This window comes from Megalops cyprinoides, chromosome 25 (assembly GCF_013368585.1).
Source record: "Megalops cyprinoides isolate fMegCyp1 chromosome 25, fMegCyp1.pri, whole genome shotgun sequence".
Classification (NCBI taxonomy): Eukaryota; Metazoa; Chordata; class Actinopteri; order Elopiformes; family Megalopidae; genus Megalops; species Megalops cyprinoides.
In genome coordinates, this window is record NC_050607.1 from 10,068,683 (window position 1) to 10,190,578 (window position 121,896).

A 121,896-nucleotide genomic window follows, 5' to 3' on the forward strand; every position below is an offset into this window, starting at 1 on the left:
GCTCTGCTGCTGAGGGTGGGAGGTTGCAGAGTTAGGAAATCCCACAGTCAATGTTTCCCAGCCCTCCACATCAGTATCAGCTGTTGGCATCAAGGTGTGTGGTTTAGGTGATAGCGGTAAACTTGGCTGAGTAAAAAGGGTGTAGAGCATGATGGATGTCGTGATTGAGGCGGTCTCTGTAAGGGACATCACCAGTGTCTGCTCAGCTTCATCTAGGCTGGGATCTCCAGGGAATTCCCCTGAATATGACAGCCATGGGGGCTTAGTCCGTCCTCTGGAAACAGATGGAGTGAGCTCAGATGAATCGGTTGGAAGGGAGGGAGTTTGGTATGTCTTTAGGGCCATTGTTGGCCCCCCTGTACTGCTGCGGGTTTCAAGTGGGGCTTCGCTGGTATCAACATCCATCTCTGAGTCATCTAATTTACTGGGCAGAACAGTTGCTGAGTCAGTAATGAACCATTCCACAGAACCCTCTGACAGTGTAGCCCAGGGGAGATTGACCCCCAGGGAGTGTGGACTTGCTTGTAGCGATGATGTGGCTGTCATGCCACTCTGAACTGTGTCTTGTGCTGGAGTCACGACTGAATCTAAGAGAAACAGGGAGTGGATCCATGCACTGTATGGAATAGTTGGTGAGACTAAGAACGCGTAAGTTGACGGGGGAGATTTTATCCCAAAAACCTTGCTTAAAGACTGTAGGGAGGTAACTGCTGAGTGGTAATCTAAGAGAACTGTTTCTTTGCTGCTTTCCTTTGAGATAGTGGCTGTAGCAGTTATATTTCCTGTCACGAGAGAGTCTGTAACAGGACTGTGTTGCAGGGTAGACAGTGGTGTGGTAATGTTGTTATCTGACCAGGCTGGACTTGCTGCTGCTTGCCTCATGCTTCCTGTTACTAAATTTGAGCTTGCTTGCAAGGAGATGGCCCCGTTGTGGCTAAACTGTAGAAAGCCAGTCGCTGAGCTCTCTTTTTCAAGCTTTGAATATGTAATAAAAGAGCCCCCTACTTTAGATGGCAATGAAGTTCTAGAGCTCCCCAGTTCAGATTGTGAGATCATAGTGGTCTGCAGATGAATCTGTGGAGGCACAGTCATAGTGGTCTCCATTCTACACCGAGGACATAGAGATGAGGTCATAGAAGCCTCCAACATAGAGTGTGAGGTCACAGGGGTCTTCAGTGGTAACTCGGGAGATAAGGTCATAGTGGCCTCTGGATCAAACTGTAGAGATGAGGTCATAGAGGCCTCCAGAGCAGAGTGAGGGGTCACAGAATCGGTCGTGAAACTTCCCATTTTTGATAGGCTTGGTGGTGTCAGGAAGAGAGGTGGAAGAGTGTGTTTTTTAGAGTCAGAGTCCAATGTGTGCTGCACACTCAGGCTCATTTTGCTGGATGGTTTCCCTCCTGAATGACAGAAACAGAGTCAAATGAAATTAGTCCAACACAAGCGGGACCACACAAAAAAAAATGCAACTAGCTCTCTTGTTAACTAAAAATAATACAGTGCTTGTCTCAATGTAATTATGCATTTGTAAGATTCAACAGTATTTCAGAAGAGAGAAAACTTACCTCCTGTCATCAGAGGCTGTTTGGAGTGCTCCCATTCCAAAGGAGGTGTCATTACTGTCGACGAAAAGAACCCGCCAGTGCTCCTTGCAAGTGATTTAGTCACAGACACAACATGAGGACTAAGTCCTATAGGAGGACCAGTATCAGGACTGTGACAGACAGACAACAGACTTAAACATGTGCTGGCATCACTGGAAGAGCGCAGCAGTTCTGCTCCTGGGGAAATGGCATAAGAGGCAGAGGACTTTTTGGGAGACGGAGCAGGAGTAAGCTGTTGCGGCTCTCCCTCCCTGCTCAAAAACTTGAGTGAAGTCAAAGATGTAAGTGCCAGTGTAGCACTCGTGAAAGGAGTTGTGGGTTCTGTGTATAAGGTGTTTAACGTCTCCAGGTGAGCTGAGAAGACACTGGAGATCAGGCCATTAAACACAACAGTTGCAGAGGTTCCTTGCTTCTGGGCATCGTGTGTAGACCCACTTGGCTGTTGTTCAACAGTCACCAAAGTTGTAGGTAAAACCCTTGATATTGTTCCCGATAGCAGTTGAGAGATGTCTGGTTCTGTGGCAGTCCGTGTTAGGGTTTTTAACAACTTTATGAAGGTTGTCAAGGTTGATCCCCTGTATGGTGTCTGCTCAGGTGACATTTGCACGTGTGTCTGCAAATATGGGACTGAGTCCAGAGTACTGCTTGGGTCTTTTGTGGAGGATTCTACCATTCCTGCTCCAACCGATGCATCAAATACTTTTGTTGAGAAGAAATCATGAAGCAAATTTATGCTTGTGGGCACTGACTCATCTAGATAGTGACGTGTGCTGTGATAGCTGCTGAGTGATTCGTAGCCCATGGAGCCGAAACCATCAGGTTTTGTGTGGGTTAGCAGTATTGTAATGAATTTGACTGAGGCAGTCCTCTCTGAGACTTGGGAGGTTAGAGGAAATACTGTGGCTGATTGGCTTAAGTCTACAATTGCACTCACAGGCCATGTTCTGTGTATACGATCTGATGGGGCAGCTGCTGTTATCTTTGTGTCCCTAGCTAAATACTCATTGGTATATAGAGAAGAGAGAGGGTGCTGAGAAATAGTGGAAAAGATTCCATGTGGGGTCACAACGTCAGGCAACATGGCGGGTGAAAATTTATCAAGAGGATCAACAGTGCGCCATAGTGCCTCCCCAGAAGTGGATAAAACCCCTGTCTTAGCCAGGCTAACCATTTTCTGAAAGTCTGAAGCTGATGAGGGTGAGGGCGCCTGCTTGGATGTTGTCGTGGCACCTGGGGTTTGTGTGAGTATTGGCCCCTGCCAGGGCGCTGTGACAGTCTCTACAAATGGAGGCCGGAAAGCTGAAGCGATGCGAGTTGGGGGTGGGGGTGTCAGTGCTGGGGTGGGCGTTCGGCAGAGCTGCCGTGGCCGCCTGGCCCTCGGGGGTGTCCCACGCTGGAGGACCCTCCAACCCTCCACCGGCACCCCCAGCAGGACAGACAGGAGCCCTGAGTCAATGTTGTGCTGCAGGACCTGCACCAGGTCAGGGAGCATTTCAAAATCCCCACACCCCACAGTCCAGAGTACCTCTGCCTTTGACTGTTCCTTGTTCAGGCTCCCACTGTCAGTACCCTGTGCCCTGGAGGTGACACTGCCCATCGCCAAGATGGTGGTGTTTTCCAGCCGTAGCCCGGAGGCTTCTCTGTAGGACAGCAGTGCAACCGAGTTGGGGGAGACATGCAGGTAATCGCTCAGGGTGGTAACCAGTTTCAAACGTTCTGTTGCTCCCGTGCACACCGGGTCCATGTGGAGGACCAGGTCTGCCAAAGTGATGGCTTCACCCACAGGGCAGCCCAGGTTGCTTCTGCTGTGGGTGATGCCGAAGCACAAGTCACATTTTATCCACAAGAGATGTACTTTCACAGCATATCCTCTTATCTTTGTGTACCACAAGCAAGACCTGACTTAGTCTGAGAAATGACGGCACACAGCCAATAAATTTCTCTCCCACACATTCTTCTCTTTCAGGCCCTGCTCATCAAGAGAACATCTGGAATTGCCTCTGAAGGGTTTCAAAACAAATGTATTTGATTTTTGTTCAAAATGAGCTGCATAAGAAGTGGAAAATGTCAGCCTTCTCAATGTGTGTGGGTGCATCAAGATCACAAAAATTTGAATAAAAAATAATGTTGTAAAGCTTTCACCTAAAGTGGAACTTTTACAGTATTTGCCTTTTATTTAAATTCAGAACATTCCTAATTTGTACAGTTTGTTCCATAATGTATCAGTATATAACTTAGAATGGATTTGACTCTAGCAGTTACACGCCTTTATGTGAATGTTTTGATGGCTGATTCCATTAACTCAAAGAGCCCTTGCAAAAATGAAAAGGTAGACAAACGGTAATGTTGGTGCCATATTTTCAAGGTAGAACATTGTTGATAGCTCTTCTGCATGCAGCTGTAATGTTAGCATCTCATGTGGGTTTGTGTCCTTGTGAGGGCTGTAAGCAGCGTTGATATCTTTTATGGGTTTGTAGCACAATGGTGTTTTCTCGTATGGCTATGTAACACAGGGGTGACATCTCATGTGGATATGCAGCCGAGTGTTAATATCTTGTCTGCGTTTGTACCACAGTGTTCATATGCGGGTGTGTATCACATGTGTGGGTCTGTAGCACAGCATTCTTACCTCATGTCTGTGGGCAGTGCATGCTTCAGGTGCGTGGGCTCTGTGTCTGTGTACAGGTCACTGAGAATGCGCAGGCGGAAGCGGGTGGTGGCAGAGGGGGTGTACGTCTCGCACTTTCCCACGGCTGTCACCCTGAAGATGTACTCCCCACCCTCTTCTCTCAGCGCCAGTCCCTGTAGGGTGCCGTTCTTCGTACTGTACACCAGCCACTTGGGCAATGTGTCCTCATCATTAACCAAAGACACCTGGAAAAAAAAAAACATACTATGTAATAAACCACAACTGAGTCCTTGGTGGTTTGGGATGACCATTTTAAACGAGTTTAGGAAACGCAATTAAGCAGGTTAGCAGGTCTGTTTGCAGCTGTTTTGCATTGTAATGTTTTAATGTACAGCAATAGTAGATGGGAAATAATGCCAGACTCCATACTATGACAACACATCATTGTGTATAGTTGCATCCTGCTGTTGTTTAAATGACCGTTCATAGTGATGGAATCGTTTTGTTCAATCAAGAATTGCAGCAAGCCAAAAAAAGCTCACCTGCTGATATAATATGATTACATTTTAATGGAAAAAATGAAATTCAGAATCATCTCAGAATAACTTGTACTAAAAAAATATCGTAGTAATGTGTCAGAGAGGGAGCACGTCTCCATTCACTACAGTAATGAGCCATAGAATTGGAGATTACCCAGAGGAGTTATAAGAAACAAGAGTGCAAACACGAGGTGCTCATATAGCCTCTGACAGCTCGCAATTCACCACTCAGAAAGCATTACAAATCCATGCAAAGCCAAAACATAACCATTTTTTTCAAGTAAATTGCAGATTCATAGGATGTCATCAGTACTGTTCTGATAATGATTCAGTGACACTGTCTGCCCACGGCACATTGAAAGAGGCTGAGCTCACCTGATAATGCTGGATGGGTCCCTGAAAAGCCCGCGGAGGGAGGTGGAGGCGGAACATTGTCCCACTGTTGACTTGTCTGTCGGGGAGACCCAGCTGCACCGAGACAGCGGGGCAGTTGGGTGGTCTCCCTGAGACCCGGGTCTGCATTATAAAGCTTAGCAGCGTCAGCACGAAGTGGGAGGAGACGGGAGACATGGGCGCTCTGCTCCAGGCGTCTCCCACAGAAGCATGTCTCCCACAGACCACACCACCGACGCCTCCCTGGGTATTTCGCAAACTACTCCTCAGTGCAGACGGAGGGGAAAAGCCATCGGGTGCAGGGTGCACTTCATCTTCGGCAGACCTGACTACTGCTGTCAAAATTGATGGGAGACAACTGTCAACCAGTCCTCTCCATTGTGAAAAGTAGTACAGTACAAAACACCTATATTACAACACTAACACTACAATGAGATGACAAATGTATTCCTTGTAATGTCCTCATACTTTTGTGTTGTACCGCCTGTGTCACGGTGCCTCTAATCACCCTGCTCTCTCTGTTGCTAGGTGATAAGAAATGCTACAGGGCCCCTTCAAAGGCTCCTATGACAAACCACCTCCTCTGTTGACAGGCCTTATTGTGTTGGCAATTACAGCACTTGCTGCCTGTTGACTACCCCCTAAGTGTTCATGTACTCTTTATCATTAATTTTAATAAACGTGACATCACACACAAACACACGATGAATAAATAAAGAACCCTCTCGTAACAGCCCAACACTGACATGCCACACAACTGTAACTGAAATGATCTTGTTTCAATGTTATGTATCGGCTCTATAAAATAATATACTTAAAAAACAGGAAACATATGAATGAGGAAGCAATTCAGCATTCCAAAAAGTAACAAAATAAATAAACCATATGCTGGGGTATAATATGCTGCAAATAAAAGTCAGTACTTTAATGGTTTTACCTGGGTTCCTCAGTGGGTCTAAATTCCATTTTTTTATGTTTTTCCCATATAAGGTATGCCAGATATATTAAATAAGTAACTCTGGGTGTTAATGGACAGTCATTAATCTTAATCACCATAATCTGCTGAATATCCTCACCATATTTTTTTGCAGGTGACTTAGTTATATTAAGGCAGAAACATTATTTTAAGAAACTTTATGAAATGCTGACATGAGAAAAAAATCATTCCTACTGTACTTCTGTATTAAAAATATCAAAAGTCATTCAAATCTTTTTACCTTAAGTATAGGTAATATTTTTGTGATGTTTTTATTTGGGTGTTGAAGTTATTACAGGTTGTCTAGCAATCGAGTCCCAGAATATATTGTCTCTGGGTATGCTGTATTCTATTACACAGAATCCATCAATCATACAAGACAAATCCCTCATAAAGTGACAAAGGTGTTGACTGTCCATGAGCGTATGACCATTTGTAAATTACTTTGTGGAAATGCAAGTGCAGGTCATGGGGGGTACTTGATGCTGGAACTTGATGCTGTGAAGGTATGGAAGAACATATGCATTTTTAATCTTTTGGGGGAACTTTACCTTTAAGGACCACGAAGGGTCTGCAAATCCCTTTACTGTAACACCTGTAATAGTTCAATTCGATCCAGTTTGAGAGAGTTCTGTCTAGATTGTTTAATCCTCAATCAGGGACTCCAGTTTGACGTAGGAAGCTCTGGGTAGGCAGGCAATCTCATCAAGTTAGAATTTTCTGCTATCCTCCAAGGTGTAAACCAGATATGACCAAGGCGATGTGTTGCACGAGCCCCTCCCCTTTGAGGAAGGAAAAGACTATGGAGGGAAACAGACCTAGACTCCACCCTGCGTAAGCGCAGCAGGTGGCCCAGGGTACAGATCCTCTCGCTTCTGATGATGAAAGGTCCAGCAGCATTTCCATCACTAGTACCACAATTGTTACTACTACTACATTGCTGCTACCACTACTGTATATGTAGACTTAAGAAAATGTGCTGTGAACAACTGATAGTGAGATTTTTTCCCCCTCTTTGTCTGATCTCTGCCTCACTGATAAGATTCTCCCCAAGCTCTTACTTCAGCCATCTGATGCAGGAAGTGCAGCAGGAGCTCTGGGGACCGTAGATATAAAAAGCTCATTATTCATAATCATAAATCAACATTCACGGAGGAGAGAGGGGGGAAATACATCAATGTCATTATGAAAAAAGGCACTCGGTCTGAAACATGGAGCACACCCCTTAAAGGACTGTAACTTGAACACGATTAAATGAACAGCGCACTCAGCAATCAATTCAGTTGCTCAAACATTCTTACCTGTGTCACCGAAAACAAAGCTTATTGCTGATAGAAAGTCCTGTAAATTAGCTAGTCAATGCCTCTTACCAGCCACAGAATGAACACATTTTATTTTCCCCATACTAATACATAATTTTTTCTATGACGAAACAGGTCCCTCCTAAAGATTTCAGAATGGCCACCATTGTGAGGGATAAAACATGCTTAAAATCACCTACTGCGATGTGTCAGAGAAAGTGCTGGTCTGTGAGTACTGACACCAGTTCCCCACAGAAACTTAATGTCTTCAAACTCCTAAGGCCAAAAGGACTCCCCTTTTATCAATAACCTGAAACGGATAGCATCATTCATCCGAAATATTTAGCATTCAATAATACAATAAAAATGCCTTTCTTGTTCCTTATGCTGAGCTGCATCAGAGACAAGAAACTGCGTGGGAGTTGACAGCCCATTTACTGAGGATTTAAAACAGTTTTCTTTGATGACATTACCCTGTTACAATTTTATGTTAAGATGACAGCTTGTCCAAGGTAGCTTTGATTTTTTTTACAGCTGTAGATGTACTGAAGCAACTTAGATTTGTACACTAGTTCATGCGTAAAAGAAGTGTCTCTAGTTATAAGCCTGTTTTCCTTAACACAGGGCTACCAAGATTCAGTTTAACACGGGTATTTGTTTAAGCATAAGAGAGTTGCAGGTGTAGTTAGCTTGAAGGAACATTTGAATATGGAATACGAAGCAAGGGTATTGTATGACACACTCAGAATCTTACTGCAATAGGTCACATTTACTTAGAGAAAAAAAGAACATTTTTTGGAGTTGAAGAAAAATGAATCGAATAAATCAAATTATAAAGCACTTACCCTGCCCTCAATTAAGCTATACCTGGCAAATACCTTTATGTAACTAATTTCACACATTTTCCTGAGACTTCTCTCTTCAAACTGAAACAAAACCGTTTCTCTGAGGGTTAGGAAGGGTTTAAAGCCAATGCACACAATAATTCATCACATCACAAATCCATAAATACATCTATGACCAAGTGTGAACTTGAAACCAGGCCAGTTTTGAGACCTGTTAATGTGAGAATGATCTTGGCCAGATACATATGTCCAGTTCAGTCTGCATTGTATGCAGAAAAAAAACAAGTCTAAACGTAAGACTACTGTTCGACATCCAGAATGTATGTCCTTACAACATAATGGCAGATAGCGTGCATAGCTACAATGCTATGCACATGTAGATGCATACGCTCTGGTAATTGTGCATTTGATTGACATTTGCGATAACTGAAGCGCCGGTAGATGTGTGAAGGGGTCTTATTTCGCCAGTCACCTCGATGCATTTAGCATGCCAAGGCAAATCATAATTACTTCCTTCATTGCACGGGATAGGTTCTTGTACCTCGGGCGAAGCAGTCTCCTCCCCGCGCGTAAATGAAGCGACCGAATTATGCCTGTCTGTTTCTGTCTCAGGAAGGAGTAGGGTGCATGGATTGAAACGATATTTGCCACACACTTATCGAAGTGCTCGCTCCTCTCACAGCTGAGATATCGTTTCTGACTGCCATACCCACTCACCATGCTTTTCCGTTTCGGAGCTCCACTTTTTTGAGTTTGACGGACAAACTCAAACGCAGGAAATACAACGTTTCAATGCGGTCAGCTTTACAAAGCTGAATATCTTCAAGAGAGTTTATGTGTCTTTCCAGCCTGGGAGTTGAACTGGAGATTGAATTTGGCGAAATATGTCTGATCACAGATCCAGTTTTCTTCACATTGGTGACATAGTTTCTCTCTATGCGGAAGGAACGGTCAATGGCTTCATTAGCACTCTGGGGTACGTATTTTCGCTGGTTAATTGGAGTTAAACAACGTTGTTTTCAGTAACATCTGTGTTATTATGAAATTGGACGAATGCAGCTATTCATGAATGTCTCGAAAATTGGAAAACAAGTTGTTTCATTTTTAGACAGACAGTGATACTGCAGTCACAGAGTCAGGGGCAGAAAGTAGGAAGTAATTTAAAGTTGTTGAAAGGCCTTGGGTAGACAACTGCTAGTGAAGTGGGGGAAACGCTATGCTGTTGGGGTAAACAGGTTGTATTTTATGCAAATGAATAAACCGGAATGCAAAGCTCGCTTTTAACCTCGGAGTGTAAATATATTGTTTGCATAAGAAAATACTGTCTAGCTGTCCATTAACTTAATAGGGCTTTGGGTTTAGACTTTATCATCACCTAGTTACTAACAATTATACAAGTATTTACTAATGTTTATAGCTAATGAAGTAACACGGCGCTTTATTTAACACAATGAACTTAATTGTTGATTCAGCGTTTATTCAGAAGCAGAGAACACGCTTCCTGGCGATTCTAATCTCGGAATAATTGTACCCCTTGGATACGAGGCTGTTTAGTCAAGGTGAAATCGTGGTATAATGGGGAAAGTGTCATCAATATTAATGCAGTTAACCGTTTAAAAAAGGTAGCAACGGACTGGTTTGCTAGATTTGTGCTGCAAGATTTGAGTTGCATTGAAATCGATATGACGGAAGAAGGGATGTCAAGGATTAAGTAACTAGTGGACCTTTAGTACCTCTTAGTCCTGGTTTTGGCAGTCCACCAAGATTATATGCCGGTATGGTTCCAGCGGATCTCAAGCTGTTATAAGCTTAATTGAGCTGTTCAGTACTGATCTGGATCTGACCTATCTTTGACAGTGGTCTGCTCGAAGAAACTCTGTGTTGTCACAGGTGGTTTAAAAAAAGTAAAGGTATTAAGTGTCATTCTTAATTTAAAATTGATAAAGTGTAATGCCATAGCTTGAGGACTGCTGGATTTCTGAGATTTATTAGGAAGTAGGTAAAATTGCATACATCCAAGACACCATTCATTGGGGACTGAATATCACCAGGCCCCTCTTGGATATTATGGACCTCATGGTTAGATCCCAGCTTTTCTTCTGGGACCTGAATGTTCATACATATCAGACAAAGGTTAAGCTGTCATTCTGTCATTACTTTAACATTTTATTTCATGTAGAAAGCATACATTTTAAGATACTGCACAGCCACAGAGGATTATTAAATAACATGCTTCTACAATATGAATGGCAATAGCTTTCATGTTAGTTTTGATTATACTGTAGCTATATGTAATAACATCAGATGTAAATTCAAAAATGGCAAACCAATACTTGCAAGGTATTATTATGTCTAGTGTTATAACAACCAACTAATACTGGTAATAACTCTAATCTGAGTCAGTTCAGTTGAATCAGTTGAATCTGTGTGTCTGCCTACATGATGTTCGAACACATCACAGCGTCTTTCTGTATCTACAGAATATTGCTTCATTGCTGAGGCAAAGCTTTACTGAAATCTCAAATTGACAAGTATTTCCTGAGGATATCTGAATTAAAAAAGACAGAAAATCTTTTGGCCTGGAATAATTACTGGGCCAACATGGCTGATTTGCATTGAATGAAATGAATTGTGGATGTCCGTAATTCTTATACCAGTTCCACTGATAAATCCAGCACATCATGTGGATAGTTTGTCTGTAGAACCAGTGCCTTAACTTTAATCCTCTTTACACAAAACTATCTACAGCTACAAATCTGACGGACAGAAAGACAGAAGATCTGCATCAAATTACTTCAGTAAGTGTAAAATCTCAGGCGGCCAATCTCAGCCAGCGTTCGGTAAACTTAAGGAAAACCAACAGAGAAAGAGATGTTTGAACAAGAAATGGCATCTATGGTGGACTCCCACATTGCATCTCCATGATTAACAGTCAGGATCACAGTTGTAGTGATTAACTTCAATTGTAAAAAGAAGATAACTAGTACTGAATTTCAGGTTGTGCAAGCTGAGTCAGAGCGGCACATAATCTAATTTATCATGTTTACATTGGATCAACACCACATGCATTTACAGATCATTTCTTTAGAATCTCCCATGTGTCATAAAAATAAGCTTGCTGCATCTTGTTCTTGGTTACGGATAACTGCAGTGGTGCCTAGAAGGATGTTGTCTGTGCCAGAAAAGATGTGCAAGTGCTGTGCTCCACGGTGCAAGCTATTTTCATGCTCAGCAGAAATATGGGTGAAGATTATGCCCAAATTAACTTTTGGAGAGACTGGAGTGTCACCCTGTGAAGGACAGTCAGATGAGATCACCCAGGGCTGAAAAAGGGACACACAGTCGCTGTCTTCCTGGTATGTCAGCTAAGGGGGACCTCCCTTCTGCAAGCTTCCGATAGCAGGCAGTTGGATTCTGCTGACAGTAGAACAGGGAAATGTGCTGATTTATCCTAAATGAAACCTGTAACTAACCTGTAATGTTTTGATGCTCATATTCATAACTGAAAAGCAGTGGGCTTGATTATTTGAATAATTGACTGTTTGATCTCCCTAGCTGGAATCAGATTTTTAATCAATGTTAATCTTTGCTTTTCTGTGATAGTGACATGTGTCCTGTTTCATGATGAGGCATTTCTGGCATCATCCATTGAATGCATGCATGAGGCGGCTCTGCAGAGGTGAAAGGTGGGAGAATTGTGGCCTGCACTGCCCTCTTTTCAGAGGGTGTGTCCCTCCCAAAAAGAGTACTTAGCAGAGGCAAGACTTGGCTCGTTCAGCAACAGCTAGGCCTATATTACTCATACAGTACAGATGACATTGTACAAATTTGAGTCAGGCCTGAAAGATGTGTACTTATGGATGACAACATGAAGACTTCTGCCCATGGACATAATTTTTGCATTGAGGAACTGTCATTGTGCAGTACCTGGTACTTGTGATTCAGTACAAATGGCTAGTCGCTGCATTTGAATACACAGGCTTCACCTCCTCTTGGTGTTGGGCGTGCCCTTTTGGATCCTGTCTCTGTCGATGCAAGCACAGCTGGGCTTATCATTGGTTGAATGTGGAGCACATGTGACCGGACCTCATTTTTCGAAGGACAAGCTAGTCTGTCACTCATTAACTTCGGTGCTGGATGGAGCTGCAGCCTTCCTTATCTCAAACAGAGGGATTGTTCTTTTGAGCACATGGGTAGTTCCAGCTTTACGGGTGTGACATTTGCACAAAAAAAGCCATTCAGTTCCCATTCAGGACAATTCTATTAAAAGTAAATGTGATGGAACATTAAGATTGTGTACCTTTTGGATCAGTGTGACCTCATAATCTTGGCTTTCACTGGCATATAAACATGATAGAATCATGAAAGCCGGCGAGTCCGTAACGCTTCGAACTGGACATTCTCTGATGTGTAGCCTCTGTCACCTCCTGTTGGTTGATGGAAACAACTGATTTGCTTGTGTTCAAATTTAAAATAATACAAATAATAGTGTCCTCGTAGGTTGCCATAATGCATTAGAATACTTGTGGAATTTCTGGAATCAACCACTTGTGTGGTGAAAATGTTCTTCTCAGTTAATCCATCTTGTATCAGTGAGGTAACATAAGTCTGAAAATCAGCCAAAATCACTGCATGATATTATACTTGTGTAAATTTATATGTCAATATTTGTAGTTTCTAGGTAACTGTATTACCTAGAAACTTAAAAATGTATATTATATATTATAAATATATTATAAGTATATTTTAAAATTAACATTCTAAAATATACTTATACTATAATATACTAATATATTTTAAATATGGTCTCTGGTTGAATATTTTGAACAACTGATGATAATGCATTGAAAAAATTAGTTGACTGTTAGAGGAAGGATCAGGACATTTAGACATCTCTTAAAAATTCCATGAATGTATAGGATAAATACATAATACATAAATACATAACATAATAAATACATAATTTCTGTACTGATGCTCCCATCATGTCAGCAAGCTATGCATTCCACACCAGTTATCTATACAAACACTGGCCTGAAGACTGAAAGGAGGAAATGCTGGCCAGAGATTGCAAGTTCTGTTCTTGAAAGCTTGCTGCGAGCTACAGGGAGCACCCAGCACACCAAAAGACATGCAAATACCTGCATTCCATGGAAGAATCCATGTGCGCATGTTGTTGGGTGTATACCGTTAAACATCACAAGAACTCTTTCACTGTCTTTATTAATAACTCGCACTGTAGTTATTAAATCACCCGATGCAGGCAAGGTGGGGCTTAGAACAGGGCTAGGGCTCTTTAAAAGATAGGCTTGTGGAACTCCCCAAACCAGAGAAACTGCCTTCTAACAAAGTGGCAAAGTGTGTGGATGCTTCTGTATCCCCTGTAGTGAAGCTTTGCTGAAATTGAGGCCAAGAAATGCAGGGAGGCCTGATGTAGGTGCCAGAACAGAGGTAGGGATCTTTAGATTTCATTTGTGTGTAAAATAAGATATGCCACCTTCCATTCCCTACATCAGTTTAGGCATTCCCACCCCTGCTTTTGACTCACACACCATTGCCTTAGACCACGGCTATAGACATGCCCACCTTCGGTTTAAACAGCAGGCTAAGGCAGATGTCAAAATCCGAAGAGTGTTCGAAAGTCCAGTACAAAATCAGAGTGAGTTTCTGCGGTGTTCCTATGAGGAGACCCAGTGGTGCAGCTTCTGAGCCCAGGCATTGTAGGTTCAGCGGGGAGGTGTTAATCCTGTCCTGAGCAAACGTCTGGCAAAGTTTAGCAGGGTGGAAGTAGGGCACTGACACACAGGGCTGCCTTACGCTGTCGTCCAGAGAGAAAGCCAGTCAAGGCACGATGACTGCCATCCTTAAGGCTGTCCCGATATGATCCTAGGAGTGTTCTGTTGAAGCACCACTCTAGTATTCCCAGATCCTGTCCCTATGTGCTAAGGCAGGCCGTTCTTAACCTCACTGATTGGGGATGCAAAAGTTTGCCAGAGACTGGTCCTCTAGGTGCAAAAAAAGGTGCTCCAAATAGACAGCTGTGCCTAAGTGGGCTTCCAGTTTACCGCCCCCTGGGGACATGATGCAGGGTGTATCACAGAAAACACGTTTTACACCATAGTATAACTTACTGTAAGCTGGCTTTGAAGTAGTATAAGTGTTACATAACCGTTTTCATTGAAATGCCATGGCGATTAGATTAATACCTTCAATCTGAGTGTCTCTAGTAGCCTTGTTCTTCATAATGACAGACGTTTTGTAGACAGAAGAGTGTGTGTTGCCATGAACCTGATGAGGACAGGCAACAGGAGCTCAGGTAACAGTTATAAACAGTGACACATCAGTATGTTGAAAAGTTAACTTAAACGTGGAATCTGAACCAGTTTGTTTCACCTTTTCCACCAATATACAACAAATATCATACATACAAGTAGTATAATTCTAATTTTTTTTTTTTTCATTGTCTGCTAGGCTTGGTTCCTCTTTCACTGTGATGTCGTAATGCTATTTGCCATGCTTTTCATATTCCTGTCCTAAGTGAATGCATGCATGTTGAGGTCTTTTACAGCTGTTAATGCCATTCCTTGCCTGTCAAACTGCCTCAAGACTTGACTTCTGCAATGAACTGATGGGATTTTTCATGCCACTCCACTGTCAACATTCCACTGTTTCCAGGAGTCACTTGACTGCCCTTTCCTGAGGTCAGGGAATGATTTTCCATTCAGTAGATATGAGTTTCCATGCAAGTAAACTGTAAAGGTTGCGATTGATGTGTGTATAGTGGTACCTTTATTTGGTTTCCAGTCTGATGAAGGGGTTGCGTCTGGCCAAGGGTTGAGGGGTTTGACCCTCCTGTTTGGACATGGTAAACAGGGTGAAGAAAGAAGGAGATGGGGCTGGAGGAGGATTCTGAACAGCTGATGTGGAACAGAAGTATTAAGAGGGATTTTTATAGTCATGCATGAGACCGGTTTGCCTACATTTGGTTGATTGCATATGGATTGCCTGAAAATTTTCCCCTGAAAAGCTTTGTTTGGGGACAGGAAATATTTTTCATGTTGTTTCCCTGGTTTTCAGCTTTTTTTGATCCCTTCACTATGTTCACTGCTTTGTTACAAAATCCATCATTGATTGAAATAAATAAATACAGCTGCTTTCCTTGGTTTGCATATGTCCAAGGTCAGTGCTCATTTTACATCTACTTTTGTCCATTTTTCCCATCTGATCTGGTAACTTTGTGTCAAACTTTGGTCCTTGAAGAGACAGTGAACATACCGCTATGCTAACTTCGTACAAATGTATTTAAACACTTGATATCAAATGACAGTTTTTGTCAGGGCAGTGTATAAATGTAAGGGTATTTGCTGGTTGAGGTTATGAGGGTTTTTCTACAAAAGGTGAGCATGCCCTGCAAAGCAATTCCTGAAAAGGTTTGGGTTGTAGGCCAAAAAAAAAAAAAAAAAAAAACACTGAATCCTTAATGGTAATCTTGGGATGGTCAGACTGATACAAGTGTGAAAGAACGGTGAGTGTGTGCTGGAGTGTTATTACCAGGAGGAATCTATTTAAGAGAATGCTGTGTATAGGAAGCATTGCAGTAGGAATTCCTCCATCTTGAAGTGGTCACTCTGACCAAGTACATTTGTTCCTCCCACTCTCCGTTGTGGTCCATTGCCTTACGACAATGTAAAAGAGTGATAATGACCCTGTTTGTAACCAGTAAACTGGGCACGGTGGTAGTTTATGTTTAACAGCAACCTGACGGAAACTGTTAAGCATGCTCCACAGCAAAGCCCTTGTGTCCATCTGCAGAAGTTCTCAGTGAGCTGACCATTACTCATTTATGAGCTCGAAGGAGAAGTTTATATCTAAGCGCTTTCCTGTTTTTCTACTTTGCACTTGATGCACATCCTATTAGGCTTGAATGTTTCTCGTTGAGATCTCCGTCCGATCTACTAAGGAAACATGCATGTGAAGCCAATTAGTGCGGAACAATGTAGGCTTTGTTTGGCTGTGAAATTGTTTCCTACGCACTCCCTTGACTCTTATAAAGAATGTGTTCCTTTTTTTTTTTTTGATAGTACCTCCTCGATCGGTGTGTTTCGGCAGGAACGGTTCTACCAGAATATTCGGTGGCAATGTGGACGGAAGCAACAGTGATACCGTGTTCAGTCGTGACGTAGGTGCATCAGACAGGGTCAAATGAGTGCTCGGTCCCGTGCAAGGCCATCAGAAGTAACCTGGAAAACAGAGATAAAGGCACAAGGCTTACGAAGTCTGATAAGCTAAGGCTATTTATGTAGTTTTTAATTGTACGTCCGGGGTGTGAGAATTGAATTGAATTGAAAAGTCCGGTAACATTTCGAAGGACCACATTATGAGGGCTGCAAGGATAAAATTAACTTTTATCACAGGGAAGACAATGATAGGATATCATAAACTAAACTTCCTGTCCCGTAAATATGCCCTGCATGAAATAAACTACCGTGGGCACAGTGGCACAGCCCCCTCACTCTTTGACAAATCAAAGAAAAGCTCTGTTACTTTTATCAAATTTGTTGTGCTACTCCTGTTCTCAATAGGCTTTTTCAAATCTACGCACAAATACCGAATAAATGGAGCTGCTACAGAGAGACAGAGTTTTACAAGAACAGACTGTATACTTTGTGTCCCTTATGTCTTGTTTATTCAAGTAAGGAGAGGTAGGGCAGAGTACCCAAGAGAAGTCAGACTCCTCCAAAGGGGATGATTGCATTAATCTGGAGCCTTAAGTGTGTTCTCTGGTCCTCAGTAGTTAAAGCGTTTAGCTTAGGAGGGTTGTTTGCATATCTAAAGCTCTTGTTTTTGTGTTTTTTTTTTTTCCCCTCATGCACATGTTGAACAGACGCATTGGCACAGCTGCTTCCTGGAACACCCTCTGCCCGTGACCCCTTTGACCTTTCGGTGTTGTGTTGTCGAGCCTCTCCTGGCAGCGAAGTTGCGTCACGCGGCAATTGGCGGCGCAATTTCACAGGAAGCGCAGCTTTTTTTTTTTTTTAAATAAGAGGAAGCAATGGTGTTGGAGAGGATTTTACTGTGATGAGTGAACATTAGTATGAGGAAAACTATTTAGTGAAATTAGGTTTTATTTGTTTACTGTGTTAATAGAGTTGAGAGATTTTTCTGGCACACATCCTCAGTTTCTTAAGAAATGTGTGACATATCGTTAAAGAAATACAAATGAATAAAATATTAAATATTTGATTTAAATTTAGTTGAAATATCTTTGTTGTTTTTTTTATATAAATTTCTTTGCTTTTTGAAACAAAGGTCTCTTTTCAAGTCCCGCGTCTCTTTTCAATTCTGAGATTGTCAATGGTTTAAAATGGATTGGAAACCTCTAGGATTATGATCTTCTGAGATCTTCAATGAGTAGCTGTGCAGTGGGGTTGGGGGAAAAGTGTTTCCAACCTGGAAAGCGATAACTAGTTACCATTTTACGGACTATTCCAGTTCCTTAGGAGACTTATTACATTACATTATTGACTCATGGAGAAAGCAAGGCATATCCTGATTATCTCCTCCAGTGGAGGGTGTATACCATAGATGTATCTGTGAGTTTTTCAAGGATCTGTGACGTAAGCCCCCCATACACATACATGTTACATAAATTCCAAGCTCTTTTACCAAAGAATTGATGAAAAAGACACAAGGATTTATTTCTAAAGTAATGCAATGTACCCGTTGTACACATGTCCCCTCATGGCTGTGATAACTATATAAAGGGGGAGCTTTCATCTTTCCTCCAAAAGATTTCTGCTTTCTCAAAAGATTTTGGTCAGTAATGTATTACTTGTGTTAACTGGCATGAATGTATGTTTGGAGGTTCCCCAATCATTTTTTTTTTCTGTTGCCATATTGACAAGGACAGTTTTGTTCCATCAGGTTTGTTTGAGTGGATAATTGGGAGTTGTCATCATGTGCATGTGTGGGTGTGAGGCCAGCAGTTCGTACTTAATGTGATTAGATGCAGGTGTGTGGCTGGAGCACTGTGGAGAGTGGAGCTGCAGTTTGTTTGGTTTGTGGCTCTGCCAAAGGTGATTTCCATGTTTTGGCTTGTTGATTTTTTTCATATTTGTTTTGGAAAAATATGTGATTTTGGTATTATGTGTGGGACATTGGCCAGCCCTCTCACAGTACTGTATGTTAAATAAGTGTATATGTTTGTTCTTACTAGGCTGAATTATGTATGTGTGTTGTGTCATGGCTGTAACATGCATGAGTATGTGTCATCTCCAGGCTGTAAATGCATGTGCTTTCTGTCATTTTGCTCTCTAGGTTGGTGGATGACAGGTGTGTGGTACAGCCTGATGCCGGGGATCTGGCAAACCCGCCCAAGAAGTTCAGAGGTGAGTGTGACAAGACTGTCTCCCAGAGGAGCAAACAGCGGGAACCACAACCTGTGCACTCTGTCACTGCTACTTTAAAACCATCAAACGCCCATACAAGTAAAAACACTAGCCTTGTTTCCTGTCTATCAGTGCTAGGTTGGTGTCTCCAGCATTAAAGTGGCCAGTCCTGTGCTTGTTGCCACTTGTATGAAAGTGAGACTATTGCATTGTGTGTTTGGGCCAGAAAGTAATCTGTTCTCTCCTATTCTTATGACGATGATTAAGGTGGTAAAGTCGAAGGTGATAATGATTATATGATGTGTAAGGTGATTAAAGATTAAGGTGGTGATGATGATAATTAAGACTAAGGTGGTGATAAGGGTAAGGGACTGGTAGTGCTGCTGATGATGGTGATTAAGGCGATGATGATGTCGATGTTCCTGTGTGGTACAGATTATGTTGTGCCGGTCATGCATGAGTGGGTTTGTGTCTTAGCTCTTGTGTTTAAACATAGTGGGTTTTTCCGTTCAGAGTTGCATAAGGCTACCAGACTGCTGCCAGTTCAGCAGCAGATGTCTGCTGTGCCAGGGCTCTGGTAAAAATGGTGTTCAGAGGGCTGTGTTTAAAATGTGTGCAGTGTTCCATATGCTCGCATAAGGGTGCATACTGAAGAGTCTGGGTGCTCTCCAGAATCCGGCCCTGTTCACCGCACTGCCTCATGTTCTTGGCTCTACTCTGTCTGTTTTAACAACTCCACAAAGCAGCCTGCTGCATCAAAGAGGGTATTGTGAGTTTTTCTATAGGTGAAGCGTGTGAACCCATCTAATTCTGGAAAAGTGATCGTACTAAAAGCCTCTCTTCCTTCATCCTTGAATGTAGAGGTGTGGCCTCTTGCTAAACCAGATATTCTTCACCTTTCTACATGTCTCTTCTAATCATGCTTACTGTGGCTAAGTCATCACTTTTGAATGTCAACATATTCAGATGAATCCGTTATGCTAATATAGTTAATCTTTGTCTCCTGATTGGGTGTCATTGTCATGGCATCCTGTCACCATCAGACTACAGTAACGTTGCTCATCTAAAGTGTTTGGCTGTCGATGACCATCTATGCCTCCATTCCTTCCAAACTTAGGCATCCCATAATATAGTGCCTTTCATGCAATGAAATTGCGGCCCAAAGTGCTTCACAGTCATACAAATGTAACATTTGAAACATTCAGTGTGTTTTCAGGAATAAAATTTGTTCGCGAGCAGTTGGACTTTGTACGATGCAATGCAATTGAGATTAAAGTATAGTATTTTTAAATAGAAAAAAATGCCAAGTGTGTGACTTTTTCTGTCACAATGCTTTCTGCTCCTATTTAATCAGAGTGTAATTAAATACGGAGTATTTAGTATATGGAGTATACATGCACACAACGCAAGCATCCACACCCCTTTATGTACATATTTTCATATGTTGAGCACAGTAATAGTCCACTGCAGGTAGATGAGAGAAGGTGAGGATACTTTGTGTCTTCTCAGGGCTGTGAATAGAGCTCAACACTCTGTGTAACTCACATGTGGCATGCGTTACAGGCTCCAATTCCACATGACCAGTGGACACTCATTAGAAGGGAACCTCATCTATGCAAGAAACCAGTTTAAGAAAAATCCCAGGCAAAGTGTGAGAAAACGAATAGTTTGATGCCTTATTTCATCTGAATATGTACACCGCATCACTGGCTGCCATTTTCAGTTAATTCTAATACTCTGCCCCATTAAATGACTTTTTTATACTGCACATTCAAGAAAGCAAAAACTGAACTTTTCTGTAGTAAAATAAGGATGCATTGATGACTAAGACTATGCCAATATTTTTAGCCTCGGATTCCCTTTATGTGACTGTTTAGTGGGTGGTTTTGTTATGTTCTCTTTGTGTGTCTCTTTTTTAATAGGAAGATGAGCACAGTAGTATCTGACATGGTGCAGGACCATGACTATGTCCATTGAATGTCCTTCATGCTGTCCGCATGCTGAGGTTATCCCTCTCTCTCTCTCTCATCTCCAGATTGCCTCTTCAAGGTGTGTCCCATGAACAGATACTCCGCCCAGAAGCAGTTCTGGAAGGCCAAACAGGGCAAGCAGGGGAACAACACCGAGGAAGACCTGATGAAGAAGCTACAGGTGTGTGCTGTACCCTCTGGCCTCAGTTACCTACCGCCTTAGGTCACCTTGTTTGATTTGCTTTGTGAAACATGGAAAATGAGAGACTATCACCGTATTATTTTTGCATTATTAGGCTTCCAAGCCAAAAGAGTGGCCAAAGAGGTATTTTTCTGTATTGGGTTTCTCCCCATAGTCTGAAAGCCTACGGCTTTATTATATCCTCCATGCCCATAACAACCGGGGGCCAATGTATTTTGTGTCTGGCCTGTCCTGTAGAAATAGTGTATTGTAAGACATTTTATTGCATTTATTTCATATTTTTTCATGTTGTTTTTTTCCCAGCATGCCGCTGAACTGGAACAGAAGCAGAATGATTCGGAGAACAGGAAGCTGCTGGGAGAGGTGGTGAAGTACAGCAGTGTCATCCAGGTACGCCTCCTCTTCCTTTGGATCATCGCTGCTCTGTGCACCAGTAAACTTTGCTTAAAGTCGGACATGCTATGAGTGTGTATGTAGAGTATGCTTGTGTAGGTAGTTGGAGTCCATTGCAGAGGTATAGCGGTTATTATTGGATGGCTGGACCTACCAGTGAAATTTGGCCTGTTGGGTATGTGGACAGTAGCGTTGCTGCTGTTGCGATAGAGCTTGTCTTGCAGGGTGATGTCATGGAAAGTGCTTGGCTAGCTGTACATTCAAGGATGGAACAGGGAGGAATTTCATATTCATTGTTGGCAATTGTAGGTGATGCATTCATTGAGGCGAAAGGGCAAGCCTTACTGCGTCAGACAAATTCTGTGTAATGCTGAGTCTGGTCTTGCCAGGAGGGTACAAGCTGCTTCTGGTTCATAGTCTTCCAACTTTCAGATAGAAACCTTACAATTATCAGTGTTGTATTTGGTTGAGTATCTAGGGTTGGTTATGGATCATTAGAAGGTTAAGTGCCTTTTTGTCAGAAGAGTAGAGCATCTGTTGTTTCATAATTTTATACAGTTTTATCTTGTATAGCATTCTTGTCCCATCAGTATTACATTTTTAGTTTTATTATTATATCATATTATTATATTTAGTATATTAGCTATATACAGGAAAAAGGTTTACTACATGTACCACACCTCCAATGGGCAGCACATGGCTAATTTGTATGCGTTTGGTCCTTTGAACAAAAGTTCTGTAATGGTTGCATTTTTCTTAAAATCATTCCACACGTGTTTGAAACTATAGAGGGTGTTGCATTTTTATATTAGCGGATGGCATTGGTATGGCTGCAGGCCAGGCTCCCCTGTACGAACAGCAGTTAATGGAGCAGGTGCCAGGTGCCTCTCATTGTCTCCGGAGCCAGGGGTGGTTGTGATAATACCTTATTGTAGTTGGTTATCACAACAAATTCCTTCATTTATGCCTGTGTGAGTTTTTAAAATTGTGAAGAAAATACTGTTTTGTAAAATAATAATGTAGCTCTGCGGTACAAAGACTACTAACATTTCAGTGTGGTTTTTTTTTATATACCGCTCATTAGCAAATCCTTGTGTTCCCTGACACATTCGGTGACTCATTTTAATTTCCTCCCCAGTTTAACAGGGCTTTTAATTTCACTGCAGACGACTTGGTCATCCACTGTGGTGTCAAAATGTGACCAACAGAGGGCGATATTTACCACATAACAACTCAGTATTTATTTTACCTGTGCATATCGGATATCAAAGATTAAGGCGAAAGTGTGTTCAGGCTTTACTTGTACACCAACAGAAGAGGTATATTTCACCAGTTTCACCCTGTTAGGCCTGCAGCTGCCGGGCAGATGGCCTGCACTGGATGGACACCCTGGCCGCACTGCCCCCCCTCCCCGTCCACGCGCTTCAGCTGCTGCTTTCTCTTGCAGTTACTCCACATCAAGAGCAACAAGTACCTGACGGTGAACAAGCGCCTTCCGGCCCTGCTGGAGAAAAACGCCATGCGCGTTTCCCTGGACCCGGCGGGCAACGAGGGCTCCTGGTTCTACATCCAGCCCTTCTGGAAGCTGCGCAGCGAAGGGGACAATGTAGGTGCCTCGCTGTTGAGACACGGCGGCTTACTCTCAGTGTACATGATGCCCCCAGGCCATTCCTCGTGTATCATTTGCGTGTACTGTCTCATGACGCCGGAGCTCACCAGCTACAGCGATGTTGCATATTTGTATAGTAGTACATGTGACACGTACACCAATCATAACTCTGCCTGAGCTCTTTTGTTGGAGCCAGCCACAGGACCTGTTTAATTTGCATCTGGAGGCTAGTGAAAGTTTGTAAGAGGTTCACAACAGCTGCTTGCTATCAGCCATCTCTAAAAGAGGAAGTGGTGGAGCTGATGGCAGTTTTGACAGCGGAGTAGAGCGTGGGACCCATCAAACAAAACTGAAGAATCCAGCTACTGAAATGTGGTGTCTTTATGTGTGTACGTAACTGCTTTTATTGGCAGTGCTGAGATTAATTGTATGTTTTTATTGTGATTAATGTTTACTTTATGCATGGATAATTTATACATCTTAATAGAAAAACGGGTATAAATGGGATATAGTACATTTGGAACTTAAGTGGTTAAAACATAAGGATCAGGAAGGAAATAATTTGGAGAAAAACTCCCTAGTCCTTTGTGCAGAGACATTTATGCCAACGTAGTAACACTACACTTCAAAACAGTATGTGTGCATGCTACACAGGAGGCTTGCAGTACTGTGAGAACACAGTAGAGCAGGATTACAGTAGTGTTTTAACCTTTTCATTGGGACTGACAGTGCTGTTCCCTCTCGTGTATGATTGCAGTGGTATACACTGTCCTGTGTGTGATTGGCCGTGCCATTCTCCCTGGTGTGTGATTGGCCCGCAGTGCTGTCTGACCCCTCTTCTCTCCCGTCCCCAGGTGGTGGTTGGTGACAAGGTGGTGCTGATGCCTGTGAATGCCAGGCAGCCGCTCCATGCCAGCAACATTGAGCTGCTGGACAACAGAGGCTGCAAAGAGGTGAAGCCTGCTATACCTGCTTAGAACTGATCTTGCATGTGTCTAATCTACACCTGGTTAGACCTTACCTCTCACCCGCAACCCAGCCAGCCATACCTGTTTAGAGCTTTCCTTACTTTCATCTGACACACCTGATCAAAGTCACCTCCACTCTAATCTGCTGCACCAAAATGTAGCTTTGCTCACGTCCACCAAACTCTGCTGCAGAGACACCACCAGAACCCTGACATTGAATGTTATCATATCTGAACATGTTTGAAAAGGTGATTGAAGAGGTAGAGATTGCAGTATGACAATGCATGTGATTGCTTTCTCTGGGCCACAGGTTAATGCTGTGAACTGCAACACCAGCTGGAAGGTCACTCTTTTCATGAAGTTCAGTGACTACAAGGAAGAAATCTTGAAAGGGGTATGAATGTTTTTATTTGTTGCTGCTCCCTCACAAAGTAACCACTACAGTGCAAACCACTGTTTGCTAGTCCTAATAATGTCTGGCTGGGGGAAATGACCAAAATGCCACAAAATACCCAGTAATTCTGTCACTATTTGTTTATAAGGTATATAAAATTTTTTGACACATTTTTGGTGCAGTGCTTGTGTATGACCAGTGCAATATGAGTCAGACAAAATGAGCAGAAGATGTTTGAGCAGAGATGAGTATGGAGAATCACAAACCGTACATATGTTGCTTTCCCAAGTCCAAAAGTTAGTTGAGAGAACTCTGTAGGTATGGTGTGAGTGAGCCTTTCTCTCTAAGAAAATCAAACCCTGGACCAGCTTTTCCTGTTCCTAATGTTTTATGTTTAGGACAACAAGACTCTCTCTCTCTCTCTCTCTCTCCTTCTCTCTCTCTCTCTCTCTCTCTCTCCTTCTCTCCCTGCAGGGCGATGTGGTCAGGCTCTTTCACGCTGAGCAGGAAAAGTTCCTGACATGTGATGAGTACAAGGGCCGGCAGCACATATTCCTCAGGACCACACTACGGCAGTCTGCCACCTCTGCTACCAGCTCCAAAGCACTCTGGGAAATTGAAGTGAGCTCAGATTGTTCTCGTCCATTTGTGGTCAATTCCTTTTGCTCCAACAATATTCAAGTGAGACTTTTAAAGGATAATGCATCTACAATGTTGACAAACAAATTGATCATCTAGGCTTCCCCAGCGTTTAAAAGATGGGTTCATTCTTTCTAGTGCTGTGCTGTCTGTGATGTTGGCTTTCCGCTATGACTTTGGTATCATATCCAGCACCAAATATTTGTGCCCAGTTGATTTTCTTGTGTTACAGGTGGTCCATTATGATCCTTGCAGAAGTGGGGCTGGACAGTGGAACAGCCTGTTCCGTTTCAAGCACCTGGCCACAGGGAATTACCTGGCAGCAGAGGTGAGCACGGTTTCACTGTCCCCTGCCTGTGGCCTTCATGGTTTCTTATATCCTGCTCCTTATAAAAGGAAAAAAAAGCTTCTTGAAACACCTATTAGCCAGCCTGGTTCTAGCTCTATGGTGGGAAAGGGGTATGAGTCAGCCTGGTTCATGGTTCATGTATGTTGTTCTACAACTAACAACCACCTGGAGTCATGTGCTTTATGGTCACAATTGATGGCTACAGAGAGCTGAGGGCAGAATGGGGCCCCCCAGTGGCCCAGTAGTGGTCCCCCTTGGTTAACAGCCTGCTTGACTGCATATATTAAATAACTGAACAGACACTCCTGCAGTTTTCCTGCAGGTGGCAGTGCAGTCCCTCAATCTGAGCTCTTTGGAGCAGACTGAGGCTGCAGCATTCCGGGGACCAGATAGTTGCACAGAGTACTTTTTACACCAGTGTTCGGGGATTTAGATTAGAGCATGGTGTCATCGAGCCCAGAGGATGCGGACGCGGGCAGAGCTCAGGAAGACTGTTTACGTGGTGTCTGACTCACATAAGTGGCACTTATTTCTGCTAATTTACAGGGCTGTGGGTGTCAGTGTTATGCAAGCAGCACTATTGTCATCTGTCCTTACTGCAGAATTCTTCACAGAAAGGGACCGATTCTTCTGGGCACAAACCGGGGGGGGGGGGGGCTTGTTGGGGGTGGTTGGGGGGCAGGTTCGATAGCGAGTTACGCAACTTCCTTTTGGTTGTGCTTAACTGCCGTTGGAGGTGACCGTCCGCTCTCGTCTGCAGGTGAACCCTGATTATCGAGACGACCGTGTGGAGTCCAAAGCTGGAGTAAGTCCTGCCGTCAGCGCTTCGCCCTCCTGTCCCCCTGCACTGTCAGGAAGCGCTCGGGGGCTGCGGTGATAAATGCGCGTCTCTCGGTGTCGCCCTCGGAGATGCACGCGCCCTCGTGCGCTCTTTCACTGCTGATTGAGGCTGCGGCATCAGCTGCGGCATCAGCCTCATGAAAATGCGGTACAGAAGCAAGTGTAAAAAAGAATCGGTGGGAGACTAGTGAGGGGTTCTGGTTTGGTGGAAGGTGTCCAGAGGGGGGAGGGTGGGGGCAAACGAGGAGACATACAGTGTTGTAACTGGGCAGAAACCCCAGCCAGACCTGTGCACAAGTGTGCATTTTTTGCATTGCATTTTATACATTAAAGTTTGCTTCTACTGCTCAATGCTGTTGCTAATGCAAAACATGTATTCTTGTTTAATTGGCTGTCATGCTTATCCAGACCAACTTAAAGGCAAGTACACTCATAGAATATGTATGAAAAATTTTATCATGATATAAACTACGTAATGTATGCAGTGTCATGTGATGGGGATTCAGTGCTGTAGCAAGTGGCAGGACCTCTAGCTGTAGGAGTGGACTGAGCATCTGACTTCTTTATTACTCGGGGGCGTACCTGAAAGGAAAAGGAGTTGCGTAAGTCCAGGCCAACGCATTTAATCTCTGCCAGTTACTCATTTTGCAGCCAAACGCATAACTCAGCTTTTCCCACGGGGCACAGGGCCGTATCCCCTGTGTCCCGGACTAACCGACCCGCGTCCCCATTGGCTGTCGCTTGCGGCTGCGTAAAAACATGTCTGAGACCGTGTAAAACCTGCGGCGGGGGGTGCAGTGTGTCTGAGTGTGTTGCTGTGCAGGTTGAGTGTGTAAAACCCATCGGGCGGTGTGTCCGAACACCCCGCTGGGCAGCGGCACGGGGGGAGCCGCCGCAGCAGAGATGCGGGCCCCTGCGTGTGAGTGTGTGTGTGTGTGTGTGCACGCGTGCGTGTGTGTGTGGCAGGGTTATGTAATGGCACAGACGCCCCGAGCACGCCGCTGCCCCCCTCTCAGCATCAGTATTCCACCGCAGCCTCTGCAGCCCCGGCGCAGACAGACACCTTACATAACGTCTGCATCTCGGGGTGCCTGGAGAGAGCAGGGACGTGCTGTCTGCTCCACCACCAGGATGAGTCATGAGAGAGAGAGAGAGGGAGAGAGAGAGAGAGCGCGCGCACGCGGGGGAAGGGGGTTAACCCTTCCTGTGCCGTGTGCCTGCACTCATTTGCGCTCTGTGCTAGCACAGTGAGGTGGTGCAGGAATGGAATGTGTCAGCACAGGATCGTGTGTGTGTGTGTGTGTGTGTGTGTGTGTGTGTGTGTAAGATGCGTGCGTTGTGCTTTCGAACGTGCGGACATGTGAACCGGCCTCCTTTGCGTCAGATTCTGCGCCGCGGCCTTGTTTTTCCCCGTGTTCGTCTGCTTCTTTGTGCACGCCCGCGTCTGCGCCGCGGTCTCTCAGCCGACTCTCCCTGCTGCCCGTCATCCAGGCAGATGACGAGACGCAGTCCGCCGGCAAGAAGAAGCAAGCGCCGGAGAAGATCGCCTTCACCCTGGTCTCCATTCCCCACGGCAACGACATCGCCTCCCTGTTTGAGCTGGACGCCACCACCCTGCAGAGGGCAGACTGCCTGGTGCCCAGGTCACTGACTGTGCCCTGCCAATCACTCTCCCCCTACTCCTACCCATCTCGCTCATCTCGAGTCCTTTAAACACCATCACCTCACACTCTGACCTTGGTTCAACTTTACAGTCAAAACACATGTCTTTGCCATTTGGATTCCTCAAGCAATGATAGCAATGCCTTTAATTTATGTTTTGCACGTACATATTGTGTATGTAATTTAAATATATTAAATGACAAAAGGTTAACTGCACATTGATGTGTTTGGCTAAAGGGTTGTTGTGCACAAGCACCTGTTATTACTCATTTTTAGCTCTAAATACAAATCTAAATACAAAAACAAAACATCATCCTCTGTAGCATAAATAATGACATGGTTATTCATTGCTCAATGAATAATGAGTAATCATGCCTTTTTGTCTTTGTCTTTTTGTCTTTGTCTTGTGCCTTTGTGACTGACTTTCTGTTGAATGATGCTGACTTTGGTGCTGCCTTTAGCTGACATCACCTGTTCCTTCACCACAGAAACTCTTATGTCAGACTGCGGCACCTTTGTACCAACACCTGGGTTACCAGCACTAACATCCCGATCGATACAGAGGAGGAACGACCTGTTATGCTCAAGGTCAGCCCTGACCCCACCTTTATTCATGCCTGTTCTCTATGTGGAGGCAGCCTGAGCCCCACCCCCACTGCTTTCCTGGCACCTGATTGGGCGTTTATAGACCTGCCGTCTTGATTGGCTATGGAAGCGCCAGTAGCCATTTACCAGTAGCTAATAAAAAGCATGTTCATTGTTAACATGTTCATTGTTCATTGTTAAAACGCATGTTTTAAACCCAACCCATGTGGTTTCTCCAGCTTCACCCCTGAAAAGGCGCGAGCATTCATCTCTTCCGTAGAGTCCGTTAAGCCGTGTGTGGGCACTACTTAAGAAAGTTAGAGAATAATTCCCATGGCTTTCCCGCAGATCGGCACCTGCCCCACGAAGGAGGACAAGGAGGCCTTCGCCATCGTCTCCGTGCCCCTGTCCGAGGTGCGAGACTTGGACTTCGCCAACGACGCTAACAAGGTGCTGGAGTACACGGTGCGGAAGCTGCAGCATGGCATCATCACCCAGAACGAGAGGAGGTAATAACGCTCTCCGCAGGAAGCGGGACGCAGCCTGTGAAATTAAGCACCCACACCAGGCAGAAAACGGCCTGTGCGGTTAATGGCACATAGCGGGGCAGGCGGTACCCTGTTCAATTAAAGGCACATACTGCAGGGCAGGAAATGGCCTGTTCAGCTACATAATTAAAAGCTTCGTTGGACATTAATTCTAATTTCAGAACGAAATGAAAAGTTTGCTCTCCAATGAAATTCGTGAGCTGAGTAAGTGTACATGGTAGTGTGAGTCGATAACCCATGTGTATGGGCGTGTGTGCTGTGCTTTCTCCCATGATCCTTTGTCCCTCTCAGGTTTGTCACGAAGCTTCTGGAGGACCTGATTTTCTTTGTGGCGGGCGTCCCCAACAACGGCCAGGAAGTCCTGTCTGTGGTCATCACCAAGCCTGATCGGGAGAGGCAGAAACTCATGAGGGAGCAGAATATCCTGGCACAGGTAAGCTCAGGCACAGCCATTGTTTGAAAGACAAACTTTACAAAGCTGTCAACAAAGTAGTGGGCACTCTTGAAATCTTCTTTATTACCTTGCCAGATTGCTTAGGGTTAAACCCATCACAGAATGAAAACAAAATTATAAACATTGACTCTTCAGGTTGACTTTGCACAGAACTACAACACAAAGGATGATTATTTTTGGATCGAGCGTCCCGGGTTAAATATATTTCATCCACATGGAACTGTCTTCCTCCCTTTGATTCTTGTGTGCTGGTGTTGTGCTGTTCTCTACACATCTAAGAAATTCCTTTTCTCGTAACTTTATTGAGAAATGTTACACTTACAGACTTTTCCCCCCTATGTACTGTCAAACATCAAACAGAAGTGATAAAATGGAAAGGATGTTTACAAGTTACGCCCTTGTTCTCAAAGAAATTCTCTAAGAAATTGTACAGTCTGTGTATTGAGCGCAGACATAGGAACACCGTGTCTGTCTGCTCCTCAGATCTTTGGGATTCTGCAAGCCCCGTTCAAAGACATGGGTGAGGGGCCCATGCTGAAGCTGGAGGACCTCGGAGACCAGCGCTACGCCCCCTTCAAGTACCTCCTGAGGCTTTGCTACCGGGTGCTGCGGCACTCCCAGCAGGACTACAGGAAGAACCAGGCAGGGCCCTCCCCTCCGCACGCGCCTCACACGGGGACGCCCACTCCCGCTCTTTCCTGAAAAAATTTATTTAAGAAACAGATGTGGGAAAACACGCCTCGGGAGAAGCGCATGTGTAAACTATGTTTGAGAAGGCTGGGCCCAGTTGGGAGTGATTTCGTGTGGGACAGCCCAAACGCAAAGCCTGAAACTGATTGTTGAACTCCGTGGAACAAAGTGCCCTAAATGGGTGTTTTATGTTGCGGATGTACTGTTCCAACCATTTATCAATGTACATCACATTACATTACATAACGCACAGTTAGCCGACACTTGTATCCAGAGCGACTTCCAGTACAAGAGAAGGACGTGCATTCATCCAAGTTACAAGAGCAACAGTGCCCAGGCCTGGTTAACAATACTCCCACACCAGCAAGTGCATGCACAACACCATTCAAGCATCAACAAGTTAGCATGTGCTAACCTGGAACTAAGACAGCCTAGAAACTACAGGAAGTCATTAAATACATACGCTACCGTAAATCACGTAATATCCATAACTCATGGCAGTAATACAAGTAGAGAAGCAACGAGTAACCGATAACAAGTACTACAATGTATTTGCAGTATTTTTTTGTCAAGGTCATTGGATGTTTATTTCAACCTCCAGTTTGAGGTCACATAGTGATCCATTTGGAAGTTGTAGCTAGACTGCAGGATCAGTGAGTGCTGTCAGAAAGCATTCAACGTTGGCCTTTCCTTCTCAGGAGTACATTGCCAAGAAGTTCTCCATCATGCAGTCCCAGATCGGTTATGAGATCTTGGCAGAGGACACCATCACTGCCCTGCTCCACAACAACCGCAAGCTGCTGGAGAAGCACATCACGGCCAAGGAGATCGAGACCTTTATCAACCTGCTCCGGCGCAACCGCGAGCCCAGGTCAGAGGGGCTAAGGTCACCCCATACAGGATGGGCGCCAAAACCGCACCCACAAAGCGTGTAAAACCTCCAGGCATTTACACCAGTCAGTTGATTGTTAATGGGTAACTGTCAGTGACTCCCAGGACAGGAGGGCTGCTGTAGCTAGACTTTAGTGCCTTGGTCATGGCTTGAAAAGTGTGCTTCTGTATTCTTATTCTGTCTTCTGTTTTCTTATGCTTTTCACAATTCTCCACTGCACATCCAATCTGTGGAGATTCCTTCCAAGCAAAACTTACAGAAAATAGTCTTCTCACCCAATACTATCAGTATGGTGAGGATTAAGTGGTAGTGACTCATACAGGGATTATAAATACTAAGATATGTTGAGAAATGCCTATTTTGAATAACCTCACTAACTGAAGCGATTGGCTGGTCTGCTACCTTCTGCCTGATGGAGCATGTCTTTCATAAGGTTGTAAAGGTCAGATAAGGACTCTGAGGATGTTGGACTTGTGGGAGTAATGACAAGTATAATCCTGCCAAGAAAGTCAAGTACCCAGCCAGTCAGGGAATATATACCTGTAATGTTTTATATTAACGGTTTCCCAGTATATATGCCTTGATGACATATTGGTAATATTTACAAATTACATAAATTCTTAGCAATCTGTTGACCAAACCTGAAAAAAGAGCCAGTATCATGAGTTGGAATTATATTGAGAATTTAGGGGGGAATTGTTCATTTGTACTGTACGTGCAGGCTGTTTCCTCTTCATTGTCCAGTGCAAACCCAGCTGTGAAGTGGATCAATTGACCAACTACTTCTGAGTGTTAGGATATTAGCTCTTTGCTGTGAAATGCAGCTGTTAGGGTTTTACCTGATCAGTAAAAGTAGGAGGAGTTTGATTTTGATTTCATCACGTTGATATTGTGCTGTCCCAGGTTCCTGGACTATCTGTCAGACCTATGCGTGTCCAATCAGACAGCCATCCCCATCACCCAGGAGCTCATCTGCAAATTCATGCTGAACCCTTCAAATGCAGACATCCTCATCCAGACCAAGTAAGTCAAACACATCCTCATCCAGACCAAGTAAGTCAAACACATCCTCATCCAGACCAAGTAAGTCAAACACATCCTCATCCAGACCAAGTAAGTCAAACACATCCTCATCCAGACCAAGTAAGTCAAACACATCCTCATCCAGACCAAGTAAGTCAAACACATCCTCGTCCAGACCAAGTAAGTCAAACACATCCTCGTCCAGACCAAGCGAGTCAAACTCATCCTCATTGTGGCTCTTCTGTATGCACCAATGTCAATGTAATATCAATTTAGATTGGACAAATTAGATGGAGGGGTGGTCTTGCCATTAATGTAACTGTAAATATGTACTTCAGCACATAAGAATGCAGTATTAAGATGTCACCATGCAGGTGAACATCTTTGTGAACATCTTTCTTTGTTAGTATGTAAATTGGATTGTTTTCAGTAGGCAGAGGCTGTTATGCCTAGTTCAAGTGATTTTTTTTTCTTGTTTTTCTGTAGAGGGAAATGTACACATTTCTGGTCCTCATTTGATATTAATGGCTTGCTAGAGAAAAGGCTGCCTTTGTATTTGGCAGATTTTCATTATTTATAATGCACTGCCACTGATGTTCCTATGTGCAGAGGCAGAAGAGAGATTCGGTATGCAGGTAAAGAATCCACATCATAAATCGCCACAAGTAGAGCCGGGCAAGCTGTTCAAACCAACACCCAAACATAACCCCAGCACCTCCCATAGGAATGACTGGCATCCGTAAATAAAGTTTTGAGTTATTGCATGCTGCAGTCTACCGGAAATGTTTAAAACACCAGGGTGAAGCCCGCCCCACTGTTTTATGGGAGCGTTTGCCCAGCGCACACAGGTGAGGGTATTCAGCGGCCGCTGCATTGCAGCTGACTGCATGCACGTGTGAGTTTTCATGTGTACATGAGCTTTGAGTTCACTGTTGACCTTCCTGGTTAAACAAGGGTTAATAAATAATGGTCTTCACTGTTGCTGATCATGAGTGACAACAAAAGAGTCCTGACCCTTGACCCTCCGACTGTCTGCAGGAGTTTCAGCTCTGCTGAGCTCTCAGCATAGTCAGTCCTGAAAGGCGCACACAGGTGTTGGTATTCAGCTGACAGCACTGCGCGGCCGACAGCCCTTCTTTCTCTGGCCACCTGCACACCTGTACTGCCTGCAGATGCTCTCCTCTGTCAGACGGCAGACAGTCGTTTTATTAAGTTCCTGTATGAATTATGTATTACACCTGCAACAGTAATACACACAGCAGTTTTTCAGCCTGGGGCTAGAAGCTGAAATGAAGATGGTGTAATTACAGCTGCTTTTGTGTGCTCAAACAGGCCCACACACACACACACACAGACACACACAGACACAAACTCACACACACACTTTTACTTTTTTGGAGATTTTCTCAGGAGTTGTTGCAAGTGATCATTCACTCATTGTCCAGCTGGTTACATCTGAGTGACTGTCATTCCAGGAAGGGTGGTTGTGTGTGAAGTTGTTTGTTGTGGGTTTTGTTGGTCAGTTGTTAATTTTGTGTGTGTACACGTGTGTGGATTGGATGTGGGTTGCATGGTTTGTGTAGACTGTATGAGTGAATTTTGTGGTGTGTGTGTGTGTGTGTTTTGAGGGGTTGTGAGGCTGGCTGAAATCCCTCCCTCTCTCCCAGGCTGATGCCCGCGGTGGACAGCACCCTGGACGGCTCCTTCCCGCAGGAGGAAGTAGAAGAGGAGGAGGTGTGGCTCTATTGGATCGACAGCCACAAGGAGCCCCATGGGAAGTCCATCCGCCACTTGGCCCAGGACGCCAAGGGGAACCACAAGATGGACGTGGACATCATCACCTATTACAGGTGCAGTCCTGCAGGGGACCATTCTTTTCATGCATTCAGTGAACAGTCAGAAAGCCCTGGAGGAGAGGCACTTTCCCAGGATGCCATGAGCATGCTCTTATTATCACTAGTGCAGCAGATTGTGTTGATACCCGGCCATTGATTGGCTGACAAAATTGACAGACGCAGCAGCTGTGATAAGGATGGAAGCAGATGAGGAATAGCTCCTGGTTTGCATGGTGATTTTGGCTTACACTTGTCCTATGGTACAAGAAATACAGTTGATAAGTAATAAATAAAGTGATAAATACAGCTGCTGATATCAGTACGTGTATAGGTGCATATTTTTAAATGTGTGTATATTCTAAAATCTCGTCCCTAAGCCCACACAAAGGGGGATTCAGTCAGCTGGTCTGTTGAAGTATTTCAGACTTTTTTCATTCCTCTTACTTACGTGGAGTTCAGTCCATTCTTGAAAGGCCACCATTTCCGAATGTATTATATTGGCCCTTACGGATATTAGTGGCACCTTATAAAGTCTTGTTTTGAATGCCATCTCCTGTTCCCTAAAGTATGAATTGTCTTGATATTTTGATTTTGATCGCTCTGTCGATCATGTTTTTGACGCAGCCCATATAACTCATGGTCAGGAGCCGATGGGGTCCAGGGTGGCCTCTGTAGTTAATCAGAGGTCATGGGAGGATAGATTAGGTGGGTGAGATGGGGGATTTCCCAGTAGCCCTGGCAAGTCTCTTGGACATAGATAATGGTTCTACCCTTCTTTCTTAAAGGCCTCTATCATTCTCTCTCTCCCTGTCTTCCCCCTGTTTCTTTCTTTCCCATCCTGGCCGGCCCCCCCCCCCCCCCGTCCTCCAGGTACCAGCTGAACCTGTTTGCCAGGATGTGTTTGGACCGGCAGTACCTGGCCATCAACCAGGTGTCCAGCCAGCTGCCGGTGGACCTGATCCTGCGATGCATGTTCGATGACTGCCTGCCGTACAACCTGCGTGCCTCCTTCTGCCGCCTCATGCTGCACATGCACGTGGACCGCGACCCGCAGGAGGCCGTGGTGCCCGTGCGCTACGCCCGCCTCTGGACCGAGATCCCCTCCCGGATCACCATCCACGAGTGAGTGACCGCCGGCAGGGTTGAGCGCGTGAGGAACCCGGTCCGCTGCTGTGTCTGAAGTTCAGAAACTGCTGCAGTAGAAGTGTGTTCAGTCAGTAATGCAGACCCACCTCTTCAGACTGCATCTCGGTTTGACCTCAGTACTCAACCCCTAACGCCTGTTACCTCTAGTATTTAAGGTTTATTTTACTTGTAGTATTGTGATATATTTTGGATTCTGTGTTCTAGTGACTGATGTTTTGTAGTATGCTTGGCTTCCGTTGCCTAGTCAGATTGCACGGGAGTGTTGCTAGCCTGGTCTGACACTATTGCTCATTTCAACTTGATTGGATATACTTATATTTTATTATGCTGGAAGTTGCTGTAACGTGGACATGTCAATCCTCTGCCTCACCCCCACTGAGGGGCTTTCAGTGACATCTTTGCGTGTGGAGGCGTTAAAGGGATTTGACCAAAGAGGGCAGTTCCGCCATGGTTACGCCCACACGTGGAATTACGCACGCCGAGAGCTTCCTTTAGACTCGTTGTGTGGGCTGCAGACTATCAATGTGACAATTGGCTGAGTGTTATGTCACCTGGATGATTATGCTGCAGCGGCTGAGGGAGAAATCCCTGGAGAGGGAACGTGAGGAGGCGGACAGGTGAGTCACTCTGCCTGCGAGCGCTCACTGGAATGGGCAGAGTGCTGCTGTCTCTGAGTGGAAAAGTATGACGGCTCACCAGCACAGGCTCTGAGTGCTGCTGTGTTGAAGTGAAGCCTGTGTTCACTTGGAGTGCTGACGTCTGTGTGTAAACTGCAAGTCTTCACTACACGGTGTGTTGATCTCTGAATGAGAAGCGTGACTCACTCCACTCACCACAGCTATGGTTGCTCGCTAGACATTAGGCTGCCATCTCTGTCTGTTGACTGCTCTTTTTATGTATGTGTGATGTTCTTGGAGTGAGAACTGCGACTTTTCACTACACATAATGCTGCGATCTCTGAGTGAAAGCTGTCAGAGTTCACTAGAGGCAATGGTACTGTCTGAGTGGAAAAATATAACTGTAACCAGCTGAATTAAAATTGTGAGCCTTCACTAGACAGAAGGCTGATGTCTCTGAGTGAAAGCTGTCAGAGTTCACTAGTTGAGTGCTGGTGTGTTTTGAATGCTCCTTTGTACTGTTGGAATGAAAACCGTGACTTTTCACTAGACGGAATGCTTCTGTCTGAGTGAGAAATATACCTGTAATCTTGGCAGAGGGTAGCTGAGGCCAAATTGTTAGTATTCACTCGACAGAAGGTTGCTATCTCTGAGTGAAGGCTGTCAATGCTCACTTGCTGAGTACAGGTGTGCACTGAATGCTCCTTTTATACTGCTGTAATGAGAACTGTGACTTTTCACTGCACAGAATGCTGCTGTCTGTGGGGGAAAACTGGCTGTTTTGGCTGCCATCTGACTATAAGTCGCGAGTGTTTGGTAGACAGAACTCTGCTGTCTGGGTGACAGCCGTCAGTGCTCAGGGCTGTCAGTGCTGTCTGTGTATTGAATGCATTTTGTATACTCGCATGATGCTTTTGGAATGAGAACTGACTTTTCACTAGACAGAATGCTGCTGTCTGTAAGTAAAAGCTGCGAGTGCTTGCAGTGGTTGTCATTTCAGTGAATCGACCAGTTGCAAACATCTTTATGTGTCAAGTTATCCACAAACTGAATTGGATAATCATTGGAAAAGTGATGCATTTCTGGAACACCAGTGAGTCAAAAAAAAAAAAAAATCACCTGACAGGCACAAATTGATGTCTGTTAATGAGTCAGCCTTCTGTGTGTATGATCTAATTGATGAGTCTGCATTACAGTGATTACAGTGTGTCTGTTATATCAAATGTATTTTCCAAGAAGGTCAGTTGATTGGTGGATTGCTCTAGATGAGTCACATGTAACCCTTATTTGCCTCATGTTTGACAGTTGCTTTTTTGCCTCACTTGTTGTATTTGTTGCTGTCTTAGAAAGCGTTCCAAAACACGTTAGGACTCGTGATTCGCAGTCTTCCATTACAGAAGGCAGCATGAAAGCTTACATTGACTATTTGCAGATAAAGCCTGACCAATACTATGCCATGAAAGGCCTAAACAGTGAAAATAATGGAAGGTGAATGTATTGCGCATGGCTTTGTTGAAATTCTGTTTTCAAAACCCTCACACATCTCTTTGAGGAATCACTTCCTTATCCATTTATTGATATTTTTAAGGCGATATGTGTTTCGTCATTGTGTCCTGCAGGTATGACTATGGATGTACCTCACGAGATGACATGAAAAGGAAGTTTGCCCCAACCATGGAGTTTGTTGAAGAATATCTCAAAGATGTCGTCAGTCAGCCTTTCCCATTTGGAGACAAGGAGAAGAATGAGCTAACTTTGGAGGTATGGCCTTGGAAACATTCCATATAACGTGGCTTTTTATATCATGGGTTGTTTCAGGTAACAGGAACCCTGACCACATTACTGAATCCTTGATCATTGAAGAAATGGAAACCCAGGGTTCCTAGTTTTCTTGAAGCTTTGTTTTGTAATGTGTCTGCCTTGTGGGCATGGCTGGGGATCTTGTCTCTGAAGCGTTTCCTGTGTTACAGGTTGTGCACCTGGCTCGTAACCTGGTCTACTTCGGGTTCTACAGCTTCAACGAGCTTCTGCGACTCACACGCACTCTACTGGCCATCTTGGATATTGTCCAGCATACTGTGAGCTGCATGGAGAAACTCAGCAAGGGCCCAGAGGGAGGTGAGCAGCTTCAGATATCCCCTGACCTCCCCACTAAATTTTTCTGATGAGGTTGTATTTCCTGAAGCTATGCTAGATCTTGCTGTCTGGGCTGGTTTTCATAGGAGCACAGGTGGAGAAGTGGCCAGTCTTTTGCATACCCCAACTCTTCAGTTTCCCATTACGTTCATTAGCCCTCCTTGTCCCCCCCCCCCCCCCAGGGAACAACGTGATGCGCACCATCCACGGCGTGGGTGAAATGATGACCCAGATGGTGCTGAGCAGGGGGTCAGTCCTGCCCCACAGCCACTCCACCGTGCGCCACAGCAAGGCCCTGTACATGCCCGACAACGAGGACGTCATGGTCATGAACACCAAGCTCAAGATCATTGAGATCCTCCAGGTGAACCCCACAGTGTTGTTATGAGGGCTTTTCCCACATGTCCAGCAGTCACATTATTCACCCCCACTCTGTACAGGAGCTTGCTCAGTCTCATCAGTGAGAACAGCACTGACTTTCAACATTGTCTGCAGCAGCTTAGACTTTGTTTGCATGTGTCCAACAGTTTATTCTGAGCGTGAGGCTTGACTACAGGATTACCTACCTGCTATCCATCTACAAAAAAGAGTTTGGAGATGGTGCTCTCCCCGACAGCTCGCTCTCAGTAGCTGAAATGTCAACCATGTCAGGTGAGGTATCATTTTACATTACATGACAATTTATTTACTTCAGACAGCAATGGCAATTACTGAACAAAGGTTCTGTCACTCTTTCTTTTCTAATAAATGTGGGGTGTCCTGTGGGGGTGTTACCCATTTGGGGTGTCACTATTGTTGTAGCTTTTACCTTCAGTTTGTGATACTGTGGAGTATTTATAAGATATTTTGTTGACTTTGCCGCTCGACTGTTGTAGTTCCAGATCCAGACATAGACGAGATTGCAGCCCAAGCAGAAACCATGTTTGCTGGAAGGTGGGTTTCCCTGGTGAACTGAAAGCTCAGTTGGGGGGAGGAACCACTGCAGTAAAGGAAACTGAACACAGTTACAAACAGCTACACCACATGCTGGGTGATTGACATTCAAGGCAGACCTGGCAAATGAGTCTTGAAACTTTTATAAAGAAAACAGCAGTAATATAAATGAGACGGGTTGGCATCCTCAAATGTTGTGGTCTTGAGAACATTTTGTGATGGCTAATGGAACTGCTAACTGTTTGTTTATTGATTAATTTTACATCAACACAAGACTGTACTAAAGCGCCCTCATAAAATTCTGGGAGTAGGCCCAAAACTCACTGCATGCACTCATGAAAGGTTGATCAGATGATTCTGTGCCTTTCAGTTTCATTTACAGTAAAGTATTGCATTGTGGAACATTAATATAACAGAGTCCGGAGACTCGTTTGATGCCCACGGGTTGAAACTCACAAGGAAAAACCAGACTCACTGAAAGTTCTAAAATTTGGCCAAAAATTCCAATCCTGTCTTAGTCAACCTGTTTGTTAGCTGTTTTGCAGTCTACAAAATCTCTACCATCCACTTATTGAAAATCTCAAAGGCATTTAATCTTCGAGTATTTTTTTAATCAGTAGAAAGACCGTTGGAGCCATTTGGCTTCACATGCTACTTAGCTACAGTACAGGCTGCTATTTACACCTGTTGGCCTGACCCTAATGTGATATTATATTTACCGTGCATGCCAAAAAGTACACCAGTTGGTAAAGTCATATATTGGGGTAATTCACTTACTGTGAGCCCTTCCGGTTTGCGGTAACCTTTTGTAGACCTGTTACAATGGCATTCAGCTGAGCTGCGGCAAAGATTTTTTTTGTATTAGTGAATTGAATGCGTCTGCTGTGACTAGTTCTGACGTACTGGTGTCCTTTGGAACTTCAGTCTTCAAGTATACAAGAGCGCCTCTGTCCTTGCTCTATGTGAATTAGGCGATACCAAGAATTCAGTGTTCCCCAGCTATCGTTTCCTAGCAACAGAAACATTGAATTATTTTGCTGATATATTTAAACAGGCCAAGGTTCTTCAGAAGGCCATTGCTGAAATGATGTCCAAAGTGACACCCGTTTCAGTGTTTTCACGCTGAAAGGGCACAGTCCACCACTGTCAGTCTTAATCTTAGAACCTCTCGTAATCTCTATAATCCGAATTAATCTAGATAAATTACCACTTTTACATCATTATTAATAATGTTAATAGCATTGTTCTAGCCATAATTATACATGCAAGGTTATTTTTTAGTGAATTGTCCCATGTAATGCATTAAAACGGCATGAGTAGAGTACCTCAGACTCATGAACATGTATAGCACAGGTTTGTTCAGTTAAAGTAAGATGGAGGAGCAGGCGCGGTGATTGACGGTGCTGTCTGTGGCCGTGCTTCCAGCCTGGAGAAGAGTGCTGTGGAGCTGGATGACGAGGGGGGGCGGACGTTCCTGCGCGTCCTCATCCACCTCATCATGCAGGACTACCCCCCGCTGGTGTCCGGCTCCCTGCAGCTGCTCTTCAAGCACTTCAGCCAGAGAGCCGAGGTTCTGCAAGCCTTCAAACAGGTGTGTGCGTGTGTGTGTGTGCGTGTGTGTGTGTGCGTGCGTGTGTCCGTGTGTGGGTGTGTGTGCGCGTGTGCATGTGTGCCTGTGTGCGTGCGTGTGTGCGTGTGTATCTATATATGTACTTCTAAATATACATTTAATTGAGATCAGAGATTACGCATAATTGAACTTGAACTCAAATCAAGTGTAAGAAGTGTTGCAGTCCTCAGAGATCATTGTTGTGTAAAATCTCACCGTGGGCTTCAGGAGTGCCTTTCTAATTTTACCGCACCCCCAGGAAAGGAGGCCTTATTTTCTTGTAGCTGTTGCATCAAGGTCAGTTTGCATGTCGTGTTTCTCGTGACTGATGTTTCTAGAATTGGATGTGTGCATTTGCCATCCATCATACCATCTCAAAGACCTAGATGTAGCTTTTGAGCACATTTAGCACACCAAAGCATCACCAACTCATGCATTTCTGGTGGGAATGGCCTTAAATCTGGTGAACAAGATCAAGTCATTCATTGAAAATTTTAGTCATCAACAACATGGCTGCCATAAGGCAATCATATTGCAGCCATTGCAAATGCATTTTTCATAAAATAAAATAAAATAAAAATGAATCTCATAATTGCAAGTCAGTTACTGATCTACACTTGTCCCTATGAGCAGTCATGTATGGTTTAAAGTCAAAGCCATGTCCTTACAGTGCTTAGAGGTTTAGTTCAACTGTTAAATTATTGTTTATACTGGATGTTACTTAGTCACATCATATTGTCTCTGCCAGTGAAGGGGGGAAAAAAAACACTTATTTTAAATTAATTTGGTCAACAGATTTTTTCAGATTGAGACACATTTCTGTATTGGGTCAGATAATTTTGAAAACCTAGAATAAGTGCAGTGGTGACTTTTTAAAAACTCGACAAGAATGACTTTCACAATTGATCCTGGGTGTCTGAAATAATGGACAGTTAAGAGGAAGCGGTGGGAGGGTGTGATGTGGCTTGCAGTGCTGCAGTGTAATGGTGTTGGCCCATTATACATTATGCTGTTGTCTGAGTGGGTTAGTACGCTTACTGCAGTCAAGGGTAAAATAAAGGCAAAGCCAGTGCACTCTTCTCCTTGCACTCATATTTCATACAAACCAGTTTTCACTGTTTAAGGAGGCACTCTGGGTATGATGTACAGGCTGCAGTTCAGAAAACTGTATCCGATGTTCTTTAGGGTTTTACCCTTATTACACTGCCACCGGAAGCTCATCCTGTGAGTAAGTCAGGTTTCAGTCGCTCAGACTGCACACGAGCCGCAGTGAATAGGAGCCTGATATTGAGAATGTAACTTCCTAGCACTGATTATATGGACGCATGGAACCCTACGATGCACGGTTTCCCGTAGCAACAGCTATTGAGTGGTAGCCCTTTCTCATTAGATTATAACATCCACGATGGCAGGGTAAAGTCAGGTGGACCGCTCAATAACATCCCACCAGTGCTGAGAGGATGCTGCCATTAAAAGCAATAGTATTATGTGTTTCCTTCAGAGGAAACCTGCCATTTGGTTTTCTTTTCAGGCATATTTCTGTCAGTATTTCCAGTGTTGTAAGGTGGCTTGAGGTTCCCAAATTGTCATATCAAATTCATATGCAAAATGGCAAAGCTGGTGTAATACCAGTCTAAATGGTAAAATGAAAAGATGCTGTTGCTGTCTAAAACAGGATGCTTGAATTCTGTCGTTAAAGAAAAGGGGGCAGGCCAAGGTGTCTCATGTATCAAACATGCTCTGGCCCAAATGTGATCAATCTGTTTATGTGAAATTGTAATAATTCTGAGGTTTTTTGCAAGTAAGCCTATGTTGTTCTTGGTAGTATTAATAGTTTATTCTGAATTTTCTAACTTGACAGCACTTTGGGTGCACTTGAAGAATTAAGCTTCCATATGAGCTGTGCTGGTTGCTTTGTGTAGGTTTATAAGAATTTTTTGCGAGAAAAGGCCTTCTTGAGGCCTAGCAGAGACCTGTTCTGAATATGGTGCTGTGCAACTCCACTGCAGGTCCAGCTGCTGGTATCAGAGCAGGATGTGGAGAACTACAAGCAGATCAAAATGGACCTGGATCAGCTGCGCCTGACGGTGGAGATGTCGGAGCTGTGGGTGGAGAAGAGCGGAGGCTACGGCAGTGAAGAGCTGGTGGACAGCCAGAGCAAGGAGCAGATCATGGAGGTGCGCCCCCTAGAGGCCGCACAGGGGAAGGGTTTGAGATTTACTGGGCTTTGAGATTTACTGGGTTTATATTATCAGTGTGTATATTGGGGTGGAATATTAGCCATGCAAGCAGCAAATTGATAATTGTGTTGACTTGGATTAATGAATTTGAAGTGTGCATACATTTACATTGCAAGTAACTCTAGGAAGAAAATTATTCAATCTGCAGTTAACTGACTAACAAAGTGAAGGGGTAGTGCAAGCTCATTTTTTTTGTTTTGAAGGAGAAATATTTAATGTTCTTCTCTCAGTGTTGTTATGGCATGTACGCATTAATTCTTAAAATCTGTGTCTTGTAAACAGGGATTAAATGGATTTTTGTTCAAGTAAACATCCAGAATATATATTCTGCATGAACATATTTATAATTCTCAAGTATTTGAAAGATTTACTGCAAGTAATTTCCAAGTACAGTATGTGTTCTGGCAGTTTGTGCACTTCTGTGTTTCTTAAAAACACTTTTTTCCCCTCCAGAAATGAACTCCAGTCTGGAGGGAAAAAATGTTGAGCTCTGCAACTTGGAGAAATAAAAAATCCTATTCAATTACAGCCTTAAAGTCTAAAGGAAAAGGCACAAATCAAGCTACACCTGGTACCCATTTTAAGAACAGAGTCATCCTTGAGCCTCACTAGATAAAGACCCCATAATCATTGGTCTTTAAGACCAAGTCTTGAAAATTGGTAGGTGAAACATGCAGTTAGCAGTGGTGACTGTATGTGTCGTCTTATGAGTGTCCCTTGTGTTTAACAGGAGGCGGGGATACTAAGCCCAGTGCAGGATGGGAACACCAAACCTCAGATCGACAGCAATAAAGCAAACAACTACAAAATCGTTAAAGAGGCAAGTAACTGCATCACCAGTGAAGCCATTGCACTCACCCTCTCATATGTTTGTGCTATAATGGTGGTCCATCAAAAGATAATTGCACACAATTAGCAATCCTGGAGAGGATTAATACCTCTGTCTGAAGCTGGATAAAGTGCTCGTGGGCACACCTAGACACACCTTTTCTGCTTTAATTATAAGTTTTTAATGAATCCTTTTAGAAATAAGTTCATAATAAGCATTCTTATAGAACAAATGGCACCCTGTATTTCTCTTAATCAGTGTCTCATTTTTCATGCCTTTCTCTGCTGGTGCTACCAGGGTTTACAGTTTTAATTATCTGCTCAGTTGTGGCGGTCCTGAACATTGCAAAGCCAGAAATCAATAGCTGCATTATTGTTTCAGCAGGCTATTTTCACTTGCCCCAGGGGATCACCTTATACTGTTGAGGTGAGGTCATTAGAGTTGAATTTAGGTTGCTAACTGAAACCACTTTTTTTAAAAGTGCAAGAAATAATTTGCACTCAAGATTGAAATTAATGACATATTTCAGTTAGCAGCTGGCGTCCCTAAGCCACTAGCATGGCAGAGGTAATCGCAAGTGAACAAGTGCAGTGTAGTAGAAAGTTGATGGGAGGTAATTTATTTAAGAATCAATTTTAAGTCAAGAGATCACCTAATATGGAAGTGGAGGGTTGGAGTGGCATAAAGCATTTCCAGTTAAATTGGAGGGTCCTTCTCATCAATGATTTCAAACGATACTCCAGGGAAAAATTAGTTTTCATTAGTGGAATATGCCCGTGGACAGTCAACACTTATCAATTTCTGAGGGTGAATTTAGGAAGAGAGGTGGAATGATTAGGATTCAGTGTTACCAAATAACATGTATTTTGGGTACTTGTGCTGAAACTGGTTCAATCCCCATAGGCACCTTATCATTTCAGTTCTGTTTTGGACACTCAGAAGGAAGTGGGGAAAACTACCTTGCACATCTTGATGGTTTAATGAGCATTGCAGAAAGAACCTATATTATTAATGATATTCAATGTAAATGTTTAGGAAATGTTTAGTAAATTTGCTTTAAGTTCCCTAGCTGGTAGTGTGGCCCTGTTCACACGAAGGTTGGACTGTCATTGACAGTCGTTGTTGTGCTAATGAGGGTTGCTTTCCCGGCATTCAGATCCTGCTGCGTCTCACCAAGCTGTGCTATCCCAGCAAGAAGAGCCGTGTTCAGCAGCAGAGACTGCTCAAGAACATGGGTGCTCACACTGTGGTGCTGGACCTCCTGCAGATCCCCTATGAGAAGGTGGCCCTCCTTCCATCGCATAGCCACACTGTCACACAATAGGCATATCCACACTGCTCTTATTACACCATCCCCCGATTGCCAGAACCACATGCTCCTACTGCCCTAGTACCCGATGGGCACATCCGCACTACTCCACTCCACCAGTGCCTGACGGGCAGCTCCACACTACCCTACTGGATCAACCCATGCTATGCAGAACCACACGTTCCTACTGCCTCAGTGCCTGACAGGCAGCTCCATGTTGCCCTCCTGCATCAACTCCTGATAGGCGGAACCTCATGCTCCTACTGCCCTAGTGCCTGATAGGCAGCTGCACATTGTCCTACTATATCAACCCCTGATAGGCAGAACCACATTCTCCTACACAAAATCACACCCAGTGCTGCTGTTGCATTCCCTGGTGCTTGGTGCTGAACCACTGCGGGCCTTCTCCACTCTCCCCTGCAGACCGACCAAAAGATGAGCGAGATCATGAACCTGGCCCACAGCTTCCTGCAGAACTTCTGCCGAGGGAACCCACAGAACCAGGCTCTTCTGCACAAACACCTCAACCTCTTCCTCACCCCAGGGGTTAGTATCCCTCCTCTTCCTCACTCTGCTTACCCAAATGTTAATGGAGACCTGCTCAGAGTTTCTTACTGTCACTCTGAGTTGGCACTCCTCTTTCCTTCATCCATTTCACATACACTGTCAATAATACATCTGAATGAATTCACTGTAGCAAGCAGTTTCTGAAAAGCAGTATTCAAAGCCAGGGGTATCTTGGTGTCCTGGCCTTTCTTGCCGTTTCATCTCTGTGGAGGTTATATTTGGCTTTTTGATTATCCATTTCTCCAGAAATATTCCTTTCATGTCTAAATTTTAAGTGAAGATGAGTGTTTTTTTTTACCAAAATGTTAGTAATGTCAAACTGAATGAAGATTTATGTCAGAAGAGGGCAACTGAGCAGTCGGGATGCTTCAGATTGCATTCTGTGTAACCAGTTTGAACTGAGCTTTGGGAATACCTGACATACTGTACTAGTGATAGTAAAGTGCATGAATAATGTTCTTGAAGGGACAAAAACTGTAACAAACACAAACTCCATTTTAGTGAGGTGAAAGGCTGAAAGTGACCCCTTGGTCCCCGAGTGGCAAACAAAGCCACTACGTGGCAAACTGAGCTAACAAAGCTAGCTGAGTGCCTTCACCCTGTTGGGCCACGTAAGCAGATGTGCCTACCATCCCACTCCCTAGCTGCTGGAGGCAGAGACCATGCGGCACATCTTCATGAATAACTACCACCTGTGCAACGAGATCAGCGACCGCGTGGTGCACCACTTCGTCCACTGCATCGAGACGCACGGCCGCCACGTCCAGTACCTGCGTTTCCTGGAGACCATCGTCAAGGCCGACGGCAAGTACGTCAAGAAGTCTCAGGACAAGGTCATGACTGAGGTGAGTGGTTGTCATAGCAATAAGAGAGCCCTTAAAGCTTGAACAGTGGCTTTAACCTTAAATGTCTATGGAAACCCAAATGTCTATCAGCATGTTAGGTACACATTTAATGATAAAAGACTTTGATTTGTTACAGATGTCAAAACACTTTTCACTGGTACTGTTTAACTTGTCTCATGCACCATCCATGGAAATTAAATAAAAAATAACAGTCAAATATAATGAGCATCAGAATCCGATCATTCTGTGTGCAGCATGTCTCAGTACACTGATTAAATTTGTTTTTGGGTTTTTGATCAAGTGGTTTTGATTAAATGATCTTCCATGACTGACTGACTGTTACAGTGGAGTGCCTTTGATAATTGCATTAACTTTGCGTTACCTCATTAGTTGAAGTGATTGGGCACCGTGTTAATCAAAAACAAAATCCCAAATCCAGGCAGGTAAAGTGGGATTAAACGAGTTAGTGATATAATAGGTGACATGAATGCATATAGGTTTATGTGAAAACTGAAAGTACAGGCACTGAATCAAGCAAGCTTGCTAACGTCCCCATTCAAGGTCTTGACACAGACTTGTAGAAGGCAGGTTCAGGCTTAGACAAACATGGTGGAAGTGACCGCCTCTGACCGCACCTGACCGCACCGTTCTCTCCTTAGCTGGTGAGCGGGGGCGAGGACGTGCTCGTCTTCTACAACGACCGCTCGTCCTTCCCGACGCTGCTGAGCATGATGGTCTCGGAGCGCGAGCGCGCGGACGAGAACGGGCCCCTGGCCTACCACAACACGCTGGTGGAGCTGCTGGCTGCCTGCACAGAGGGCAAGAACGTCTACACCGAGCTCAAGTGCAACTCCCTGCTGCCCCTCGACGACATCGTGCAGGTGGTGACGCATGATGACTGCATACCTGAGGTAAGCACGCTGGCCGGACAGGCTCCACAAGCACCCGTCAGGAGAATGTTACACTTCATGAGGTTTTATTGTGATTTTTGCAAAAAGTATTTACATTCCTTGTGGGCAGTCAAATATTTACATGCCAGTACATTTTATAAAAGACAATTCGAGAAAATAGCAATGTTTTAATAATGGCATGTCAGTAGTGTTAACAGGGCATATTTGAATACAACCTCAGGAAAAACATTATAATTTGCACAATTGCAGATTAATAATTTTAATAATTTGCTATGATGTTAGAAATTTTTTGAAAGGTGCATATTTTGTGTATGCAAAATTCATTAAATGAATTTAAATGATTCCCTTGAATTTGAGTATTTTCATATGAAGTTATTGTATTTAATATTAGATGACCTCTTTAATTCAAGTAAGTTGTCTGTTTAAGCTTGGAGGTTTTAATATTTTGTTTTGGCATGAATATGCTTCTGTTGAAGTGCATCTAAAGAGTCATAGGACCGCACTGTATTTCAGAGCTGTCAGTACTCTCCTAAACATCATACTGTAAGAGGATTTCACCAGTCACCCAAGTAACTAAGATTATTAAAATGCTTATTAATTGCCTTTTAAAATGATTAAAATTGAACACAGATCAATGATTCTATTGCAGTATGTGGCACTAAGGGAACGTTCAGGATGTAGGATGTTTTTTTTTTTTTAAATGCGTAGACAGTTCAAACACGGTTGTTGGCGGAGTTTGAAGCAATATGCTATTGGCAGATATTGGGGAACTATGTTTGGAGCTGAGCTTTTAGCTGTCAGACAGGAGGACAATAATTGCATTGAAATATGTTGAATACAGTCGATTGTGGTATTTTTCACTTATTGGAAGCACACTGAGAGAAAATCAGGATTCTGGTGAAGGTCTAATGCAATATCAGCATTTATGGCCCATGTCTAATATCTAACTGGCTGCTTCTCCCTGCATGCTGTGGTGCAAATGAATGAAAGCTATGTGTTGAATGTTTACAGGTGAAAATGGCCTATGTGAACTTTGTGAACCACTGCTACGTGGACACAGAGGTGGAGATGAAGGAGATCTACACCAGCAACCACATCTGGAAACTCTTCGAGAACTTCCTGATAGACATGGCCCGGGTGAGCTCATCTCCCAATGTCTCAGTGTAGCGGAAGCTCACGCTCAGTCTAAGAGCTTGTGCTTTTTAAGAGGCGTGTTGTAAATGCTTGGGTTTGTGAAGGTGTGTCGTTACTCTCAGGTGTGCAACAGCACCACGGACAGGAAGCATGCCGACACGGTCCTGGAGAGGTATGTCACTGAGACTGTGATGGCCATCGTCAAGGGCTTCTTCAGCTCCCAGTTCTCTGTCAACAACTCCAACCTACAGGTACAGCATTACCCGCAAGAGAACTACACTTGGCCCAAAGCCTCCTGGTACACACTTGTGTGTGTCACTGATGTATTCAAGGTTTAAATTTTCATATAACTCAGTTACAGACTGTATGACAATCTAAATCCTGGTCTGTACTCTAAAAGACTGTTAGAGTGGGGAGCAGGAGAGTAACACAGTGGTACTCACTCTCTCCACGGTAGCAGACTATCACACTGTGATTCTCTTGTTCTCCCCCTGCAGACCCACCAGCCCATTTTCATCCAGCTTCTGCAATCTGCATTCAGGATATATAACTGCACCTGGATCAGCTCACTGCAGAAGGCCAACATCGAGAGCTGCATCAAGACGCTGGCGGATGTGGGTACGTCACATGGTCGTTAGATGAGTCATTTAGGGACTGATCATCGCTGCGCTATTCCCTCCACCTCACATCCATTACACACATGGATATACATCAGGGTTCACCCCTTCTCTCCTTGCAAAACCATTTCTGTGTTAACTTAAAACTATTTGTTTTTTTATTATAAATTCAATGAACAATATGCTCAGAATGTGTTCAGCTGGGTCATTCTTTTTCATATGGAACAAAAGGCTGCAGATATTGACCCCTTTTCTACACAGAATTAGGACCAGTCAGAACCAGAATCATGAAGTGAAAGGTTGGATGGGTCTGAGCTGATGTGTCCGTTGTATTTCCTGGCTCATTCACTTCTGCGCATCACCCAGCCCAGACAAGTGTGAGACACCTCCTATTTCAGGAAAATGGTGCAGAATCTGTCAGTCCAAAAAAGCAGAAAGTTGAAAAGTTGCTCTCGGGAGAAATGCTTGATCTTGTTACGGGAGCAAGAAGCTCGGTTCCACAGCTCAAGGTTCTGAGTAAGCCTAAATGAGAAATCCACCTGGAACGAGAATTCCGTAACTCTCCCCGGGTTCTGTTCCAAGTAAAAGAGGTACAAAGAGAGGCTGGTGTAATCCTACAGTATTGTTAGGTGGTGTTAGGAATTTCCCGTATGAGTCCCCATCTACTGTATCACTTCTTCAGTAACCCCACTGGGTTTGCAGCTCCCCTTTTAATCCCTTTAAAGAGTACCTGGATGCCCAGAGGGAACGTTGCCACTCTTGCTGCGGTGTGTTTGAGTTGGAGTGGCTTCTGTGTGAAGTAGAGCTTCTTCCTCGTCCCTAGCTAAGAACCGTGCCATCGCCATTCCCGTGGACCTGGATAGCCAGGTGAACACGCTGTCCCTCAAGACGCACACCAACATGGTGCAGCGGGCCGCCAAGGGTTGGAGGCTCTCAGCCCGCACTGGGCCTCGCAAGGAGCCCCTCGGAGGCCCGGACTACAAGAGCATCATCGAGAAGCTGCAGGTCTGCCACGCGTCACAGACCTGTCCCATTTATCAACCCAACCAATTGCTGGCTTACTGGCCCACTATAAGACAGCTCCATTAGGTGTTCCATTTATATATTCCCAGCAGACTCTCTCATCCAGGATGATTTCAGTAGTTGACACAATTTACATGTTAACTGTTTATACTGCTGAATATTTATTCGGGCATTTTGAGTGTAATGTATGAAGTGTATTTTCAAGACAGTATTTTATCTTCTAGCTGAAATAAGTGGTCATAGATGAGCCTGCTAGTGTTTGCTTGACTGCCTTGTGTTGCCTGCCACTGTGTGCTGGTGGTCAGTGGATCAGAGATGACTGTATGCTCTGCTAATAGGGTGTGGTGACGTGTCTGGAGGAGCAGTTCAGTCCCAAAGTGCAGGCTGAGTTCTCGGTGCTGGTGGACGTTCTGCACAGCCCAGAGCTCCTGTTTCCAGAGGCGGCCCGTCTGCGCTGTGAGAGCGGTGCATTCATGTCCAAGTGAGTGTCCTTACGCCTGTCTGTCCTCCTCCATATCTCACCTGAGTGTCCTTACGCCTGTCTGTCCTCCTCCATATCTCACCTGAGTGTCCTTACACCTGTCTGTCTTCCTGCACATCTCACCTGAGTGTCCTTATGCCTGTCTGTCCTCCTCCATATCTCACCTGAGTGTCCTTACACCTGTCTGTCTTCCTGCACATCTCACCTGAGTGTCCTTATGCCTGTCTGTCCTCCTCCATATCTCACCTGAGTGTCCTTACGCCTGTCTGTCTGTCTCTGTATCTCACTTTCACACAGCCTCTGTCATTGAACTGTTTACGGATGGCCTAGGACAATATTACCAGGGCTAGTGGAGCTATTTCAAGCATATTCGTCACTTCACAATCTTACAATCAGCTCTGAATAAAATTTGAAAATATTTACTGTTGTGACAAAAGGATTAGGTATTTCTAATTGACCTCTGTTGTATAAGTATTCACATTATAACATGCAATAAGCGAGTATGATAGTTAACCATTAAAGAACTACAATTAGAATTGTGTAATAGAATGTCAGCTATACAAAAAATTAAATATTTATTCAGGAGCTGTAGATGACAGTACATGTTTGTGTGTGAATTAAATATTAGCCATAGGTAGTAGTCAGACTTGTGATTCTTAAAGCACTGCCCCGATGTTTTCTATATAAAACATGCTGTTGCACCCGATGCTCTGGTCTCTTACACAGGTTGATCAAACACACCAAGAAGCTGATGGACAAGGAGGAGAAGCTCTGTATCAAGATCCTGCAGACGCTGCGAGAGATGTTAGACAAGAAGGAGACCTTTGAGGAGTCAGTGAGTACCAGGGGCCCAGGAGAGAAATCCGTGACGCATTCTGTGAATGGTTCTGTGTAAGGAACACACATAGCCTAGGTACATCCCATGTGAAACCTTCATGAGCATTTCATAGCCATTCTTAAAAACCAAAGATAGCAGTCACTGTGGATTTGTTCTGTCAACACCTGTGTCATTAGTCAGATTATACTCTGAAATATCACACGGTACTGTAGGTGTTGTGGAGCTGTAGCCCACGAAGGCTTTTTGTTGAAGAGCTGCGGTACTGACGTGGGTGCGGAGGAATGAAGGTTGAAGTACGCGTGTGTTTTTGTTTCCTTCAAGCATCTTGTTCAGATTTGTACAAATCGAGTGCGCACCTCTTTATTCAGCACTTTTGAAAGGCTGCTACCTGCCAGCCAGTGGCCCTATTGAGCGTGGGAGTTTTTCCACAGCACTGTTGCGCTACATTGCTGGCCTGCCTGCTCACTGTTATATCCTAGGACTGGTGACATCCGTCTGGGCACTGGGTTTGGACAAATATAGACCCTGCAAAGGGCAAAGAGACAGTACAGCCCTGTGTATGAAAAACATGGGCAGCGGGTAATGCCCCACTTATGCCCCACTTATGATCCACGAGGACGGCGATGTGGAAAGTGTGAGCAGTCCTAGTAAATCACTTGCTGGATGGCGTGCTCGGCCTACTCAACAATTACAGCTTACATTTTGTGAATTCTTGGGCTGATTTCTAATCAGATACTGTACAGTTTGTTACATTGCCCCTAGATGACTGATGATGACGATTGTGTTAGGATTGTGTCATGACTAAAACAGCAGAGGCCTCCCACTCTGAAATGTGCTCATGTAATATAGTAGAGTGAAAAGAATTTGCATCCGGCTCATCTCGCTGCAGCATCCTCTGCAGGAGCAGTTGGGCGCAGCCAATTCTCCGACATGCTTGTATGATAACAGCTATTTTTTAACACTACAAGTTCCAAAGTGCCCCAGGATGTGCCCCCCCCCCCCCCCCCCCTTCCCCCCACACCTTATTGTCGGTGAACGACACAGCTCATACTCAGACCTGTGTGTGAGCGACCAGCTGAGACGCTTGAGAGCCCGCTCATTTAACCGTACCTCAGGTCGTTTTGGATTCACTTGTGAAATTCTCAGCTTCCTGCCTCAGTTCCCTCCTCCCCCAGGCAACGCGAGTGCGTCAAGTTCCAGGAAAATCCGAGAGGGTCACGCCAAAGTCAGGTTGCTGTCACGCAGGGCGACCCTGTGGGATGACTGCTGCTGTGTGACTGAGTGGTGACTGATTATTTTGCTGACTCATGCATCACGGGGCCGTGGCTCGGCAACATTATGGGTACGTTCTTGCGCGGGTTTCGGCTGAGGACGGAGCCGTCTGAGGCGCAGAGCGCACGCGCGTGGGGTAGAACTGCCGCGAGCGCCGATGCAGGCAGGCTCTTTTTTTTTTGCAGAGCGCCGCGCTAGCCTCCTCATCAGTATTCAGTGGACATGGCTGTGGCTTGGGAGCTGGGATGTCTGCTGTTACATAAGCGGAGAGCACATGAGGACGGGCGCGGAGTGAATGGGGGGGCGGGGGGGGGGGATCGATACCGCAGAAAAGCAGCATGCCGCAGTTCGCGCCTCTGTGCAGTCTCTCTCTCTCTCTCTCTCTCCCTCTCCTTCCTGAGCCCTGTATCTGGGGAAGAAGAGAGCCCCGAGACCACTCCACACGGCACTTCCACAAGACGGCCAAAAGGGGGTGCTGCCCAATTGTCTGTGATGTTGCATGACTGCTATCAGTAGTGTGTATGATGGTTTGGCCAACTGATTATTGCTCTGTGTCCAAACCATAACTGATTTTACAGTTGGTCTGAGCAGTTTTGATGAGGCTATGTAGATAAACAGTGATTGATTTTGTTGAATTGTACCTATCCAGCTGTGAAAGACCCACGGAGTTTACTTACACAGTAAAGAAATCTGTGTTCTTTTGTCATTGCTTTCAGCAATCTTTGAGGAAGACTCAGCAGCTGAAAGCCAAGCTGTGAAAACGCCCTGTTTATACAGTAGATAGGTGAACACTTGTCTTCCCATTGCAAAGATAATAGTATACTTAATTTTAATTTAGTATCTACCTGACTTGATAATCTTGATAATCTAAAGACTGTGACTGTGATCTTTAATGGGAAACAAATGCTGATGGTTTTCAGTGTTGTGTTTGTATGTAAATGGCCTTCTTTTTTTCTGCTGTGACCTTTTGCCACTTTTTTGTGCTGGTTAGAAGGCAGTAACAGTTTGGCAGGATGTCAGTTTTTGCAGGACTTCCAAATATGTCAGCAGGATATGGGCTAAAAAATAGCATTAGCGGAAAGCGGAAAGTTAGAGAGATCGAATTGGAGGGAAATTTCACACTTTATTCACACTTCTTTCCAGTTTAGCCACCGGTAGTACTGCAAATTGTGTTTCTCTGTTAGTAGTGTAGTTTCTTGTCAGGTTGTATTCAGAGGATTTCAACATCAATGGCCAGTTTTTCGCTGGGTTTGGAAAAAATGCATCAGTTTTAGTCAGTAGTGCTTTTTCAGGATGTTGATCGCGGCAGGTTTGGCAGATGTAACAGGTATGGTTAACAAGGTATCCGGTGCTGACTCCTGTTTCACACTAAGGCAGCCATATTCAGATTTTCTGCTCGTGTAGGGTGCACTTGGACACTCATGCACCAAATGAGGTGATTTTTGGAGTAGCCTTTTTTAATTATTTTAAAATTACAAGAACAGAAGGAATTGCAAGCCAAGTTCCAAAAATAATAAATATGCAGCGTGTCACGTTGTATCAGTATCTTTATGGATATGGATATGGAAATGGTTCTTTAGAAGTAACTGAGTGTCTGGCTCAAATGGCTTCAAGCAATTTTTTTTTTAACGAAGCATTACGTGCTGTTCACTTCTCTGTAATATGTAAAACGTGCAAGTCAGGGGCCAGCTGCAAAACCACACTGCCTGTGAAATGTCCATTTTCAGTCACTGCTGCCATACCGGCATGCAGAGATACTGCATGAACTCATGCAGCTCTTCTGTGCATGATTCAGGTTTTCAGAGTTTGACGTTTAAGTGATTCACATGGCAAGTCCAGGCTGAGAATGGGTGTATTAAACCGTGTAAAATGCAGTACTCTTCCTGACCCACCACCCATGTGTGTCCTGTAGTGTTTGATCTGTGTGTATATTTATACATTTTCAGGTGGGTGTGTGTGTGTGTGTGTGTGTGTGTGTGTGTGTGTGTGTGTGTGTGTGTGTGTGTGTGTGTGTGTGTGTGTGTGTGTAATGTTTAGTTGTGGGTGTGTCCTTTGTCCAGACGGTGGCGCTGCTGTCTGACTCTCTGTCCTTAAGAGAGAGCGAGGGTTAGGGGAGGACGGTGGTTCCCCAGGGGGAGCACGGGGGGGGTGGGGAGGGGTGGTAGGCGAGATCATGTGACGGGCCATGTGAGTGCAGGGAGAGCAGCCAACAGTTGCGGGGCGGGATTGGAGGAAGAGGCGTCTGCTGAGCCCATGAGGCGACAGGGGGGCGTGGCCAGCAGCGTGCAGTTACGTAACAGTCTGCAGTGTCTGAGCCCCTGTCACGAGGCCTGTCATGTTCTCTCTGCCTCCCTCTCTCTCTGTTTCTCTCTTTACCTCTCTCTCTCCCCGTTTCTCTCTCTCTCTCCCGCTCTCTGCCTCTGCTTTCTCTCTTGCTGTCTCTCTCTGTCTCCCTCCGTTTCTTTCCCGCTCCCTCCCTCTGTGTCTCTCTCCCTCCCTGTTTCTCTCTCCCTCTCTGTCTCACAGGGAAGTAAATAGACTGATCAGTGGCACATGAATAGATAATTTGTTCTTGGATTTAAATGGGTCAGGAGTTGGCTCTTAAGTGTTAGGGGTGAGGGAGGGGTGAGTGTGTGCGTGCGTGTTGCACGTGTGCATTGTACATGCGAAAGCCTTGGATGAGCAGATTTATTCTGTGTCACAGTGTGAGTTGGTTTTTTTTATGGCTTTAGATTAAGCGTGTGTGAGCCTGCTGCTGCCGGTTTGTGAGTGCGGAAGGCGTGCGTTTGCTCTGTAGGTCTGTGAGCATGTTTGCACAGTTCTGTGCGGTCAAAAGGCGAAGCTACGGGCGCAGAGAGGAGCCAAGCCTGGGTAAAGTTCGGGGCACGCCGGGACAGACTCCGGGACAGACGCCTGCGCAGCCGGACGTGCCGTCGGCGCCTGTAATCAGAACCGTCCCACGTGTTGACAGACGAAGGAAAACCCTCTTGCGTAACGGGTGTTGTCTCCGGGCTGAGTTTCACACCAGCTGCCGCAGACAAAGCAGCTTTAGTGATTACGCCAGCCCCACGTGCTTCACCTTGCTGCGTCACCGCATGGCCGCCACCCCCCACCGTGGGCCATCAGCAGTCTCTCCTGAGCCAGCACTGCTGATCTGCGTGGGGGAAGTTGGCAGCACCCTCTGCCCTCTTCTTCAGTGCAGTGTCTTTATCTTAATGGTGTCCTAGCCGATGTCAGGGCATGAACTGGGATTGGCTGATTTCCCTGCTTATTCCACTTTCACAAAGATCACTGATGGTGGTTTCTCCAGCACTTTATACTTGTAAATGGTGTCTGTGGTCCTCTTTGACACTGAATAGTGTTTCTAACCAATACAGACCTTCCGTGATTGGTGTTAAGCTACAGGACAGGACTTTTCTGGAGTCTGTTTTATGCATGTTATCTCGTACCACTGTAAACATGCACTTTGCACATCGTTGGTTTTGTGTGATGATGGCACCGGTAGCAGAGCATGCACCCTTATTCCCTGGTAAGAGCAGGTCAGGGATTGAGACGGTGGCTCTGTCATGCCCCCAACCCACCCCCGTAGCCTCAGTTGTGTGGTCACCATGGAGACGGGCTGGCCTGTGCTGACCCACCTGCTGTTTTGCAGAGTTGGAAGCGGCCCCTCTGTCCTGACAGTGTTGGCCTTGTTTTTTTCCCCTCCGGTAGGCTAACGGGAGCGTGCCTGTCAGCTCCACTGCGGCAGCAGCGGTAATGAAGATCACATGTCCGCACCATACGAATACAAGAGGGGGAAAAACAGCAAGTGGCCGTTGCTTCTCAGGAGTACCGCACCAAAATATGTTTTGTCAGATCTTACTTCTGTGTGAAGTCTTAGGCTTTCTGTCTGTGCAAAGAGCAAATCACATGTTTTCACAATCATAAGTGTTATGGATCCAAGGATACTGTTGCAGTATGTGCCTGGTTGGAGTATACAGTGTGGATTTCATTTGAATTCATTTGAAACCAAAATTGCATTTTTATTATCCTCAGTGGATTGTTTGCTTGAGTGACAGGTTATTGTACAGCTAATGAGATTTTGTCTCATAAATTATACAACTATTACAAATTCAAGTAAAATATCTACCAATCAGTGACCTTCAGTAGTGACCTGCCATAATGCTGTTACACGTGAACTTCACCTCACTGTGTGTCTTATCTCAATGGAATCCCCCCTCTCCCTCTTCATATTTACTCAATCAGAGCTTTTCCATATTCATTATATCCCAAAAAGTATAGAGTGTGGATAACATGCCCTCGACTGTCAGCCGGTTGAAGGAAATATTTAATGATCTTGGGCTGGACTAACAGTATCTGAAAATACCACTGGTGTGAGTTCTACACAGATATGTATTACATGTGAATGGGTTTGCTATTCTTGGGTCTAGTACGGCTCTTGACATTTAAAAATTAATTTAGTCTATTGGAGTGCTACTTTATGAACAATCTTTACTGTGATATTTGGTTGGCCAGTATGCTCTCCACCAATGTACAGGTCGGCAGCACATATCCATATAGCATGGAGAGTTCAGCAGAGTTTTATATACACAAGTTCATCCATTTCACTTTATTTCGTGCTGCTCACGCAATAAAGGTTGACGTAACAAACACAGCACATTCAGCTTATTATAGTGAGACTTTAATGTGATCTTTGTGTGACGCTTCTTTGAAAGTAACAGCTTACTGGTTCGCTGTCTTAAATATGCAGTGACTCGGTGGCATTAAAAGCATTAACTTCATCATTGTCTAAATTTTCAGTGATTCACAGGAGCCATTACACTTGTTAATAAAATGCGCAGTAGACTGGTTCACTGTCAGAGTAACCTTTTTGGGGTGACCATCGTGTCCCCGGGTTTTGAAAGGCACTGCATCATCCTCCTAGTAGGAATTTTACGCTACACTAAACTGCTTTAATAATGAGACGTGTCACAAAATAGGTACGGTACAATGAGGTCTTTCCTGTGTTCTTGTTACGTCGTGTTATAAATAATACTGATATCCTGACTGAATCCTCCGCTCCCACTGTATTAATCAGCTCATTGACGTGATGCTCCGTCATGATGCCTCTGGGTCTGTTCTTCACAGTTAAAGAGCAGGTTGTCTCTCGACTGCTCAGTTTAGAACTTTAAGATGTTTGCTGTTGTCTGTTCATTGTGTTATTTAACCAACAGCAAGAGGGATTCAAACATTTTTAAGTAAAAGTGACGTTTTTTTTTTTTTTTTGCCTTAATCTGTTCTCAAAGAAGCATTTAACCACTGCTGACAAATCAGTGCAGCTCTGAGAAATTGCATCATGGGTAAACACTCTCTCTCCCAGAAACAATGGAGCACTTAGCTTTTTGTTGTTAGAATTAGTCCAAAAAAACATGGTCTCCATTACAAATAAGTCAGGCATTTTGGTGTTGGTCTCAACAAGCGGGGCTCAGCAGTCTGCGACCGCATTTTAATATTGGTTCATGTGTCATCATGTACATACATAGCTTGGTGACAAAAGCGCATTATTGCTCAACTTTGGCTCAAAATATGGTCAGTCACCTCACATCCTGTTGAAGAGTACTGACCACAAGCTTAAAATAGACAAACCACAAAAACTGTTTCACCAATCTGCAACCAGGATGGCAACTGAACCTTCACTGAAATGGTCAAAATGGCTGCTGGGGCCTCTTCTGGGAAGTGTATAGAACTACTATTGAGTTTGTTCCTGATGCACAAACTATATAGGGACTAAACTATATATGTCTGCTCGATTTATCAACCATACATATGAACTTTAAAAATGTGATCTGAATGCAACACAAGCAAGGAATGCCAAAAGCTAAAGGTCAGCCATTTTCACATCCCTTGCATCATATTTATAGGTTGCCTGCTGGTTGCAGGCAATCAACATGTTTCATTCTTCCTCAGCAGACTGGAGCATAGAACATATATACTGGTTAATGGATACGCTCTGAATATGTACATCAGATTTCTTGCCAAGTTTACTTATTGTTTCATTTGAAGGACTCTTCTGATCAGTCTGCTTATCTTTATGATTATAACTGACATTCACACACCTGTCAATATCTAGAGATGTTTGATTAGACAGATAATTACACTTTGTCCCTTCAGTACCCTCATGCAGCCATAAGGAAATGCTCAGGTGTCTGTCTCTACCTTAATATAATATTCACTCAGGAAAATGTTTTTTTGGGTAAATTTCATACTATGCATAAAGCCCGCCCTGTGCTCAGAGTGGGATTATGTACATGGGTGTGCATGGCTGGTAAATGATCAACCATATATAAAAGACTGCGAACGCACACAGTACAAACACAACCTTAAGTCTGTCTGTGACGATGCAGTGGAATTGTGCTTATCATCCAGCAATGCTTGCAAATGTTGCTGATGTTGAAACTGTTAAATCAACTTTCTCACGTGAAAAGGGGTTTGGTACAAAGCAGCATGGTCCTGTTAGTCTTGTGAAACTACTCCCAGAAATAGGTGGTGAGAAATGATTAGCTAAATTTGAGGATGGGTGTATGGGTATCATTATACAATTTGCAGTTACATCATCCATAAATGGTTCCCACTTTGAAATGAATAGCAGAGCTGGGTTTAAAAGAGTTTGAGAATTTGTAAGTCTGCTGGCTGCTGTTCAGTGCTGGGTTTGCTCTTGCTTTAAGCATAGAGAACAGATTACACTCATTGTTATGGGATCCTCTCCTGCCTCAGATGTACATACATGTACATGTACATACATTTTGGTTTAACCCTGCCCCTCCCTGATCATTAGCAAGAGCGCCATTCCATTTCTAGATCGCATACCGTCTAATCAGCATATCTCTCTTGCCTTGATTGAGGCAGAGGTAACTGGTCAATCGATAAGCCTGTCTTATTCTGCAAACTGAAGAAAGAACTTTAAACCTGCCGCAGTCCTTTGAAGTGTGCAGAATCTACATATTTAGGAAGAGTCAGCATGAAAGTGAGCGGTGCTGGAATCTTGACTGTCTGCCTTCTGATTGGCCTGCCACTCGGAGCACTGCAGCTGGGACTGTGCTTGTGTCCTTCTGCAGACACCTGCTTGTACCCTCTCACCCCCAGGCGTTAATAATTCTGCTTGTGTTCCCTCTGCCGTGTCTGTGAACGAGCATGAATCAAGCTTATCCCTTTGCCATTTGGGGGCAGTAATAACTCTCAGCAATAAATGAAAAGGTTGGTTGAAGAGTTTTTTGGATGACATTTCACTTGTGATGTGTGTCCTTAAAAAGTCTATCAGGGCGTGTGTGAATGCCTACATGCTGCCTGTAGAACTCCTCAATATTTTGATATGCATCCATATCCAATGGGATTCTTTTTTTTTTTTTTTTTGCGCTAAATGGCCCATGGAGGTCATGCGTTGTGACCGTGGATGAGGGGCAGGCCGCTTTCGGACAGGATGACGTTTGTACGTGCAGCACAGGCAGCAGACTCATCCTGCACTGTAGACCTTGTGGCTGTTTGAGTGCTTGTTTGTTTCGGGAGTCTTGTGGTGTTTTTCTCCCCTCACCCGCTCACATGATAAAGGGAACGCGCTCTGGCCTCAGATTGGCACACTGTGTCTAGACAGAGCTTCCAGCGGTGCATGTGCTGTTCGGTGTGTGTGAGACAAACAGCGAGAGGAGACATGCCCCCCCCCCCCCCCCCCCCAGGAGCCCTCCGTATGCAGTATGCCCTCTCTGACTCCACCTTCCCTTGCACAAGAAGCTCCTGTGCCACTTAACGTGGTTAACTGGTCATATGCCTCACTTCCGAAATGAAAAAGGGAGCCGAAGGTCTTGTTATTCGAAGAATGCTTGTTTATGTGTGTGTTTGTGCTGGATCAGCCCGAAAATCTCATCAATTGGTTTCCCGTGCGATAATTTGTTTTTGCCGGAGCCGCCGATGGAGGAAAAGGAGAACTCTGTTGGGGCCGTAATTGGGCCGCGCGGCGAGGTTAGCGGAGATTAGCCAATGCAGGGAGGAGGCCGGGGTGGCGTGTTCCGCGGGGCGCGTCGTTCGCCGGGCCGGGGCCGGGAGCCGTGGAAAAGCGCGTCCCGTCCCCCGGCACGTGTCTGTCACGCGTGCCGGGCCTGAGATGTCAAGGGGCGGGGAGAGCAGGCGTGTCGGGAGAGCAGGGAGTAGTCAGGCGAAGGCAGTCCCACCTGGGCGGGTAGACGCGGGACGACCTGCCTCCTTACCCCCTGTGATCTGCGGGTTCTGATAAGTAACGGACTTCGGAGGGGAGGGGGAGGTGTGTCCAGGCGGGGCCGCAGTGCAGCTCGCCGGGCTCCTGTGCCGTTATATAAGCCTCTTTAAGAGCCGTCTGAGCTCACGCGTCTGCTGTCTCCACGCTGGCACCTAGCAGATACTGCAGCAGCGAGGAGCAGGCAGGAGTGTGAGCAAAGCTCCGGATCTGTCTCTCTCCCTTCCCTCTCTCTCCCTCTCTCCCTCCAGCATCATGCATCACGCTGAAACTGTTCCCCACACGTGGGGGATATGCACCATACTTTTAGTGCTTCACGTGGAGAATTGTGTGGGAGGTCTGTGCACCTATAATGAAGGCTCACTTACTCTCTGTAGCTATCTTTTAAAGTGTTGCTGAAGGACAAAACACATTTTTGGGTTTTCCCTTACTTTAAATGTAATGGGTATCCAGACGAAGTGCACCAAACTGGCAGTGAACTCTTTTTGCTCGCTCCAACGTCAGAGTGTTACGCTCTCCCACTCCAGTGATCTAAGAGAGTGCTTGATCTCAGGCTTCCTGCAACTGCTCATTTTTGTGATCTCCATATGAGCCCAAAACGAAAGTGGATGCCCAGGATAAATTAAACATGAACATTTTTACTCGGGTCTTGCTTCATAAAAAGCATAGCTCTGTCAGCTTAGCTCCTCTTTGTGTCTAGTTCCCAGAATGCACAGCAAGCTATCACAGCACGCAAACTCTTCTCTCCATTCCCCACCTCAGCTTTTGGGTTTTCCTGTTTCAGTGTCTGTAAAATCAAACTTGCTTGCTTGCAGTTGTAGCCATGTAATGTCACAGCCTCAAACGGGGTCATGTCAACTGAACAGACTGCCTATTTTGCAATGAATGGGTTTGAGTGGGGCTTTTGCTGTCAAAAATAACACTTGATGGGGAGATGGTTGGCCTAAAATAGAAAATGTGGATTCATTACAATCTGAAATCCAGCCCTCCATCTGGCCATGCGTACGTGTCTATGTGGCTACTGTTTATTTCCTCATATTGGGGACATTGCGTGAATGATACATGATACATGGTTATTCTGTGGGTTTCTTAGGAAATAAATGGCAGGACTGTTTTTAGCCACTATACAGCAGTTAACTGGTGGTGAGACAGTGCTGAACGTCAAGGGTTGTTTTTTGAAACCAGTTTCCCTTGGAATGCGTCCCCCTTAATGCTGTTCTATACATCAGTTTCCCTCTGAATGCAGTAAAATCAGCCATTTCAAATTGATTTGCCATTGTGCATTTTCAGTGTTTGTTTAGATAAACGCAAACTCAGAGCCAGCTGAGCGGAGAAAAAGGGAAAGACAGTCAAACTCCCGGATAATGGTATGGGGGGGAAGACAAAACACAGAATGGAAAGAGTCCAAACACAGTCCAGCCTACATCCATTCAGAGACTTAAGGTGGCTTGAGGAATAGCCGTCAGCTGGCTATGGTGGTCTAATGGTGGTGGCTTCCAGTCCACCAGTGGCAAGGGGAGGGATGTTTGGGTCTTCTGAGCCAACGATAACCTTAAGTTCCTTTCCAACACTGCAGTGATGCTGGAGGGCACCATGACGCCAGGTGAGTGCTGCTTTTTGTCGCTGGGCCAGAGCTCTACAGGTGCACTTGTCGCCCGTAGAATGGGGGGAGTGTGTTAAAGACGGAGTCAGAATGTGAGGGTAAGAGGGGAAGAGGTCGGAGTAAAGCTGCAAATCGTGCCGTTACTCAGTTAGACAGTTTCCCTCTGAAAGCAGGGGATGGTTGCATTGTGCGGTTGTGTTACAGGAGGTTTTCCTCAGGTGTGAAATGAAAGCCACAGGGCCAAGTTGCGTGGAATTTTCACTTTAGTCTGTGTGAAGTAATACGGCCTCAGTTGTTAGTTTTGAGGTGGCATGTTGATATCAGGTACATTGTGGAGGTCCCTCTCCACAAAGCAGAAATGCACCTGCACAAGACATTTTGGTGTGCTGAAAGTGTTTGAGGGGAAGTCAGTCAGTCGAGTGGCAGACCTCTGTTTGCAAGTGTGTATATACTAACTTACAAAGAATACACGATTTGTGCGTTTGTTGCATTGGGCTTGCTTCAGCTGTCCATATCCTTCATAATTAAGGATATATAGCTAGCTTTCACTAAGTGTGCGCCTCATGGGAATGATGGTCCGGCTTAGTCAGCAGAGCACTAATATTCTTTCTTTTAGAAACTTACATAGTCCTTCAGGTGTCTGGCCCTGTCCTTATTCTACCTGAGGAAGAGTTTCACTTGAAACACATTGTCGCAGTTGTGATTTCAAGGTTCTAGCCAATGTTATGATTCCTTGTTTAACATTGACCTAATGTGAGCGTGCATATATAGCCTCTTGCTTTGGGCCCGCTGAATCTTTTAATGAACTGTCTTTTTGTGTGTGTGCTATCCAAGGTGACTTGTTTCTGTTCCCTGGATATCCTGTTGGTGGCAGTGCAGCTGCCAGTCTAACCCGGCGTCTTAGGATCACAGTCGAAAGGTGGACTACTGAGCCCAGACCCTGGGGGGGATAGTGGAGGGGGGGTTCTGTGATGCTCTGCAGCAAGCCCTCAGTCTGAGAGCCTAGCCTGGTTCAGCCCATTTCAGCCTGGTTCGGCCGGTGTTCAGTGTGCACGGCCTGGGTTTGGGCAGGGTCCCAGTTTCCACAGACTCTTTGCCATGTCACAGTCAAGCCCCCCCTCTGTGGGTGGGGTGGGGGGGTGGGGGGGTGCAGCGCTGGCGGGGAGCTGCTGTGCAGCACGCAGCACGGTCTAAACCCTCGCTCAGCAACCGTCTGCCTGTCCCCCCCCTCCCCGATCTGTCCTCAGATCACCTGCACAGAGGTATTGCTCCGGGCAGCGCGGCTCTGCTGAGTCAGGCCTGCACAGCCACAGCAGCTCCACCAATGCCCTTGTCAGACTGTCGGTCTAAAGTGTGCCCCGTGCACAGCGCAGCAGACTCCACTGCAGGAGGAAGCGAAGAGGGTGCAGCCTGGCTCTGAGTCATTGGCTGCGTCTGTGGGGGGCGGAGGGGGAGGGGTTGCGGAGGGTGATGGGTGTCATCTGTTAAATCTGAAAGGACAAAAACACAAAAGGGCCAAGGTCCCCAAAATGTGAATTAATTCACCCTGTGCATTAGGGAGGAAAACAGTAACGAGGTAAAACAAAGAAATCAGATTATTTGAGTTTTTGAATGAACACACGGGAAGCAGGGTGGAGGAGTACTCCTCAGTGGAACGGGTTTGGTGAGATGTATCACGTTCCTGACAGCCGGTGCCTCGCAGCGGGTCCCGGGTCCCGGAGACCGCAGCGCCAGCAGCAGCAGCTCTCAGCTGATTGAGGCCGTTCACTCCGATACCTGCAGACGAGCCTTTGCCAGACACGGTCGTGCGCGTGCCGTTTCTGTGATTAGCGGGATGGCGCAGCTGAGATTTTTGCCTGGTGCCAGTTTTATGCGTTGCCATGCGCGCTGAGGTCAGTCCGGAGGAGGGAGTGTCGCCATGGAAACGGCACGGTCTGACCCGCCGGCCAGTCCGCACGGGGGACACGGAGGCCGGCCAGCTCCCGTCTCGTTACGCAACGGCGTCGTGCCCGCGGGTCTCGGCGAAAAATTCCCCGCGACCAGACTCGCGTTCGCAGTTCTGCTCCGCACCGGTCGAAAAGCCGGTAATCTCCTCCGGGAATCGAGACGGGGGGGGGGGGATTGGGGGGGGGGGGGGAGGAGTGTGCGGGCGGGGCTACGGAGCCACCGCCGGCGAATCCAGGTGCAGAGACGCGCTGCACTCGGTCCTGCTGTCTCCTGCGTGACTTCGCCCGCTTATGTAATGGCTTCTCTCTCCCTCCGTCGCTGTGCGTGTGCTCCCACGCGGAGCTCGCTCAGGCTGCTGCTCAGCCGCGCTCACCTACAGTCTGCATCCCCAGCATCTCCCTGCCTCCCTTTCACGCTCGCTTTTAATTTGAAGGATTATGTTGATTTCACGACAGTTATGTAAAAAGTCAGCCCGTCCTGAAATTGCTGATTGCACGCCATTGTGATCACAAGCATTCGGTGGCTGTGACTGTATTTTCCAGATGCATTGTGCTGTCAGGTGTGTCATGTACCTAGCACAAGAGTCACAATACATGATTAACTGTGGTCAACATTACATCATGCACACTGCAGAAATGTTTGTTCTCTCATTTCATCTTTGTATGTGGTCATCACTACAGGTTGTGAATATTATTGCATTTATTGAAGCCAGAATCTGTTTACTAATACATCAGTGAATGGGAATGACCCAGTGACCATCAGATTTCTTTAAACATGTCTGCTGAAAGTACTATGACTGTATATTCTAGGCTTCAGTTAGATCAGACTTGGATATTTGTCTTTCAGCTGTCCAGATGGATCCTGTCTTCAATTAAAAGTCAAGTGTGCACAAGGATTGATATTTCACATGATTTCATTCCCCTTAAAGGAACATATGGCAAACCCCCTGCCCCCCCTCCATTCTGTATGCCCTGGCATTGTGAGTGTGGTAAAAGTCACATGATGAAGAAAGAGGGCAATCAAAGTTTCAGGCAACACACCTGTATGAAATGTATGCTCTGGCATATTTTGACCACATTGAAAAGAACAGGAAAGGTATTTGGGGGGTTCCCTAGCTGTCACGATCAGTACTGTTATCCTCAGGCACAATCCTGGTTGTATATTTTGCTGCAACATCGTGGTTCCATCTCATCTTCACAGCTTTCCACTCTATTTCAATCTATAATGTCACACTGCGGACGTCCATTATGATTTCATTTGTACCATGGATTCATGTATGTATTCATTTATATACATCAAAAGACCACTAATAAGACAATGCCTGTTGTGACTGCTCACACTGTGGGGATGTTGGTGTGTTTTTTTCTTTTCTAGCAAACTTTGATATAGTGCACCTTCAAGGAATCTGTCACAGAGCACTTTACAATAAGAAATGAAAAATAGAAGTTACAAGCAGGGGATCAAACAGTGGATCAGTGATCAAAAGCAGAGCGTGACAGGACAGATTTGGGGATTGAGCACCAGAGAAGGCATTTGTACTGAAATCTGTAAGATTAAGATAGAAAGAAAGAACAATGAAATTGAAACCCAATGAGACCGTCTCTGCGCCCCACAAAGGAATACAAGGGAATGGTAACAGAAGCAGGGAGAAGCCTCCATCAGCAGAGGAAAAAGGATGAAACCTTTGGAGGAAGCAGACTAGAGCGCGTCCCCTGTGGTGTCTATGAAAGTGGCTGTAACTCAGCTAATTAGAGGATCCTTGGAGAGTCTGTGTAAAAGGTCCTAAGGTAACAGGGGCAGTATGCACCATGTTCAGGATCCAGCAGGGTCCAGGGTGGCCTTTGCAGGTGGAGGTCACTGGAGTCCAGCTGGGATTGGGAGGGCAGGGAGGGCTTGTGATAGGATGTAATTAGGGCTTACCCGGTGGCCTCCTTAGATCCAGTACAATTATGCCTCTTTATGCTCTTGAAGACCCCAGAGTATCAGGAGGAGCATAAAATTGTATAACCAGGAAAGAGACGACTATATGCAACTGATGTAGTTAATTTATTTGTCAGTACAGCTGTCACTTAACAGGTATTATTAGCACCCGCTGCCTATAATGTCTTGAGTTAAAGATGCATGAGAATTATTTGACACAACTGAAGGTTGTGAATAACTGTGAAAAGCTGTGGTCTGATCGATCGATTAGGGATGACAGGACGCTGCTTGACCTTGTAACTTGGATAGAGTCTAACACTGCCTGGATTGTCTTTCCTTCCTGGAAACAGGGAAACATTTTGAGGAAGATCCTTCTCACACGCTACTTTGGCAACCAGCGGCTTCACACCAAATCAGAGGGAAACAGCTCCTCTGCCGGCTACCCTAAACCTTCAGCAGGAGGTGAGTGCCAGATCGCTGGGCCTCTGGGACCAGGAACATTCCCACCATAGCCTTGGTGCGTGACCCCATGTCATAACTTCCAGAAAGTCTTGGCTGCCAGCCCTTATACATCTTCGGTGGCTTCATAGAGGGGAAAGGCAATGATGGGGTGTATTGCCCCATCATCTCCCAGCTCTCACTTCAGGGTAAAAGGAGCAAAGCCATCGCCAGCTGAGTGAAGAAATAAGTCCCAAGGCTGCAAATGGCATTCAGGGCTGTTTTTCATTGGCATCCAATTCTTCTCATAAAAAGTCAATGATTTGAACAAGAGAGAAGTAAATTGATGCCAGGCTATTGGGATGAGACCAAGGTTTTGTTTTTTTTTTTTTACCCTTGATGATGATTTAGATTCCTGCTGAATGTCGGGGGGGGGGGTAATATAACTACCTGCTTTCTCGTCCCTTACAAAGTATGGTCAGGATAATGAAAATGTATCAAGTCAGTCAAGCTATCATGTTTGCCTATCAAGCCATTATATTATGCACCTGTATGCAGGAGGGTCACCCATGCCAGACTCAGACAAGTCTGGAACCTGCATGGTGGACATCCAGTGCCTCCTGGACAGTGTGGGCACTACAGAGCTGGTGGTGGACCTCATTGTCAGCACCAAGAATGACCGGGTGTTTGAGGAAAGCATTCTCCTTGGCATTAGCTTACTGAGAGGAGGAAATACGCAGATCCAGGTAGGCTGTCTTTCTTAAATCATGCTAGGGAGCTCTTTAGGTTTGTTTTATGGTTACTTTTATTCAGAAGGGTTTACCTGTGCTAGCTGTGCTTTAAAAATAAGGGTCATCAAGTACTTTTTGATTTTGCCAGCAGAGCATACACAGTTGCATCTAAATCGTTCTGCAGTCAAAACTGTAGACTGTTCAGAGTCTGCAAGCTGAGGTTACATCTCCTTATTCGTCGCTGTTTTTTTCCCATGGTGCAGGATGCTTCCTAATATTATACTGATGTTGTCCATGTGTTTGCCATTCATAAGTTTTATCTCAACACCCTTCCCCAGAATTCCTTTTACCGTCAGCTCCAGGAGAAGAAGAAGTCAGAGAAGTTCTTTAAGGTGTTTTATGACCGCATGGAGCTCGCCCAGCAGGAGATCCGCTCGACCGTCTCAGTAAACATGTTCGAGCTGAGCTGCAGGAAGAGGGACGAGGATGGGGAGACGACGACAACCAGACTGAAGAAACCAGGTCTGCACCTGTGCAGCACTGACTGCTGCTTTAACCAGGGGTGGGGGTTCAAACAGAATGACCAGGCAATCTGAGAGCAGTATGTAATGGTGCAGTGTGACACGGCGTGACAATCTCGGCAAAGATAAACTATGGCAGCATATAAAAGGAGGTGAGCTGTAAGGTTAAGTCCCAGGGCCATAAAGGCGATCCAAGACTGTCCTGTCTCATCCCGAACAGCAGAGCAGGAACCAGCTAGAAACTTGTCTAAACACAGGTCCTCATCTACGCAGAGCTGACTGCTGCTTTACATTGTCCCATCCCATGTCTGCATATGCAGACCGCCGTGTCTGTACCCAGGTTCACACCCACAGATACGAGTGTCTAAACTTCACGCTGCTGGCATCTTTACAGAGTTGTTAAGACTCCAAACCGTAGTCTCTGCAGCAGAATGCAAGGGCTGGGTTTAGGCCTGTGTGTCTGGCTGCCGGGGCCAGATGGCTTTCTGTCAGCGTAATGCTGAGTACCAAAAAGGTCCGTTGGAATCAAGCCTTCAAAGTGAAGCTTAAAACCCTCTGCCTTCCCTTGTCAGAGCAGACCCAGGTGCCCGAGCCTGCTGCTTAAACGTGCAAATCATCAAAACAAGCAGGGTTCGCAAACTATATATAAAACAACATTAAAAGCTCCACAGTTTCAAAGCTGCAGAAGAAGCTGGATGAATACTTTTTAAAATGACTACCACATGAAATGTGCAAAAAAAAAAAGTGCAAATAATGCAGAAGGAAGCGGTTTGAGGTGGTGACGTGGTGCTGTAGGCAGGCGCAGAGTTTGCTGAGTGTGCGTTTCTCTTTAGGGAGAGACTCCACCTTACACCTGAAGGATGACATGAAAGGCCAGCTCAGAGAGGCCTCCTCTATTACCTCCAAGGCCTACTCCACCTTCCGCAAGGAGATCGACCCTGACCTGGATCTGATTGGCTCGGGGGGTGAGGGGGGCGGGCCAGACGACTTGAGAGAGGAAGCTCAGATGAGCCCAGCCATCGCGATAATGAAACCCATTCTACGCTATCTGCAGCTTCTGTGTGAGAACCACAACCGGGACCTGCAGGTAGGGCCAGTGCAACCAAAACAGCTTTCCCCCAGAACTCGCCTAACACTCAAAACCCCAAGGCTATGTTCAGCTGGCAGGCATTGTTGAATGAGTATTCAGGCTTTCTGGTAGAGCTGTGCCATAATGCACTCAATTTATGGAAAGTGCAAATGTGAAAAGATTATCTCTATTAAATACAATCGATTCAAATCAGCGAGTCACTTAATACATTATAGTTCTGGAAACCTCCCTCCCTCAGCCCTACTCCAGCTACATTTAATAAGTCTTCCAAAAAGCGTATGTGGCAACAATTTCATATCTCCTTTGAGTGCATCTCATGACTTGTTGGTGAGGCAGTTTTGCATCTTCCCACCCCAGAATTTCCTGCGGAACCAGAACAATAAGACCAACTATAACCTGGTGTGTGAGACGCTGCAGTTCCTGGACTGCATCTGTGGCAGCACCACCGGAGGGCTAGGCCTGCTGGGCCTCTATATCAATGAGAGGAATGTGGACCTGGTGAAGCAGACCCTGGAGACCATCACAGAGTACTGCCAGGGGCCCTGCCATGAGAACCAGGTACCTGCCCTGCTCCGTCTGCTCCACCCGGCCGCCTCACCTCCACTTACACCTCCCCCTCCCGCTGCATTCACTCTCTCACCTCCACCTGCCTCTCTTACTCTATTCACCCTCTCACCTCCACCTGCCTCTCCTACTCTATTCACCTTCTCACTTACACCTCCCCCTCCCGCTGTATTCATCCTCTCACCTCCACCTGCCTCTTACTCTATTCACCCTCTCACTTCCACCTGCACCTCCCATTGTATTCACCCTCTCACCTCCACCTGCTTCATCCAGCTAGTCCCGTGTTTCGCTCTACCCCTGACCCCGCTCTCCCCTCGTCCTGTTGAAACGTCGTGCTTGCCTTAAGCCCGCCTCCGCCTTCACAGACCTGTATCGCCAAGCACGAGTCCAACGGGATTGACATCATCATCGCTCTCATTGTGAACCCCATCAACCCTCTGGGGAAGCACCGCATGGACCTGGTGCTGGAGCTGAAGGTACGGGCACCTCCCCTGCTTCACTTGAATCAACTCCAGCAGAACACTGCAGATGCTCAGAGCATCTCACAAGTGCTGCCTGCTTAGGAAATGCTGCTAAAGTAATGGACAGCCTTCACCTGCTCTGTGTGTTTTGAAAATGATCAAATCAGTCTTTTGTGCGCTGTATCTACAGAACAACGCATCCAAGCTGCTGCTGGCCATCATGGAGAGTCGCCATGACAGCGAAAACGCCGAGAAGATCCTGTATAAGATGCGGCCCAACGAGCTGGTGAGCCTGATCTGAGAAACGGGGGGGGCTAAGTGCATCATCAGTACGTGCCAGTGTGCGCATTCATTTCGATGTGATTTAATTTAATTTATTGTGTGTTGACACGCCGCGGAAGCGGATGTGCTTGAGGGTGTCTTGTGGCTAATCCGTGCTTTTCCAGGTGGACGTGATGAAGGAGGCGTACAACCAAGGCCTGGAGAACGAGTCGGAGGAGGTGAGCGGCGGGGACCAGATCATGCCCAAAGACGTGGGTCACAATATCTACATCCTGGCTCACCAGGTAAACCGGCGTGTCTGTCACCTTCCTCCAGTGAATGTCTCTCCCTTCTTCCTTTGTTGTCCTGGACGTGCAGATTGTACTACTCTACCACTTTCCATTTTTCTCACCATTCAGATAAGAACAATTTGTCCTGTCTTGTATTTTCCTTAATGCAGGGCAATATGACACCAGACCAGATGATAAGGACCAAGAACACTGAGTATGCAAAAGACAAATCTTATTAGCACACATACTGTACTTTGTGAGATGTGGACAAAATAAAAAAAAAAAAAAAAGCAGTTCTGACCCGGGGCAGCGATGTAGTGCAGTCGGACGTTACAGCTGTAGAGGGTTGCAGGTTCCAGTCCCCAGTCAGACTCGGCTGCTTCTAAAAATGCTTCGGTTTGGGCAAACATACAGCTGTGGTTGTCCCACCTGGGAATGGTGCCTGCAACCTTCTGGTTCGGTTAAAAGGACAGTTTCACAGCCACCACACTGCACTAACACCTGGAGACTTCTGCTGGAAAGAAGCCATGGCTGTACAGTTTATACAGTGCGTTTGGGTGTGTAGCATTTAATATTGTTTTTACTCCCAGCAAACATGCCAATGAATCGATTTAAAAGGTTTGTGGAAGGCAGGTGCTTAGTTTCCCCCCCCCCCCAGTGATATTTGCCCTCATCTGTCCCCCACAGCACAAGTTTGAATAGGTGTAAAGAGATGCATTCTTCTGGTTCCATCTCAAAGACAAGTCAGTGTTATTGGTTTGTTACTTTAGCATCCTGTTCCTCACACCTCCAATGGTGTGCAGAGCATGATTGTCACATTAAAATGAAGCCTTTTGAGTGACGAGAGCTTTTCACTTTGGACCGACACATGTCTGAGCACAACTTGGAAAAATAATAAGCAATTTCGCAATACAAGTGTGTGTATTACATGTAAGTAAATAAATATATAATTATGTATTTATGTTTATTAATGTGTGTAGTACATAGATAGATGGATAAATAAAACCAAAGAGAAGCCCATTTGCATCAAATACAGTTTCAAATGCCCAAAAAGACCCAAAAAGGTGTCCCTGATTGATGTCATGTCACTTCGGTGACCAATGAAAAATGTTTAAATGCCTTTTGACTCTCTGCTATACATGCGTGTTCATTTAGAAATGGGGATAAAAAATGTGTAAACTTTCTTTGTGGTGAGGATCCGCTGGTCCAGGCAGTTTCGAGTTCTTAATTTCCTGCTTTCGCGCTTGGTGTTAGACAGTGTATTTGTGTTTGTCTGACGAGCACGTTTTTCAGATGGCCCAGTCAGGCTGTTGTGGTTGAGCTGATTTATTTATTTCAGTTGTGTTGTGCCCCCACCCCCCCACCCCCTTCCTTTTCCTGTGGTCTGATTTACCAGAAGAGCTGTGCATTCTCGTAAAACCCCTGCTCTGTCAGACATACCGTTTGTGGTGAAAAAGGTCAAGTTCCGAACAAGTAGGGAGTTAATGTTTGTTTTTTGTTTTTTTTTTTTTTTGTGCCCCCCCCCCCCCTTTTTAAGCCTTTTCACTTTGTCCACGTGAGGGTCGCTGCATTTTCATGTGCGGTAATAAGCATGCAGGCCCACCTCTACCCACAGACCATTGCTCAGGTTTGAGATATTTAGGTTTTTTAGTGCATCTACAAGTCAAGTAGATTTCATCTACAACCCTCTCATTACATTACTGTGTAGTTGCTTAGCAGATGCTCCAAAGCTGCCTGCATGGCTTGCATTGCTTACATTTTTTACCTGTTGTCAATTAATACAGCTGGATATTTACTGAGGCAGCTTGGGTTAAATTCCTTGCCTAAGGGTGCTTAACTGCAACGGGCTGCCTGGGCATCGAACATACACACCTTCACAGTGGCTTGAATCCCATGATGAAAATGAGACGGGAACTAATTGATCAGCCAATCATTTCATATTGATTTTGTAATCGGGATTAGCGTTCTTGTGAAAACGGTGGTCTCGGGCTGCTTCACAGATTGCATTTCACAAGAACAATTCAAGTAATAGAGGACATACAGTAGCTACAAGATTAGTTTCATGTCAAATACTTCAGTCAGGTGTTGGTCTCATTCGATATGAACATAAGCACGTTCTCTTTAAAAATGTTAAGAGCCCTTATCCTTTCAGAATGCATTGCCCAGTGTGTGTGGGGTTGTTTGTTCATAGATGACCACTACAGGCTGCATTAAGCGATACGGAGTCATTACTCATAAAAAAGGGGGGGGGGTTATGTTTGTTCTGCTTTTACTGTGTGTAGCGAACGCGGTAAGAACACTGGATTCTGTGTGCCTGCAGAATGATGTGGGGGTCACATGCTCGCCTGGATACACCTCTCCCTCACGTGTTGTTTACTCCTAGTGGGTGTCCTTCTCTAGCTAGCATGGCTGTGGTCAGGTCTGGGTAGACATCATCCTGGTTATGAGAGCCACATCCCTCCAGACAGACACGGAAATCCAGCGCAGGTCGCTGTGGGGCTTTTTTACGTGCGGACTGTGTAGGTGTGACAGGCTGGTAGTCGTGCAGCCTCATGTGCATGGTGTTTCCTGTGTTGTGTTTCCTTTTATGCCCCGAAGTTCGGTCGTGGTGCTTTTGGTGCTTATGATTCACCCCTGTGTGGATTTTCTGCTCATATTGGGATACACATCGCCACATGTAACTCCTGCAACACCCTCCACTCCCACAACCCCCCCCGGGTAGGCCATGATTGTAATCTGTTCTTTCACTGAAGGACATTTTTATTTCTCCCTCTGAATGATAGGCAGGCATCTAAACTCGTCATTGGATAGATGTCGGTTATCACTGGGGACGTGTTAAGAGCTCTTTGGGAGATTCAGCATGATTGTTGCTGAACAGCATTGATCTGTGTGATCTATGAGATCACATCATCGTTCTTGTTGAATGAAATGTTGTGTTTTTTTCCCCACTGCTAAACTGAGAAAGTGTTTCATTTGCATTTCTATTCTAAAAAGGGATATAGTCCTTTGTAATGCCCCAAGGAGTCCTAAAAAATTTTGTTGGACAAGGTGCATCCTTCCTAATCAAATCACTCTTTTCTTTTTGTGGGTACTACTGGTCAGATTTCAGGCATATTTATTATCTGATGAATTTAGGACATTAGAGATCTGACCTTAGGACCTTAGAGAGCGTTGAAAGCTCTGAAAAATGTGTTCAACATCTTAAGACAGATGACTTGTCTTCAAGGAATAAAACCACAGAGTGCTTGATAATGCGGTGTTGGACTGGCTGGGTGGCAACAATTGATTATTTGAAAGACTGGATGATGTTTGAACAAACTGTAATACAGGGAAAAAGAGTTGACCAGTGTAAAAGGGCTGGGTGAGTTGTGCTAACCAATAATAACCTAGGGAAAAGTGTGTCAACCAATGGAAAGACAGGATCACATGCATTAACCACTGGTTATGCTTGGCTTCTTTCCTCCAGCTGGCACGGCACAATAAGCTACTCCAGCAGAGCCTCAGGCCAGGATTGGATCCTGAGAACGAGGGAGACGATGCTCTGAGGTACTATGCCAATCACACGGCCCAAATCGAGGTATGTGCTCTTCCTTTTCCCCTCTCGCTGCCTGTCCCTGATTCAGAGCCAGTGTTGCACCAGTGCCCACTTCAGCAAGCAGCAAAGGTTTCAAACAAAAGAGCTCATTGGATTGTAAGGTTTTTTCACAGAGATTAAATATGTACAGTAGGAATGAAGACGAGCCAGGAGATAATTTAATTTAGCAGATCCATTGGTGTGGAGAGCTGTATGCAGACCAGTGAAGCATCTGTAATATAATGTAATTTCATTATATTCACTCTAATACACTGTAACTTCTCATGTTAAAGTAAGTTATAACCTGCTGGGGAGCTTCTTTGCCTTGATGGATTTCTGGGTTGTAACTGATTTGCAGGTATTAGCATGTGCCTCAACTCAAAGTATCCATTAGAAATTTAGTTCTGTCAACCTGAAGATGAACTCTGATGCCTTTTATGTGTGTCTTTATGTTGACATTTTCACTATTTTCCAGGAATTTCTCAACTGCCTCTTACTGGGGTCAAGGAGTTTTTATTCCCTCTAGAAATCCACTATGCTACTTGTAAACAGCTTTGTGACAGTCTGAATTGTTAAAAAAACACACACACACCATAACAAATGAACTTAACATGAATAACCTGACTTGAAGAAGCTCTGCTGTTTTCTTGACAGATAGTGCGTCATGACCGGAGCATGGAGCAGATCGTGTTTCCTGTGCCCAACATCTGCGAATACCTTACCGAGGAGTCGAAGGTGCGCGTCTTCAACAGCACGGAGAGGGACGACCAGGGAAGCAAGGTCAATGACTTCTTTCAGCAGTTCGAGGACCTCTACAATGAAATGAGGTGGCAGAAGAAAATCAGAAGTAAGGCATACACCAGCATGTCACGTAACATAGCAAAGGCCAGTGACCCTTAGAGTTCTGCTCATGTAGAAATGATAAAGTGGAAAGTGGGTGCCATGTTAACTGTTACTTATGCTGCACGGCATTGTCTTCCAGATAACCCAGCACTGTTCTGGTTCTCTCGTCACATCTCCCTGTGGGGCAGCATCTCCTTCAACCTGGCCGTGCTGGTCAACATCGCGGTGGCGCTTTTCTACCCCTTCGGGGATGATGAAGACGAAGGTCAGCCCCCTCTTCGTCCAGCTCTGGACCTCTGCCCTGTCCCTTCACCTCTCTACAGAGACGGCTGGTTTTTCCTTTACTGACTTATGCAGCAGACGCTCTGCTCCAAGCCGAACGTCAGTTACATTTTTATGTGCTGTAGACCCTTGTTATATGCAGAGTTCCCCAAATCGTCCCCCCTACTCCAAGTTATGAAGTATGAAGAATGTATTTACCCTCCTGAAAAATGGAAAGGCAGAAAGTGAATCAGTTACGATGCAGAAATGCAGCATGCTGACCACAAAGTCAGACATAAATGTATAAAGAAACAATATTCAATTATACACATATATATGATTATACCAGGTGGAGTGCAGGCATTTTAAAAAATTGAGCATGCACAGAGGTAGCAGCTTCGATGAGGGAATTCTGTGTGACTCTATGAATGCCAAGCAGCTGCTGCTGGAAACCTTAAAACCATACTGCTTATAGCTACAGCATATAACTCATGGCTGGCTGAACTGGACGGACCTGTGCTTTCCCTGGTATGCTCCACAGTACCCTGGGGGTGTAGGGAGGGAACACACAGCCCTTTTCCTGCAGAGCTGTGTGTTCCCTCCAAATAACTAGGGCCCCGGGGTGGGGGGGGGGGCAGGCCCTGTATTCCTTCCAGATGATCAGAGACCTTTATCACATGGTCCCCTTGACGTGTGCAGCCTATTTGTAGTCCCTATTGTGAAAGTAAGAACTTGAGATGAGCAAAAATTGGAGGAAACCGCAAGTCTCCAGGATGGAGAGAGCCTTCTGGGCTATACAGTGGAGAGGTCCCAGGTGAACCCGCTGAGTGTCTGCCATGCGGATCAGGAATGCTGGGATCTGGCCAAGACCAGAAAGACCGTGCTGTCACAGCCTCCATGCCAAGTCCAGCCTCCTCCTTTTGCCTCACTGTCAGTCCTGAGCAGGGCCGAGAGATGCAATAAAAACTCACTGAAGAAATTTTAAAAAATCATCTCAGTGCTCCCAGCATCATAGTCGCTTTTTGTTTTTATGGTGTAATTTCTGGTTGAAACGTCCATGAGGCATCCTGAAATATGGTCAGGCATTTCCACAGCACTTGGAACAGGAGTTACACTGAGAGTTAAACCACAGATAGACTGAGGGAAGAGGCCTGTACAGAAGGGCCCTCATTGGACTCAGGGGAAGGGAAGTCCTGAAGGGCGGCTCTCGCACACACCAGCGAGGCGTTGAGAGGGTGGCCAGAACGTCGTGAGAGGGTCTCTCCTCGGCGGTGGAACAGGAAGCGCTGAGGAGTTTAGCGAGTGACTAATCCCCCGCCCGCGTTGCGGCGTGCCGAGCAGCACCGGCACACGTGTTCGGCGCACGTTGCCATGGAGTCTCCTATCAGACTCGCACCGCTTGCAAACTCATCCTCGGGGTAATTGATTTGATCACTCCGCGGATGCGATGGCGGAGTCAGAACTATCAGCACTCAGCCCACGTTTCCGACAACTACGGAAAAAATAAAATAAATTGGCTCTTCGATGTGTATGCTTTACCAGTTATTAACATTGGAGGTCAAGGCCTCAGTCTGAGAGCTGAGCACAGGGAAGAGCAAATGCATAGCTGAAAGGTGTAGTGGTTTAGTTGACCACTCCTCTGATTCTGTTCATTGCACTCTCTTCGTTTTCACTTTCAGGCTAAAACATGAGGAGAAAAATGAAATTAAAAGTGTCCTCTGTGGCAAACAAGATATGCAGTTAGCGGTCAGCCTGAGCCATTGTATGTGACATCAGCAGTTGAGGAGTGTTTCTGGCGACAGTTTATATTAAAAACAAAAAGTGTGAGTTACAAATGATTTGGAGTTTAATAGACTAATGAAAACCAAGTTTGATTAGATTTCTGAAAGAAAAAAATGGTTACACTGCTCAAATAAAAATCCTTGCAGAGTTGGAAATTATTCTCTCCTATTCAGTTGTTAATAATTAATAAATGCATTAGGGGAGCATTCAGATTGTTTTGTAATTATTGTCAAAATACAACACTTGGGTTACTGACATTTCAGGTAACATAAAAAGTAATTTAAATGTATTCTGAAAATGTCCACACATTTTCCTCAGTTTGCTGTTCAAATGACAGTTTGTGTCACAACATTGCCATGGTGACCAAAACAGTTATTTCAGTGCCTGTCACCACATGGCTTTTAGTTTTCCCAGGTGTCTTGCCACAGTTGGCGTCCAGTATGTTTGAAGCTTGCAAACCAGTACACTGTTGCCTCCGGTGCGATGTGTTAAGCCACTGAAGCAGCGCTGCCTGGGTGTGATTTCGGTTTGTGTGTCGCCTTCCACAGGCACCCTGCCCCCCTTCGTGTCCGTTGTGCTGTGGGTTGCCGTGGCGGTGTGCTCTGCCATGCTCTTCGTTCTTCCAAAACCCGGCGGCATCCCACCGTTCCTGGCGTCAATCATCCTCCGGTCCATCTACACCTTCGGCCTAGGTCCCACACTGGTGCTGCTGGGTGCTGCCAATGTAAGACCCCTCCCTGCCGCCCCCCAAAATCTAGAATGACCTCTCTCCTTCATGTCCCAATACTATCATATAGGTTAAAAGCATGCCTTTAGTGTTGTATTTTCCATTCTTTTTTTTGTAATGGCAGTCTGGCACAAAACACCTAAGTTATGCTTATTTGTGCTAAACAGTTTCCATTTTCATACCGTCGCTGTCAAAATTCATATAGTAGTATTGTTGTACTTATTGAGTTGTCATTGAAGTTGTTTGGAGATTAGGGTGCTCGATTAATTATATATTACAACAATCTGAGGTAGAAGGTGGTGGTGAAAAAAGTCATTTTTATGAAAGAAGAACCCAAAGATGCCCTTTAAGTTCAGATTCTCAGCATTAAAGTTTTAGGATGTTGCTTCTCCGGGTTGGTTGTTCCCTTTTCGAACTTTCGGGTCTGTATTGAATTTTGTATTTCTGAGTGCATTTTAAAGAAGGAAACGCGCCCGCACACCTGCATTCACTGAAGAGCCTTTAGGATGCTGTGAGATTTCAGTGCGAATGCAGTGCAGGTTGGGTGCGATTTCTGTAGCTGAGGCTTTTTAATTGATTGTTTAGTTCTTCAGTTTTAAGTGTCTTTTTGCCCAGTGTCTGGTTTTCTCACTTGTGTGTGCCCTGTGTGCATCCTCTATGGTCTTGTCCCTTCCTCTTTGTTATGTACGCCATTATGAGAGCTAAGTTTTTTGGGGGGAGGGTATTAGGAAAAAAGCATGTTTTGTCAGTTAATTGACCTTGGGAAAAATGATGTAGTGACTAAAAACATCAATTATGTAATTAGTTCCTGTGAGATATCCAGACTCCTATTACTTTGAGATTATCAAAGCCCCTATTTTCTCCTGCCAAAGATTCTGACTATTAAGAATTCTTTCTCTGAAAAGGGTGTTTTTTTTTTTTTTTTTTTCCTCCTCCTGCGGCGTGATAACAATCTATGAACTGCCAGACGGAAGATTGTGCAAGCAGCTCTCATTAATGCAGCGAGGATCCATGTGGCACTGTCACCTGACGAGATCACGAGCTAGCGGAGCACCCTATGAGAGGGCATGTGACGGCTGACGTGTGCACAGTGCTTTCTTTTGCCGTGTTTACCACCAACCAAAATTGGTTCAGTGCTTTTTTTATTTATTATTTTTTTTCCAAGAGCCATGTTTGTTTCAGATATGGTGAGGTGGAGCAGACACTTAAGGAAAGATATTATTTACATGTTTGTTTTTGGCCCCCTCCCCTGTACTGCTTATGTGGCGTCCCCTTGTAGCGTATTACCATCTAAGAATAACCCGCCATTGAGCTGCCTCTGATTAAAGCTGTCCCCTCTCCTCCTCTCCTTTCAGCTGCTCAACAAGATCGTATTTTTAGTGAGCTTTGTGGGAAATCGCGGGACATTCACACGAGGATATAAAGCCGTTGTCATGGATAAGGCCTTTCTGTTCCATGTGATCTACGTCATCGTCTGCATGCTGGGCCTCTTCGTCCACGAGTTCTTCTACAGCTTCTTGGTACGAGAGGCCCGCTCCTCGTCACCCATCGTTCACTGGGATGTTCATCTTCGATGTATATAAAGTCACCTCTGCATGGTTGTGTGAACAAATTAGACATCTGTCTTTAGATAAAAATGTCTTTGAATGCATGTTGCCTATTACCCCATTATCTTATATCAGGTGTATCCAAGCTTTTTGACTGGTACTGTATGTCCAAAAGAACATATATCATGAAAATTTAAAAAATGTTCCATTTGATTATACTTTTGAAAATTGTTATTCAAATATTTTTGGTTGGTGTGTCTTATTCAGACTCGACAAGAAGCTGTGTGAGTTTGAGACTTTCAGTGTAAAGTGGCTCTTTTATTCCTGTTGAGCCATTTTAAACCTCAGAGTCATATGTAGTCCAGACGGGTCTTTGAGAGTTCTGGTCGCACTCTTTGTGCCCTGGTTGGATCTCATCAGTCTGTTCGTTTTGTGGTGCTTGTAGACCGTCACACCCCAGAGCAGCATGAGCAGAGATGTAGGCTTCAGCATTTGCAAGGAATGTCACTCCTGGGCAAAAGGCCACATTGAATATCAAGTATTGATTTTTCCACATCTCGTCCCTTCCCAGCTCTTTGATTTGTTGAACCGGGAGGAGACTCTGTGGAACGTGATCCAGAGCGTGACCCGGAACGGGCGGTCGATCATCCTCACTGCCGTGCTGGCCCTCATCCTGGTCTACCTCTTCTCCATCGTGGGCTTCCTCTTCCTTAAGGACGACTTCCGCATGGAGGTGGACCGGCTCCCCCTCCCAGGTTAGAGCTCGCCCGTCGTGGCAGATAAACCCGCCGACCTTCCTATCCTGGTGTGAGGGACAGCCTGAGGGACCGGGGGAGGCAGCCTGCTGGTGCATGTGCACCTGTTGCGTAATACCACGCTGGTCGCACTTCCTTATGTAACGTGCTAGCCTCAGCCTCCCCGCTGCATTGGCCGAGGGGGGGGGGGGGGGAAACAGCCCCCGCCCACAGCCCTCAGCCGTTGTCACCCTGAAGGAGGCCATGCTGTCTCTTGGCAGCACTGGCCAGGGTCTCTCTCAGGAACAAGCTCAGGTGGACACGCACCTTGACATTTTTCAAACTGGCATCTGAGAGAACGGCTCAGGCCACTTTCTGCCTTGGTGATGGTTAGCATCGAAGCAGAACAGAAGAGAGCACATAGTGAAATAGATTGAGGACATAATAATAATGTACTAAATACAATAATGACAGTGGGTCATGGTGACTCACTCACTCACTCTCTGAGTATTAATTACCCATTAAAAAGAGCTCAGCTGGATCTCATAGATCTTGAGACTCATACTTGGAAAGAATCTTAAAACCTGGTTGGCATGTTGTCACGGTTTCTTTTGGGCAGCAGCATGTAGTGGTAAGGCAGGTTAACCCAAATTGCCTCAGTAAGGGTCCAGTGGCATAAATGGATAATGCACAAGCTGTAAGCTATGCTAAGTTGCTCTGGGAAGCAGATGTTATGCAACGTCATGCAACATTCTCACTGTCCGTTTTGGTGGTCGGCATCTGTGGAGGTGGGATGCTTTCATCTGGCTACAGTCATCCCAAAATGTTAAAGCTGAGGCAGACTGCTGTGTTGGATATGACTATAGATTCATGACTCGGGGGTCACGAGTTCAAGTCCCTAGTGGGATATCGCCTTTTTTTTTTCCTCTAGACCAAGGGATTTGCTGCATCGTCACAGCAAGAAATAGCTGGAATACATGGAAATGAGGTGTATGTTTTCAAATGGGTTCCCATGGTGAAGGAATGATACTATTAACAGTGAGAAATGATGGAAAATGGAGAAATTTTTAGATTCTTAGATGTTTGATGTAGATTTAAAAGCTGTCTGCTTCCACGTTGCATTTAGAGACCTTTGGATCCTAGCAGTGTTTATACATTGGAGTCCCTTATGTTTGTGTATTACACCAGAGTCTCCCAAAATTAAGACATAAAGTAAAATAATCTAAATTTATTCCATGTACTCAACTGTATCTTTGAAGCAGTGACTTCATGATTATCAGGAAACAAGTTCTTCTGAAAGCGTCTTATCTTGTCCTAGGAATGCGGAGTCAAAGTCCGGACACATGCTCGAAAGAGACCTGCCTTGACTCCTTATCCTTATCTGTCACAGGTAAGTCACCTCAGAAAGCTTCGAGACCTGTGTGTGAGAAGCCTTCATTTTCAGCCAGGTTAAGTTAGTCCAAGTCATTTTTTTGTCAGTTGAAATTGTCATTGCAGACAAGTGGAAAGGTCGGACAACGCTAAACCTTTGTGAGGAGCAGATGGTCGGAGGTTGCTCACATTGATTCAGGGGTAGTAACTCTGAGGTCACCCACTGTTACCCCAGTGTAGCTGTGTTAGCTGAGAGGTAACACATCACATACATTGCATTTTTGCAGTGGGCATTCTCATCCAGAGCATTATACATAGCTTAGCTTTTACACATTATCCTTGTATACATCAGAACATTGAATGAACAGGTACTGATTGCACCATGAATCCAGCTCACCATCACAGTGAGGTCATGCTGCTACTGTGACATCAGGTTTGAGGTCACACACACTGTTGGCAGGACAGCCTACACAGAGAGACTGTGGCCTAACGGCTGTACTTTCAAAAGCATCACTTCAGCGCAGGCTCTGCTGAGCAGCAGCTCTTCATATTGACAGAATTGTCTGATAGTGGACATGGAGTGTCCCATACATACAACACAAAGCACCTGCTATAAAAAAAAACATTCCATGCACTGATAATTGACCTGATTACTGTAATATACATAAAGTAACTAGATCTGCAGCAGGCACATATTTGTGGTGATGGCACCCTGCACACCACTTTTTGAGGTAAGGGAATGGTATTTTAAGTCCTGACAGGATAGAGCAACGTCAAGGTAGGATAATTTCAGGGATAACACATTTGCAAATCCATAACCTCCGCAGTGACATGCTGCTTCCCACTCCACTTGTTACTTGGGTAACGCAGTACTGAGGACAGTGTACAGTACAAGCTGGTCCAAGGAAAGAAGAAAATGGATAAAGTGGCCCTCTAGCTCCTATTACATATTCTTTCCAGCAGACATCAGAAAACCACATTTCAGATTCTCAGGATGAAGCCGCGCTATTGCTAGCTGTTGCTGAGCAGGGCGCGCAAATGAAATTTTCACCGAGGTCACGCAGACTTGGGCCGGCACAGGGATTGAATTGTCGCGGCCAGACGGCCCTTTGCATGGCGGTAAGTCGATTTAGCGCCGGCACATGGAGGCTGGCCTCGCAGCACAGGTGCCGCTCACGATAAGGGGAAGTGTGATCCGGACCGTGGGAGGCTTTCTCCGTGCGCAGTCAGTGCCGTACAGTAGCAGACTCTGATCCCAGCATGCGCTCCCCTTTGAAAAGGTTCGGCGCTCGGAGTAATCCGCCATGTTTATGAGGAGGTGTCCGTTACCGCCCACGTCTCTGTGCCTCGTGCACCTGCGTGCCCAACCCCATGTGACTCTGACGGTCGCCCGGAACATGTGATGTCCCTGTGTGTGTGTGTGTGTGTGTGTGTGTGTGTGTGTGTGTGTGTGTTGGGCAGGTCGAGTCCCACAAGCTTCAGTGCAGAGCGATTTCTCGCCTAATCCTCTGAGGATCTCGCAGCAGTGCTCATGCTGTGAATTGCAATAAAGTGAAATTGTGAGCCCAATATTGGTCATCCGCACAGAATTGGTCGTCTGGTGAAGTTGACAATTTGATTTCGTAAAGCTGTAATTCTTTTCAGTTGTTAAACTTTGGTTGTTAAAAACTTAAAATATCATACATGGTTAAGGAGCAGGACTCATATCCAAAAGGTTGTCAGTTAGATTCCTGCTGGGACACTGCTGTTGTACCCTTGGGCAAGGTATTTTACCTCAGTAAATATCCAGCTGTATAAACAGATAACATGTAAAAATTGTAACCTATGTAAGTCACTCTGGATAAGAGTGTCTGCTAAATGCCAATAATGTAATGTAATGTAATGTAACAAATACTTTTTGACATTTTTCAAGAAAAGGCTTCAGTTGTGACAGGAGCCCTACAACATTTATATTTTCATCTTAACGTGAGCATTTATGTTCATTTTGTTGTCATACTTGACATGAATCGGCATTGGTCAAAAATAAATTTAGTATTATTCTTGTGAGCTACAAACTTTTCTCTTGGCTGCTTGCCGCTAGCAGGCTAGCTGTATAAATGCATATTTAAATATATATAGCTACTCATTTTATCTATCCTTAGGCCTTGATCTCTTTTAATTTCCCCTTCCTTCATTTTTCTGAGTTCACCCCATTTTTAACATAATGTGGCCTTTCTTTTATCAAAACAGTCATGGAAGGTTTCTCCTTAGTACACAGCTCTTAGAAATGAAAGTTAATGCTCCAGATCATTCATGCAGACTACTCTGAATGATGCTGAAAAAACTAATCCTCTTTCATGTGAAGTCAAAAGTTTTAGTAAATACATAATGACTCACTAAGCTAATCGTTTGTGATTATTAGGGCTAGTAAGAACTGTAAATGGATCCATCTCAAAATTAATATCAACCTGTAATTGTTTTGTATATTGTAAATTTTAAGAAGTTTGGTAGCTGTTGGTAAGTTTGAAGAGTACAGTAGTTTAAACAGTAAGTTTACTGTTACTATTATATAAATTGTATTATGATCATGTATTTGAATGATAATTTAACTCTGTTGCTCAAATAAGACATTGGAATTGCAGTGGTTCATGAGCTTTGTCTTCAAACCTGTTCCAGTCTCACCCATTGCAATGGCTGCTGTATCGACTGAAAGCATGTAACAAACAGATCAACAGAGTAAATGAGCATTTTCACCACTGAAACTTTATTGTCTTGAGGAGCATGTTCAGAAAAATGTTATTTTGTCTTATTCCCAAGCTGCAAGGAGGCTGGAAGACCATGGAAGCTGGAATATTAGAAAGACCGTGACCATGAGTTTCAGTTCTTTTCCGTCTGTGTTTGGTGTTTCTGATTGTGCAAATGGCCTCTTTCCAAGCTGAAGGAACAATTTTATTATGAGCAGAGTGCAAAGCACACTGAGGTTTAAGCCCTGTCTCCATGTGGAATCAACTGCGCCCTCCTGCCAATTAGTTCCAATCTCGTTCCGTTTCCCAGCAACGGAGGAGGACGACGGGACGGAGCACGTGTGCGACACCCTGCTGATGTGCATCGTCACGGTGCTGAACCAGGGCCTGCGGAACGGCGGGGGCGTGGGCGACGTGCTGAGGAAACCCTCCAAAGACGTGAGTGGCCCTCGGCCTCCTCCGCAGGCGTCGTCCCTCTCTCTGATTCCCGTTACATCACCTGTACATTCTGTGCTTCAGGAGGTGTTCTTACCCAGAGTGACTCATGGGGGGGGTGCATGTAGTCAAGTCACAGGAACAACATTGCCTGTGGCACACAGCCAGCCACATCCAGACATTTGTCATTCTCCAGCTCTTATCAGTGTGAGATTTGAGCATTGGATTAATCTGTGTTATTACTGAAGAACTCTGGGTAGTTATTATTTGAGCCATATATATCCACTGATGGACATCCTGCATAACCTGTAATTATTGGTAATATTATAAAGATGCTTTCACTGACAGGATTTGAAGTTTTTTTTTGATCCCAATTGTAACTCCCTTTGCTTAGGTGGGAGGAAAGATGTAGTTTTTAAAGTAAATTAAAATGCCCAAATTATCTAAAAACCTCTTTGATGAAAAATAATACAAAAGGTGAAATTTGAATATCCATCGTGGATTGGCAAATGTAAAGTGTCCAAGGTGATAAGGGAGCTGTACCCTGGACTGTAACTTCTATTTTATCTCCTCGTCTGCACAAGGTGTGTAATAAAGGTACAGTATGTGGCCCCGGGTCAGAAACATCAATTCTGGTTAATTAAAGATTAAACATTAATTATGTTACCCACGGCCTAACATCCTCATATTTCCATCTTAGAAGAACTGGGCACGTCTTCATGTATAATAGCTGTGGATCCCCTATTAAAGGCAGTAGGGCCTTAATGAGATGTTCAGAGTAAGCTAGCAATGTATGCCAGGAGTATGTCATGCTCCAGTTCACATGTACACCGCAGCACTTGCTACTTGCAATTGAGTTTCTAAACCAAATGAACTTGCATGGTCATTTTTGGATTAAAAAAATGGGAAACCAAAATGAAATAATGTCATTGAATATGCTCTCCCTTAAAGGACAACTCGCAGATAACAAATTCATCCAGGCAGACAAGGCAGTTAAATTCCTCTTAATATATCTAATTGAAATGGGCAGCAGCCGTATGAGAGAGACTCCAAAAATATTTGGCAATTTTTCCACATTCAGTGCAAGAGTTTAGTAACTCAAATGGCAGTAGCACAGCACACTCAGTCTACTATACCTGAAGTAAACTACACATCAGGATCCCTGCCCATTTCCACAGTTTTCCTGTAGAACTTAAAATGCCCAGGATCCCTTTAATTAAACTGGGGCTACCCGGTGTAAGGCAGGGCATCTTTCCTCAACATTCAGATACAATGTGCTTCTTTGTCAAGACAAATGCTCAAACGAGACAGTCCACCTGCGTAGCTTCCAGCCAGAATTTCTCAAACCCATATCCATAACTCTCTTTTGAGCCCCTGTTATCTAAACATTGCACCATAGCGGCCTCCAGGTCCATATTAAAACAGACGGAGATAGGCATCTCTGCCGTCCGGCAATCCTCAGGCTGGAACAAATGTAATTGAATACATTAAATAAAAACTGGATATAGAAGTCCAGATCCTAGCTGGTATTAAAGGTAAATGCAATCTGTGTGAGGTACTGCCCATTTGACTCGAAACACCACACTTGCAATCAGCAAACCTGCTGAAATCAGTCGAATCTTCAGTGCAAACAGGAACAGACATTTAACACAACAACTGGCAGGATCAACCTAAAATGAGCGAAACATCTACCCCCAGACATATTTGTTTGAGTGGAGGAAGAATGGCGTATAACTATGCTTGCAGAGAATGGCAGAGCCGTCCGAAAGTGACAGGAAAAGTCTGTGTGAATGTTTAGTGTTGCATGCATGGTCAAGACCGGGACCGAGCAGAGGCGGTTATGGAGGCTTCGCATCTCGTAGGCAGTGCCATGCAAAGGAGATGATGCGCAGAGCACGTCTTTGGCACGCCTTCACACGGAAAGGCTGCCGGAGCTGTCAGGGTAATCCCCGTCATTTTACAGACCTGATTCAAATGTCATCAAATCGGACTGAGAAAGGTTACCTTTCATCGTCTGTTTGCCAAAACTTGGAAAGCCATGAACCCTTCAGTTCCTCAGTTTGACACACCTCCCCCATCCCTTGTCCCTGAGGGGTGCTCAAACTAAGGATCTACCCCCAGGGAACCTCACTACCTCCTGCTGGCAGGGTGGAAAATAATGATAGTTCATATATTGAATTTACACTGTAAAGTACCACACAGTTCAAGTCAAGCCGATCATCTCAAAACAAGCAATTTAGTAATTTAAAAATGAATTACACAGAAAAAGGTCCAATTGTGATACCAGTGTAATTGTAACTACTTTAAATCCCCACAGTTAGAATTAAATAAACAAATGCGTTCAATAAAATCATGTATGGACCACTTCAGTTGCGTAAGACATCAGAGTATTGCGGTCGGTACAGTCAGATTTCACACCACATGTTCTACCATGCTCTATTTACAGAGAGAATAAAAAATATGAGATGGGGGGGAAAAATGAAAATGTATTCACACGTGTATTCAATGTGGTTACACAATGTAAAAAACTTTGGAAAAGTGTAACTTAGGAAATGTTGGTTAACAGAACATACACACAAATTGTGTAATTCTGTAATTCTCAGGACCTGATGTGTGGGGACATGGATTGAAGGTTAGAGATGAACTGTTGGTTACAATTGTATTACGTTTATGTACCACCTGTTTTTTGAATAGAGTAACTTTGCGGTGTTTGAAATTTCGCTCTGTGTTGAGCAGCTTGTTTTACGCCCTGCTGTTCGTTGTCTCTTGAACAAAGCATTTCAGATCCGGTATTTTAAATTTTCACAATTATTAACCCCAGGGTAACGTTCGCAGAAATGATTGTGCTTTAGGAAGAATTGCGCGTAGATTACACTGTGCCGCTTCAGAGCCAGCAGTACCTGTGCTATGCTGCTGATCGGCAAGAATTGTGCTGCTGTGCACACTGCTTGCCGATTGGACGATAATGGCAGTTTGAATTGATAATGAATGAATTCACACCAAACACGCTGACATCCTACTTACACCCCCCCATAGTTTTCAAGGCCAAGTCTTTTCCATCCATGTGATGGACATGTCTGCCATGTCACATCAGCTATGAAGTAAATTCTCGCAAGTCAGTGTAGGGACATGTTTTTGAGTTCATCCCTAAGGTGAAATCAACTTTTCATTACAGGTGTTGTGAAATCCATGCTCTGTGTGTGTAAATGGATTTTGAAATATTTTTTTTTATATAGCTATATCCTTACACACCAAGTTTAGTGTCTGTTACGTAGTTATACATTTTCTAAATGCATCCAATCAGTATGGTTTCTAAGAAACCTATTGTGATGTAGAGTGCTATATGATGCTTTTTGTAATAAAAGAATTATGGGATGTATTACTGAGAAATAAGTGATTATGCACAGTATATTGTGAAATCAGAAATTTAGAATATTTCTGGGATATATTTTGTTGTAAACTATATTAGAGATAAAATGGGCTGTACAGTGTCATTGACAGATCAGTGGTTCAGTGGGGAACATAATTTGCATAATTCTTTCGGCTGTCCTTCCCCAGGAGCCTCTGTTTGCTGCACGTGTGGTTTACGACCTCCTGTTTTACTTCATTGTGATCATCATCGTGCTCAACCTCATCTTCGGCGTCATCATCGACACCTTCGCCGACCTGAGGAGCGAGAAACAGAGGAAGGAGGAGATTCTGAAGACCACCTGCTTCATCTGCGGTGAGGGGAGGTGGGGAGGGGAATGGCGTAAACTCAGCAGGAATGCATTATTCAAGCGCACACTTGCTGAGATACCTGAAGGTCCATTACTGAGGTGCTAACATGCGTTGTGTTTGTTTGCCTCCTGTATAGGACTGGAGAGAGACAAGTTTGACAACAAGACCGTGTCCTTCGACGAGCACATCAAGTCAGAGCACAACATGTGGCATTACCTCTACTTCCTGGTTCTGGTTAGAGTGAAAGACCCCACTGAGTACACTGGCCCGGAGAGCTATGTGGCTCAGATGATCAAGGTGAACATGGCCTTTGTGTGTATGCACGTGTGTGTGTGTGTGTGTCTGTCAGTGTCTGTTGTTTGCCATTTAGGCACAAGTCCATCGTTTAGTACACTCCAACACTATCTGTACGTACGGTCAAAATGTGGTTTATTCCCCTCTCATACAGCCTCCCCCACATCCCTGACATATTATTCCAAAAACCATATGTCATTGGGCAACATTTCCAGTAAAGAAGACCACCTGTTACCACCGCTTTAGCCTGTGCATTTTACTCTTCCTTAATTTTCTTACGGGTTTGCGTTCATGATTATTATAAATTGTGATGGGGTGCATAAGCCTATTTCATATTTGAAAATCAACTAAGCACACTACTGCATTTTCACCTTGTAAGATATGCAACAATAGAGTGCAGCATCAGTGCCTGCTTAATATTAAACTGTGCCTCAAGAGGTATAGAGTTATTGTTTGTACTTCCTTGGAAACTGTAGGTACAGTGCCATTTAAGGGCATTAACTGGACCCACAATCCTCTCTGTTGTAAATGCTCTTTTCCTAACTACTCTGCCAGTTCTTTGGAATGAGATCAGGTACTACAGAACTCAAATGTAATGAAGTTGTTGACTTGTATTGTTTAGAAATATTTTTGACGCTGTGTATTAATTTCGTTATTTCATATCCGGGAAACCATTTTTGCAGCAGGCTCAAGGTTTTGGTTATTTTATTATACTTCTTTTCTGTATGTGATGTACATGCATCTTTGGCAACTCTCTTATGCCAAAATCTATTTAATTTGGAAGTTTTATTCAGAAACCATTCTGCAGTGGACTCAAGGTTTCGGTTATTCAGTTATTTATTATATTTTCTTATGTAGGTGCCACAATGTCATCCCAAAAACCATTTCATTTGGATGTTTTATTCTATTGGACAGTCAAATTTGATCAAAGTTGTGACATCACACACTGAATTCAAATGTACTTGCTGGCAGCAGAACATTGACCTGTGTGTCTGTGTGTGCGTGTGTGTATATGTATATACATATATATATATATATATATATATATATATATATATATATATATATATGTAAAATATGTTTTTCCAGAATGTACATGAGAATAATGTAGTTTGCTCTATATTTGCAAACAAACCAAAACTGTGGAGCTTACATAGTGGTAGGAAAATGGATACACCTACCTGCACTGACCAAAAAAAAAAAAAAATGTCGATCAGAAGCCGGGCAAGTATCGGAGGGATTGAGGAGGACTCGTGATGCCAATTTAAGATCGTGGCAACTAATGAAGCAGAAGCATCAGGGAATAGCAGGGGCCTCTGACTGGCCGCTGTGTGGAAGGTGGGTGTTTTTAATGAGGCCTGTCCATGGGCCTGATGCACATACCAGAGCTGCCACCTCCTGTGGGAGGCACATTAAATCCAATTCCCTTCCCTCTTTGTTTTCCCTATGAGTCCAGGCAGGGGGGAGGAATAACAACCGCTCCCAGTCAGAACACATGTCTTCAGCCTGCTTTTTCCCTGCATTTTATGAAATGCATATGAATATAGAACCAAGAACCCATTCAGCCCAGCAAGGCTCATCATTTTAGTCTATCTAGCACCATGTCAAATCTGGTCGTAGACACACTGAGGGCCCTTGCTTTCATTGTTGAACCTAGTGAGCTATTCCTTTCATTCGTGACTCCCCATGGAAAAAATGCTTCCTATTTCCAGTGTGAAATTGACCTTTAACTAATTTCCACCCATGTCCTCTTGTTCGGTTGACCAACCTCTGCTTTAAATGGCTTCTATAGTGAACTTTGAGGAACTTCAGGGAGTCCTCAGAGTCCCCTTTTGTTGGGACAAAAAAATATGCATCTAAAGGTCCAGCTAAAGTCCAGAACCAGTCTTTTTGCCCTTCCCTGTACTTTTTCAAGAGTTCCGGCATGCTTCATATAGTGTGGTGAGTGATGTAAATGAAGTTTGATGAAGGCATTGGTTCACCTTAAAATATCCTTTGTAAACAGTAGTTTTTTTTCCTATAGATCCCACCATTAAATGTGCCTGCTACTCTTTTGACACAATGTCTGTGCAGACAGACTTGAGTAGACTGTGTATTTGGTGGTGAGAAGTATAATTTGCCAGGTATCACCACTGCTTAAATATTGTATTGTTTTAACAAACTTTGCTTTATCCCAGAGTTTAGTCACTGGCAATTTTTTTTCACTGGTGTTGTCAAAGGAGAGTTATGTAAATAAGGAGCAGCAGAAGTACCAGCATACAGTATATCCCTTGGGACTCCATTTCCCATAACACCCTTCTCAGACATGATCCCTCTTACTAGTTATTTTTCTACACTGAAGCCAGTTAATCCACATTGATACTACTTCTGTAGTTCCTACTGATTGCAGTTTAATGGTGTCATCAGGTATGTGAAACACTTTCCAAAATCCAAATGTACAATATTTTAAGTCAGATTTGAGTCAATACATTCAGTAGGTTCCTCAAAGAAGTCAAGGGCATTTGTTCAGTGCAAAAACTGTCCCCCGTGGTGCTATTTTTGCCAGCAGTAATTCTAACCTCTCTTCCTCATGATATTCCAAAATTGTACAGGAGATGGGAAAGCTAACTGGCCTGTAGTTTCCTGGATCACTGCAGTCCCCTTACAGCTAGGTCATCCTTGGGGAAGCTTCTGTCTTGCAGCTACATCCTGCTTTGCAATCTGTTGTCTCCAGGGTCGATCCCCCCCCAATCCTACAGCAGGTCAATGTGGCCAAGCCTCCTCCCCCTCTCCCGCTGTCTCCCTCTCTCTGCCGTCTGACCCCAGTCTGTCATACAGGGCTTGGTGCTACCTTCTGACTTTCTCCAACAGCACCATCGCTCTTCCATAAATACCGGTTGCAAATGGGATTAGAAATTAGGCTCAGAGGCTAACATTATGATAATGAACTTCACTGTGTGCTGATAAGAGGCATTGGGAGTTGTAATTGCTATAGAAAATGCTCTCTGTTATGAATAGATTGTGACGCGCAGAGTTCAGACAGCCTGATAAATGGAACTGCCATGTAATGGGCATTCAGAGTTCGTTTCTGTTTACTTATCAAGGGTTACTGTAGCCAATTTGTACAAATATAAAAGCTTGCTCACTCTCATTGATTTACATTACAGCAACTTTTTCTTTTTAAAGCAAATGGTTGGTGAAGAGACATTTGGGTATTTAATATCAAAACTTAACAAAGTTAGCAGTTTTAGCAGAATACCCTGTTAGGGGTATGCAGAACAGGATTTGAAGTCACCGCTGCATCTGGGATTGCATGCATCTGTCTAACGGCTTTGACTTTGTCTTCTGCTGGGCTGTTAGAAACTTTCAGTACATGTCTTGCATTGTTCTGCATTGTTCTCTCCTTTTTGCTTTGTGGGAATGGATGGATGGTGTAAAAAAAATTTGCCTGCAGCAAGAGATTACTCAATCATAATCACAAGCGACTGGAGTCTTTGAGCTCCTGGTGTGAATTACAAGCCAATGACACATCACCAAGTTTTGTAAGTGTATGGAACATTGAAACTTTTTTAGATGGTGTCAGATTTGAGTTCAGATGGTTATGTATGTAGAAAGGGCGTACTCCAGACTGCTGTTGTCAGTGGGCAGATTGGGGTGTGAATATGGTACTGTTTTAGTCACTTGTTGCCTGTTTCAGTAAATGAAGAATCTGCACTTAAGCCAGAGTCTGTGGTCAGTGCTCGTGTAACAACACACAGAGGAGACTTTGGCTCATTATGAATATAATATATATTTTGCCCTGGATGAAATGTTTGGGAAGGTTTTGTGGATAAATGTGTGCGAGTGCTTAAACGTCCTTTAGCACGGCGGTGAAAAAGTATGGCTGTCGGAACTCTTTCTCCTCCTCTTCTCCTCATTGTCACCGACGCAGTGTTTCGGGGGGAGAAGGGGGAGGTGAATGATATCCTAAAAAAAAAAAAGGGAAAAAACCCCCCGAAACCTGAGGCACCTGATCCCGGGTGTCTCTGAGCAGATGGTGCAGGATGCTTATGTAAGAAGACTAATGAAGAGGAAGCCCTCTTCCTGTTGTCCTCCTCTCAGTGGGAGGCAGCCCACAGGCTGGGGCCGGGGCGCGCTGCGGCTGCATGCTGAGTCACCGGAGCCCCGGAGCGCTGGCGGTAGCGGCGGCGGCAGCTGTGCGCTGGAGGTCCGCTAAAGCCTGTTACGTGCGCTTAATTATCACGAGGCGATCAGCTAGGCGAGAGAGGGAGAGGGAGAGGGAGAGGGAGAGGGAGAGAGAGACGCCGCCGCCACCGCTGCACCAGCAAGGGCAGCGTTACGTAACTCGTCTCAAGTGGCTACTAATAGCCCGGCCTTGCTTTTCCACGTGCTCTAACCCCCCCCTAACACAAGGCCCCCCACGCACCCTCTCTCCCCCCCGCTCTCCGCCGTCAGACCGACGGGGGAGCAGTTTCCATAGTAACGTAGCCTTAGGATCAGGGGAGAGGTGCGGGTAAGGTGGGAAGGCCGCAGAGGCTGACGGCCACCTCTCGGAGCCCCAGCGCGAGTCGGAGGCACTTCAGCTGCGGCAGGCTGCAGCAGCGCCAGCACCCCCTGTGCGCGTGAGGTCACCCCTGCCGATCGAAGCGCCCGCAGCACTCACATTGCCACGCAGCGCCCGTACTTCGGGGCTCGCAGGAGTCTGCAGGGGCCCCCTTTTTTGGCAGGAATTAAACCCTTTCCCTTCTTCCATGTTAATGCCAAGCAGTGAATCAACCCCAGCAGGGTGTCCTCTGTCCCGCTAGTGTAAACTGGACGTTCATTAAATAGAGACTGAAGTTGTAGCTGATGTCCTCAGGGCATGTTTTGATTACAGTATATTATGATGACTGAAATGGCTTAGCTTTCATACAGTTAGGAAAATTCCAAGATTTATTATTTTATTTTTTTCTGTAATTCCGTGTTACTCCTGATGAGTTCTCACACAGAATGTCTAATTTAAGAATAAAGTATTATATATAAAAAAACATTAGAAATAAAACTGCTGTAATGGCAATACCCTCAGGAACTGAGGTGTCAGAAGAGGACGGATACCGATGTCTCACTGGTGAGATTCTCCGTTCTCTCTTAGTCTTGTTCAGGATCTGCAGTCTATATGGAATAAACTTGCAGTCTGTGTCTATGTGGAACGGGCTGTCACACTGGTTTTCAGTGTCTACACTGCATGAATGTCATTTCAGTCTCAACACAGGACAGACTGTCACTCTGCCCTCCACCTAACCAGTCATAAACCACAGTCAAAGCTATGGGCTTAGTGTAGTATATGATCAAAGTGTATATCCTATACATTGGTTCATTTGAGCATCAGCTGACTGCTGTTTCTGTGTGTACATTAGAAACAGGTTACCCCTCTGACCAATTTTTATGCTGACGTAAGCAAAAGTCTTCATGGACACACCATGGACTTGTTTTGCTCAGCTCCCGTGGGCAACGGTTGTTGTTTTTGTTTGAAGTTGTTTTTCAAGTCGAGGCCAGACCTCAAAATTAGCACGTCGTCTTGGCGCTGGGCATGTAGAATGGCTCGATTCATAGACTTCCACAGGCATAGGCCGCCTTCTGTTTTCTATCCTCAGTTCACCTACTTATCAGGACCGCTCTCTCTTCGTAACGACAGTGTTTGTCTTGCTTCACCTAAAAAGGCTTCACTTTGCAGGTAGCCTCCTTGGGTTTACCTGCTTCATGTGAAAACTAGAGGGATTGTCAATAGAGGCTTATGAGTAAAGCGCCTTACATGAACTACTCTCACCATGCTAGTCACCATCAGAATTTAGCATGCGTTTATGTAGAGATTGATGTATACATGCACAAGATGCAATAATATGTGAAATACCCAAAAGTGTACAGTATTGTTTTCATGTTATGCTTTGCTCTGAATTTGTTTAAGGGAATTTGTTTCATAGTCAGTGACTCGCAGTGACTTCGGATTGAAGACTTCTGAGTGGCACTCTGTTGCACACCAACCACTGGTGCTACTGAGTCAACTGTCATCTGGATATAGGCGCAGTTCACTAACAACAGTGGTCTAAAGGCAAATTCACTTGCAGCAGTGCTCTGTATATGGGCAAATCCACTAGCCATCTTTACATGTAGGCAGATGTACCAGCAATGGTCTGGATAGTGTTAAACTGTAAAAAGGATGCATGTATGTGGGCGTAAACGTACACAAACCTGGGATGTTGTTTTTTTTTTTTTATCTGGCTTTGTCTGCTGTGCTGTAAGGCTGCTGTGTAATCTCTCCACCAGGCTGCTGCGAGACAGCCTGCGATCTTTAAAAAGGGTGGAAAAGCATGTCCCTGCTGTAATCTATTATGTAAGAGACTCCCGCACCATATGCCACCTTCAGCCAGCGCCTATCAGCGGTGTGACTGAAGGATTACATAAGTAGCACCTGATTGGCCGCCACCGCCCTCCCACTGCGTGAGAGAGAGTTTACTGCCCCGGCGCTCATCAAGACTTTCGCTCCAATCACGCTTTTCGCTGCGCTCGCGTTTCGCCCAAAAAAAAAACAAAAAAACGAACACCTAATTGCTGCCGCCTCTGGACACTTAGCAAAGGCAACCTTGACAATCAGAGTCACTGCAGTCATATCGCAACTACTGTGGTAAAACACAGATCATCTGCCTGAGAGAAAAGAGGAACTTTTCCAGTTTAATCACCTGTGTTAATGGTTGTCCCTGTGTTCAAATGCTAAAATTACTTTACAGTGGGTGACATTTGTAAATTGTACACTTAATCTGTTTGGTCAGAATACAGTTTAGTGAAGAGGGAAGGCAGCAGTGGGACTTAATCACTGTTCTAGCCTGAGTGTCCATTCAGCCATTTCTGTGTTCCCATGAGCAGTGCTTTGGGAGTACCTGGCTGAGTCCAGCCCTCTGCTGCTCTCAGGAGGAGGGCTGCGTTTATACCACGGCCGTGCTTCATAATTCACTTTCTGTCTCCCAGGAGAAGAATTTGGACTGGTTCCCTCGGATGCGGGCCATGTCACTGGTGAGCAGCGAGGGCGACGGGGAGCAGAACGAGATGCGCCTGCTGCAGGAGAAGCTGGACAGCACCGTGACGCTGGTGACGCAGCTGTCTGCGCAGCTGGCCGAGCTCAAGGAGCAGGTAGGAACTCCTCCCACACTGGGGCTGCCCATCGGCTCCTCCCACACTGGGGCTGCCCATCGGCTCCTCCCACACTGGGGCTGCCCATTGGCTCCGCCCACACTGGGGCTGCCCATTGGCTCCTCCCACACTGGGGCTGCCCATTGGCTCCGCCCACACTGGGGTTGCCCTTCAGCTCTGCCCACACCAGGCCTCGTCCCACTATGCTGGAAACCAGTCGAATTCTGCAATATTTTGTATAATGTTTCTTCATTAGTATACAACATCCAGCCGCCTTGTACAGAATGTGCGCATGATATCCATCACGTTCTGTGGCATTTTTGTACACCTTAATGCAGGGGCAGCCTGTGACGCACTCGTCACACCCCTGCATCACTTTTCTAACACAGACTCTGTCCCTGATTTGAGTGCTAATCCTCAGTCTGCTGCACTGCGGTCTTCTGCTCGTCAGCACCAGGAGAACTCCCACATTAATTAACTTTACCCTCACTAAATTATTAAGGGGAAGATCCCTCAGTAGCAGGGCTTAATTAAAAACGCAGTCCTCATCACCGCGGTGCGTCTGCCACTGGCGTCCTCGGTGTGGATTCCATCCAGTCGGGTGGGAATGAGTTTGATTCAGGCCGCGGTTCCTCTTCATTAGCGGAGTGGCTGGGGCCGCTCTCAAGTGTCAGGGCAGTGTAGGAACCCCCAAAGATTCAGAAGGCTTTCAGAAGTCGCTGTGCTCATTTTAAAGGCCTTTTTTGGATATAAATGCGTGACATGGCTCAACTCTTACAACTTAATGGCGTCCTATGGCCCAAGACACAGGGCCTTGTCATTTTTGAATAAAAACTGCATTCAGGTCTCTACTTTATTCCAAGGAAATAGGGACACCGGCTTTGAATGTAACCAAGGGACATCTCTGTGCAGTCAAATCAGAATGCAGTAGGGGTGAGGCTGGGTCATATCCAATATTCTGCCATCATAAATATGCATGTTGCCTGTCTACATGAATCTGGCAACAAAATTGTCAAATCAATATTATTGTTATATCAGTCAAAGTCGCCAGGAGATTATCTGCACTTGCTCCTCTATGGAAAGTAACGACAACATAAAACATTATGCATTAAAAACCATAAAGTATCATACTGTTTAATATAACATGATAAAATGGTGTACAGTGCCTTTAAATAAAAATAGCGCTCCTATCAGTGAGCCGTTAAAGTGAGCGGTTGTCATACCTGGTAGATTAATGTTTTGCAGCTGCCCAGCAATGAACCATCGGGCATCTTTACGATGTAAGGTCTGAAAAGATCTGAGACAATGCCCAGGGCTGAGGGGCTGAAAATAGGGGCTTTAATGGTTGTATGAGTACATTGTGCGTCCTGGATGTAAAGATCAATGCGCAGGTAAAGTGACCACACTCCAAGCTGTTCCTTTCATGCTGCTTGGAGTTTATATGGCACAGAGCAGCAGAGAAGGTTCGAGCAGAAGCGCTTTAGGAGCAGAAGTCAAGGCCTGCCTCACAGAGCAACCCTTCCCCTCCCGCAGATGACGGAGCAGCGGAAGAATAAACAGAGGATGGGGTTCCTGGGACCCCCTCAGGCAAACCATCACATCTCTGCCCACTGAGGGGGGGTCACTGGAGAGGGGCTACAGGCATTTCAGTGCCTTGGGAACAGCTGGAGAGCCAGGGTCCGTGTCCACCACTGGAGACCTGGATCAGCTTCTACTGCACAGACATATACGACCTCACGGCCAGATTGAACGGCTGGGCTCCGGTAATGAAATTGGCCTGACCATTCCTCGCCGAAGAGCTGCCGGTCATGGTTGAGGCATATGGTTCACCGGTGTGTGGTGCAATGCTGCAGCCTTTGCTTTGGTTTTGTGTTTGTTTTATGTTTTGGGGTAAAGTGGAGCCAAGGTTGTGGTGGCTGATCATAGTCACAGAGGTATGTTACCTATCCCTCAGTCTCATAGTCCCAAGTAGGACCATGTCATTTTATACTATGGAAAGGTATGTTATGTCATTTTAAAAGATAAAACACTTTCCCCTAATTTTTGAATGCAGTGTTAGAGGATTTTTTTTTTCCTGAAGTTGGATATGACACAAACAATGTGAACTGGAGTATTTTCATATAAAATATATTCAAACATAAATGTGTTTGGAAATGTGGCCAAGGTCTTGTGTCATTAATGAAATATGCATGTTTTCAAGGGGAAAAAACTGGACCACTTATTATTGCACTCTTTAAACATTTAAATCTCAAACTGATTTTTTTTCTACAGTTACCCCGTTTTCATATATGGTTAATATGTTTGTATTAATGCACACATAACATAGGGGAAATCTACTGTTAGATGCACTTTTGCAAGTCTTCTTTTTAACGTGATGTAAGTAGTTTATAAAAGAACAAAAGTGTATATTTTATTTTTTATTTTTGTGAAATTAACTTGAAATATGTAATGCCATGTGTGCCGAAGTCTTTTGTGGTACAGGATGTAGTATTAATTTTGAACATGTTCTAATCTGCACATTACACAATGCACATGATCAACACTGACCATAGAGAAGCCCCTGTTTGGTCTCACTTGTATATGGTGGTGTTTGATTATACTGTCTGATTTCCAACTGCTGTATGCTCTCAGCTATCTGAAAGCAATACAACATTAACAGATTGTGATAGCTACTTTGATTGTTTTTTTTTCCACAATTAAGCTATACTAGATCTGTGCCAGTGAGGAAATGTGAGGATTTTAGTGGAATATATTTTGAGGTGTGCATTGTCTGACAGTATGTCAGCTGTTAATGGTTCCACACACATATGCATGTTGCTGCCCAGACTGGAAACTTTAGCAGATCTTTTGACAACAAGGGGCAGGAAGTCTCGTCTGCAGATGTAGCATTTGTTTGGTGCCTTCATGCTTCCAAGATGAGATGCTGTAACTTTAATCCACTTCAGTGCACAAGTCGTTTTGCCACATGGTAAAAGTGCCTTTCGGAATACAGTGTTCCTGTGTAATGGTGAGCTCTGGTTTGAGGATTTCATGTTTAAAAAACGAAAGTCACGTTCTTTGTTCTGGACAGGCAATGAAAATATTAGTCTGATTAATGTACGGAGGATATTTCTAGATTTTATCAATGATGAAACGTCAAAATAATCAAAAATAAAAGAAAAACTTACACATTGAACGACTAGGCTTTAGCGTAATCACAGAATGCTTGGAACAGATGAAACATTACCTGTTTCATCTTTACATTACCTGAGACTTTTCACAACCATGCAAATGTTTCTGTGCAATTCACCCTCCCTCATTTAGATGAACATTACCAGCTTTGTACTATAGCACTATGGGATGTTATTGATGAGCAGATGATGGCTTGTTGATAAAATATGAGCGTAAGATGTTTGCGGGCTGCTGGAAAGTCGATATCTGTGATGATAATAAAGAATGTTTTCAGGACCTGAGTGCATGCTTTGTATGTTCTTGACAGAATGGCAGATCTCTGTTGTGATTTAGAAACCTGTCCTAAAACTGCAAAAATGCACTTGGGTCCAGTTTGTACTACAGGGAGAATGGAGGCTGTGGCCTGGTGTTGGGAAGGGTGCTGGTGGGACTGTCTCTGTGAAGGCAGATAAAATTAGCCAGCCCCAGCTGTCCCAGGAGTGGGGAAAGTCCTGCATGTTTGGAAGTGTCAGAGGGGTGGGGGCGGAGGGGGAATATTTACACACACACCCTGCAATATGCACCACCCTCCTCAGCCACACAGATATAAACCCATCTGCAGTATTCAGGTTTTTCATATTCATTTCTTTGAATATATTTATTTTGGTTACAACCTGTGCACTGTATGGTGAAAAAACAAACATGAGGATTTGCTTGAGTTTAGCTGTAGTTTGCCAGTGCTGGATGGAGTGCTCTGAACAGCAGAGACTATACATCCAAGGTTTAATACAATTGTGTCACAATGATCCTGGCTTCCTGCAACACTTCCTGTTCCTGGGATTGCTTTGTAATCTGGGACTCCACACAGACACCCATGTGGGTGTTCTTGAACAAATGTTCATCAGTTCTACAAGAAAACAAGCAACAAGAGTCTTCACAGTTGCGTATTTCACGTTGAGGGTGGGTGTGATTTTCTATCTCTTCCAGAACGTTCCAGCCAGATACACAAGTCCCTAATCCCAAGGCACTTTACAGTATCTAGTTTTTGATGAGCTTGCTGTGGTCCTGTTACATTCATCCAAGTCATCTGAAATGTAGCATGCAGTACCATGCCAGTATTGTAGCCATTCAGAGATCATGATGGACCTAACAGAAACACATGGTGATGGATATTTCCTTCAATTAAAGAGTTAGTATTACATCCAAAATCATGTTAAGCAGATGCACATTTTTAGGGGAATGTGTTTGTCTCAAATGTGTCCAAAAAGTGTTTGCAAACCCTATTCGCTGAACCCGACAATGATCTTGGCTATATAAACAGCTCTAAATATATCCGTCTCTTGAAATGTGATGCGCGTGACTCCTTTGGTCATGCTTGGTGGATGGTTACACTTTGCACGTGATTAAGTAGGGGGTGGAAGGTTTTGATGTCTACTGTGGCAACCTGGACCAAAGCTCCCGAGGCCACATGGGTTCGGAGCTCAGTGCTGGCCTCTCAGGTGCGTTCTCGCTCACAGTTCAGATGGGACACCATCAAAACGGAACACTGCCTTGTAAGTAAGGAAATAACCAATTCAGTCTTTTATTAAAAGTACAGAGGAGCGAAAAGTCCGCAGTTACAAGGAAAACACAACAGGACAAGGACAACATTTATCTTCAATACACACATTAAGGTATGAATAATAAAAAAAAAAAAAAAGGTCTGCAATTGAGCACCAGTCATAAGGCTTGCACATTAATGCGAGAAAGAAACATTGCTTTGAACAAGTCCCAAGTCCCCTCATTTGATTCTATCAAAATTCCTACCTGCCTATATTGCATAAAGAATACATTCTGCTCTGCTCTGTACCATTCTGTCTCATACTCAAAGTGGTCACCATTCTGTGTTTTGCATCACTGTACATTCTGTGTAGTTTTCCATTGAAAGAAAGAACGGGGCTTAGGTTTCTAAATAGCTTGAGTGGAAGTATTTTTTGACCGTGTCAAATAACTTTCAAACAATTTTTGGTCAAGCACTTAGTTCTGATTATTGGCAGTTTCTTTACAATACAGGAACTGAAGACTACCCACAAACTTCTCATTTCATTTGAGGAAAGCTGAGCTTAAATTCACTTAATCACACGTCTTCCTCTTTGAATGTCCAGATTTTTTACTTTTTGTATGCATTTTTCCCTCTGAAATAAATCGAACAGCCATTTTAAAAAAACACCTCTTCTGAAATTAGAGCCCATATATTTAAAAAATTTTTTATGAATTGTTCAGTGGTGAACTTTTGTCCTTCCATTTGAATATTTCACTTTTACGTAGACACAGATCTGTCAGTTTAAGCACTGAGACCGAGTCCTTTCAAAACAGGGCCTGTGCAGTTTAGATTAAAGTGCCGGCATCAGTAACATGGCAGTTTAAGCTGAGACAACGTTCTGTTGCCCGTCGGAGTACCCCTTTTCCTCCCTCACCAGTGGACTGCATCCACACATGGTGGATACGCCGCTTCAGCTTTACTGGCTACAGCACAGGAAAACAAGACTGCCGCTGGGCCCTGCTGCCCACAGTCCTTCTGTATGCGCTAAGACAGCAGCCTTGCGCTGATCCTCCGGATTTTATAGTGTCTGGATGGGCAGATTGGGAGGCGCGCAGCCAGCGAAAGACGCTCATCCTGATAATGTAGAGATCTGTGAATTAGCACATTTGCTTATGCGTTAGCACGTGCCCCGTGCGTGCTGGTTGTTCCGTTTCAGGCAGGCCCTGAAGCGCTGTGTGGCAGTCTCGTGCTCTGGCCGTACTTAGTGTGCAAGACACGGGGCTAATGCACCGGTGCCTGCGAGACCAGCATACCGCAAAGGAAAAGGGGTGTGAAAATTTGCCCCAGCTCAGTTCTCCAGAGCTTGTGTCCCACTAGATCGTTCAAGCTCAGGGCTGCATTTTTTTTTTTTTAGCTGCCACGCTGTGAGAATGGGACACAGCCTAGAAATCGATTGAGTTAAATGTCTAAAAGGTTCCTTTTCCATGTAGAAATAGTGTTACTTAAACATACAGTTACTTAACGGTAGGTGTGCATTGTTTATTGTAACTGAAATTGACACATGCTAATATAGTTTGTTGGCGGAGCCCACTCTGTAATTGCGCAAAATCAAATAATAAATCAGATGAAAAAAAGGCATTATTTACCAGCCACCTCTTCTTTTACACCTGTTTGGCTGCAATAATATTGTTTAATATTGTTATACAAATGATAACCATATCATTCTTGCCCAACTAAGAGGTTAATACCGAGCTTAAACAATGAATGTATATCAGTAACAAATTTATGGATGCACAGGTCATAACTTTCGCTTGTCACACCTACATGCACAGTAAAAATTTGTTTAAACTGAAACTGGCAACACCTTTTGCAACTGAAGATTCAGTGTATCTGTGAATTGTTTCCTCTCTTTAAAAAGCACACACAACACAGATAAAATAGACATTTTCATCCTTTCTCTTGCAATGTGCCATCCAATGAAGAGAACAAAAATTCCACTTTGAAACATGAATTTGCTCATTCCCTTAAGCAGATCCATTTAAAAAGAAAACAAGTATTACAAAGTCTGTCGTAAAGTTTAGCACTAAACATGTAATGTACTGTAGTTCTAAGGCAGTGACCCTGGGTTTTGACTCTTACACACCAGGCTGACCAGATGACAGTACAGATGCATAGAATATCCTTGCCTCATTTAAGGTTAGGTCTATATGAACAATCATGTCCGATGTATATTCATGATAAAAACAATCCTTTCCCTGTGACCCCCCCCCTCCTCCAGTCTAGATTTGGATATGGAATTAAGAATGCCTGTTTTACATTTGTCTTTGGAAAAAAAAATCTTTGCTGTAGCATTAGCTATTGGGAGTGAAGCAAAAGCAATCGCTTAGCAAAAGCTATATAAAAAGATCCCCTGTAGAAAAATCCCAAAAAGAAAGCATTTGAAGAGGTCTGCTCATTAGGGGAGAATGGGGGGCGATCTCTGTGAACAGCACCTGCAGTCTCCTTGTACAGTGGCTACAAGGGGTGGAGGAGGGAGTTAGGGAGGGGATGTCACGCCTACACTTTCTGCCACTGCTGGGCGGAGGGGGAGCCCCTCTGCTGGTCCACGAGGAACACCTGGTACCTGTGCTTCCACATGATGAAGGCGCCCACCAAGCAGACCAGCGCCTGGGCCAGGTTGAGCGCCATCTGCAGGAGGAAGTAGAGCTTGAGCGTGCTGGTGATGGAGGAGCAGTCGCTGACGCCGGCGTACAGGAAGGTGCGGGCGATGGGGTCCTCAGGGTCCAGCGTGCACAGGCAGTCTGCGCCCGTCTCCTGGCAGGTGAAGCCGTTGATCTGTGTGTAGTGGTGGCCGGCGAAGGCCAGAGCCAGCACCGACAGGACCAGGCCCAGCGAGCAGAGCAGGAAGTATAGGAGCTGAAAGGAGGGACCACGGATGCAGGATCTCAGTCCCGGCGTCACGCACCCCTCTCCAGAGTCTAACACTGCAGTGCTGTACATTTTAAAGGCTTCTAAGGAGCCCCTTCTCTTCAACAGCAGGGCTCATTTGGAGCTTATGTTTCCACCCAAGCTAATATAGAGCATGACATTGTGGCGCATGCTGTCGTGCAGGCATCTCAATAATCGTAATCTGTTATTGCAGAAGTGACATGATTTGTTTTGATGAAGCCATTGCTTGCAGTTACACAATAGCTGTGATTAAACAACCGACAAGGGGAACTTAATGTGCAATATTTATTACACAGACAGAAGTTGAATTGTCAGGGTAGTACCCCTGTGAAAGGTTTCCTGGCTCTTGCCTATATAAGCCAAAACCAAGAATTACTCTGGCTCAAAGAACAGGGTCACCATGCTCTAGTTATGGACAGAAGTCTTAATTGGTAAACAAGTAATAACTCAGTTCATATGACTCTGTTTTTTTTCTAGTGTCGTTACCAAAAGGTTAATGAAGAGTGCACTTTCTTCCTCACCTTAGCAATAAACTGCATGGACGTCTTTTCATCTGGCAGGTATGTGATGCAGTACAGTACAAAACCCAACACGGACACCAAGCAGACCTGCAAGTAAAACGGCCACATTAAAACAGATTTAGGCCGTGCACCTTCATACAATGTACACATGCTCGACTTTTGTAGAAAAAGTATTTACTTACTTTTTAAAAAAAAAAGTAAATAGCCATCAGAGCATACATGCATCAGGGATATTTTGGAAAAGCACAAACATCTTGTCTAATTAAGCGCAGTATTTCATGCTTTGATCCAGGGCTCTTTAAGTGGCAAGTGTTTGCTAACTAAGCCTGTCCCCATGGTTTCAGTAATATGACTATACTTCCTAATTAGACTTTTCTTAATTCACAGTTAAGTTTCATTTGCTGTTTATTACGAGCTTCACGAGGGTCATGATGTATGCTGGGCAGATAATGACTCAGCATCTGATAATGTAATTACTGCCATAATAAACTGAATAGTTCTCTCTCTCTCTCTCTCTCTCTCTCCCTCCATGAGAAAGCTCTCAGGGCTGCATCAGTCTTGTGACCAGCATGCAGCTTCTAATTTGATTGTTTTTCTCGAGCTGTTTACAGCCGGGTGGGACACCCCCCTGACCGCAGCGCGGCCCGTTGTGGTGTGTCTTGTGAGAGCCGACCCCAGGCGAGCGTGTGGGATCGTCCAGGGGCGCTTCCTGCCCCACGCAGAGCCTGCAGCGAGGTCATGTGAGCGGGGAGGACGCTGGTAACGGGGATGAAATAATCGCTGTGCGTGATTATCGTCATACTGTATGTACAGACAGCTGTTCGTACTGTAGCAGAAGGTCCGCCCGTAGGGGTGAGTCATGCTGGAATGCATGTGGCAGCAGTGTGGTGTAATGTTTGAGGAGCGGGGATTGGAACCAAAATGTTTGATGTTTAGTTACCAGGTGGTGCACTGTAACTTTACCCTTGAGCAAGCAACTTAACCTAAATAACTTTAGTTAAAATCCAGCTGTATAAATGATGTGTAAGCTGTGCAAGATGCCTTAGAGGAGAGTGCCTAATATGAGTGAAATTTTGATTTGAGGAAAAAAATGTTTGCATTTTGACCACTTTTTTAAAAATCTTGCCAGCAACAAATATTTTCTCAAAGCTAATGAGATCAGTAAGGCTGCCTCAGGGGGAAGAAAAAAGTTTCTGTGGTGATGCTGTTCTCTCGGATATCTCTCTGACCTGTTACAGGAAATGATGTATCCCCAGAGAGGAAGTTGAAATTGTTCTGCAGGCTCTATGGGGGAAATTTCACCTCCAAGTTTGAAGGGTCTGCTGCCAACCATGCACCTATTTTACCCATGATTCCATCTGCTGATCTGTCTGTCCCACAGGGACACTGAGAATTATCATGGTGATGCATTGCTCTGATTTCAGGGTTTGTACATCTCAAAGCATTTGTACTGTCATTTTGCTCGACCCGTACCAGACAGAAGGTCATCTTGTTAGAGATCACTGTTTCAGGATGGCTGTGTTTTACAGATGCCATCTGGGTCAAGTCTCATTAACAGCACACAGAATAGAGCAGGGAGAAACATGGTTTAACTAATGGTGTTATGACCTTAATCAGCCAACAATCAGAAGAAAGATGCCATGGGACTCGTACATATAAAGATGGAGATTATTGCTGATGTAGTTACGTACCAGCTGTCAGTCTCTGTCTTATGTTGCGGTGGATATTACATTCATTCCATTGCATCCTTTGAATATGACTAGTACAGAGTACAGAGTTGATCAACATGCAGAATGAACAGGCAGAGCTTAGATGACCTGCTTCAACAGCAACAGATGCTGAAAAGGATGCCATTTTCCAGCATTTTTTTGCATTAACTCTGTAACTGTTTATGTCTTACCCTGACAAACCATTCCCCAAGACCTCCATGCAGGCAGGCTTTGTGTAAAACACTAAACATATAAACCGTGATCTTCAAAATCTGAATGTAATGTTACAGTCTATAATGCATACATAATTCTCTAAATAGAGTTGGGTGTGCTATTTTCTATGTGTGAGCTTGGCAGCTAAAGATAGGAGACGTGACAGGTGATATTGTATTCATAGAAAATGATGCTTGGCCTCACAAGGAGAACGTATCAGTAAATATTTATATCGGTATGCTTTTTTCATCATTGCCTCCTAATTGAAAGCAAACTGGATGAAATGCCTCACTGTGTGGCTGCTGATCCTGCAGCGAGAGAGCTAAGAGACTGAGGGATCAGATTCGCTGTGAACTGAAGTCACATTTAATCTAGATGTAAATACGTGGAAGGAAAGTTATCAGTGACAAAGATATCAACATTGGAATTTCCAGGTGGCAATACAGTTATCCTAGCTTTCTTACACCAGGTCCTCTGTCCATCTGACTTGAAGCATCCATTGCCTAAACTACTCCAGGAACACCAGATATCTGATGGAGGGGTGGGTCTGGACACTGGAAACATTGTGCACTTGAGGGGTTATTTCCTTTAATCACATAGGTTAGTTCTGTTAACACTGTTCTGTAATTTTATTGTCAAAATGCAACTGTTTTTTTTTTTTTTTGGAAAGCAAATGTTCCAAGACTCCAAAAGCTGGGAACAGGAGATAAACGAGTCAATTGAGAAAGACAAGTGAACCAACTGATATTCAGTCATTTCATTACTCATCAGAGTCACTGAGAACGTGGACTATCTCTCTGTAGGCAGCCTTCTGAAGGTTTACATTGTGATTATCATTATCCTGACAGTCTGGGTGTGTCATGACAGTCAAGACACAACCTGGGTGCACTTCTTTAATTAGGTTCTTAAGGTCCATGTAGCTGAATTAATGGCATATATGACCAATGAGGTTACAGAGAGCAGGGCTATGAGTATTAGTCAAAGCAGAGGCATCCATTGCATCCGGCAAAAATAGGACATGCCCATCTTTCAGCAGCAAGACAAACAGACATGCAAGGACTGGATGGATGTACACCTCTGTTTTTGAGTCTATATTTATTAATGAACTTGTAATATCACCCTGTCAGCACTCTGACTCAGTGTAATTTGGCTCTTTCAGTCCTGAACGTAGCTAAGGATCTGGAGGCCTTCATCTGGCCTTGAGGTAAAAATACATCGAATACATTGAGCGCTTGGAAACTACAACACTTTATATAAATGAAGGCAGTTCACAATAAAAATATAGAGCATCTGTTTTTTTCAAGGTTTGGATGCTGCCTATAAATGCATATGTGGGATGTAATATCTGCAATATTCCTTCTGTCATGCAGGACAAATAGTGGATATTATGTGGGGTGTGATACTGACAGGGTTTAATATCTGATAGCACCATCAGGCAGGAGAACTGCATTTTAGCCATGCTTATTCTTGTACTTCACAGTTAAATAAAACAAATTCAGTTCCATTTGTTACATGTTTTATTGCCATCTTGTAGTACTCTTACAGACTTCCATGGCAGGTATTTTCTCTAAAACTAATACTTTCAGTAATCCTATTGTGCCATCACACTAACATACTGCATTGTAGCGTACATGAAGAGCATGTCAACCACTACGCAGTATTTCTCAAAATTACATTAAACTTTGTCAATGAAGCAAGCGAAAGTATCAAATAAATGGCAGAGTCATAGTCAATGCTTCTGCGTATTCATAGCAAAAGTAGTCCGAAACAGACAGTTGCTCCTCAAAAATGAGCCACGCACTTTTTGACTATACTGTTTCAAAGGTAGAAAACAAAGAACAAAGCAGTAACGGAATACTTTCCCATTTTGTACATTTACATTTTTTTTTTTTTTTTTTTTTTTAAATACAGCCAACAAATGGCTATACAAGCACATTGGCATTTAACTTCTCACAAGGAGCTGAATGTAGGAAGCTGAACCTCGGAGGTAAATGTAAACTACTACTAAGTTTGTCTCTGCCCTGTTCTTCCAAACAGTCTCCAGACTCGACTCCAGGCCTGCTGATGGAATCACAGCCACAGATGCAGCCAGCGGAACGGCAGTAGCCGCCGGTAACCTAGCAACAGCACACCGCTACCTAGCAGGAATTTAGACGGCTGATCCTACCTGAGACATCTTGACAAGCCTCAAATCAAGAGTGAACTTGGTAAAGTGTAAAAGGTATGTGCTGTTGACTGCTTTGAGCTTTGCGGACATGCCGACATTTTTAACCAGTGTTAGTTGAACTGAAGACACCCCATGGTATATTGTTGCGCAACACATACCTACCAACTTTGATTTGCTGTTCATAATGTTTCTGCAGCTAAGTATGGTATTGTTTGCTAAATCAAATATTTTAAAAGTGTACACCTAAAGGGCAAAAAAGCTATCCCAGCAGTTTTAAGAGTGCACTTAACATTGAAACCAATGGTGAGTGGCAAGTGGGTTTCCGTAAAAGAAAAAAGTGATATTAAGTGGGTTGTGATATTAAACAAGGTGATATTACTCAGGTTATTCTGTACATATTCCTGCAAACAATGCAGTCCCTGGAGAGAGGAAAGTTCTTGCATGCATGCATGCGGTTAGATCAGTCAGACCTCCATGCATAACGCTGTTAATGGGGGAGGCGCAAGGGACAGCGAGGACAGCATGGAAGTGTCAGAGAGAGAGGACAGTTAAGAGAGGGACACTGAGAGAGGACAGAGTTTGAGACACAAAGAAGAGGATAGCATTCGAGAAAACACAGAAGAGAGGGCAGTCAGGACGCCTGTGCTTACGATGATCCCGGCCCAGTGTGGGGTTTCCCTGGCCAGCAGGGAGGGGCTGATGGTGGCCATGATGATGGCCACGGCCGTGATGGCGACCCCCAGCAGCAGCTGCAGCAGGGCCACGAGCAGGGGGAAGCGGCAGCCGCAGCAGGTATAGCTGTCCTCCTTTTCCTCGCGGCCTCCCTTGCGTTCTTGGGCGGGCGACGCGGCCTTCTCCGCCGCTGCAGGCCCTGTCTGGCTCTTGGTGGCGTGAGGGCCTGGGCTGGCCTGGTGTTTCTCCTCTTTACCCATTCTGCTGCCGTCTGCCTGGATCTGTGTCGTCGTTTCCTCTGCTTTTCTCGACACTGCGTCTGCCCGACTGCCCTGCCCTCCCCCCCCCCTCCCCCCCCAGATGGCTTTCTCCAGCACAGCCCAGGAACTGCTGCTATTTGGAATCAGAGAAGGCTCTGAACTAATATGGAAAACATTTGGAGTGGATTCCTGGAGCTGCCCAAGAGCCACATATAGAGCGGAGTACAGAGGAGAGAAAAGAAGGGGGGGCGGGGGGGGTTGTGGAAGGCAGGGAGGACACAAAGGGGGATTCCAACACACAACCAGAGAGTGATAATAAGAAGTGGCCACAACGCGCTGCTGAGCAGACAGGAGAAAGAGCGGCACGGGCGAGCAGAGCGGGCATGGGTGCATCAAACCCTCATGCCAGCAAGTAAGCTGCCGCATCGGGTCTGGCAAGGTCACTGCGCAGAGCTAGGCTTGCTGGCACGCCCTGGGAGGTCACATGATGCAGTCATGTGTCATGTGAGGGCTTAGGCCTTACGCTCACATGATCAAAATATACAGGAATCTTCAACATTTCACAGCACTGAAGGAATGGATTTTCCCTCAGAATTTGTCTGATGGTTTAGCACCTCTATTTTCATAATTTTAAACTTGAGCATGACTTACTCTCAACACATGCATAAACTCATGGTTTCTTTGTAAGTTATATATTTCATTTATATTGAAATAATAATTTATAAAAAAAAATAAATTTAAATTAAAAAAAAAAAAATTTAATGAATAAGTTATTCAACTTAAATTCGTAGGTGTGTCAATATTAATCCATTTTGGGGAAAATGCTGGTGTCTGTGTCATATTTAAGACCATAGCATCCACACTGCATCTGTTGGAAACTGTTTTAATTCACAATGTTCTGATTTACAGCAGGGTTTCCAGGAGTGTCCTCATGTTAAAGCAGGCAATGCATGTATTGCTCCTGTGTGCTAATATTTGCCAGTCCTATGGACGAATACATGTCAAAAAAGATATGCATGCCAAAATGGCTGTTTGAGAAACAGGTTGTTAAAGGTATAGAGAGTAATCCTGAGTATTTCTTTTGCAGTAGAAAAAGGAAAGTTATAGAGGAGGTTAGGTATGTCAAAAAATGAATTTATTGCATTGTAATAAAGAAATTCCAAATAGACATGACAATTTGTTTCATGTTTAATGACAATTAACACTTTTACTAGAAAAGATGTAAATGCTTACAGTTGTCTGATAGCCAGGAAGTATTGCGTTAAGTATAATAGTATTGAATAAGCATAGGAGCCATATAATAAGTCATTGCAGAACTTGTAGTTATGTTACAGTAATTGCTACACTTAGATTTTGATAGCTATGTCAGTTACTTGACTGTGAGAGCATGCGTAATGTACCTAGCCATGTTACACAGACATGCCAGTGAGCAGCTCTTATTTAGCAGAACAGAGCATAAAGAAATGTAAAGGGGCTTTGGCATGACTTTGACCATATTTGTGCTTGTAGTTTGTATTTTGACACTATATTTTGTAACCATACAATCTGGAGAATTTTTGGATTTTTGGTGTTTCAATGTCATCATGTGTGCATTTGGATTTACCATGAAATTGCAGATGAATTGATCCAATATATAATAGCTTGCTGAAAAAATCCAGATAGTTGGTCAACTTCCCATTCTGCCCTGTTTTTGTTTTTTATAAGTTGTATAAATAATAAGTCGTACTGATGCATGCATTCCCGTGATATAATTATTCCCATGTTCCAAACGTTTTCATTCTACACTAATGCAAAGTTGATATGGCAAGCAGATATGCGTCAATTTTCCCAGAACAAAATTACTAAATTTGATTTTATTTAGAGACAGTAAATAGGAAACAGTTTGGTAGACTGTTACTTTGCTATGCCTAGCCATTGTAGGCACCAGTGCCTGTGCGTTTCACGAAGCCCGGCAGACCACCAATTTGTTCTCCACGGTCCGTTCCAGTCATTGCGCCCAGTAGGCTCTGAAAAGCCTGAGAGATAACTGGTCTCTCAGGATCAACACGTTCAGCAAGGTGCTAGTGAGGAGAACAGCAACTGATGCTCGGTCTGTTGCGTTGAAGGAGGCAGGACAAATATTAAGGGCTGTTTTACATTAATAATAATTAATATTAAGGTTTATGGGTCCTTTCCGAAAGAGCAAAAAAAGAGGGAAATGCTTGGTTGCAGGTCATTGTTGTGCATTTTTCAAATGCCTCTAGATGTTTCCCCTTTTAGACACTAAACCTCATCTCTGTAACACCTAGGAGATCTTCATGGGATAGGAGACCCCTGAGTATAAAGTTTCTGAACGGGGAATGCAATGTGCAGGTAAGCTCTTTAATAGTTACGGGTGTCTACTTGTTGAACACTCCAGAGAAGTTTTCATCAAAGTTTGCACCCAAGTGGTCAGGTCTAGCTGAAGTGATGAAATAATTAAACCCTGTCAGTTACAGACCTGGATGGTAGGAGCAGTCTGAAAAGAGAGACATTATAAATGTGTTTAATTGGAAACCATATTACAGAGTTTGTTCCCAGCTACCACCAAAATCAATTTGGGTGTTCAGAGACCTTTTAGGCATTAATACACTTCTGTTTCATTGGAATGGCTTCAAAGTTCTTTTTTAACCCATGCACAGGCTGCTGGAATTGACACTGACCCCCGGATGACAACCATCACAGGCATCATCGGAGGTGGGGCACCACCAAGCACCAGAATCCCTGTTTGAAATCAAAGTCCTGCCCAAAAGACGAGGGTTATCAAGGAACGCAGATTTCCCCAGAGGTTCTGGAATGGTTTGTTCATTGTGGTCATTCTACTGCTGGTGTTGCAGGCAGCCTCGGAGTTCACCCACGTACCGCCAGACAGCGTTTGAGTGAGCACAGGTATTACACAATGGCTGTCTTGATCCCGCCCACTAGCTTTGATTGACAGAGTGCCACTCTGCACTGCTGTCACGCTGAAAATGCAACTGAAATAAGTGGTGCAACATCGGATAGAAACACTGAGGGTCTAAGTGTGAGTGCTATTATGACAAAAAGACCTTACAATTTCTTTCACCAGTTATTTTTATTTCAATGTTTATCTATACCATTGTTCATCTGTCTCTTTTAATATTTACCTACATTTATTTTTATATATTTATTTTTATGTCATAGACATAGTTCGTTCATGCATTGTTGTCAGCATTTATATAAACATACATAATGTGTGTGTCTGTATATGTATGTATTTGTATATACACAGACGTTCTTGACAGAGCATATCATCAACAGCCAGCATGGTTTCTTTTGCCTTTCAAGCTGTAAGGCGAAAAGTTAAACTAAAATCTCCCCGAAAAACACGATTGGCTGTTGAAAACCCTGTGGCGCCCAATAGTAATCAGCCCTTCCGACTTGTCATGTTCGGCACATGTTTGAGCACGAAGTGTTTCTCGCTGCTATGGAAACTGATAATGCTCCGGGGAGGCTGATTTCGAGAGTGACAGATTGGCCAGGAAGGGGTTAAGGAGGAGTAGCTTGCCTTCACGTTGGGTAAGGACTATCTGCACATCACAAAGGAGCCGTCTACGCGTATCCCGAGCACATTTATTTCCATGTGGTCTTCGCAGAGGGAGCTGTGTACCGCAGCTGTACTTCGAAACTTTTTAATACCTGTAAATCAGAGTTTTGAATTTATACCGTCAACAAATGCAACATTTGGGATTGCATGAAACAGGAAAACAACAAAAAAAAACAGCATAGGATTTACCGTAATTAGCCCGTAATTACCGGTCTGCAAGTTGGTGCATTTTACACGTGAGTTGGGAGCTGTTCCGTTTGGAGACGCGCGTGCGCTGTGGTTACACACAAACTGCTTGCAAAGTGACCGCAGAGAAAACTGGCTATCATTCTAAAGTGCAACACCAGTGGATGTACACGACCGGTTCAAGATCCCCCTAACGCTGCTGGTCTTGGAATAAAGGCACTTGTAAGCAAAAAAAAAAAGTTATGGATGAAAGAATATCACGTCTGCAAGACAGACAACTATTGGATCATGCTGATTTTCTTGGGTAATTATTATTATCATTATTAAATATTGTTATTGTTGTTATTATTATTGTTGTTATTATTATTATTATTATTACAATAAAGACATATGTAATTATTTGGCTGAGTTCTACAAAATCTGACAAGTGAACACTGTGGTTTGTAACAGGGTAGAATACTCATCGCTCTACATGTGCAAATCTAAAAGAGGAATGAAGAGAGAGGAGAGCAAGGTACTGTCAGAGCAAGTTCTGTCTTATGTGGATGTTTTCTCTCTGTAAATGGTGTTGATATTGCATTAACAGTGCTCGTACAATTCTCATCTGGTTTGACATTTTATGAACTGTAGTCATTAATATCATGTAGTCATCTGTTGTACGTGCCGCTTGTTCTTATCAACAGGAAGCGTACAAGTTACCTCACAGATTGATAGAGAAGAAGAGGCGAGACAGAATTAATGAATGTATCGGACAGCTGAAAGATTTGCTCCCCGAACATCTTAAACTGACGGTAAGTTCAAAGTCGTGTTCTTTAACGTCTGTGCAATGTCCGTTTTGTAATGTAGGGAGCTAGCTGTCGCAATGTATGCCTTCACACGTGTGACATTGTGCGTGCGTAATTCTCGGGATGTCCGTCTTTTAAAAGTACACTAAAGTCCTGTCTGTGTCAAACTCTCCCCTTTCTCTTTTTATTCAGACGCTCGGGCATTTGGAAAAGGCTGTTGTTCTCGAGTTAACTTTGAAGCATTTAAACACACTAACCGCTGTCACTGAACAACAGCACCAGAAGATCATTGCATTGCAGAGCGGTAAGTTGCATAACACCGAATCTAGATCAAGCTTGCCAACTGAAAGTTGACCAAAACCCGAAAGCAAAAAAAAAAAAAAAAAAAAAGAGTGTTGTTATTGCGTAAAGGACATGCATGCATTTGAGTTTAAACAAGGAGGAATCGCTTACTAATTGTTTTCGTAGTTGTCAGACTGTCAGAAGGTAAGGACTTCCGTGCATTAACTGTTTCAATACATCTGTCATAGGAGATCGATCGACGAAAACCTCCATTCAGACTGACTTAGATGCTTTCCATTCGGGCTTTCAAACGTGCGCAAAAGAAGTCATCCAGTACCTGAGTAGGTTCGAGAATTGGACTGCGAGGGAGCAGAGATGCACGCAACTCATCAACCATTTGCACAAAGTTTCGGCACAATTTCTTCCCAGCGCGCAGCTTCTGTCGCACCAGCTATCAGACAGCAAAGGCGCCGCCGCCGTCCAAGAGCACGACGGCCAGAAAGCGGAAACCCAGGCGAACTGCGTGCCAGTCATCCAGCGGACTCACAACGGGGAGCTTAACGAGAACGACACGGACACGGACAGCGGATACGGCGGAGAAGCTGAGAAATACGAAGGGAAATTAGACAAAGAATGTAATGGCGGAAAGTCGCAGGGACTCAAGCCAGTCAAAATAAAGCAGGAATTCGGGGATGACCATCGTGCGAAGAAAACCAAATTAGACTCGTCAGGTGTTGCGATGGGGAACCCAGATCCGAGCAGCAGACCTGACGTGGCTTTTTTAAATTCGTTGATGGGACTCGGGGGTGTACCGCTCGGACAGCAAACGCCTTTTTGCATGCCTTTCTACTTCATCAACCCCTCAGCCGCAGCGTCTTACATGCCTCTGTTTGACAAGTCCAATTTAGAGAAATATTTCTACCCAGGTACTGCAGCGGTAGCCAATCCATTCCCGTTGCTCTACCCTGGATTCCCCGCACAGGCTGCAGCGGCCGCCGCTGCCGCAGCCGCTTTCCCCGGGTTGACATCAGCACTCTCGCTGGAGAAAAGGTGCGGGTCCGCTCCCGTCTCTCAGAATAGCGACTCTCCATCTCCTGCCTTTGACCAGCCTCCTGGCTTTGACACGTCGAACGATCTGGAAGAGTCCTCACCTGCGGCGAACCAGCAGAGTTTAGATGATGAAAACTCGGACAACGAGTCCCCGAAGACTGAAAATGAAGGGACATAAATAGCAAGCTGACGTAAACCTGTTTTTCCTTCTGCTTGTCAAAATGCGACATTTTTGTTTGTCTTCGTGTATTTAAACGTTGCTGTTAATATTGCTTTATTTTTTGATTCGTTTAACTTTTCTGTTTAAATCAAATATTCTTCTTCGCGTTTAAATAGGATATTAAGTGTGTTCATTTAACGTATATCATGTAGTTTGTTTACATTTCATAGATACATAGTTTTCTATAAGCCTATTGTGTTGGTTAGCTTGATAGGTAAACCTTTAGAGCATAAATAATGTTATAATGTTGCAAGAATGCTTTTGACCTGCGGATGTAGAGCCTACTCATCAACATTTTGTTTCTGACTCGTCCCTTGTGGACCGGAACTTCTGCACAATAAGGGAGGTCACGTGGATGGCACAGAGGAAAAAAATACATAAGATATCTAAGCACCTTATAGGAATTTTGATATTGAATGTAATTATTTTTTAGAAAAAGGAAGTATGTATTGAAAATGATCAAATTCCAGGTGTATCCTCTCTGTAAGGTAAAGTGCACTTGTTCACGCCTTTTGAAGATTAGCTGTCCATTTTTAGACCCCTTCCCCCATTCCCTCTCCTGTTCTGATAGTTCACACACTGTATCTAAATCAATATATTTTCCTAAATAGATCCAAACAATAAACATGCAGGAGTTTTAAAGAGGACTATATGTGTTTGTGTAAGAATATATTGAAAAGTCGAAAGCCTTTGAATTTATTTCATGCTGCCATACTCAAACACATTGCTTATAGCGTTCTGACACAGAGGGTACGATGAAAGAACTAGTTTCTGCCACAAGATACAAACCTATACAGCCACCTCTTTCAGGAGAGGTGTTACCTAGTTGGACAAATTTGACTCAGGAATCTGGCTCCTGAAAAAAAAAACCTCTGCTGTACGTAACCCATGGTCTCCACTGTATGTTAACAATGTGTAACAGCTCTCCAGACTAGGGTGATAAATCCATCTAGCTTTCCTGTCTTCTTACATTCCTTGAAGTTCTGGGTATGAATGTTTGCATCCGCCCTGGTAATTGAGTTCATGGCCGTGAATAGATTCTACCATCCAGAACTGTTACTAACTAAAAAAAAAAAAGAAGTTTTCAGTGTATACTTGACAAAGCGTGTCACCTCTTAAGTGGCATACTTTAAATTTCTGAGGTTGTAATAGACGTAGTTCCCATTTTGAAACAATGGGGGGAAAATTGATATGTTATACTTCAGCACTGTTCTATGCCTGTTTTGGACTGTAATCCCAACCCTTTTTATGGTAAAGAAAGTAGTTTTCCTCAGTGAGGTATTTTATAGACTGTTGTTGAGGTCTTGTACACAGTGTTTGGCTGGTTTCAGAAGAATGTATGAGAGGAGACAATCTCATCAAGACTAAATACAATCTGTAAATAATCATGTAGGAGATATACCGGTTCATTTTTATATACAGTGCTGCTCTTCGCTGTGTTGCCTCAAAAGCACTGCATTTTCAATTGTGATATTACCTAAACAGTGGCCCATTTGTGTAAATATTTTTTTGTGAATATACAATATACAATATGGAACTATGTCCGAAGTTAATGTCGAAGAAGAAATGTATGGGTTTTTCAAGGATTTCTGAGAGCAACTGTTGCACTTTTTGTTAGTGCTTAAAGCATAAGCTGTCCTGAATTGTTTTAAGAAAAAGTTATAAAATAAATATCAGCAAGAAAACTATTTTGAGGCCTCCTTATTAATAAACTCCAATAAAGATCAGTTTTCAGTTTGATTTTGCATTATGTATTGCCTGAATTTCTAATAGCAAATGCATCCTGAAACTGGGTGCTTGAATGAATGAAATTCCTTCTTTGGGGAAATTATTGTTGACCGAACTTTCCATGGCATGATGCTCGGTGTACGTGAAAGGATGAAAGTCAACAACACAGAGCCCTTTCTTTTTGAACAGAACAACTACAGAAGTAGTTTCCATAGGACCTGAAAGCACTGAGCAAGTATTGCACAGCTGAACCCAGGTGATCTGAGCTTTACCCATCACAGTTTCAGAAGCTGTTCTGCACATCCACATACATAACGCCACCTGGAATTACACCAGACCAGTGTGGTGGTTGAAGACCATTGAAGAATCCTACCATGGCAGGTAAAATAGATAAAATGAAATGGCCCAGTGTTCCAACACCACCATTTAAAGTTTCATCCTCTTACATCATTGTTGATTATTATTACTGTGTTTAAAATCACTGCAGTGTCTCGTGGGAATAGTGAATGGCACCTTGTTGTCAGGCACAGCTCCTCCGCTGTGACTAAAGTTGCACAATTTTGAGATCTCACCAGATCACCGGTTATATGCAGAACTCAGTAATTGATGAAATCAAGCAATCATTTGTTTGGGTTGAAAACAAACATTATTCAATGAGTCAGTGAGTTAGTGAGAGTCACCAGAGTTTCTTTGGATGTATTTCCAGCCGCTGCAAATGGATGGCAATTTTGAACATACAGAATAGCAATCACTAGTGTACAGCACCTCTGCTGGTGGTTAGTGTGAGAGTAAATAAAATAAAATAAAAATAAAACCCTATTTGTATGCGCATAGAAACTTTCAAAAGGCAAGTCACACAGAGCTGTAAATTCAGTTTATAAAGTCGTACAAAGTCACGCTAATGGAAATGACGCTATTGGCTTGACTCATGCTTTTCTTCCTTCCCACACACCCATGCAAGGCCATGAGCATGCAACACTAGATAGGAAACAGCCAACCATGGGTCACACACACATTACAGTGGAAGAGGTGGGGAGCTGGCACTTAGTCATCTGACTTATCATAACAACAGAACGTGCTGTGTGTCCTGTTGTAATCCACATCATGTGACAGGAGAGGCGTGAGATATCTCCAACCTTGTTGGCGAGCAGCTGGTCCAAAACTGCAAAGGGACTGTTTAGAATGGTCATGGGTTTAATACCTTCTGTTCCTTTCACTGCTGCTTGTGGGACTAAGAATGAAGAATAACCGTATTCTCTCAGCGCAAGCTCAGTTTTCAAATTGCCAAACAAAACTGTCATCTAGGACGACGACAACAACAAAAATGCGGATCTTTTTGTAAAACTTTTTAAAGCTGTCGTTTTAATTGAGGAGAACATCATTGACAAATACACATACGTTGTCATTGGTAGCAGTGGACGGCACGTCCATCGAGTTCATGCTCAGTATGTTATCATATTTGTATATACTTATATAAGTATATAAGTGTTATCATATTTGTCTGACAGGCAGTCTTGTCTAGACTTAAAAATATACATCTTTAGATGTGCAGAGCAATTTTCATGTGATGCTAAGGATATATTTCAGAAATCATGCAATTTCAGCAGACTGCAGGTCGGGCTGTCATTTAAGGTGCCCTTGGTGCACTGTCCTGCTGCTTTAAACTGAAAACCAGAGGGCATTTTCTCCGGCAGCTGTTTGTGGGTGGCTTAAAATACTCTGATTATTCCCCCTATCAACGTCACTGATATAAAGTGTACATAAGGAATAGCAGACGTCCCAAAACTAATCACTGAGGGACTGAAGGACCGAGGGACCCATGACTCCTTGCTCATATGAACTCTTTCTTAAACGTACTCTTTGTATGCTATGTAATACAACTGTAATACAGCTCTATTCATTCCAGCTGATCTCAATGAATTGCTCACATGGTGCTTTGTCATCTTTTTCAATATCCTGATATACAAACTCATCAGCTTGTTTTGAGCCAACAAAGTCAGTAGTTTCTATGGCGTTTAGCAGATTTGATAAGAATGATCTCCTAGTTTTCCTTTGCCCTCCTTTCACAGTTCCTGAATCTTAGACAAAACAGAAGTTAACTGGCTTGTAGTTCTCTGGACCAGTAGGATCCCCTTTCTTATATATTGGTGTTACACATCTTTGTTTCCAGTTGTCAGGGATTTCTCCATTTCCAAGTGTTTGGCTTAAGATTTTTGTTAGTGTGAAGGAGGAGCTTTCACCTGTCCCCAGAATGGCTGCAGTGTTTGTAAATGTGGTGTTAGTCTGCATCTGTTATATTCATAATTGTTTAAGGATCCTTATTTTTTCCAATGCAATATATTTGCAATAGACAGATCTAATACCATCAGCTTCTGTCCGTACAGGTTAATTGTTTAATTGTCAAGTGATAATTGTTTTCGTCTTTGTGAGCCACCCATTGGGCAACAAGCCACACCTGCCTAATTAAAGTCATTGTAAATACAGTTGTGTAGCTGGAGAGCAGGATGCTCACTCTTTTCAGCTGACTCTGTGCTTGGCCTGCTTTCTTTTCTTTGTTGGTTTTTAAAACAAATTATTGGTGTTTGAGTGTTTGTTCTTTCTGTTCATTTTTGTGATGTGACAGCCAGCTTCCCCACAGTTAGTCATGTTAATTATAAATAAACCTTTCTGTTTCTTTAATTAGTCTGGGGTATACACTGTCAGAAGTGTATTTGTCTGCAGTTTTTGTGATTTTCCCAGTGTCCATGTCTCCCACATTCCCAAATCTCCCTCATTTATACACCAGGTTGGTAGCCATTCTAGGGGATATAAAGCTATTATTCCTAACAGAAAAATAAGTATTTCCTTTTAAATTACCTGCTTTCCATGATGATTATTCCATTGATTATTTAGAACAAAAATTTATTAAAAAAAAAAAAAAAAGAATTTATAACTGTGCTTACAGGCTCAATACGTTATTTACGAGTCAGTAAATAATCATTATTTAAGAATCATTATCATCGTAACTACCTTCATGTACTCTTTCAATTCAAAATAAGCAGCTTGCCTGTGGAAAGTTCCTTGGATAGGGCGACTTTAAAATCATGTGGTGTGATGCAGTACTTTAAACACCAGATGGCGCTAAAGTTTCAGTGTCGGTCACAGTATAACGCTTTCCAGGTTCCATGAGAAAATACTGTTCACTTGATCTCTGCGTTTGAGCTGTAATGGGTGAGCTCACCGGCTGCAGAAGTACGGTGTGTCTCTTCTGATTTCCTCTTTTCTATTTGCATACAGAGGTAATGAGTAGCAGATGTATAGTAAGCTCTGATGTCCTCAATTTGCAAAAGGCAAAAATTGCTGTCTTTGTGACTTAGGGATTCAACTTCAAGCCTCGTTATTATGCTTTTTGAGCTACTTGAGTTATTTGATAAAACTGGAGTTTCCAAGCTTCCAAGCCAGGCAGTAGTTGGTGAAGTAGCATATACAGTTCCAAGTACAGTACAATTGTAGTGCTCTGGTGACACATGGAGAAGATGCCAGTATGTTAGCTATTAATTGTTAACTTGCATTCTTTCATACTAATGCCTAAAATTTCAGATTTGGGTTAAAAGAACGGGTTACTGTCAATGTCAGAATGTCAGAATTCACGTCAGAAGGATTCTGAAAAAATAAATACTGGCTGTTCATCTGATTCCCACACAGTTGCCTTTGAGCCTCAGATTTTACATTAATTTATAGGATTGAAAAGGCTCTTGTCATGTTTGGCTTTTTTTCCTCCCAAAAATCATATCCACCTAAAAATATACATTCTGAGTTACCGTAGCAAGAAGACACATCCCTGAACAGATATCAAATCTAAAGGAAACATTTTTGAGAGCTTTTATTTTGGTTTTATTTTGGCTGTTCGACATAATGCTTTTTTCTGATAGATGATGTCATTTTATGTTGGGATTTTGATATCAGACTGGTAATGCTGATGGACACTATTGTAGGGCAATAAGCTTTCAGCATGTTCTGAAATTAATGGATAAGGATATGAAAACCAAGTAATATCTTCAAGACTGAGGCTGAAGATGAGTGGCCTGTTGAAGCTCTCTCCAGCATGCACAGATCAACCTTAAATATTAAATGCAATATTAATATTTAAGGCCAATTATCCTTAAGAGCTTCCCAGATATTCATAAGACATTGCAGACTACAACATCCAATCAGTGGTCTAGCCGTTGCGGTGTTGGCAGTGTTGTGTTGAGACCTTAACAGGGCAGAGGGAAACGGCATGTGCTGTCGCCGCTGCAGCTTTTGGCTGGAACTCGTCCCCGCTGTGCTTCGTTGTGGTGCTGGAGAATGACGCAGCCATCCACACAGAGGGAGGTTGCAGGTTTGAATCTGACCGGCAGCCCCGGACTGACAGGTCTGCAGCGAGGCTGCAAGTGCAAGTCTCAGGGCCCTGGGAAAGAGAACAGAGGGAAGTCGTACCCTGAAATGTTGCAGTTAGAACGGGACTAGAAATGTCTGTCCTTTTGCTGTACATATTCACATTAAGACACCTGGTGCTATGGAAATGAGATGGTGGCATATATTCAGGTGATCTGGTTTCAGGCCTGTTGTTGGTAATGTGATTTATATTTATTGTATTACATTTGTGTGTCACTAAGATAGTATTTAACAAGTTAACTATAACTCTCAAGCTTGTCAGTAACTGGTTTTACAGCAGGATCGATGGCCATACACTGAACTAAGCATGTCTCGGAAACAAACAACGAAACAAAAATATAAGGTCTGTTTAATATACATATAAATACATTCGTCTTTTTAAACAAATGTATTTTCCATGACTCACCACAAGTTGGCAACATGGGGCTATATATATATATATATATATATATATATATATATATATATATATATATATATATATATATATATATATATATATATATATATATATATATATGTATCAAAAATGTCTGCGTGATTATTTATTTATTTATTTGTTTGTTTTTTGCTTTTTATAAACTTGATACCGCTTGGGCTGGAAAGTCTTTATCAAAGTCCAAAGTTCACCCTAGAGACTGAAAAGATTGATTCTGTATTTCACCACAAGAGGGCAGCATCCATTACACTTTTGGTGCTGGAAATGGAAGGACTGGGTGAAGGTGGCCGCAGGGCACAGTGACACAGACTAAAATCAGGAAAGGGACAGAGAAAAGGCATACGATGGTGAGGTGTGAAACAGTACATGACCTAATGAACAGGTGCTTCTCTTTCAAGACTCAACAGAAAATATTGAAAGCAGTTTCAAAACAGGATTTTACAAACTGCTAGCCTGGAAAGACAGAATTCTTTGCATAATATGAAATGCATACATGAAGCTGAACAGCATTATCAAGAGGTGCCACCAGAGTACAGCAGTGAGAGCTTATTCTTCATCTCATCTAACCAGGGGGAAAACCCGTTGCC

At 44.3% G+C, this 121,896-nt stretch overlaps 3 protein-coding genes across 4 annotated transcripts; 2 read left to right on the forward strand and 1 right to left on the reverse strand.

Moving 5' to 3' along the window:
- The first annotated feature begins 8,892 nt into the window (after positions 1–8,892).
- itpr2 (inositol 1,4,5-trisphosphate receptor, type 2) lies at positions 8,893–97,725 on the forward strand. Of its 2 annotated transcripts, XM_036519818.1 has the most exons (57): positions 8,893–9,263; positions 18,605–18,675; positions 20,711–20,826; positions 21,151–21,237; positions 22,688–22,846; positions 23,704–23,802; positions 24,128–24,211; positions 24,686–24,832; positions 25,083–25,178; positions 25,960–26,004; positions 27,531–27,682; positions 28,190–28,289; positions 28,635–28,795; positions 29,126–29,267; positions 29,772–29,930; positions 30,677–30,849; positions 31,774–31,893; positions 33,561–33,743; positions 34,599–34,850; positions 37,111–37,252; positions 37,462–37,609; positions 37,810–37,991; positions 38,155–38,278; positions 38,503–38,560; positions 39,986–40,151; positions 42,179–42,346; positions 43,140–43,229; positions 44,395–44,520; positions 44,971–45,093; positions 45,759–45,959; positions 46,619–46,870; positions 47,882–48,007; positions 48,127–48,255; positions 48,502–48,622; positions 49,445–49,626; positions 49,983–50,125; positions 50,852–50,960; positions 66,298–66,409; positions 66,944–67,131; positions 67,455–67,638; positions 68,471–68,724; positions 69,085–69,285; positions 69,657–69,767; positions 69,943–70,038; positions 70,199–70,318; positions 73,770–73,880; positions 74,532–74,724; positions 74,860–74,985; positions 77,312–77,487; positions 78,846–79,010; positions 79,609–79,792; positions 81,090–81,161; positions 84,176–84,303; positions 87,859–88,024; positions 88,157–88,317; positions 95,296–95,457; positions 96,991–97,725. In XM_036519818.1, the coding sequence occupies exons 1-57, from the start codon at positions 9,172–9,174 to the stop codon at positions 97,069–97,071; spliced, it is 8,019 nt and encodes a 2,672-aa protein (XP_036375711.1). In that variant the 5' UTR covers positions 8,893–9,171; the 3' UTR covers positions 97,072–97,725. The 2 variants fall into 2 exon arrangements, with proteins under 2 accessions (XP_036375711.1, XP_036375712.1); XM_036519819.1 differs by lacking the exon at positions 25,960–26,004.
- Positions 97,726–100,838: 3,113 nt separating this feature from the next.
- sspn (sarcospan (Kras oncogene-associated gene)) lies at positions 100,839–108,687 on the reverse strand. The gene is made up of 3 exons (XM_036520282.1): positions 108,339–108,687; positions 103,600–103,686; positions 100,839–103,045 (listed from the first exon to the last, which is right to left on the reverse strand). The coding sequence occupies exons 1-3, from the start codon at positions 108,618–108,620 to the stop codon at positions 102,686–102,688; spliced, it is 729 nt and encodes a 242-aa protein (XP_036376175.1). The 5' UTR covers positions 108,621–108,687; the 3' UTR covers positions 100,839–102,685.
- A 4,111-nt stretch (positions 108,688–112,798) lies between these two features.
- bhlhe41 (basic helix-loop-helix family, member e41) lies at positions 112,799–114,684 on the forward strand. The gene is made up of 4 exons (XM_036520280.1): positions 112,799–112,903; positions 113,073–113,180; positions 113,367–113,478; positions 113,705–114,684. The coding sequence occupies exons 1-4, from the start codon at positions 112,862–112,864 to the stop codon at positions 114,682–114,684; spliced, it is 1,242 nt and encodes a 413-aa protein (XP_036376173.1). The 5' UTR covers positions 112,799–112,861.
- Positions 114,685–121,896: the final 7,212 nt, after the last annotated feature.

Coding starts and splice junctions, on each gene's coding strand:
- itpr2 (XM_036519818.1), top strand. CDS start 9,172: ATGTCTGATCACAGATCCAGTTTTCTTCACATTGGTGACATAGTTTCT. Junction 24,212..24,685: donor AGGAAGAAATCTTGAAAGGG/GTATGAATGTTT, acceptor CTCTCCCTGCAG/GGCGATGTGGTCAGGCTCTT. Junction 81,162..84,175: donor CTTATCCTTATCTGTCACAG/GTAAGTCACCTC, acceptor TCCGTTTCCCAG/CAACGGAGGAGGACGACGGG.
- sspn (XM_036520282.1), bottom strand. CDS start 108,620: ATGGGTAAAGAGGAGAAACACCAGGCCAGCCCAGGCCCTCACGCCACC. Junction 103,687..108,338: donor CACACTGGGCCGGGATCATC/GTAAGCACAGGC, acceptor TTTTACTTGCAG/GTCTGCTTGGTGTCCGTGTT. Junction 103,046..103,599: donor CCATGCAGTTTATTGCTAAG/GTGAGGAAGAAA, acceptor CCCTCCTTTCAG/CTCCTATACTTCCTGCTCTG.
- bhlhe41 (XM_036520280.1), top strand. CDS start 112,862: ATGTGCAAATCTAAAAGAGGAATGAAGAGAGAGGAGAGCAAG. Junction 113,181..113,366: donor CCGAACATCTTAAACTGACG/GTAAGTTCAAAG, acceptor CTTTTTATTCAG/ACGCTCGGGCATTTGGAAAA. Junction 113,479..113,704: donor GATCATTGCATTGCAGAGCG/GTAAGTTGCATA, acceptor CATCTGTCATAG/GAGATCGATCGACGAAAACC.